Source organism: Lynx rufus, unplaced genomic scaffold, assembly GCF_022079265.1.
Source record: "Lynx rufus isolate CCGP_SWC_20201006 ecotype Redwood Valley unplaced genomic scaffold, mLynRuf1.p SCAF_13, whole genome shotgun sequence".
In the NCBI taxonomy this organism is placed as follows: domain Eukaryota; kingdom Metazoa; phylum Chordata; class Mammalia; order Carnivora; family Felidae; genus Lynx; species Lynx rufus.
The window spans coordinates 45,339,653-45,448,242 of record NW_025814827.1 but is presented as its reverse complement, the minus strand read 5'-3'; the positions used below and the strand labels follow the sequence as shown (position 1 = coordinate 45,448,242).

Here is a 108,590-nt window from a genome sequence, read left to right as displayed (position 1 = left end):
ACTCACTTCCAGATTCTGGGGTCACCAAAATGCACACTATGTATTGAAGACTTATAATAGGGCTGTCCTCCATCTCCCAGGAAGAATGTAAAGAGATCAACCTGGAAATCAAGTCAGAGGTTTCAGTGCAAGTCCCAGATCTGCCATGTACCCATGTGTCTGTGGGTAAATCCTGTGAGTCCCTCTGAGTCCTGAGCTTATCTTTAATATGAGGATGATCATAATGGTCTCACAGGGTTGTTGAGAGGCCATACAAGATAATACATGTGAAGGGCCCAGAGCCACATAAAGTTAAGGGATTATAATTCCAGGGCAGACATAAGGACACAGACAAATGAATCCTCAAGGAATGCTGACTGTGACAGCACCAAAGTAAATCCTAAAGAGATACTGAAATGAGCTGGGGGGGGGGGGGCGGGGGCGGAGGGGAGCAGTGGGAAGCTGCTTAATGTATTGGAAGGCTTCTCATATCTGGAAATTTTCTGAACAGAGGAGGCAAATTGGAAGTGCGGTCCAGTGGAGAGAAGAAGCAATGGATTTCCTGGCTGAGACTAACAGGACACTCCTCTATAGCCCTTGCTTTAGATGAAGAATCAAGTACCTGTTAGGTATCAAATCTCTTAGAGAAGTGTACCTCTAACTTGAATGTACCTATTCATGGGGATCTGGCTAAAATGGAGATTATTATTCAAAGGCTTGGATTCTGCATTTCTGATAAGCTCCTGGATGACCTGGGAGCTCTAGTCTGTAAGTCACACTTTTGAGTAGTAATTCTAGGGGTTAAGGAAGGCTTCTCTGAGACAAATGTGCAAATATGCTGAAGGATGAGGAGAACTGACTAGGAGAGGACAAGCCTTCAAGCCATAAAGATTAACTTGTCCAAGGGCCCTGTGACATTGAAAAAAAAACTGAAAGAAGTCCAGTGTGATGAGTGCAGTTTGGGGAAAGAAGCGAGGTGGAGCACCAGGGAGCATGGGACCAGGCCTACAGGAGCATGTATGAGGCTCCTGGAACATTAGCATTTATTTATACCTTGTCGGTGAGGAGAAGCCACTGAAGGCTGTTAAGCAGGAAAGGGACATGAAAAGATCTGCATTATGAAAAAAAAAACAAACACTCCATCTGCACTATAAATACAGATAAGGGAACAGGGCAGAAACAGTGGATGCAGAACACCAGTTAGGAGGCCCAAGTAGTCTGTGCAACAGGTAGCTTGACTAATGGTAGAAAAGCAGAGTATCTGAGAACTATGCAGGAAGGAAAATGGACAGGGTTTTGTAAACGATTTGATATGGGGGTGAGGAGGAGTCCTTGTAAGGGCTGTCACCTTGAACATATGGTCACAGTTGAATTGTGAGGGTACCATTCACAAGGCAAAGAAGCACTAGAAGACGTTACAGGGGAAGAGCGTGAGTTTGGTCTTGGATGTATTGAGTTTGAGGTCCTTGTGAGTCACCCAAGGTTAAGAAGATGAATAAGAGGTGGCTACATAGGTCTGGGGCTCAGAAGAGAGGTGTGAGCTAGAGGTGTAAATCCAGGGATTAGGTTTGTGTTGTTTACATTGGGGGTGAATGAGGCTGAGGCTGTGAGCATGGGTGAGATCCCAAGGTGGAAAGAACAATGAAATGAGAGGAGGGCCCAGGACCAAGCCTCAGGTTTGAAGACACTGAATGATGGTGAAGAGGTGGAGGAGGAGCCTGCCATGGAGAAAAAAGGAGCAAGAGAAAGAAAACCAGGAGAGTGTGAGACTTAGCAGCCAAAAAAGAAAGTGTTTAGAGGAAGGGGTGGTCAACAGTGCCAAATGATGCTGAGGATGAGGAAGACTCCGCCAGGGTGGGGGTGCTGAAACCCAGAGATGTGGTCTTGTAGAGGACTGCAGCCAGGGCTGAGTACAGAGCCCAGCCCAGCCCTCCATGTTCATCCCCTGTACTGTAGTCGCCAGTATAAATGGCTGTCTCCCCAGTAAGCTACTCCAAGGTGGGTCTTGTCCATCCTGTTATCTCCCAAAGCCTAGCACAAGGCCAGGCACATAATAGATGCTTAATAAATTTTACCGATGAATGAGTGGATGCATGGAAAGATGGATGGATGGTTGGATGAATGAATGAGGAGGAAGAATTGGAAGCAAATGAGGTATCTCTGGCAACTGCCTGGACTAGCTACTATCCTTCAGCTTTCTTTCCTTTTACCGCAATGGCCCGCAGACCCAGAGAACGGAGACAGAGCCCCTGGGCCCTGGCCCCCCTTCCTCTCTCTGACGAAGAGTCTGGACCGAAGGTTCTGCTGACGTGGGAAGGGGAGGAGAGTCTGGAGGAAGGGGAGGGGAAAGCAGCGCAGAGATCGCAGAGACGAAGGAGGCGCCCGCGGCTGCAGACCTGCAGAGCGGGGTCTCTCCAGCCTCTGTATCCGGGCATCGGTGCTCCCACTGGGCCAAAGGACAGCGCATCCTTTTGGTGCGGGCCGACAGGGCCTCCGCGGTCGGCAAGCTGGCTCCCCGGGTGGCCACCGGGACCCCCGAGCCCAATGGCGGGGGCGGCAGCAAAATCGACAGCACTGTAGAGATCACTCCCAGCCCCAACGGAGTAAGTGCCCGCGCCCCCGGGGCTACGCCATCATCCCCCCGCACCCGCGCTGAAAGCCTGGCATTTTCCTCCCGCGCACTCCCGGCCCCTGACCGCCTTCCTCGCGCCGGCTCTCCTCCCTTGCTCTGCGGCTTTCTCCGCTTCACCCTTCTCCCCCCACCCCCCAGCAGGTCGGGACCCTCGGAGATGCGGTGCCCACGGAGCAGCTGCAGGGTGAGCGGGAGCGCGAAAGGGAGCGGGAGGGGGAGGGCGACGCGGGCGGCGACGGAATGGGCAGCAGCCTGTCGCTGGCCGTGCCCCCCGGCCCCCTCAGCTTTGAAGCGCTGCTCGCCCAGGTGGGGGCGCTGGGCGGCGGCCAGCAGCTGCAGCTCGGCCTCTGCTGCCTGCCCGTGCTCTTCGTGGCGCTGGGCATGGCCTCGGACCCCATCTTCACCCTGGCACCCCCACTGCACTGCCACTACGGAGGCTTCGCCCCCAACGCCTCCGGCTGGGAGCAGCCCCCCAACGCCAGCGGCGTCAGCGTCGCCAGCGCGGCCTTAGCAGCCAGCGCCGCCAGCCGCGTCGCCACCAGTACGGACCCCTCGTGCAGCGGCTTTGCCCCGCCGGACTTCAACCATTGTCTCAAGGACTGGGACTATAACGGTCTGCCGGTGCTCACCACCAACGCCATTGGCCAGGTGAGGCAGCCTGCTGGGCCGCGGGTCTGGGGGCGGGCCGAGAGCGAGGAGCAAAGGGCCTCAAGCCCCCTGTATCCCTCTCACATCCCCAGTGGGATCTAGTGTGTGACCTGGGCTGGCAGGTGATCCTGGAGCAGATTCTCTTCATCTTGGGCTTTGCCTCTGGCTACCTGTTCCTGGGCTACCCGGCGGACAGGTGAGGGCTGCCGTGGGGATGGGGCAAGTAGAGAGGAGGGGGTGCTAGGTTGGCTAGCCCAGGCAAGTGGCCTTTCCAAGAGGTCGAAGAGGATCCGCTGGACTCTACAGTCTTCTGGACTTCTGTTCAATGATATGCAGCCCATCCCTGTCTCAACTTCACTCCCCATCAAGAAATACTCCTTCCATACCTCTTCTGCACAAGGGGACACTACCACATATTCCCCATCCCCATATCCTTGGATCAGTGGCTAATCTCCAAAGACAATAGCCCCATCCCCACTGATCAAAAACTATCTCCACAGATCAAAAGTCCTAGCTCCTCCTCTATTGTGCCTGTCATCACTAACCACCTCCCTCTCCATCTTCACAGACCCATCCCCACTAATAGCCCCGTCCACATGATGGATTCCATCTCGAGGGCCTTATTCCTATAGATCATTACATTAATTCCTAAGTATCAACAGCCACAATCCCACTGACCTGTATAGTTCAATTCTACAAACAAATGACTCCACCCTTATGGGTCAGTTGTCCAAACCCCATAGATCAATGACCACAATAGCACCCCCTCCCCCAGAGATTAATAGTCCCATCCTCATGGGTCTTCAGTGCTCTTAGATCCTCTCAGATCAAAAGCCCAATTTGCATGAATCAAGGACCTTATCTCAAAAGTCAACAGCCTATCCCCACCAACCAATAGCTTTTCCCAGGGATCAAAACTCCCAATTCCTCTAATTCTTGACACCATCACCACTGACCAAGTATTGCATCTCCACTGATCATCCTCATAGATTATTAGACTCATCTCCACCCATATACAGTCCCATCCAAATGGGTTAATAGCTCAACTTCCACAGATCAAAGACAACCCAACAGTCAATAATCCCTAGAATCAATACCTATCCTCACTGCCTAATAGTCACATACCCACAGGTCAACAGCCCATTCTCATGCATCAGTGGCCTCATTCCCATAGACCAATAGCATCATTCCTATGGAATAATACCCTCATCCCCAAATTCCAATAATTCAGTCTCCTAAATTCGGTACCCTTAGCCTCATTAACCAATAAGCTCACCCCCATGGAAAAATGGCCCCATTGTGTGGGTCAGTAGTTTCACTCTCAGAGATCAGTCCCCCTTCCCAATGATCAGTGACCCCTATCTTCATCCCCATAGATCAGTGGTCTTATCCCCAAAGATCAATAGCCCAGCCTGTCAAGGATCAGTAGTCCTGTCCTCCACTGACTCATACTCAGTGACCATCACCACTGACCAATAGTCTCAGCTTCTCTGGTCTGTGACCCCCCCTGCTTATGGATTATCCCCATGAATTCATATCCCCATAGGTTCATCCCCACTGACCAACAGCCCCATCCACCCAAGGACTAATGTTCCCACCCCATCCCCAAAGATCATTTGTCCAATCTTCAAAGGTTAATGATCATCCCCATTGATCAATACTTTTACCCCATGTATTAATAAATAGTTCCATTCCCATGGATCAGTGGATCTTCTGGCAAAGGACCCTATCCCCACTGACCATCATTATGGGTTGACCCATGAAACAGCCCATAGAACAATGGCCATATCCCCCCCAAATCAATCAGTCCCCTAAGATCAATAGCTACATTTCACTAATACTATCCCCATGCATAAGTAGCCAATGGCCCCACCTTCAGGGATCTATAGTCCCAACCCCGTATATCAGTGATTTCATCTCCTCTGACAAGTATGAGCACAAGCTTTATCCCCACTGACCTGACCAGTATGAGCAAGACAAGCTCTATCCCCACTAACCAATCTATCCCCAGAAATCAATGGTTCTAAGTCTCCTAAACAATATCCTGTCCCCTCTAATGGTTGGTCTCACTTCCATGCTCTCATCTCTGACCAATAGCCCCATCCACAAGAGTCCATGGTCCCACCCCTGCAGAACCATAACTACATCCCAGTGGCCAGTGGCCAGACATCACTTATCCATGGTCCCCTTCCCTTCCCATCTTCTCTAGCCTCAGTCCAACTTTTTACCCCAGTCCTCATACCTCCAAGTTTGAAGGGGGCAGCTGGGCCCCACCCAGCAACTCCTCTCCCAGGGAGTCTGGGTGACCAGAGGCCCTCCCCACTTTCCAGGTTTGGCCGTCGAGGGATTGTGCTGCTGACCTTGGGGTTGGTGGGCCCCTGCGGAGTGGGAGGGGCTGCCGCAGGCTCCTCCACAGGTGTCATGGCCCTCCGATTCCTCCTGGGCTTTCTGCTTGCCGGAGTTGACCTTGGTGTCTACCTAATGCGTGAGTGGCAACTTCCCAGATGTCCTTCCCTTGGGGCTCATGCCTGCCTGTCTGCATTCCCAGGCTGTTCCCACTGCCCCCTAGGATCCCCTCAGTCCCTTTTCAGTCCCCAATTTCAGCTGTCCAGGATCTCAGCTGCCTTTCTGCCCCAGCCTTTGAAGGATCCAGGGACTTTGCTTTTCTCCACACCCCTCCCCGCCAGCCCTCCAATCTTTAAGGCCTTCCTTGCCCTTGACTTACTGCTGTCAGGGAATGGAGCTTTATTTAAAAATGAAATCCTGACTAGCTGTATGTCCTTGAACAAGGGTTGATATGAAGGTCAAATAAGAGGCCTGATGTGAAAGGCCCTGTAAACTGGGAATGCTGAACCCACCAGGGACTCTGACCCTTGAGCCCTCCCAAGTTTGAGGAGAGGAGAGAGGACTGAACAGTCTCTCCACTCTTTGCCACTCAGAGGTTAGTCTGTGGGAGGTGATGACTACAGCCTCCACTCTGGGTCTGACTTTGCTCTCTGTCCTCCCTCCCTTTCTTCTCCTCTCTCCCATGCCTCCTTCCTCCCTGGCGTCTCCTCCCTGTCCCTGCTGTATCTCTAGGCCTGGAACTGTGCGACCCAACCCAGAGGCTTCGGGTGGCCCTGGCAGGGGAGTTGGTGGGGGTGGGGGGGCACTTCCTGTTCCTGGGCCTGGCCCTTGTCTCTAAGGACTGGCGATTTCTTCAGCGAATGATCACCGCTCCCTGCATCCTCTTCCTGTTTTATGGGTTAGTATCATCCTCCACCTGTTGTCTGGCCATTTCCACCTCTATCTCCAGCCTGGCTCTAGCCTAGAGACCTTTCCTCTTCTCCACTGCCCTTTGTCCAGGCCTGCCCCAGCCCTAGCCCTTCAGAGGTGGGAGTTTCCCACCCCTGGATCAGGAGACCTCAGAGTGCACCCCCACCCCCACCCCTAGCTGGCCTGGTTTGTTTCTGGAGTCTGCGAGGTGGCTAATAGTGAAGCGACAGATTGAGGAGGCGCAATCCGTGCTGAGGATCCTGGCTGAGCGGAACCGGCCCCATGGGCAGATGCTGGGAGAGGAGGCCCAGGAGGCCCTGCAGGGTAAGAGACAGGGGTCCCTACAGGTGATGCTTCACATGTACACATGACAGTGCCCTCTCCATGGTTACAGCTGTGCCACCTCTCAGGGTCCCCACCACCCATGTGGAGGACCCTGGGTTCAGCTGTTTCTTCTAACAGACAGCTCCTCTCTCTTTCCCAAAGACCTGGAGAACACCTGCCCTCTCCCTGCAACATCCTCCTTTTCCTTCGCCTCCCTCCTCAACTACCGCAACATCTGGAAAAATCTGCTTATCCTGGGCTTCACCAAGTGAGCCTGGGTGTCTGAGCCAAGGGCCAGGCCAGTAGCTGGAATGGGGGCTGGCTGGGTGGGGAAGGCCTGAGGACCCCTGCCAAGGGCAGCCAGGGTGGTGGAAGGCTGTGGATGGGGATTCAGACACTGCTGTTTGCTTTGTCCCCCTTCTCACAGCTTTATTGCCCATGCCATTCGCCACTGCTACCAGCCTGTGGGAGGAGGAGGGAGCCCATCGGACTTCTACCTGTGCTCTCTGCTGGCCAGTGGCACAGCAGCCCTGGCTTGCGTCTTCCTGGGGGTTACCGTGGACCGATTTGGCCGCCGGGGCATCCTGCTACTCTCAATGACCCTCACTGGCATTGCGTCCCTGGTCCTGCTGGGCCTGTGGGATTGTGAGCATCTTCCCTTACCCACAGTGTGGGCTGAGCAAAGGAACCCCAGCAGAGGTGCCTCAGGCAGGCTCAGCCACTACCTCCCAAGTCCAGACCAGACCCTGCCCAGATCTTCCACAATCCTCCCCACCAGACCACACAACCCTGTCTGTTCTCCCTAGTCGATTAGTGGATGCCCAGAGAGCCCACCTTGCTAGAGCCATGGGATCAGAGAACCAAGGGGATGAAGCCAGGGACTAGGCCACGCATGATCTCCTCACTTCCATTCACATCCTCCCTCTTGGCCCTCCAGATCTGAATGAGGCTGCCATCACCACTTTCTCTGTCCTTGGCCTCTTCTCCTCCCAAGCTGCTGGCATCCTCAGCACCCTCCTCGCTGCTGAAGTCATCCCTACCACTGTCCGGTGAGCGCAGTGTTGCTGGGGCTGAGGAAGGGCCTGAGGGAGGGAGGGGAAAGTGCTGGAGAAGGGTTGGGGTGAGGCCCATGGTTAGAGGCTGAGTGCCTCCTCCATCTCTCCCAGGGGCCGAGGCCTGGGCCTGATCATGGCACTGGGAGCTCTTGGAGGGCTGAGTGGCCCAGCCCAGCGCCTCCACATGGGCCACGGAGCCTTCCTGCAGCATGTGGTGCTGGCGGCCTGTGCCCTCCTCTGCATCCTCAGCATCATGCTTCTGCCGGAGACCAAGCGCAAACTCCTGCCCGAAGTGCTGCGGGACGGGGAGCTGTGCCGCCGGCCTTCCCTGCTGCGGCAGCCACCCCCTAACCGCTGTGACCATGTCCCACTGCTTGCCACACCCAACCCTGCCCTCTGAGTGGCCTCTGAGCACCCTGGCAGGAGGCTGGCTTGTACGGAAAGGTGGTATAAGGCCCTGGCGAACCGATTGGGAGGACTGAGTGAGGAAGGCAGGGCTGTCCAGAAGGCTCAGAGGCACCTCATGCCAGCCATCGAGGAGAGCTCAGAGGGCTGTCCCCACCCCCATCTCCTCCCTGCTGCTTTGTGTTCACTTCCTTGGCAAGAGTCAGGGGACAGGGAGCGAGCTCCACAGTGTAACCACTAGGTCTGGGCTCCATCCTGTGCCCAAAGACATCCTCCCAGACCTCGTTCTTTCTTGCTCTATCATTCTGTTTCAATAAAGACATTTTGAATAAATGAGCATATCATAGCCTGGACTTTCCTCCCTTCTGTTGTACTGTCTCTTCGGGGAAGGTTTCTCTTAGTGGAACCAAAATCAGCAACAATCTCCCTTCCCCCTTCCCCTGGGCCTTCCCCCCTCCCCCCACCCCATGTTACTTTACAGACAGCCACCACCCTTTACTGATGGCTTGCTATGCAGCTAAAGACTGGGCTAGGCACTTTACAAACTTCACTTAATCATTTAGTCCCTTCCAACACTGCAAGGTAGGTGTTCGGTCAATTAAAAGTTTTTGTTGTTGTTGCAAGCAATGAAAACTGACCATAATAAACTTAAACGAAAATGGGAATTTATTAGAGGGATTTGGTGGGGCAGGTTGTAGTAGGGAGCTCACAGAAGAGGCGGAACTAGTCATGAAAGGTCAGGAACCAGACAGGCTCCCTAGTCTGGGAAGTATGACTTCATCTGGATGAATGACTTCCACTGGGGTTCCATCTTTGGGTCATTCCACTTAAGAGTCATTTCCAGAGAGCAAATGACTGGCTAACTTGAGTTAACATGGCTGCACCCCCATCCATATTACTGACAACTGGGGAGACAGAAGGCAGCAACTGTGTGTTGTTAGCAGAAGTAGGACAGGATGTTGTGCAGGTAAAAACAATGGATGCCCACTATAGTATTCTTCTTCTTTTACAGATAAGAAAACTGATGCTCAGAGAGACTCAGTAACCTGCTCAAGGTTACAAAGCTAATGAGTGACAGAGCTGGGACATAATTAGATCCTGGAGCTGGAGCTCTTCACTGATGCACACTATGGCCACCTTTCTAACCCCTTCCAATCTTTAGGCATTACCCTTGGAAGCGAGGAGTCTCAAGGCACCCCAGGAGTTGGCAGTAGGTGACTAGGTCTTCCACATCAGTGCCAGGACCTGCCTCTCAGACTAGCCCTGGCCTGGCTTGACCACTTTGGGCAAATCTCTTAACGTCCAGCTTCCTTCAAGGGTTGCTGTGAGATTAAACAAGATAATGTATTTATACATGTCTCTTAAACTGATTTACCACTAGATGGTAAGCTCCTTGAGGGCAAGAACTCTGTCTTTCTCAATTTAAAAACACAAAAGCCTGACACATGATAGACATTGAAAAAGTTATTGTTAGTTCATTCTTTCAGCAAATGTTTCCTGTGCCCAACTTACGAACCAGTTACCATCCTGGATATTTAGGGCATAGGCCATCCTTCAGGGACCTTAAGATCCATCTAATACTAGGAATAGTAATGAGGAGAGAGACCAGTGGTTTGGGGCACTAAACAGCTGCATCCTGAAGCAGGTGAGACTTCACTCAGAGTCAGGAAACCCTCACGCAAAGGCTTAGGAGAAAAGTACAGTGCTTTCGACCCAAAGGATATAGGGACAGTAAAGGCCCGGAGGTAGGAAATGGGTGAGGCAGTCCTGGAAAAGATTCTTGGGGAAACTGAAGTGTTGAGGCCAGTCTCTTCCAGAGAAGGGAGACCCGTTCTCCGCAGATTCCTGCAGCACCCAGGGTCCTATCTCCTTCCTCTCTGCCAATCCAAATCTAAGGCCCAAAGCTCTGTGAACTAAGCCATGCTGCTGGGGTTTCCATACTAATTGCATTACTGGAGAACTCATAAGAACCCTTCTCATTTAATCTTCACAGCCCTCTGAAATTGGTTTTGTTATTTTTATGCTATTTAACTACTGAGGACATGGAAATGAGAGAAATGGAAGGATCTGCCATTAGATGGCAGAGCCAGGACTCAAAACCCGGCCTTCTGGCTGCTCTTTCAACTCCACTAGTTCCTTCACAGTTATGTACTGTGTACCCCACATTCTGTAGAACAATGTCTGTGAACAATGTAACTGATTCCAATGTTCACTTTTTAGTTCTGGGTAGCCCCAATGATAAATGAGAGATCATACTACTGTCTCCAGCGATTCGGTGAAAACCAACCTGACGGTAGGTAAGAAAGTTCTGTACTTTTTGGAAGTACGAGGAGTTATTCGTACACTAATGACACCGTCCAGTACATATTGTGAGGAATGGTATCAACGGGGCATTCCAGCAAATCCAGTCTTTGTACACTGCTGGAAGAAGGGCAGGGAAAAAAAAGTAAAAAACACTCAGGAAGTTAGAGCAGCTCCTGTAGGAGGGTAGTTGAAAGAGAACCAGATTCTCTGACTTCAACCAAAAAGGTAGAGACAATGAAAATGAAAGCATTCAAGAAGTATCAGTGAAGCACAGGGGAAAACATAGTCCTTCACCCCTAAGAAATTCATAATCTAGGTGAAAAGGGTCAGCATGTATAACTAACACAACTGGCATCTTGCTCTAAAATTCACCAACCACATAATCTCACTGGACCCTGCCTGATCAATAACCCCATGAGAAACAGTTCTCATGGTTTAGGGTTTTACAAATGGGGAGACTGAGGTTTGAAAAGGTAACTTATTCAAGGTTATGTGACTCTTAAGTAAGTAGAGTAGCCAGATTTTGAGAACTGAGAGCCTGCAATCTTCTTCCTGTACACCAGACAGAAAATATTTCTAAACACCACGAAAATATTAATTCTCCTGTAATCAGTTTAGAAGACAACCCAGGAACTTGGAGATCGTTTTTAGGAAAATAAGGAAGTGACTACTTTCACGAACATGAAACACTGTAGAAATGTTTTCGTTGGATTCACAACTACGAGCCATAATGGGTTATTCAGAGGAAAATTAAAAGTATATACAGGGTACATTTCTAAGCTTAAGTTACATTAAGTGACATGAAGGCCACTCTCATTCCTCTCATTCGGTCAACCTAGCCTGGCCACCACATAACCATTTTTTGCTGATTACCCACTGTCTGGTGCTGCCTCAGCTCTGGGGGAGGGAGCATAGTCCTTCCCTGCAAGGGCTCTGAAGACTGTGAGACAAATCATTACAATCCTACGTGGAAAATGTGGAGATGTAAAAGTGCTTCATTGGCTCTGAGGAGGAAGGATCTGCTCTTTTGGAGACAGTCAAGGAAAGCTTCTTGGATATTTGGACTGAAACAGTGCCAAATCCAGAGGTATGACAGAACATGGATGGTGTGGAGAACAAGTGTTTAAACATCCAAGATACAAAAGTAATCTATGAAAAATCCACAGCTAACACCTTATTTATCATGACTGACTGAAAGCTTTTCCCGAAGATCAGGAGCAAGACAAGGATGTCTGCTCTCACCACTTCTATTCAACATTGTACTGGAGGTTCTGGCTAGGGAAATGAAGCAAGAAAATGAAAAACAAGACATCTGGAATGTAAAGGACAATGCAAAACTCTATATTTGCAGATGACATGATCTTGTATATAGAGAATCCTAAGGAATACACAAACACACCTGTTAGAACTAAACAAACAAGTTCAGTAAGGCTACTAAACTTAGTTAAACTTGTACAAGATCAATGTACAAAATCAATTGTATTTCTATACAGTAACAATGAACATTCTGAAAGCAAAATGAAGAAAGTTCCATTTAATATAGCAAAAAACAATACTTAAGAATAAATGTAATAAAAGAAGTCTAAGACTTATACACTAGAAACTACAAAACATTGTTAAAAGAAATCAAAGACTTAAATAAATAGACAGTATATACTGTGTTCATAGTTTGGAAGACTTAGTATTGTTACAATGGCAATCCTCCCCAAATTGTTCTACAGATTCAATGTAATCCCTATGAACATTCTGGCTTTCTTTTTTGCAGAAACTGACAGGCTGATTCTGAAATTCATATGAAATGTAAAAGACCCAGAGTAGCTAAACAATCTTGAAATCAAGAACAAAATTGGAGGTCTCATACTTCCCACTTCCAGAACTTATTACAAAGGTACAGTAATGAACACAGTGTAGTAATGGCATAGGGCATCCATATAGATCAATGGAATAGATTTCAGACTCTAGAAACAAGCCTGCACATTCTTGGTTAATTCATTTTCAACAAGGGTACCAACACCATTCAATGGGGGAAAGAGTAGCTTTTTAAACAAATGGTGCTGAGACAAATGCATTATCTACATGCAGAAGAATGAAGTGGCCCCTCCCTCACACCATACACAAAAGTTCATTTAAAATGGATCAAAGACCTAAATGTAAGAGTTAAACTATAAAACTCTTAGGAGAAAACACAGGCATAAATCTCCAGGACCTTTCTGTTTCAAAGGATACTATCAAGCGGGGGAAAAAAAAAAAAAAAAAAAACCAACAAAATGGGAGAAAATATTTGCAAATCAAATATATGATAAAGGTCTAATACTCAGAATATATAAAGAACTCTTACAATTCATAATAAAAAGACAGACAAGCCAATTAAAAAGTGGGCAAATAATTTGAGCATTTTTCTTTAAAGAAGATATACAAATGGCCAGGAAGCACATGAAAAGATGCTCAACATCATTAGTCATTAGAGAAATGCAAATAAAAAACATGAGATACCACTTCATACCCACTAAGATGGCTATAATAAAAAAGATGGACAGTAACAAGTTAGGTGAGGATCTGGAGAAACTGACCCTCATACACTGCTGGCAGAAATGTAAAATGATGCAGCTGCTTTTGAAAACAGCCCTGTAGTTCCTCAAAAGGTTAAACATAGTTAGTTACTTTATGATCTAGCAACTCCACTCCTAGGTATGTATTTAAGAGAAACGAAAATGTATGCTCACAAAAAAACATGTAGCTTGTAGCAGCACTGTTCCTAATAGTAAAAAAAAGAAAAAAAAAGGAAATAATGCAAATGTCCATCAACTCATGGATAGTCAAAATGTGGCCAATCCATACAAGGAATTATTATTCAGCTATGAAAAGGAATGAAGTGCTGATACATGCTACAGCATGAATCTTGAAAACACTATGCTAAATGAAGGAAGCCAGACACAAAATGCCACATATTGTATGATTCTATTTATATGAAATATCCAGAACAGGTGAAGTCATAGAGACAGAAATTAATAGTTGCTAGGGGCTAGAGGGAGGGAAAATTAGGGGGGCTTGCTAATGGGTATAGGGTTCTTTGGGGGGTTACGAAAATAGAGTTAATAAAATTAGGTAGTGATGATGGTTAATATGTTGCACTAAATACCATTGAATCGTACACTTAAAAGGTAATTCTTTATGGTATGTGAATTATATCTAACAACAAAACCCATATAGCTTTTCAGTGGGATATGCCAGAGGTATGGCAAACTGACACTTTTCTACAGCGAATAAAATTAAAGTTCTCTTACTAAATGATTTCTCTTTAACAAATGCTAGCACCTAGAACAGCACTTGCTGGGTACTCAGTAAATGTTGAATCGATGATTACCACAAGCATAAAGAAAGGGAAAAAGGCATTTGAGATTAGCAGAATTGAAAGATGTTTTAAAATCAGGTCTTGATTTAAGAAAGGTCACTCATTTCAACCATACATAAAGGGAAGGCTGTTATCAGAAAAAAACAGCAACCACTTTTCTTTATTGCTGATGTCAGGTTGGGCAAATCCCGTCTGAAAGAGCTCTGGGCTGTCATTGCAAAGACCTGACTCAGACTCTCATTCCAGAGAAATCTTAGAGACAGGCTCCCCCAAATGTCTTAGACACTTCCCTCCCACAAGATCCATGTGAGACTAGGTTCATTCCAATCCCTCAGATAAGAGGGAGCTCATCAGGAGTGACTGACCAAAAAACAAGCAATCTTTCCTAAGGAAAGCAACTTTCCTTTCATGCTACTTCCTCTAAAATCACGAAGGATGATGCAGGAAAAATGAAAAGACCAAGTAAGGAAAGAAATCTGATGCTTGTGAGGATAAGAACTAGCAGGTCCAGGATAAAGGGAACCCCCAAGGTGAATTAACACCTTCTGAGCACCTAAGTTATACAAAGGCACAATCCATACCCTCAAGGAGCTTGCAGTCTAGTGGGGAAACAGGGATGTAATTGTTTTAATTATAAAGCTATGAAGTACTAAACAGAGATAGAAGCAATTTGCCCTGAGTGCAGGAGTGATTCATAATGACTAGGGAATGAAGAAAGGTTTCTGGCTGTAGTGCCTGGCTTTATACATTACGATTCTGAAAGAGCAGATGGAATGGGCACAGCATGAGCAATAAATGAAATATAATAAAATTAACTGCAATGCACAGGGCATCACATGTAGAACAAGATGTGACAGGGAAATCTAATCAGAATTAAATTGGGAAAGGACTTCATTCCACATCTGCGTTTACAATTACTGGTGGTAGAACAGGGGCGTTTCTGGCAACATTAAGTTTGTGGAGTCAGACATCTACCAGGAGCCCACTCTAAGATGGGGAGTTGCTCAAGCAATTAAAATAGCATGGAAAGAATGGGCAGGATATGGAGAACTGACTGGACATATAAAATTAAAAACAAAGAAGGGTCAAAAAAATGACAATCGCCTGTCCAAGATCCAGCAATTTGGAAGGGGTTTTGCAGATAGCCACTTAACGCCCCCTGGTGGATAGAGACCTTCCCAACATTAACATCATCAAGCTACTTCAGACCTCTCACATTCTAGCAAATATTGAAACCATCGCTACCAGACTCCTACTAATCAGCCTCTACAGCAATCTCCACACTATTCTAGCTGAATGTTGTTAGAGCAGACAGATATCCCCCCCCACTGCAGAATGCTTAACAAATGACACAACAGGAACAGTACAATAAATGAGCAAATACTTAAGTGGTCAATACTGACCTGAGAATTCAGAATACAAAGCCATTGGAGAAGTGGGTTAAGGCTTCAGAGATATATAGGACACTCATTTCTTTAACCTAAGATTACTGAAGAGAATACCTAGGTCAGAGGCAATCACAAAATATTCTGGGAACAGAGGTTAATGGTGCAACAGAATATATAAAGGTTTAAATTTAGAAACCCTCTAAGTAATGGAGAAGACTTGAGCAGGGTCAGAGGAGCAGGAACACAATGTAGTAGTACCCAAGGAATCTGGATACCGATTTGACATAATACAAAATAGAGAAATTTGGTGTTAATGTGACCAACTACTAAACTTAAGGATATTAAATCAGTAAAAACCAGTTAGTTAAGTCCTAATTAATGGAATGATTCAAAATGAGTTAGCTGAACAGAGTAAGTGGTCACTGCATGGCTAGAAAAGATATTGCCATGGTCTTTGTTAGTTAACTACTTTTTCCCTCATTTTTTGAGCTGACTTTGGGGTAAAGACAAGAAAAGCTACCCAGATACCCCTAAGAATCTAGTGCTGCTGGTGTGGATAATTCATTTGCATGTTAAATTTACTCAGGAGTACACACTGAAGTGCTATCAGATTACTCTCTTCTGGCCGTTCTTTTACATTCCCAGGCTCATTTGATTTACCTCAAATGCCAATCAGGGCTACATGCTACCCAGAAAACTCATCATCCTCAACTAAATACACAATGTTCCTGTTAGTTGTAATTTTAACTCCTACTCCTTAATTCGTAAATGAGAACTTCCCCTCCACAACACCAGCACTTCCACAAAGGAGAATTAACAGCCATCTGGGATCTAAGAGAAAATAGGAAAATAGATAAATAACCCTTACACCCAAAAGGCCAAACAATTTTTATTTTCAAAAACAACTTTATTCATGACACATATTAAAAAAAAAACTCCCACCCCCTGGAAATGAGCTAAAAAAATAAAGAAAATCCACCTCCCACCTCCCTGTTCCCACTTCCTCCCATTCCCTCCAAATAAAAGGGAAAAAAAGGCAAAGGAAAACAAAACAAAACAAAAAACTGAAAAACAAAAAAACGCCCCAAAACCCCCCAAAACAAGGTAGTGCATTTCCCCAAGGGGTAGGGGAATTTACACTGGAGCCGCTGGGAGCGGAACGGAGATCTTCCGGCTACAGAAACCTGCAAAGAAAGACACTCAAAACAGAAAAAGAAACACAAAAGGAAACAAAATAGATCACCAGGCAATCTGGAGGGGCAGGGAGCCGGAAAAGAGGGGTGGGATGGGTGGTAGACCTGGCAGGACAGGAGCAGGCAGGAGGGGACTGTGAAAGTTAGGGAGAAGATGGAGGGAAGGTAACAAGCAGAACAGTTTGGTGTCCTTCCAGAGCCCTGGGTAAAAAAACCCCTCCTACCACCCATGCCCACCTACCCTTGAGCAGCCCCCAAGGTGGTGAAGTGGGACAGGGAAACAAGGGGAGCAGCTTGCGCAGTTGAGACGTGTCCATGGCGAATCCCCAGAGTGAATGAGCAGCCCCCTGCCCCACTCCCTGGGCCTTCCCCTACTCCCCAAAGCAGGTCCCTCCTCAGCAGTTAGTTATGGGATTCTCCCCCCTTTCCACAGTATATCTTTTTTTTAAAAAATATTTTTTTTTCCATCAAGGTCATCTTCTGTTTTTCTTTTTTTTTTTTTTAATTCTTTTTTTTTTTTCCTTCTTTCCTCTTTTTTTCCTCTCTCTCCTCCTAATACACACTTTTTTTAGTAAGGGGAATACCATGATGTCGCTCTAGCCCGGCCCCTGGAAGAAAGAAGGAGAGTTAGGTGTTAACATAATCACTTAAGAGTCAGCACAAGCCCCTCCCCATGGGCCCTTGCCCCAGTTATAGTGCAGGGAATGGGGGGAAAGAAGTTTCCAAATACCCTAAAACTGACCCCATTATCCCAGAAATAGTGACACACCTGGCAAATGGGAGGGGACAATTTAACAGAACACCTTGCCATTGGCAAAAAAGCATATCTGAGATAATAGGGGCAAGAAAACGGACTTATTGTTTATCCACTTTTCAGTCAGTTCTCCACAGCTCTAAACCCCAGGCCTTCACCATCAGATCCTCCCTAATTCCTGGGAGTAGATAAGTAAATCTTATGAAAAGCCAAGGTCTATATGCTTATCCTGTCTATTTAAAGGCAGAGAGATGATAATAAAGCAACAACATGGGCATCACACTAGGCCCAGAGAAAAAGTTAACCTTGTAAAACACTGACTCAGTTAAAGAGTAAGTATCTCATTATCCTCCCACATGGCTGTTGAAAAGGATCAACTAGCCTCTGGTATTCTTCCAAGGGAGGTTCAATCTTCAACTCCTCCTTAACTCTGGGAAAAGTAGCAAATGTCCAAGCAGTGCCTTCACTACTCTGAGGCCGTTCTTCCTGGCCTGTTTTGTAAACACCTTCACTGCCACCAACTCTCAAGGGAAAAAAGGCTGGGGGAAGAACCATCTCTCAGAACAAAGTGGAGAGATCCAGCCCTTATCACCAACTCTTGCTCCAGAAAACGATGATGAGACTGGCCTCCTGGCCTGGCCTGCAACTACCTTCCTCACCCTGCACAGGCAGGAGACCAAGTCCCTGGAGACCAAGGGGAGGGTAAGTGAGGGAGATTCCTCAGATCAGGAGAGAAGGAAACATACAGGGCTCATGGGAGGCGGGGGGAGAGGAGCAGCCCATCTATCCTGACCTGTAGACGCGACCCCGGGGCCTGCTGTTAAAACCACTGTAGAATCGAGAGCGGGAACTGTTGTAGTTGGTGGTCCGGGCACGGTATCGGGCTCGTGGGAAACCCCGGTCTGTTGTGCTGATGCCTGGTCTGTTGGTTCGTTTTGGGATCACCTGACAGTGATGGATGTACAACAAAAAGCCTCAGAATAAGCCTGGAGAGTTTACACAGAACCAGAACAGCAATGGGCATGGGGCTTACCTTGATTTGTCTTCCTCTAAATAGGGACTCATCTAAGGCCAAGGAAGTCCTCACTGACTCTTTGTCTGAGAACTCTATATATGCAAACCTGAAAAAAATAATAGTCATTTTACCTATCTGAAGTTTAAAAAAGCAGCTTACGTGTCAAATCCAATTTTTAGGCATGCTTTACTCAAGTAATAATACATCCACATTTTTTAATTACTTTTCAAAAAATTCTTAAATGCAAGATTTCAATCCAAATTTCTAGCTACTCTTGGAAAATTATAAAACAGTATCCACAGGGCCTGGATTTCCATATAGCAGAACCAGTTAGGGCTAAGCAGAAGCTGTCCCTCTCTCTTCTAGCTCATGAATACACCCACACTAACCTTCATCTTTATCTAAAGGCCTCTGAAAGCATTTACGTGCAACCCCTGATATATATCAACATTAATTCCTCGTAAGATGAACACCACTTACTTTAACAGCAAGTTAACTTACTGTTCAATATAAAACATTTTGTCTACTTTTAAAATGTGATTAAAATGACCTCAACTTACTTCCCTACTTACCCTTTAGGATGGCCACTAAATTTGTCACAAAGTATGGTAACACGGTTGACTGAACCACAGCCATGAAAGTGTGCTTCCAGCTCTTCTGCTGTTGCACCATAGTCCACCTGTGGTGATAAAGGGGTTATGTTTCACAGGTACTGGGCAAACAAGCTCCCATCTCAACAGGTATCTCTGCCGAGCCTCTGGGCTGGGCCACCATATACACCAAGGCACATCAAATCTGATTCTTTAAGAAACTAATCCTTTTCTCTTCCCAACCCTAAAGCCTCTGCTGATCACCAGTACCTTTTACCTCCTCCAAACCCTCCCAATATTCCCCAAATCCACCACCTATCCTTGAGATGTTCCTTTCAATACTCCTACTAAGCAACTCCCAAAACAAGAGCTTCCCCCAACACCAATCAGGGCTCTAATACATACATTGCCAACATAAATGGAACGGGCATCAGCCTCCATCTTCTCTTCAATGGACATGATCACTGGGCCAGCTTTGAAGAAAAAAGAAATCGGAGGGGAAAACAAAGCTAGTTTTCTATTTGACCAATAAGTGTACCCCTCCCACCACCAGTGCTACAGTGAAGGCAAAGATTTAGGTCTGCTCTGTTCCCTGCTGTACCCATTATCAAGAATACCATCTAACACACAATAGGTACTCAGTGAACATTTGACAAATCAGCAACAGATTAACACAGTCCTAAAAACCAGAGAGAACAGTACAGGAATTCCCTCCTTCCCCCAAACCAAGTCCCTGTTTATTGAATAACTTTGAGTGAAATCATTTGAAAAGTGAACAAAATCAAGGGAACCCAAACTCAACATTTCTGGATTAAAGGGAAAGCCCCCTGTAGTGGAGCAATTTCTTAGGACTCTTAAAAGGTCTCAAACTAAAAGAAGAACCATGAGCCTTGAAGGTCAAATGCCAATTGGAAACCTCCACAAAGAGTAGAGGTAGAATAAAGAACAAAGAGCAACACACATGTAAAAAGGACAAAGAAAGGCACAAGATTACCATCATCAAAACAGGTTTTTGGCTCACTAAGGTCAGAGGACCACACAATGGACAATGACCACAGCACCTGCCCAGTAATTGCTCAGACAAGCAGCCTCAAAGTCCCGAGCATCTAATCCCATACAACCCGTGTTCGCATAACCCTTCCGAGGACCCGGGTTCCGCGTGCAACCGCCAGTTACTCACCATTGCCTGGAGGTGGACTCATATTCATCTGTTTCTCTACCTCGTTCTGTAGCTCCTTTAGCTTCTCGGCTTCTTCCTCCATCTCCCTGACTCGAGCTTTGATCGCTTCCAGCTCCTACAATGAGTGGAGAGGGTATGGAGAAGAGCTTAACAGGAACCAACGCAAGGGCTGCGCCCAGCTCTCCGTCCGAGCGCGGCCTCATGCTCGGCCATTTCCCTCGCCCCACACGCGGGTCACGATGAAAAGAAAAGCAAGCTACCTTCTCTAAAACAACACTAAGCACCCATAACGCCCGAATCAACCCGGCTAGGCCCCTTCTGGCGGTCGAGGATCCGTCCCCGGCCCTGCCCCAGCCACGTTATTCCCCGCCCACCCCCACCCCCCGCCTGCCTCCCGCCTGCCTCCCGCTCGCCCGAGCTCTGGGCCTCCCGTGACACGGACGGCCCTGCTCGTTCGCCCTCCTTCCCTCACCGGGTCCTCAATGGCGCCGTCCCCCGGGTCACCCTCGACCAGTCCCGGCTCCTCCTCCTCCTCCTGGCTGCCGGGGGCTCCCGAGCCAGGCCCAGGGCCCGGAGCTCCCGGGGGGGCGCGGGGCCGGGGCGGCTCCTCTTCGGGCTCGGGCTCCGGCTCGGGCTCCAGCAGCAGCTCCTCAGGCTCCAGTTCCTCAGACTCCAGGCCGTTCCCGTAGTCCCCTGCGCCCCCCGGGGCCCCCTCCCCGGCCTCCCCACCGGCCCCGGGCACAAGATGGCGCCGCCGCCCCGGCCCGGAGCCCCGACCGCCCGCAGCCCCCGCTGCTGCTGCCGCCGCCGCCGCCGCCGCCATCGCCGCTCAGACTGGGGCCCGCCGCCCGGCGATTGGAGAACTGCGCCGGGCACGCCGAGGATTCATTAGTCTAGCGGCCTGCCCGTCACCACCAGCTAGGACCCCATTGGGGAATATTACTTGACAATCAAATAAGATCCCACCCTTAAGGCGGGATATTGCACAAAATTCTCAAATCCCGGTAGGGGAATTGGTCTGTCAATCAACATATGTCCCACCTCCTCTCAAGTCCTTAGGTAACAATACCGCCAGGGCTGTGACGACATTCCTGCTTCCCGCCCCGCCTCCAGGCGGATCCGCGAAGTATATGACGTTCGGGGATTGGCTGCTGGCTGGGTGAGGGGAAAGAACCAGTCTTCCGATCGCCTTGCCGCACCGGCCGTCTCAGATGCCGATTGGCTCGCGGGATTTGAAGGGCTAACACCCGTTTCGTGACAGGTGAACCTTGCCCCGCAACGGACGGCAAGGCTTCCATCAAGGGAAACCCGAGGTCACATGACTAGTCCTTAGGGAGGCCGCCATTTTGACACTACTGGTTGCCAACTAGAGAGCTGTAGGAAGGCAGAGACCGGAAACATTGAGGCGGTTTCTGGAATCTGGTTTGCTGACCAGGAAAGAATCAGTAGATGGGATATTGCTGGAAATGGAGGTTCTGAATGGCGCTCTCCAGTAAGCTTACTTTTCCCATCCAGGTTATTGGTACCAACATCCACCAACCAGTTCTCCCAAACCAAGAAGCTGGGAGGAATCCTCACTCCAGAGCTACTAGCCCTGTCTGATCTGTCTTCCTTGCACAGGCATACTTTACAAACCCCTGTTCATACCCCAGTTTTAGCCTTTTTCTTGGACTGTTTGCTACAGCTCCCTAATAGGTCTCTCAGCTTCCAGTGTCATCTTTCCAAGCCTCGCCGCTACTTAGAGCCGGCTCCCTTTTGCTGGCCCGGTAAAAATAAAACTTTACCGTGGCCTTAAGAGATCTCAGGACCAGCCTACTTCGCAAATGTTATTTCCACCCTTCTCGTTCCAGGGGGGTGTACCTGCACACAGGTCTGTACCTCTACACGCAGTGTACCCATGTACACTGCAAGCCCCAGCATCACCTCTACTGAAGAACCTTTCACTACCCTCTCTTTTCCCATGACAAGCAGGTCTACTCCCACTGTGTGCTCATTTTGTCCTGCATTGTGAGTTTGGGAATGAGTGGCTGGATCCTACTTATATTTGCAACCCCACTGTGGGGCAGTATGCTTTGTACCTAATAGATGTCCAATAAATGTTTGCATTTATTGGGGATCTGGGTGCCACCCTCATTTTTCAACGCTTTCCCAGCCCCCAAACCTTCCTTCAGTCCGCAGAGGAATTCCTCCTCGCAGGTTCCCAACACACGTTTGTACTCTGAGATAACCAATGAGACCTAGTCCTGGAAAGCAGGGTTGCCCTATTGTAGCAGTGTTATTACGCATTTTTTAAAAAGTAAGGAATGACGGTGTTAAGTTTGCAAAAGGGTTATTTGTGGCCAGACCAAGCTACGGTTTGACAGCCAGATTCAAATGAGGCCATTCAAATTAGTTAAATCAGACAACCCCAATAGGATGTGTATGGCTGGGGCAGGGATTTGGACAAGAGGAGATCTCTGTTAGCAAACCAAAAAGTCAAAAGCTTTTCAATATACCCCATTCTTCCCCTCACCCTCACTTCTCAAAAATCCTTACCTCAGGAACAGGGGAATTCTGAGCAGAGTCATAGTTCTTAAAATTTCACTGAAAATTACTTCAGCAGCCATCGCAGCTCCAGTGGTCTGGGAGAACTAACGTGAGCACCGAAGACAAACGCTAAAAGATTGTGAAGTCGCTGGAAGAAAAAGGTTTTCTACTAATCTTAACCTAATCAAGATGTTGATGTTTTATTGGTGCCTGATTTAAGCTAATCAGGCAAATCAAGGGAAATGTGATTTTTTAAATAATGCTTCAAATCCTAATTTTGTTGAGCACTTGATTTTGTAATAGGTACAATCCTAGATTCCTTATTATATCTCATTGAATCCTTAACAACAACTCTATGAAGCAAATATTTCCAAAACTATAACTTGTTTTAGGCATGAAGAAAGAGTGAAGTAACACCCAAGTCATGGAACTAATTAGCAATGAGTAGGTGGTAAAAAGTGGTGGGACATCTGACCAGCTCAGGTCATGACCTCCCCATTCAGGAGTTAGAGCCCTGTGTCAGGCTCTGTGCTGATAGCTCAGAGCCTGGAGCCTGCTTCAGATTCTGTGTCTCCCTCTCTCTGCCCTTCCCCTGCTTATCTCTCTCTCTTTCTCTCTCTCTCAAAAATAAATAAACATTTTTAAAAATTTTGGAGGTGCCTGAGTGGCCCAGTCGGTTGAGCGTCGGACTTCTGCTCAGGTCATGATCTCACAGTTTGTGGGTTCAAGCTCCACATGAGGCTCTGTGCTGACCGCTTGCTCAGAGCCTGGAGCCTGCTTCAAATTCTGTGTCTTCTCTCTCTGCCCCTCCCCCGCTCACGCTTTGTCTCACTGTTTCTCAAAAATAAATAAATGTAAAAAAAATTTTTTTTAATTTTTTAAAAAAAGAAAAAAATGAGCAGGGAATTCAGAGCCAACTTTCGAAACTTAGATCAAAATTGTTACAAGGTCTGCTTTAATACACAAAAATTACATTATGTATGATGTTGAAATTCGGAAAAAGACTAAATTCCCACAATAGACAAATGTTTAGGCAAGTTGTTATTATATCCAAAGATTATTATGCACCTATTAAAAGGTTTACACATAGTGTGTAATAACATGCAAAAGTAATTATGTTAGGCCAAAGAAGTAAATATAAAATTGTATATAAAGTATGATTAAAGTATCATTATGATGTCTTATTTTTTAAAAAAATAATTTGGACTGGGGCACCTGGGTGGCTCAGTCCGTTAAGCTTCCAACTTCGGCTCAGGTCATTATCTTGCAGTTTGTGAGTTTGAGCCCCGTGTTGGGCTCTGTGCTGTCAGTTCAGAGCCTGGACCCTGCTTTGGATTCTGTGTCTCTCACTCTCTCTGCCTCTCCCCGCTCATTCTCTCCCTCTCTCTCTCTCTCTCAAAAATAAATAAACATTTAAGAAAATTAAAATAAAAAAATAATTTGGACTGAAAAAATAAATAACTTGGACTTCAGGGGAAAAAAGGGAGCAAGAATCAGTTCGATGTTTCTTTTGGTAATATGTACTAAAAGCTTTCAAAATGTTGAGATTCTTAAACCAGTAATTGTATTTCTTATGATCTGCTCTAAAGAAATAATCTAAAAACTGCATAAACATTTGAGAATAAAGACATTCATCAGAGTGAAAAAAAATGTAAGCAACTTGAATGTCCAAGTGACATACTCAGGAAAATTATTATATACACATAGATGTAATTTTATATGGTCATTATGCCTTCAAAACATTTTTAGTAACAACGAAAAACTACAATATAATGGTAAGCAGAATTGTAGTATAGAAAATTGTATATACAGTATGATCATAAAATATAAGCACGGACAGAAGATGGGAAAGAAATATGCCAAAATATTAATAGTAGTAATTTCTGAGTAGTAGGATTATAACTGACTCATAATTTTCTATGTTCTATGATTTTTTCCACAATATCATATATTATTTTTGTTTAAAATTAAAAAACCTTCCAACTCCCAAATTAATAAGCATGATTACTTTTACAAACACATTTAAAAAGGTATTTGAATGGTGACTTGTAAAGTAAGATACTTCCCTATTAGACTGTAAACTGTAAAAGGCAGGGACATCATCGTAATTATATTTGTATTCTCATTGCCCATCACTCTGTATTCAATAAATGGTAACTGAATTAATGATCTTCCATAATAATTTTAATATCTTACCTGTTGTTGATGCATAGAGAACATCAAAGAGATAAGTTTCTAAGAATGAATTTGTAAAAAATTATTATGCAATGATGTGAAATCTACCCATTATGAGTATAATTTTCCTTCATTAGTAACCTCTCAATAGAGGGCCATGGAATTTTGGGAAAATGGAAACTCAATTTTAGCACAAGGAAAAATGTGCTAATAGAAGTGAATGGATAGTGGAAAAAAAGGAGAATTAGGGATGCCTGGGTAGCTCAGTCGGTTAAGTGTCTGTCTCTTGTTTTCAGCTCAGGTCAGAGGATCTCATGGTTTGTGAGTGTAAAACCCGTATCGGGCACCATGGTGACAGTGCGGAGCCTGCTTAGGATTCTCTCTCTCCGTCTCTCTCTGCCCCTCCCATGCACTATGTGTGCATTCTCTTTCTCTCTCTCTCTCTCAAATAAACTTAAAAAAAAAAAAAAAGAATTAAATCACTAAAAGGGGATGAGGGCAACTCCAGTTCTGTACAAAAGGGAAAAGTTTTCTCACTAAACAACATAAATACTTGGCTTTTTGGTAGTTTCATTCCTGCTTTTAACTCTTGCTTTTTTTGCTGCAATAATTCTCTATAACCTAGAACTACGTTATTTAATATGGTACCTATTAGTCACAAATGGTTTGAGCACTTGGAACATGAGTAGTCTGACTGGAGATGTACTGAAAGTATCAAATATACACGGAATTGCAAGACTCTGTATGAACAAAAGACTGTAAAATAAATTAATAATTACTTAATATTAATTATAGGTTGAAACTATAATAATTTTTACACTGGGCTAAGTAAAACATTGTGAAAATTAGTTTTATAACTGTTCCTTTTTGTTTTTTTTGTTTTAATTTTTTTTAACGTTTATTTATTTTTGAGACAGGGAGAGACAGAGCATGAACGGGGGGAGGGTCAGAGAGAGGGAGACACAGAATCCGAAACAGGCTCCAGGCTCTGAGCTGTCAGCACAGAGCCCGATGCGGGGCCCGAACTCACGGACCGCGAGATCGTGACCTAAGCCGAAGTCGGCCGCTCAACTGACTGAGCCACCCAGGCGCCCTTGTTCCTTTTTGTTTTAATGAGACTACTAGAAAATGTAAAACTACATATATGGCTTGCGTTATATTTCTGTTGGACAGTGCTGATACAGAACCTTGAAACCTTGATCATATACTTACCTCTATCGTGGAGCCAACTCTCAATTATTTTCTAATGCAAAGTCTAGCCTCGCCTACCTTAATTCCTTAGGTCTGTCCTTGCAGGGAAGTGAGGTGTGCACTTAAATGAGAAAGAACCTCCTTTGGGCTGCTTATTTTCTATTCTGCTTCGTTAACTTTTTAAAAACTTAAACTTATTTTAATATGTTGTACCAGAAATATGTGTTCTTTATAAAAAAAAAATCAGAAAATACTGACAGTAAAAAGAACAAAATAAAACACCAGTAAAATCCAACACCCACAGATAATCACTAATGATATTTTGGCATATATCCTTCCTGAAATTTTCAGTACATAAATACATACAGAGGCATGTACACACACACATATTTACATATTTATTTTAGCAAAATGGGATCATACTGTATATATTGTTTTCTATTTTCTTTTTTACCAAGATAGAAACATCTTTCCGTATCAATAAAAATATTTTTCCAATTTCATTTTTCATGACTTTCCTCAAAAGTCACCTTAGGAATGAGGGTTTTCCCTGACTATTCTATTTAACATTGAAATTTACAGTTACACTTTCCTAATCCCATGCTAATGAATTATTTTTCTTTATAGCATTTATCACTTCATAACATGAAATGTTATGTTAATGAATATCAGAAGTGAAGTGAGTACTGGGGAGAAATGCTCATTGTCATTAGAGGCCGAACCACAAGTGAGGACTTGGTCACCATCACACAAAGATTTGGGGTAAGTTTTCCTTGTTTTGGTTTGTTTCTGGTTTATAGCCATCCCAAAGTACTGTATATACACACCCTCTTAAGGTTTGGGTTGGCATAGGGGCACCTGGGTGGCTCAGTCAGTTAGAACTTGGAGCCTGCTTCAGATTCTGTGTCTCTCTCTCTTCTCCTCTCTCTGCTCCTCCCCCACTAGCACTCTGTCTTTCTCTCGCAAAAATAAATAAACTTAAAAAAACCTGTTTTTAAATAAATAAAATTAAAAAAAGATTTGGGTTGACATAGATGGAGCTCTTGGCTTTGGGCATTTGGCAGGGGTTAGGAGATGGGGAACAACTCTGATTTTCTTTTCTTTATGGTCTCAACACTTTCCCAAGTCCTTGTTACTCTAATTCTTGCCATTAACAAGGTCACGAAGAGATGATTAGATCAAGAAATGTCCTGACACCAGGCTATAGAGTGTAGAAGTCACAAACCCTGCTCAGTCCTTCTCATTAAACTTCTGGGCTTTATTTTTTTTTAATACGACCATTACATATTACACAAAAATAAAAGTCAAATGAACTTGATATTTATAAATTATTAAATAAAAATACAGGAATATATATTTATATTTATAGAGCTTTTTCTTTTCTTCTAAACTAACCAAATCTGTTCTCTCGCCATTTTATGATTTAAAAAAGTAAAATAGTATATACCCTAGAATAAGTGGGGAGTAGGATTAATAATCGCAGGACCTAGTTGCCCTACTTCTGCTCCTTCCTTGGCCTAAGCAAAATCCCTATATGTCCCCTTGGGCTCTGGAGAGCAAGAAACACCCTCTCTACCTATTTAATCTCTGAAAAATGGCAATTAGATTTATTTCCCTTATTTTTTAAAAAATGAAATTGATTTAAAAATTGGGAGCCATACTCAGCCTTCCTGGCCAAGAGCTAATCCCAAGGAACTATATGGCTCTAGAAGAGTCTCTAGTTTTCCCTGACAGAAGAGTCTCTGGGGTTTCCATTGCCCCTCAAGGACAGGACAGATCAAAACTGCCCACTACGGTCCCATTCAAGCTATGCTTCTGGGAATCCAAGCCCTTTACCCTTTCAGAAAACAACTTCTCCTTCTACCAAGGTGTGAAGGCCTCAGAGCAGGGCATTTCAGTTACCTGACCACGGTCCCTGCTGCTCCTGTTAGCTAAAGGTCCCCAGGAGAGTTAACAGGGATAGGTGGTCTTGTGGTAGAGGGGAGGGTGGAGTCTGCCCCAAACCTGGGGGAGCACAGGCTCCAATTTGGAGCTGATGGTCTAGTCAGTGGTTTTCCAACTTTTTTTTTCAGCAGCAAACCCCTTAATGCAAATAAAATCTTACCCTGAACCCCGATATGTAAGACAGCTACAAGGGGAGCTATTCTGTTTAAGGACAAGTAGCCCAGCCTGCTCAGCACCCCCTCCCTTCACCTCCCCAAGGCCTCCTGAGGCAACCCCTAGGAAACCTCAGGGCTCTGCCAAGCAGCCTGAAAACCACTGGTCTAGTTTGTCCTGAGCAAGTCAGAGACCCCCCACCCCACCCCAACTGCCTGCCACAGACCAGCTCTGAGTTTCTGGTATCAGCATACTCATGATGGACCAAGTGGCACATGCAGTCTTCCACCTCCCCTATAAATACTATTAAAAAGTGCAGCCCTCTCTCAAAAGCAAAAGTCTGGGCTAAACACCTGAGGCCAATTTTGGTCCCACATTCTTGTGAGTACAACTATGTTGCCACATTTTGGGACCAAATGAAAATCCCAAGAAGAGTCAACCATGGTCTAGCTAAGCTGATCAGTGCTCAGGATCAAGGGCAGGGTTCTAGAGCACTGTGTCTGAAGTCAGCATTGGAGAGCAGCAATTTTAGCACCTTGGGAAGTGCAGCAGTGAGGTCTGGCTCAGGGCATGCATCTGGAGTGAAATCATTTCTTTCTCAAAAGAAAAAGATATAAGTGGAATCTGTTCTAGAGGACTGTGAGCTCTAAAGTTAACGTCCTCAGACTCAGAGGTACAGACAAGTAACACCCATGCAAACAGCGTGGCTTCAAAGAAAATATGAATGCTTCTAGGTTGTGGTAGGTACTCTAGAACCCATATATCTGGCCCTTGATAAAGCAGTACCAAAGCCCACTACACGGAATAGGCCAGTCACGGAGTATAGGTCACCCTCACACCTATGGGGTTCAGAGCTGGAATGTTCCTCTCAAGGCATCAACAGTCTCACTGAGACACAGTGCAAGACCCAGACTGTACTCTAGATCAGCATTTACCTCCACACACTCACAAGGAAAATTAGAGTCCCAATTTAGAGTTTGAGTTTGGGTGCAGAAAGTCCCAGAGACAGGGAACACTTTAGGCACCAGTGTGCCCCAGTGGGAGAGGAGGGCGGCAGGTAGGTCCAGCTCCCCACCCACCCCCACTGCAGGCTCCACGGCCCTGTTTTCTGTCAGAGCCCAGGAGGCAGCAGCAAGTGCATGATGCACAAGGAATAGGGACGGTGAAGCAACAGGGCCAGCTACAGAACTTATCTCCAAAGCCCTGCAAATGACTTTCTGTGGAAAAGTGCCCAAAGCCCTCTTCTGGATACAGTGTTTTTCCCATAGCCTTGAGGCATCAGGACAAGGAGAGGGGGAGGAGGGAGTTGGGAGGAGGGGTAGAGAGCTGCCCCTTGTTCTTGCCACTTCAACAGGGAATGTTTTCTCTGTGAATACGGCCGCCACCATGTTAGACAAGCAGCCTAGCATGCACACAAGCACGCGTGCACATGCATACACATGTCCAAGCAGCCCAACATCACAGCCACCTCTCCCTATCACCTGAGAACTCCAAGCTTCCATTCCAAAGGGATGTGCCTTCGGTGTTTTTCCCCAAATCTCACTCATCCAATGGAGACACAACCCCTTATGCAAATCCTCCTTCTTTAGGGCTACAAAGTAAGCTCTAGTTACAGTTTTGTGTGCCTATACCTATAGGCATGATCTCTCCCACCTCCTCCCAACCCTGGAATGCCTCCATCTCCTGGCCTGCTCGCTTTCCAAACACATCCCCTAATGTCTCCAGCTCATCCTTCCGACTGCCTGCCTGGCACACACAGCTCCTTCCCACAGTACCCTGCCCCTTCCCATCCCCATTCCATGCCCATCCATTCACCCACTTCTTCCAAGGGCATTTCTCTTGTTCTGTTCCTGCTCTCTTGTCCCCCAACTACACCTAGCCCCACCTGGCCCTGGACTTTCTCACTTGCTAGCAAAAAAGGCCCCTACAGTTACCAGGGCCCCCAGTGCCACGGCCCCTGTCAGCACTGTCCTCACTGAGGCCCAGTTCCCCTCCCGCAGACGCCGTGCCTCCTCCAGGGCCCCGTCCCCGTATAGAGCTGTGAACTCCGCCTGTGGGAGAGAAGGGAAGTAGGAGAGAAAGGAGAAAGGGATATCAGGAGAGGAAAGAGTGGAGGAAAGAGGAGAGGAAGAGTTCCAGTTCCATCCACTACAAGCACTACCCCATACCCAGCTCCTCTCCAGCCAAAGCTCTACTGGCTGCAAGCCCCGATCATCCCCCATGAGCGCCTGGCTCATTTGCCCTTTCTGCCTCAGGTGAATCCCAGCCTTTCCCTGGCCAATCATTTTGCTCGGAACTGGCATCCTTTGCCAAGGCTTTCCTGACCCCCTGACACCCCCCCGCCCATGCCACATACTCTGGTGTAAAAAGCTCCTGATGGCTGGATGCCATTTCCCTGCAGGCACAGAATTGTCCTCTGCTTTGGACCATGAGCCCATCCAGTGATGACTGCATGGCAGCCCTGGAGTGCATGACACCCATGGTGAGAGCATCTGATTCCACCCAAATAGGGAGACTCAGACCCCAGCCTCCAGCCAGAACCCCTGTCTTCCCTCTGGAGACCATCTTTGCAGAGGGGTGTGCAGAGCAGCAATTGAGAAGCTTCTTACCCAGCCCCCACTGCTGTGAATCCAGTCGGCCAGCCGTGTCTCCAGGTAGGCCACCATCCACTCTTGCACTTGTCCCACAAGTGGCTCCATCTCCTTGTTGACACTCTCAGCACACAGTGCGGCTCCAAAGACAAAGAAGGCCACAAGGCGGCCCCAGTTGGGGCCCCCTTGGAAGAGTTCATCAGAGACCTGGGTGAAGCGTTGCTGGGCTGACCCAGGGGTCACATGCAACTGGGCTGCCAAATCAGAGAAGGTGCGCCGGAAGCGGGTCTCAAACTCATCTCCAGCTGCACGCATGGCTTGGTGCAGTGGGTCAGCTGCTGGGCCCTCCCCAGGGCCTGCTCCACAAACATAACCCTTCTGCCTCAGCTTATAGCCTACAAAGTCTGCCACTAGAGCCCGTGTGTCTGGGGCTGAGGCTGGGGTCGCCATCCGGGCAGCTGTAAGAGTCAAGGATGAAAGACTGGCATGAATATATGGTCAGAGAGCCAGAAGGGTCACTTCAGGCTTGGCCAACCCAGTGAGAGGTGGGAGGAAATGCTCAGAGACCACTGAGCAGGGAGGGGCAAGAATGTGGGAATTAAGTCAAGGTGAGAGGCCAGAGCATGAGGGGCTGACCATTAATTTGTAATGTGTTAAATTAAATGTAAAACAAGTAAATTTTATTTTTAAAATACTTTAGATTCTTTCCATAATAAAAAAACACCAACTCTATAACCCCCCTACAAACCCCCTTTCCACAATACACACCATTTTAGCTTAGGGTCTTAGTACCTCCCCAGAGGGAAGATGTGAAGATGCTGGCAGAGGCACAAGATGGGGGAGGAGACAGGAGCTGAAGGAAAAGGTGGGAGAAGCAAAGGGCTGCCAGGGACAGAGAAGGAAGGGGACACTCACCCAGCCTGGATGGCAGCTTTTAGGACCCAGCGCTGGTGGCAAGGAGCCCCCAGCTGGGGCCTTTCATCCTCCTGGCCAGCGTGGAGCCCTGGGAAGGGGAGGGGGAGAGCAGAGCTAGGCGGGGAAGGCCATGGATCACAGTCTGGACAGAGAAGACTGGGGGTGCAGCTCCCGGGACCGGCCCCTGCCCCCAACGTTCTACCAGCTGTGTGGCCGAATCCATGTTTAATGACTGTCCTCCCAGGAAACCCAGGGCCAAGGGCTTCCTGCCGACACCGCATCTACTCCCGGCTCCCCCCAGTGCAGTCCAACAGCCCAGCTCCTCCTTTACCCCCACCCTCAGCAAGTCTCCAACCCCTCCTGCCTGCCAGGTTAGGGATCTCACGGGTCAGGCCGCTGCCAGGATCCGGGCCGTTTCCTGGTGCAGGAGCTGGGAGGGAGGGAGAGACGGAGGAAGGGAGGGAAGGAAGGAGGGAGGAGAAAGGGGGGTGGGAGGGAGGGCCCGGCGCCGGGTGATGATGGGGCCCAGAGATGCGTCCAGAGAGAGGGGCGGAGCTGGGAAGCAAGCTTGGGAAGGCCACAACTCCGGAAGAGAGAGGGCTGCTGGAGGCCAAGAGGAGCAGGGTGGAGAGGAGACAGAGGGCCAGGTTGGGCTCCTGAGCCTGAAGACTGCCCAGAGAAGCCGGCTAGGCCTCAGGAAACCTCGGAGCAAATTCAGCATTTCCAGAAGGTCTCTGATGTTCCACGCACTTGTTGAATTTTTCCAGCCTTAGAGTGGATGCCTGAATTAGAGGAGCAGTTCATTCCAGTGGGAGCTGCCTGCCAGGTGCCTCGCCCTGTGGTACTGGCAGACATGACATAGACACCGGACACTTCACTTCCTCTTTTCTCCAGGAACTTTAACCCAGTAGTCGCTTCAGAGGCTGGGGCTTTAACCAGGCATCAAGACTTGGATCGCAAGTAGTTTCTGCAGGTAACTTTTCTTCACCTTTTTTCTTTTCTTTTCTTTTTTTGTAATCAGATTGGTTTTCTTTTTACTTCTCTTTACTCAACACGTGAACTTATTCTCATTATGACAAGTTCAAACAATATAAAGGTATAAGGGGAAAAAAATACGAGTCCTCAATCTCCCTCCTTCTACCCTTTGCACAAATCCACCTCCCTTCCTGGAGGTTACCAATGTCAAGGTTGCTGTTTACCCTTTCAGATAGATAGATAGATAGATAGATAGATAGATAGATAGATAGATAGATACGTAGATAGACCTATTATTTATACATGGCAATATATTTATACAAAACAGTTCACAGGATATGAAGCAGTCTGACCACAGGTGATCCTCAGGAGGGCCCTTGAGCATTCTGACTGGGCCCCTGGGCCCCGCTGGCTCTTGCAGCTGGCATTTCCTTAGGCTCCATTTAGAGGGATCTCTAGCCAGAGGCTAGAAAGAGGCAACCCAGTTCTCCTTTCCTGCTGGTTCCCTTTGCTTCTACCTCCAGTTCAAGTCTTGATATTCCTACCTGCCCCTACAGTCACTGGAGAAGAAAGGTCATATCTGTAACAATGATCGTAACAACTAATACATTTTGAGGACTTATTAGGTGCTAATATAGCTAATAGCTAATTAGGTGCTTTCTTTTTGCGCATGATATTTTATCCTCACGCCAATCCCTATGCTGTTTTATCCCCATTCTGTGGGTGAAGAAAGTGAGGCTTGGAGAGGTTAATTTACCCAAAGCCATATACTTAGAAATTGTACTCAATTTTGTCTGACTTTAATGTTTATTTATTTGTGTGTGTGTGTGTGTGTGTGAGAGAGAGAGAGAGAGAGAGAGAGAGCACGAGCAGGAGAGGGGCAGAGACAAAGGGAAACACGGAATCCCAAGCAGGCTCCAGGATCCAGCTGTCAGCATAGAGTTGGACACAAGGCTCGAACCCACAAACCACGAGATTATGACCTGAGCTGAAGTCAGACACTTAATCAATTGAGCCACCTAGGTGCCCCTCAATTTTGTCTCACTTTCAAGTTTGTCTTAACCTTACCTATATTGCTATAACGTTATTTCTTCTGCTTCAGGTAATCAATGTTGTTTTAACACCATTTACAAGTCTCAACTCAGTTATCCCTTCCATTCTGAATGTACAGCAGATTCCACACCTTTATGACTGTATCCTTTCAACCATCCTTTCTTCTTTGTTCTTAGGCTGATCATTCCAGCTGCCACCAGCAAGGCTGCCTTCTTCTTTAGAGAATAACCTAGTCCAGTCCTTCCTGTGCAATACTAATTTCTTCTAAGACACTTACTTGAAATAAAAACATTTTTAAGTCTCAGGATCCAAATATATTTCTATATGCCTGCCCATTTATTTATAAGCTCTGTGAGAGCAGGAACAGAATTTTATTCACTTTTATGTCCTTCTGGCCTAATAAGCCCTCAGTAAATGTTTATTGAACAAATCATTCAATGCCTCTGGCCAGTTATTGAGTAGGCCAACACTGATGCTTGAAGATAACCATAGTGGCTATTTAAGAAACAAAGACTGAACTGTAAAGAGGAAAACAAGAAAAAAGAAAGAAACAAAGATTGATTTGGAATAGAGGTTCAGTGTCAGTCTGAGCAGCCAGAACATAACAGCTGGACCAACACAAATTATACCTGGTCCAAAGGTGTGTATCTCAAGAATCTTCCCAGACCAATATTATGTAGCCAGGGAATGGCAATTCAAACTATAGACAAAGCAAAAGTGTTTTAATAGAAAACCTCAGGCCATATAGGCCCACTTTGAACCTTATCTATTCCTTCAATGATACATTTTACAAGAGCAAGGAAGACAGTTTTTATTTTACAACATTTAATTTAATTTATTGCTCCTTACATAGTTATGTGGAAGAAAGTTTTACAAAATGCTTGACTGTAGGGGAGTACAGGTGGCTCAGTCAGTTAAGTGGCCAACTCTGGATTTTGGTTCAGGTCATGATCTCATGAGTTTGAGCCCACATCAGGCTCTGCGCTCACAGCAGCAGAGCCTGCTTGGTATTCTGTCTCCCTCTCCCTCTGCCTCTCCCCCATTTGCTCTCTAGATCTCTATTTAAACAAATAAAAAATAAAAAAATAAAATATAATTAAAATGATTGACTAACACAAATTAGTATAATGTCTAAAATAGGAAAAGTGTATACATATATATGTGTGTGTGTGTGTGTGTGTATATATATATATATATATATGTATGTATAAAATAGGAAAATAAAATTCAATAGCCCTCCTGGCTTTGCTAAGGTTAATAGTGGAGTTAAAATGCAAACAGGAATGAATTGTATAAGATAGTATGTGTCTCACTGTTTATTTCCAACTCAGTCACTTGGGATTTTACAGTTAAACTATCCTGCTGCTTTAAATTTAGAAATTCCATTTCTAGGGCACCTGGGTGGCTCACTCAGTTAAGCATCCAGCTTTGGCTCAGGTCAGGATCTCAAGGTTTCTGGAGCCTGCTTCAGATACTGTCTCCCTCTCTCTCTCTCTCTCTCTCTGCCCTTCCCCACTTGATGTCTCTCTCTCTCAAAAATAAATAAACATTAAAAAAAAAAAAGAAATTCCATTTCTACTCTAAGATTCCTCATTACAATACTCTGAAGATGTTAACTACTACTACTAAATGTTTTAATCTTATAGAACCAAGTGGGTACGAGAGTGGGCTCTAGAGCTGGACTGCTGATGTTCTTTTATTTATTTTTTTTAACGTTTTTTATTTATTCTTGAGACAGAGAGAGACAGAGCATGAACGGGGGAGGGGCAGAGAGAGAGGGAGACACAGAATCCGAAACAGGCTCCAGGCTCTGAGCTGTCAGCACAGAGCCCGATGCGGGGCTCGAACTCACGGACCGCGAGATCGTGACCTGGCTGAAGTCGGACGCCTAACCGACTGCGCCACCCAGGCGCCCCTGGACTACTGGTGTTCTAATCCCAGCTCCTCAATTATTATGTACATGACCCAGGACAAGAGTCCTATCTCCTCTCTCCCTCAATTTTCTCATCTGTCAAGTAGGCATAATAATACTCCCTGCTATTTTGATGGCTGTTTATATGGGTTAATATTTGTAAAACTCTTAAAACTGTACCTAGTACATTGTAAGTGTTATACAAAATCAGTAGGGAATTTAGGGGATTCGATGAATATTTGGGATTTTCTCTCTGCCCCTCCCCTGCTTGCACTCTCTCTCTCTCTCAAAATAACTAAATAAACCTAAAAAAAAAAAAAATCAGGGAATTTAGGGAAAAAAAACTATACAAGATACTTCACATCTTTTTTCACTAATGTAGAACAAAACGAAGGAGAAAAAAAGCCAGCTCTGTGCCCCTGTTGTAAGCTCCCACTGGAACTAGAACCCCACAGTTGTAGCTCCAAAAGAGTTGTGTGTCCATTCATTCAATAATTTGAGAGCCTAGTATGTGCTGTAACTGACCAGGAATCAGACACACCCTCTGCCCTCAAAGGCCTTGCAGTGGGGTTAGAGATCAGAACTCTAATCTACTTTTTCACAGATGAGAAAACTGAGGTCCAGAGAAGTTATGCCTTGCTCAAGGTCACACAGCAAAATATCATCAGAGGTGAGACCAGAGCGTTTTCCCACAACTCAGTTCAGAACTCTTTTCCAATTGACCACCCCACCCTTTTGAGGGTCACATCTCAGCTACTATTTGAGATACTACCTAGTTTTCATGACCCTCCCTTCTGTGCACCCACTGTCACCCTCGCTCCCAAACCTGGAGCCTAGGATTTAGAAAAGAAAACGGTGAGCCCTGAAGAGACAGTCACACACTGGGTATTTTGAACCATCCTCTGCAAGAAAAGGAAAGGTTACTCTGGTCTCCCAGCATTAACTCTTCCTGTGCCGGAGAGGTTGAGGCCGTTTAAAAACAAAAAACCTGAGTGGTCTCACTCAGGACCGAAAGGGTAGATCCCCGCCCCCTGGTAAAGCAGCGAAGACAGATGGGGAGCCACCTGTCAGAGGACTGTGGGCGGGGGCCGGGACCGAGAGGGCCGCGGGACCAGAGGGTGAGCGCCGCTGAGCGCACGCTCAGAGCAGACAGTTCGCAGGAGGCAAGAGATGATGGTCTAAAACCCTGGGAGCTGACGGCCAGAGCGGGAGGAAAGGTAGTCACGGAAGGGAGGCAGAGCTACAGGAGGTGGGGGATCCTGGAGGTGACAGCAAGGAGAGTACGCAACCGCGAGGGGCAGCTCCAGCGAGGACGCCGGGCGGTCGGGCGAGAGAAGGCAGGGCAGCGCCGCGGCGCCGCGGGCGGGCTCCGCCAGGGCGGGGGGTGCCATGTCTCGAGAGCGGCCCCCCCGCACCGACATCCCGCGCAACCTGAGCTTCATAGCCGCGCTGACGGAGCGTGCCTACTACCGCAGCCAGCGGCCCAGCCTCGAGGAGGAGCCGGAGGTGGAGCCAGGCGAGGGCGGGACGCGCCTCGGGGCCCGGTCCCGAGCTCACGCTCCGAGTCGGGGTCGCCGGGCCCTCTCTGCGCCAGCCGGAGGCGGCGGAGTTCGGGTGCCTCGCAGCCGCAGCCCCGACACCCGCAAGAGAGTGCGTTTCGCCGACGCGCTTGGGCTGGAGCTGGCCGCGGTGCGCCGCTTCCGCCCCGGAGAGTTGCCCCGGGTGCCCCGCCACGTGCAAGTTCAGCTGCAGAGAGACGCCCTCCGCCACTTCGCGCCGTGCCAGCCTCGCGCCCGCGGCCTCCAGGTAGGCGGGCGGCATCGGCACGCCCCTTCCCCGGCACCTCCCCTACCCGGCCGCAGCAGGCGGCCGATTTATCAAGGAACACCCATCTCCATCCCCAACCCTAGGCTGGTTCTCGCTCATCCCTTTTGGTGCCACTCTCCCAGCTGGGCTCCACTCCGACTGCTGGACGCCGGGGTCCGCTTCGGATTGGTCCAGTGCCTCACCCTGACCCCGCCCCCTGTCTCTCCTCTCCTCCCCACCCCCTCAGGAGGCGCGCGCCGCCCTAGAGCCGGCCAGCGAGCCCGGCTTCGCCGCCCGCTTGCAGGCGCAGCGCATCTGCCTGGAACGCGCCGAGGCGGGCCCGCTGGGCGTGGCCGGGAGCGCGCGTGTGCTGGACCTTGCCTACGAGAAGCGCGTGAGTGTGCGCTGGAGCGCCGACGGCTGGCGGAGCCAACGCGAGGCCCCCGCCTCCTACGCCGGTCCGGCCCCGCCCCCGCCGCGCGCGGATCGCTTCGCCTTCCGCCTTCCGGCGCCACCCATTGGGGGCGCCCTGCTTTTCGCCTTGCGCTACCGCGTGACCGGCCACGAGTTCTGGGACAACAACGGCGGCCGTGACTATGCTCTACGGGGGCCCGAGCACCCCGGGAGTGGCGGAGCCCCGGAGCCCCAGGGCTGGATCCACTTTATCTGAGACTCCTGCGGCCGACGGCGCAAAAAGCAAAGGCACCCAGGGGCCGGAGGAGCCCGAAGATTTGGCTGGGAAGAACGAAAGAAACCGAAATTGGCTGGGAGCTGTCCAAGAGAGTCAAGTGGGGGAGGGCGAGGAGGACGGGAGAATTCAAAGGGGTGTGGGAGTGGGCGGAATCGAGAAAGGTCGGGAGGTGGTGGAAAACATTAGTTGGATGTGAGTGATAGTAACCCAACGCATATAGGAAAGAAAACCAGAAAAGGCTCTGGGGGGATTAGGAAAAAAAAAGCCAAGATGGGGGTTGATGATGATGTCCTATTCCGTGAGCTGGCACTGGGAGAAAGTAAGTGGGTTCGTCAGGCCTAGGAAGTTGAAGGTTAAGGTTATCTCTTTGGGATTGAGGAGGTATTATGTTTGAAATATGAGCCCACCCTACTGAAGTCATTTGGAGTGCCAGCTCATTCCCTCTCTTACCCGCCTTTGCCACCTCAGGTCCCTAGCCCTGCCCATCCTAAGCTTTAACTCAGCCATAATTGCCTTGCTTAAGTCCCAGGATAAGTCCCCTGTTATTCCCGAAGATCCCAGGCTTCATTCTTCCCTGACTGGCTGGGGAGTGGTGGCAGACCCCCGCCGCCCCCAGGCAGTCCTGGGGATTAAAATGAAGGCAAAACCAACTCCAGGCCTGTCCTTGTAGCCAAATAATGTCGTGCCTGAGGAGTTGGTACACTCAGGGGCTTCCAGAAAAATGCCAGCCTTACCTTTCTGGGGTGCCTTTTAATGACCCCTAAGCACTTTATGGAATGCATTTGTCAAGGAACAGTGAGTCACAAGAATCACTCTAATTCTGCCTCAGAAGGAAAGAGTCACTGACTAGCTGTATTACTTTGGGCAATGTTACTTCACCTCTCTGGGCCCCAGTCTCCAACTTGGGAAATTAGATTTTGATTAAGTGATCTCATACAGCCGATTCTTGCTCTGACATTTTATGATCTACTGAGTGGCAGAGTGTGGATGAGAAGCCACATTCTCCAACCTACAGTTGGAGTACCACAGGTCAGAACACAAAGCATCCCAGCATTGGATTGAGGCCAAGGATGGGTCCTCCAGTTTTGACACAGATACTCCAGAGGCCAATAAGCATCCCATAACCAGCTTGCAGCCTTATGGTATTCCAACACCTTTTTCAAACTGCAGCTCATCCTCTGCCCCTTGCCTTTTGCTCTTGCCCCCACAGACTCCCAGTCTAGGTGCTCTGAGACAGCTTTGAGTAGGTGCATCTCTGTTGGGGAAAATGATGTTTGGGAGCCCCAGAGATGAAAGGAAACAATGTTGAGGCTCTCTTGAGGATAAAGAATTATGGATATAAGAAATGGAGAACATTTCAAATAAAAAAACAAAGCTACTGAATAATTAAGTGGCACCAGAAGATGGCAGTGTGTTCTATACCCTGAGCAAGTAAAATGGGAAAGCAGGACTCTTCTACCCATTCACAGTCATGCCTTAGGTCTCCCCTCCTGGTTAACCTCTACTGGTAGTTTTTCCTTTCCTGTTACCCTATTCCTAAGCTCTTTGCCTTTTTGTTTGTTTGTTTCTCTCTCTCATCACTTTCACTCTTTTAGCATATAGGGTATTTACCTTCATTTTCTCTTTTCCATTTGTCTCCCTCTTCATTCTTGTTGATCTCTGCTGTTCCTTCTCCCTCCAGAAGGGGTGGAGAACCCACTTCCTTTTCTCCAAGACCATGGTTGATCCACCTTCCTCCCTCAGGCTCCTTCTTGACAGTCTTCTAGAAAGGAGAAGAGGGAAAAGAAGCAGTTCCTGATGCACATGAACAACTGCTCCCAGGTAACCAGCTCCCTGCACCCTTTTCTATCTGTTAACTAATTTCTCAAAAATTTCTGAATCCCCCTCCTCCTTATTACTAAGAGAGTGCATGCACAAAAGCCCATACATGCATTTAGAACACAGTATGGGGGCTAGTTACCCTGCCCCTCCTGTCCAAAGCCTTAGTCCTTTGAAGGAAGATGGCCGAAAGAGAGGAACTCCAAGTCACTTCTCAAAGAAATGCTGGCTTAAACATCATCCTTATCTAATGAAGAAAACAAAGAATTTCATGCATCTTGTGGAACACCTTCAGGTCAAAGTACCAGCAGAGTGAAGAAGGAAACTGCTAGAAGCCACAAAGCAATGCGCTTTTTAGTCATCAATGAAGAGCCCAAGGGAGGTTGATGGAGAGGGAGACTGGGTTGAGGCTCAGTGTATAATAATCTCTTGCCTAATGTGTATGCATTATTATTATGTTGTATTAACAATCATAATAGCTCACATTTACTTATCTGCTAAAATCTGGTGTCTTGCATGCAATACAACCCTCAAAACAACCCTATCAGTTGAGTAATATCCCTATTTTAGAGCTTAGGAAACAGCTCACAAAAGCTCAGTAATTTGTTCAAGATCACATAGCTAGTAAATGGCATAGCTGGGATTGTGAACTCAAGATATCTCCAGAGGTTCTGTGCATAACCATTTGATTATAGTTCTTCCTTTAAAAACAAAACTGACAACTTTGCCATATATAGTCTCTTATTAGGAAAAGACCACAGTTTCTAACTGCTCTGCCTTCCTATCCTCCCAGTCTCCTGAACTGGCATAGAGAAGGCAAAGCACTGAGGGGTCCCAAGTTCCATCCAGGAGCTTGCTGCTGTCTCCTGTACCAGTGTCCCAGCTCTGCAGAATCAGCAAGGGACCATCCTGCCTGCCTGCTAGAGAACTTGGGAGCCCACCTGAACTCCAGCTTTTCCATACATTGGGATTCTCTCCTGGCCCTAACCAACTCTCTACACGTGTTGGTGTGTCATGCCCCTTTCCACTCCCCCGAATAGTTTTGAACTGACCAATCCCTAAAGTTTCCACTAGAAAGTATCCCTGACTAGGACAATTGCTGAATGGTCTGTGCTTGGACCCTCTCTGCAAGCCCTGGTATTACTGAGTAGATAAATGTAAACTGGTTGGAGATGGAATGAAGAATAATCCATTTTTCCCTGAGCTTTCTCAGTAAGAAGTACCATGGCTCACCCACCCCCCATTCTCAGCTTTATGGAGCCAACACATGAATCTTCTAGTTTTCCCATATAGAGCTGCCCCAGGGCCTGGGAGTAAACTGACAGTCTAATCTGATATGGGAAACACTAGGAGTTTGGTGGAATCTCTAGGAAGGTATGTGTTAGGCATTGGGATAGGGACTTTCCCCTAAAGGCTGATGACTATATGAACAGGAGCAATTTGGTGTATAACATGTCAGCCACAGATGAGGAAGTGTTATATAAGAAAAAACATTACGCTGGTCAGGGGCTTGGGTCCTTGAAGCAACACAGCTGGACCACTTTGCCTGTTTCTCCTGTCCAGATCTTAGATATCTTCCTACACTTAGCTGTCTGATAGCCTTCCTTGTTCTTTTGTTTCTCTTTATGAATGTAGCGCATCATTTATTGTCACAATAAGCCATAACTTCTGAACTCTCCAATCTAACTCCCACATTTTCTTGCTTCTAACACCTGTGTTTCTCTGGAGCTTCTCTGGATCCTTGCAATCCAAAGGTCATAGAATCAGAGACCAGGAAAAACTTGTCTTTAGAGATTACTGGGTCCATGCTCCACTACAGATGAGGACACAGGTCCAGAGATGAGAAGTGACTTCAGCAGGGTCAGAGAATTTGTTAGTGCAGCTCAAGATGGGTCTTACCCTCAACCCTTCTGCACACATGCCATTCCTGGGCTATAAAACAGGCCTCTACATAGTCAGATCTGCGATTTTTCATGGCAAGGGATAATATCAGAAATGTTTCATTTTCTCCTGCTAGTTTCCATTCCCTTCCCTATCCAGGCATGAAAAGAAACAAAAGGCACTTGTAGTTTTCTTTGTTTTCCCAGCCTTGGCACTTCTTTGGGTGATATTGCTGAGGAACAGTGAAGTTGCTAAAAACATGGTATAATCCACCCATTGACTAACCTGGAGAGGAAATTAAAGTTTGCTTTGTGAATTCCCCCAAACCACTGTTCTCATCAGGCCCTCCCAGAGCATCCTCATACCGTTCACAGTGTAGCCATGTTCACTGGGCCCCAAACCCACTAGTTCTGTGCCTCACTTCAGCTTCCACATGCAACTACCCTTCCTTCTGGATAAAAGACCTCATATGTGAAATAAAGTCAAAATATGAAAGTATATCATATAATATTGAGAAATTGTTTGTTTGGGGTGGAGGGTGGCAAGAAACCCAGAGGCAAGATTCCTCTCTCCCAACCCCCATTTCTTGGTCATCTCATTTCTCTACTTGCTGGTGTCCTATTGCTATGCAAAAGTTGGATGGGCAGAAGATATGGAGGAGTTGGACAGCCCTGGTATAAGACACCCCGGTATAATCCTGCCACCATTTTGGGTAGTGTTGGGAAAGTTACGAGGGTCCAGCTTTAGTTCCCTGGCACCCAGTGCCAATTCCTGGTGCAGTTAAAGGGTACTGCTTGGGTAGAAGCCCTAAGTTTCCCCTTGGGTGGGGTGGGGTGGCTATTCTTCCTTAAGGAGGCAATCTAAGTTACATTTCTCCTTAAGCACTGGAGGGAAGAGGAAAGCCCTTTTCTCTATCAAGGGCAACCCTAAGGCAAAAGATGAGAAATATGATGGAGAGGGAAAGCAAGGACCTCTGTCTAATCCAGAATGGAACAATAGATTAAAGTGAGATATCCTTGAAAAAATTAAGTTCTAACATAAAATTGATTTCCATATCACCTGAACGATGAGAAAATTCAATTACCCACAAAGTAACGAGACGACATTTCTAATAGGGAAGCCCTAGCCTGAGAAGAATCAGAGGCCTCTGCATTACATCATAATGGCCAAGTTGTGATGTCACTGCAGAGCACCCATACTTATATTGTGAAACCAGATAGGCTAAAGGGTAGAGTCAGCATGAGGAGCAGACACCCAAGGAGAGGTAAGTGGGGGCGTTGCAGGAGTTTTCTCCATGGCTTATTGCCTAAGGTCCCTCTGTGGCCCTAATGTCTTTCCAGACGTCTCACATCTTAGTTTAGTGGTAGGTCTTTCTGAAATCCTTTCACAAACTCCTTCACTGCAGCTTTTGATATCCCAGTTCCTCAAGACTTGCAGTTCTGATTGGTTAGCACTCAGCTTTTGTATTTCTCAGGAGACAAGGCACAGAACAGTGGAGGATGGTTCCCCTAAATGAGGCAGAAACTCACCATATCCATTTGGGTAGTCCCAGAGGTAGATCGAAGTTTTTGGGTGCTTGAAACATACAACTTTCAGAGCCTTTTGAAAAGAAAAATAAATGCATTAGGCCCAACAATGAAAGTGCTTTAGAATGAGAAAATATAAATTATAATTTTTATTTTTTTTTTTAATTTTTACTGTTTATTTTTTGAGAGAGAGAGAGAGAGAGAGACAGAGTGTGATTAGGGGAGGGGCAGAGAGAAAGGGAGACACGGAATCTGAAGCAGGCTCCAGAGCCTGACGCAGGGCTCAGACTCACAAACTGTGAGATCATGACCTGAGCTGAAGTCGGACGCTTAACCGATTGAGCCACCCAGGTGCCCCTAAATTATAATTTTTAAAGAGCTGACAAATACAACATAAAATCAAGAAAAGTAACACAATTTTTTAAGTGTCTACTTAACATATTTTTTTACAATTTTGTTTTTGGCTGCATACTCTTTAATATTTTTTTCATATGATGCTTATATATATAATGTTTTCTATAAGGAGTATAGAAAGGTAATTCAGTCTTCTACATGATCACTTTTTAAAAATTCTTAGTGATTTAGAAAATGTTCACCTTTGCACTTTATAAGTGGTAATGTCAAAATTTTTAGGATTTTTGTCCAACTTGAAGAAAACACTCAAATTTCTTTGATATTTGTGGTGTAAAATTTCAGAGCACTTCAAATTTGTAATGATTAATGCCATATACTCTGAATTGTTGACATTAGGATTATACCTAGAAGTTATATGTATTAGTCTGCTGGAGTTGCCATACAAAATACAACAGACTGGGTAGCTTAAACAACAGAAATTCTCCCACAGTGTAGAGGATGGAAGTCTGAGATCAAGGCATTGGCAGAGTTGACTTGATTCTGAGGTTCCCCTCCTTGGCTTATAGACAGACATCTTCTCCCTAGCTTCTCATGGTCTTTCCTATGTTCATGTCTGTGTCCAAATTTCCTATTGTAAAGACACCAGTCATATTGGGTTAGGACTCACCCTGAAGACTTCATTTTAACTTAATTACCTCTTTATAGACCTTATTTCCAAATACACTTACATTCTAAAGTACTAGGAATTAGGACTTTACTGTATGAATGGGGGGGGGGGGACAACACCATTCAGCCTATAACACTATGCTTAATATTAAACTACTTACTAATAAACTACTAACCCCAAACTAAATGTATCCTCAAATTAACTTCCCTAGCCAATCCCCAAATATCCATGGCATTTCCACTGCCACCTGACAAAAGAAGAAGTGTAATGGAGGGGAAGTCAGAAAGAAAAGGGACCTCAATCTTAACCAATTGCAGTTTAAATATTTTTTTCAAAATATTTTACAAAAAGCCATGACCACATTATCACATTGCTAGGGCTCTAGTGCACCTCCAGTGCTTTAGAAGAGGTCTGTGCAAGGGATGGTCCTAAAAGTTCAGTTTCTTTACCTATAGGGTAAATGTGTCTCTTGTCAGTCCTGCTAGTATCTGAACCATGCAAACAGAAACAGAATTTTCACCAAAGATGGGGGATTAACATCTCTACATTGAGGATAACATGAGTCCCCACTCTTCTGCACTAGTCCCAGGAAGAGCTGGGAGGGTTAGTGTCTTGCTAAAGGTGAGGCCCTCCTTTCTCTGATATTGTCAGCCTGGATCTCTTCCTCTCTTCCAGTCCCCACCACAGGACACTCCATCTTCTAAAGCTTTAGGGTGAAATCCACATCAAAGAGGGAGGCTTCAGCCTGTACTCCAAAACTAGGGCAGAGGAGTTTCTTCTGTCCTTGGATTTTCCTTCTCCTAAACCTGTCTTCAATTCTGCTCCCTACTTCTGTCTCAGGAGCGTGTTTCTGAGAATTGAAAGGTGGCACATTTGCCCACCTTTCATATTTCCAAGCCCATGATCAGTGATGCCCAGAATGCCTAATTGAATCCTCTAGGGACTGGCACTATGTTCCCACAGACATTGCCTGCCTGACTTTCCAGCCAGATAAGCGTGTCAATCAGACAACCCAGTCTTGTTATTTTTTTAGATTATGAAAGAACAACCTCTCCACTGAAAACTGAGGACTGCTGCTGCCTACAATGTTTCACTTTTCCTTTCATCACTTACAAACCATTGGGGCATTGTAGTAGTCATGATTTAGGACAAACTTTGTATATACCACCAGCCCTGGCTTAAACCCTGAGGGATCAGAAGTTTCTAACTCTAAAGCTGAGTATATATATCTTTGCTTTTTTTACTCCTATGATGTTTTTGCCGGATACCAGTTTGAAGGATGTAGGGCTGGCTCTTAGAAGTTTAGTTTTATTAAATGTAATGGGGCTGGGGGCAGGCAGGGGTAAATACAGGGATAGTAACATAAAATAGGGCTCAATGCTGAAGAGGAAATAAATTTTCTTTCTTTCTTTCTTTCTTTCTTTCTTTCTTTCTTTCTTTCTTTTCTAGGAAATAAATTTCTGATGTCTGACAACCTTGAAAGAGCTCTAGACCTTAAATTGGAGTAATAATGAGTAGTGGTGTTTGGGGGAGTATATAGAGAGGGGTGAGGTCTATCTGCGGAATACAGGGCAAAGTCTGAAATTTTTTTATAAATTACTGTGGCTATATAAGCTATTAAGTGACCTAAATAGGCAAGAAGACAGTTTCAAAGACCAGCGTGAGAACAAAAGAATCACTTCAGAAAGTACCATTCCCAAGTTTTAGTCGGAGACGGAGAATCCTAAATATACAAACTTTTGGCCCAGAACTTCGGGGTGTGGACTACCACTTTGGTGAAAAGTCCATTTCATTGCCATCCCTTTCTAGACAAGGGAAAACCAAGGTCCCCAGATATGAGGTGGAGTTCCAGGTCCTCTTCACTGGGACAGAAAGGGGACCTGGGGATCTGGTAGGTCCCAAACAAGTGCCCCCTTCTGGCACTTCGTCTTTGGGAACACCTGTGCAGTGTTCCGAAGGCGCCGGACAGCTAGGATCCTCGTCTTTCAGGTGGCAAGACATTTGATCCATCTGTAGAACAAGTTCCCGGTTGCTCTAGGCGCTACATTTACAACGACGCTGCTGACGGCGGTTGGGCCCTCGGCTGGGCGGGCGCGGCTCAGCTCGTGCGTAAGTCTGACAAGGGGGTGCTGAAAAAAGTCTTCCTTCAGGAGGAACAAATAGGGAATAATTGTAAGGCAATTCAACAAACTGCTGTGAATTCCCAGGGGAATTTCGGGACGACCAGGGCTAGCAGTGCTCCGAAGGTCCGGCGCGGAAAGGTCGAAGGCGGGGGGAGGTACCATTCACAGCACCCTGGCCCCGGGGGACATCTTCCCTGCCCCACGCAGCCAATAGCCACCCCGGCTGAAGCCGACGCAGCCAATAGCCGACTTCAGCCGAGACTCACGCAGCCAATGGTCGGCCCAGTGCGTTCCGCCAGTGTCCGCCTGCCTGCGTCTACCAATCCGGACTCGGGCCACCTTGGCACCGCCCCTGGAGCACCCCCCACCCATCCGCCCCGCCCCCAACTCGCTCGAGCAGGGTTGGGCTTAGACGGGCGCGCTCTCGGGGACAGGGGGGGCAGTCCCGGTCCCGGCCCTCCGCGCGGGTGGGCTTGGAGCAGGCCGCACCGGGCGGGAACCCCACTCCCACCCCGGAGGCCCCCTGCCCTTTCTCCCCCTTTCCCCCCGGCCCATGGTGCGAGGCTGGGAGCCGCCGCCCGGGCCGGACCGCGGTGAGTGATCCCCAGCCCCTTCGACTTCCCCTCCTAGCCCCTGTACGATCTCCGACCTCCGGAGCCCCATCCCCGCGCTGGGGGGAGGAGGATTCTAGGCTCGAAGTCGCCTGGTTCTCTCTTTCTCCTCTGGACTTTTCGGTTCCCTGTTGTAACTGGGGGAGGGTGAGTGGGTGTGTAGGGAGGAGGGGAAGGCTGGATTGGGACGGTCTCGGCGAGGGGAGGATTGAGATTCGCCTGCTCCCTGGGGCTCATCGCCCCAAGTGCAGCAACTTTTTGTTCTCTGACCCAGTTTGGAGCCTTGTAGACTGCCTGCGAAATGGAGGATAGGAGAAACGTTTCCTTCCCAGGCCTCCACCTCCCCCCCCCCCCCCCACGACTACCTCCTGGCGACCTCAGCACACGCACAGAAATCTGGCCTTACTTCTGGGGAGCAGTGGTCTTTGGGAATGAAAGGTTTGGGAGAAACTGCCCCTGACCCCCCTACCCAGCCATACTCAGAAAACAAACCAGTTAAAAGAACCCAAATCCTCAGAGGTTCCTGGTTTTGCGTCCTAATATGAGACTTCTAAACTGAAAGAAGACTCAAGCTGAGACCTGTTTGGTAATGTGGGCCCAGATCAGGAGATCTTTTACATACAAACCTCCTTCTCACCATACATTTGAAGCCCTTTTATATTATATGATTAGGACAGGTAGATGGCAATGATTGGAAAAAAAAAAAAGCCAGTTAAACTTGGGAATTTTTTAAATGATGCATACATCTCTTAAGCATTGTCATTAAAAGTATATTCATTTCACCAATCTTTTGGGGTAATATCCAGGCGTTTTCTTTATAAGTCTGCTGACTGGAGTTCCCAACTGCCTTTCTGGTATAAACTACACAAGCAAATCTCAAATCTGGCTGCACCCTGAGAACTTTTAAAAGTACTGATGCCTGAGCCCCAGTCCAGACTAATTAAGCCAGAATGAGGAGAAAGGTTCCCTGGTTTAAATTTCCCAGGTAATTCTAATGTGCCACTGCCTCTCATCATCTATGATTTCCAGGTTTGGTTTATTTAAAATGGAGTGAGAATTTAAACACTTTTGAAGCAATCTGAATGTAGAATACTTTTGAGATTTTTAAGTCCCCTGCCCCTCCAATCTTTTACAGTTGCCTACTATTCCCAACTCAACAATTGTACACTCGTTGTATTATGTCTTTCCAAAGCATTTGACTTTGTTTTCGTAGAAACAATTTTTAATGCACTAGTTTTTCATAGGTTTATGTGATATTTAATTATGTTATTATATAAATAAAAAATACAAACAGGCATAAACAGGTTTGGAATCATATACAACTTGGCCCAAGCACACAGGGCAGCTGAAAGAAGCAGATGATTTTGGCACACTAGAGAGTAGCCTACCAGGCTCTAGGATGTAGCACACTGTGGGTATTGGTCATACAATCCAGTGGGTCAGTTAAGCCAGGCTCCTGGCCCAGCTGAACACCCCTCCCTTCCACTATCTCCAACTAGTATCACCAATACCCAGTCCCTTCTAGACCTATTTAAATTCTGTTGAGTCTTTCCATCCACTCTTTCCATTCATTCACATCAAGATGTATGTTACTCTTTAAGCAATTACCACCGCTGCCTTTTTATTCAGTTGGGAGGACATAAGGCAGAGGTTCGTAACCTGGGCTTCTGGGCAGTGAGCCAGCCCTCTGAGATTATATATATATGTTTGGATGTTTATTGGGGGGGCGGGTAGTCATAACTTTTTGAGGGTCCATACCTTTATCTGATTCCCAAAGAAGTTCATGACCCAAAAAGTTGAGAAACATGTAAGTTGAATACCACTAAAAATTCTTTAAGGCCCTTAAAACTATCACCAAAACACATTTCAGGCAGCACTGCAGTTCTGTGAATAAAGATTTAGGGAATTTACGCAGGATCATATCTAGTCTCTCATTTGAACTGTCTCCTGCTTTAACCATAAGCCTAATAAGATCAAGCCTAAAGTTGTGAACACCTTTTTCCTAGGATTGTATGGACACCTACATGAAGTTTAAGGCAGTCCATTCTTTTCTGCCATCTGTCCACGGGCATGGAAAGCCCAAAGGGAAAGAGGGGTGATATCCTCTCTCTCTGTTTTTCTGATTATATTTTTTATTAGCTACTTAAAGTAGCAATAGGACAAATCCAACATATTCAATAAGGATCAAATTTAGTAATTATTCAGAATTGATAATCCCACCATTACTACCATCTCTGCCCACAGGAGTCCTTTTTTCTCCAGTTTTGATTTCCCTTCTTTTTCTGACCTCTCCAAATGGAGGCACAAGAACACAAGACCCCATAGTGCCTTCATGGTGGTTTTGATTACTGTGGGGCCTACCCTCTTTGTTAATACCTCTCATGAGCCACTCTCTGATTGTAGCTTCTTCCTATGCCAAAGCAGATTCTTCCAGGGAGGCACCAGGTAGCTATACAGCTGTGCCTTAATTTAAGCCACCATTCTATATCAGGAAGTCTTCCACAATTTGTGTTTTGTGTAATTGGAAAACGATGTATATAGTACACCAAATATGGTATTTGTATTACTACATGTTATATTGAAACATCAAACTGATGTCATGAGAATCTGGAGGATAGCAACCCACATGAATGAAAGCAAAATGCTTCCTTGTAAGGCTTATAGCTGTGCCTGCCTTATTTCCTGTCTGGCAGTCTTCATCCTTACACTGGACTGCTTTCTTCCTTATGCTACATTTTTCTCATATCTAAAATGTTATTGTGTCCTTAAAAAACAAGACACAAATAAGGTTAGTAGATGTCAAGTGTTGCAGTCATTAAGTATTGTCCAGCTTAAAATTGGTGGTGTTCCTGGTGGGCCACAATGTCTAAATGGTAGTTTAGCACCTAGCTGTGCAAGCATTTGTTCATAGGCCACGTAGCTGTGTCTGGGATGAACCTACAGGGTGAAGGTAGAGCTACTACTAAATTGGCAATTCATCTGGAAATCAAAAAGGATTTATATCCAAATTATGGATTCAATTCTCCTAAAGCTGTTGTTTTCATCCTTTTTTTTTTTTTTTTTTTTTTTTTTAAACAACAAAATCCATTTGGGAATTCTATCCAACTCCCAAAATATGGAAAGCATAAAATCATATATACCCTAGTTTCTTCCACTGCTCATTAGAATTAGGACCCTGCAAAAACAGATAGAAAACAAGGATTTTAAAGAATTCAGCCTTGGCTGCATTTCCCTCCTTGTGTCTAGAAAAGGAGCATTACCATATATCAGAATCACCCTGTGAGGCTGAAGTCATGAGGAAAGCTATTTGTTGAGCCTTTACTTTGTTGTAGGCATCATGTCAACTGCGTTTTTTTAATTTAGTCATAAACTTGCAAGGAAGGTGCTGTTCTGACCTCCTTTTTTTCTGATGGGAAACTGAGGCTTAGTGAAGTTAAATAATTTGTCCAAGGACAGCAGCATTCTGGGAAGTGGTGGAGCTGCAATTAATCTCAAAACTGCCTCACCCCAGGCCTCCACCCCAACAGCTGCTTTAGGCCTTGCCTACGCAGGACACCTAGTGCATAGTAGGTGCTTGGTAAAAATATATAACTTTACATACACTTGGCACTGTATGCATTTTTTACACATGAAGAAACTAAAGCTCATTTAGCAACTTGTCCAAAATCACATAGCTGGTAAGTGGTGGAACTGGGATTCAAACTGCAGGTTGGCTTTACTCAAGGATCATATTTCTATCCACTCTGCTATGCTGTCTCTGTTTACCCTGTTAACGTTCTCGTCAAGCTGTATAGCCTTTAGGATCTGCATGGCCTTCGGTTCATTAGGTCTGCTTTTTAAAAGGAAATGGTGACACATCAAAATGCTACCAAATTTTTCTAATCGTCATATAAAATCCTTTGATACCACACTGCACTGTAACTTCCTGGACTTGAGATTCTTCTCAGTTCATCATGTAGCATATACATAGGAATCCTGTCCCATCCTTAACATATCAGAGGTAAATATTTATAAACCCGGGTGGGATTCCTCCAAGTGGAAAGGGTAACAGATGTGTTAAAGAGTTTCTATTTCTAATGCCCAGACAGGGAGCTGAGTTAAAATTTGGTTAACAGAACTTTCTGGGAAATAACCCAAGCAGGTGTTTCAGGAAGGCCAGAGTCAGGGCCTCTCCCTGCAGCCCCCATATCCACAGACCTGGGAGCAGTGGTGCTGCTGGGGAGCTTGCAGGACCTGGCTGCAATTCCTAATGAATCTGCCTACCTGGCCCTGGGAAGAAAGCTGGGCTGCAGAGATAAGAGCTGCAGGCCCTCTGCCCTGTGTGGAGGAGCTGTTACAGTCTGAAGGAGCTCTTCCCAACTCCCCCTGAGAGACACTGAGCTGTTGAAGAGACAAAGGCGAGGGGGGGGGGGGGGGAGGGAGGGGCTAACCTTTGTTCCGTGGAGGACTTGGAGGTGGAAACAGTTCCCTCTCTCTACCCCCAAAGACCCAGGGGGAGTAACCTCATTTATCCCAGATACCCTATCTATCAATTATTCTACAGAGAGAAAATAAAGCTTAGCAGATTTGGGTTTAGGGCTTGAAGGTACTATCATTCCTCTGCCTGCAGGACTTCACCACCAAGAAGAGAAAAGGAATGGGGGCGGGGGCTAGGCAGAAGGACAGTACTATCTGTCCTGCCTTCTAGAAATTCCTCTCTTGGATTCCCCATCTGTCTCCACATTCTAGAGGTAATCATAAATTGTCAGGAGCTAAAGCATTTGCATCAGTTCTGAGATTACTGCACTTCATGTTTTTGTGGTTGAGTTTCCATTTTGTGACTCCTGTTCCATGATCTTAGAGGGTGAAATGAGTTTGCATCAGAAAAATAAAGGCAATATAAGGATGCGTGTTCCTCCTTAACCTCTAAAGACAGATTTCACTAGTCACGTGACTTGGGGTAATGAACTTCTATGGACTTCGTTTTTTTCCATACATATGATAGGAATTATAACAGGCTCCTAAGGTTATGAAAATTAAATGAGAAATTTTTTTAAAGCACTTTAAAAGCAATCCAAAACAGTACACAATAGACAGTTGATTGTATTGGAGTCCAACATTTTGTTTGGCAGAAAATGAGCAATGGGCTGAAAGAGGAGCCCCAGTGATTGAGCTGTTTCTCTTCTTATTACAGCTATCTCTGAAGGGCACAAGTCAGAAAGCACCATGCCTCCTAATAAAGAGGCCAGCAGTCTTAATAGCTCCCCCGCGGGGCTCATCTGCCTCCCTCCAATCTCCGAGGAGCTACAGCTTGTGTGGACCCAGGCAGCCCAGACCAGTGAGCTGGATGGCAATGAACACTTGCTACAAACCTTCAGCTACTTTCCCTATCCCAGTCTAGCAGACATTGCTCTTCTCTGCTTACGCTATGGGCTGCAGATGGAAAAAGTCAAGACTTGGTTCATGGCCCAGCGCCTCCGCTGCGGCATTAGTTGGTCATCTGAAGAAATAGAAGAGACTCGAGCCCGAGTGGTCTACCATCGGGACCAGCTCCATTTCAAATCCCTTCTCTCTTTTACTCATCACGCAGGGCGGCCCCCTGAGGAGGTGCCTCCTTCTCCAGTGCCACCTCCAGAACAAATGGGTCTTGGAATAGTGCCCTTGACTCTTAGCGAGCCTACCCAGATGAAAGGATTGAAGGTAGAGCCTGAGGAGTCCTCAGAGCTGCTGAGTCACCAGAAAGCAAAGGAACCCCTGATGGCACCTGGCAGTGGGACATTCTCCCACCAATCAGATTTTTGGCAGGATCTTCAAAGCAGTGGCCTCTCTAAGGAGCAGGCAGGCAAGGGTCCCAATCAGTCACATGGCCTAGGTTCTGCTTCCTGGAACCACTCCACAGCTGTCCACCAGCCACGTGCTCGGGATAAGCCCCCACCAATCTCATTACTTGCCAGTAGTTGTAAGCAGGAGTCAGCATCTATTATGACTCCTTCTTCTTCCTCTACCTCTTCCACTTTCCAGGTACTGGCTAATGGAGCTACTGCCACCTCTAAACCCCTCCAGTCATTGGGCTGTATCTCACAGCCACTGTCTCCCAATGAACAGGCACTGCCCCCACATCTGGAGCCAGCCTGGCCCCAGGGGCTAAGACATAACTCAGTACCAGGTAGGGTTGGCCCTGCAGAGTACCTTTCCCCAGATATGCAACGCCAGCGAAAGACCAAGCGCAAAACCAAAGAGCAGCTGGCTATCCTCAAATCTTTCTTTTTACAGTGCCAATGGGCACGGCGTGAGGATTACCATAAATTAGAACAGATCACTGGCTTACCTCGGCCTGAGATTATTCAGTGGTTTGGTGACACACGCTATGCTTTGAAGCATGGGCAACTAAAATGGTTTCGGGACAACGCAGTACCTGGTGCCCCTAGTTTCCAGGACCCAGCAATTCCCACACCCCCACCTTCAACCCGCTCCTTGAATGAATGGGCTGAGACACCACCTTTGCCAAACCCCCCACCCCCACCGGATATACGACCCTTGGAGAGGTACTGGGCAGCCCACCAACAGCTTCGGGAAAGTGATATCCCTCAACTGAGTCAGGCATCAAGGCTTAGCACCCAGCAGGTACTGGATTGGTTTGACTCTCGTTTACCTGAGCCAGCTGAGGTGGTGGTTTGTCTAGATGAAGAAGAGGAGGAGGAGGAGGAGGAACTGCCAGAAGATGATGAGGATGAAGAGGAGGAGGAGGAAGATGATGACGAGGATGATGATGTGATCATACAAGACTGAGGGGTGGGGGAGGGGAGGGGAGGTCTGTTACTAAAAGATGAACCAACTTAGTAACTGTTTAAACAAAGAAACCACATTTTTTTAATTACCTTGTGGCAAAGAACTAAAAAGCTTTGTGTTCTTGAGGTTGGGGGATGGGGGATGTAGTGAGGGTGGACCAGGAAGGATGACCATAGGACCCAAAGAGAGGTGAGGATTGGTTGGGCAGAAATCAGGCCTTTAGTCTCGGTGAAGAGAGTGCTAAGGATCTGGTCCAAACCATGGGCTGGGAAACAGTTCTTGCTCTCTTCATGTCTGTTCTTTCCCCTTATTGTACTAAGGAGAGGCCAGACATTGGCCCCACATCTTTAGTACTGGAAAGGAGGAGTAAAGAATTTTGATTCAATTGATGATTGTAGTGCATCCCCCAGTCTCACCATTTTCCCTGGAATATAAGGCTGCCTCACACCCCTTTCTTCTCTGAGCACGAGTCCGTGCATAATACAGCTGAGAGTCTTAGTGTGTCCCAGTCTCACTACAGGTATTTCCTTCATGCACATCAACTTGACGCTGGGTTTTCCCTGCTTCATTACTGAGTTGCACAGGTAGCAGAATGTTTTCACTTCTGATACTGGGACCATTTTGCCTTGTACTTTTTAATCTTTTTCCAAAATCCCTCATTCTGTTGGCTATTTGTCTCAGGGTAAATCTTCCCCATGGAGCTTGTGAAAAAGTTTAATAATTGGGTGGAGAATAATTTAGACTGGATATTTATTGGATGTGGGAACTGGGGGGAAATGTCCTTTTAAAAAGTAGAATTAGGTTACAGAGGGATAGAGGAGAGGGATGATTTCTACTGTTCAGAAGGTGGGTGCAGGTAGGTTGCAGGTTTGGTTTTACAAATCTGAAACTTCCTCCTGCCTAGCTTGACAAAGACTAATTTTTCATCTTTTTGGTGTTGGCTCAATGTGTGTCTATAATAGAGACTTTTTCCCCTCTTTATAGGATCTGTCTTGGGGACAGAGGGACCCTGGTCTTAACTGAATTGATTATTGATGTTTTAGAATGGTTTTCATCAGTTGGAGTCAGATATAAAGATATCAATGGGTTAACCATCTAGAAATAAGAGTGGAAGCCCCAAATTGCTAGAATAATAAAAGGCCAAAAATAAAATTGTTTCTCCTCCACTTTGCCACTTCTATGGTTTAGAAATTAATGGAGCCAAATCTATTAACATTCTGACTTAGTATACTTTTTTTTTTTTTTTTTTTTTAAGAATCAGGATATATTGAGGTAGGTTAAAAGAATAAAACTTTAAAAGGCAATACATCAGTATCTTATCACTGGGAAGATTTGTTTCCTATACTGCTATAGGACAGGCTCTTCCCAGAAAAGATGTCTAGAAATACCTTTAAAAATAAACTCAAGAGTTCCAGAAAGGGTAGGGAATGCTAGTTCAGCCTCATGGTCATTCCCAGGACTCCATTTATTTCTGGCAGATGTTTGCTATCTTTATATTTTTTTTCAAAATTTTTGCTTATGGCCTGCCTGCCACTGGCCAACCCATTTAATTCCTCATTTCTACTCTTTAATACCCAAAGAAGAATACATGTTCCATCTCACTGGTGGTGTTCTTTGCCCATTCCACCATTCTAGAGCTTGTAATATAATACCAATAGAGCTGCAATAACAATAAAAGGACATCTTTATTTTATCTGTGTACTTTAGTAAGCTGAAAGTCTGGGTCTCCAGCTGTTATCAGACAGAAAGGAAAATCAACATAGTTAACTAGGCATAGAGGAAACAATAGGCAAACAGAAGTAGTATAATAAATTAGGACAAGGAACAGAGTTGTTTATTAGCTTTGGCAATAGGTGAATACATCCAAAGCTTAAAAAATGAAATCTAGAAATAAAACATACTTAACAAGTGTATGATTTCACACCTCCAGTGAGCCAAGAATTTTTTTACAATATTTGTTTTAAGTTGTAGGAAATGAGAGAGCTACATATGAGTGTGGGAGAGATCTAAACATCTTCCTGAAGAACTAGCCTTATATAATGCTGATCGTTTTCCTAGGAGGTAATATAGGGTGTATATGGTAAAGAACAAAGCAGATAAGGGTACACAGTGAAATGTGGAAAGAAACCAGGGAAACATTTTCCAAAACCATCACACTTAATGAGTATTGGATGCTACATGCCTTCCTTAAGCAATATATATGGATTGGACCTTGAAGACGATCTATCTGGAAGTAGTCCATGCTTCTCTTGCCCTGGCTAATCCCATCTGTCTCTGTTCGTACAGAGTCTGCAGTAGAGGACAGGAAGGCAGATATGGGCATTTATAACAAAAAGGGCAAATAAGGCCCTCTTAAACCACTTTATGAAGTTTATTAAGACAGCAAACCACCACTGTGCTTCCCCATAGTTTTCTCCATTGCATGATAACTGTTCCAAGATTTGTACTAAGATTTGATACATCTGTGACAAAGCCTTTGTTGCTAGTTATGAAACTCTACAACACCTGAGCGGCTTATGGTGATAATAAGGCAGAGTATTTAAAGAACTACTTTGGAAGACCTGGAACCTATGACTACTATGCTGAAATGTGCTTACCAGGGAGGCAGGAATCTTATGCCCTGGGGAGGTGGCACTTAACTTCAATAGCTTTTTTTTTTTTTTTAATCTTACTGAAATTTTCAAAAAATACAAAAGTAAAGTAGTATAATGGACTGATGAGTATCCATCACCCAACTTCAACAAATAGCTCATGGCCAATTTTTTTCATTTCTACTCTGCCCCATGTCCACTAGATTATATACTAAAGCAAAACCCAGACAATCCCTTAACTTCCTATTTCTAAATATTTTAGTATGTATCTCCAAAAGATAGACTATTTTTAAAAACAACCACAATAGTAGTATGCCCACACACAAAAACTAAGAATTCCTTAATATTGGGGTGCCTGTGTGACTCAGTCAGTTAAGCGTCTGACTTCAGGTAAAGATCTCACGGTTTGTGAGTTAGATCAAGCCCCTGCTGTCAGCTCAGAGCCTGCTTCAGATGCTCTGTCCCCATCTCTCTGCCCCTCCCTTACTGCACACATGTGTGCGCTCTTTCTCTCTCAAAAAAATAAAAAATAAACATTAAAAAAAAGAAAACAATATCAAATGTCCAACAGGTATTCAGTTTTCAACTTTCTCATAAATGTGTGTGTGTGTGTGTGTGTGTGTGTGTGTGTGTGTTATACAGTTTTAATCAGGCTCCAATAGGGGCCATATGTTTGCAGATGGTTTATATGTCCCTTAAGTCTTTTTTCATCTGTAGGTTAATCCCTCCATTTGTAAGGATCTCAGGGATGTTATTTCCCCAGTGTTGCCTCTTGCGGCTTAGACCCTAATTCCTTGCCAGTGAAAATAAAGGGCATTTGGAATATGACAGCAAAATATTTACCCACCTTAGTATGTCCTTGGGCTCACCAGGAGCTTGGCATGGAAAAGAGCCTAAATATCCTCAAAACCTGGGCCATAAAAGTTAACTTAAAAGGCAAGACTGGACTTGGCATGTAGAGCTCCTTACAAACCTCTCTCCTTATTCCCATGCCTTCTTCCTCTTGTTGCTGACATATCATAGTCCCATAAATTTATAAAGCCTTATTCTAACCATCTCTAGAGAAGTACATGTGATTTTTCCTAGTTCAAGTAGTACCTCTATCCAAAAGATATATTCCACTGAAATACTTTTTTGTGGAGCTTCTGGGAATGTCAGTTGTGTCTACGCACTTAGTTCACACTGGCCCAGACCTCTCAGTTTAAAGGCATTCACTACCATGTGACCTAATTTTTAAACCCCAAACCAGGAAGCTAATCTGATAGTAGGAAAGAATCTTTGAAATTGAAACCATTCTGGAAAACTGTGAACATTTGGTTACCACACTTGAAACCCGTATCATTCTCCACTGGTTACATTTTACCACCTTAAGAGGAGACCAAAAGGGTATGTTGTGCACAGGCCCAACCATGTAAGTTTTTCATACACAGGCAAGTTAGACTAGCCAGGGCTCACCTGCTGGACTGGTAGCTGGAAACCAGGAAGACTCTCTAGTGGGGTTCTGCTTTCCCTCTGACCTGAAGGACAGAATTGGAATGGTGAAAGATAACTTCCTTGGGCAGTTCTTTGGCAATGTTACTTATGGGTCAGGGTAAATAGGTAGGTCTTAATCTGTAGAACACCACTCAGAAGGGAAAAAGACTTAGCTAAGCAATTTAAGAGGCATGCTATAAAGTCATTCTTTTCCTAACTTCTTTCACCTTGAAAATCCTCATTTTAGTATACATGTCAATGATTGAAGTTCCATTCCTTTGGGAATGACATTTAACATACCTGAATTACTGGGGGTAAGGGCTCTTGTGTGGCCTGAATCCCCACCATTTAGGGATGGTCTGAAAGAAAAAATCCCCTGTCCAGAAGAGGCAGGTGAAGGCCTAAGGAGGGGAAATAAAAGCATCAGCAAAGAAAACGAAGGTAAAGGTAAAAAGCGTATTTAAAGGGACAGCCTATATATTTAGACAAGACAGGAAATAAATCCCCTGCTTGCAACTAAAAATAAAATAATTCTGATGTATATTAGACACAGTACTATTCAATGCTCTCTTGTTTACAAGGTAGATTTATAAATGTCAGGGGTATAGGCTAGTAGAAGTAACCCCAGGGCTGCTAGCAGAGTGTCAGTGTGAACAGATCCCAAGTGAAAGGAAGCACAGTGCTACTTACCTATAAGATAGGCTGTGAGTGGAAGCTGGTGAAGGGGTTTCTGGAAAACATAAAAGTCAGCCTGTGAGATAACCCATGAGCTGGAGAAGAGATTTATTCAGGTATACTTGGGGCCAGGGAAAGAAATTGGGGACCAAAGATTTTTAGTGTATATGTTAGGCTTAGGGACTAACAACAAGTAAAAAAAACTCACAAATCACCTAGCAGTGAAAGTTGCTTTCCTCCCTCTCATGGATTTGTGGGCCAGGACCCAGTACTGCCTGGATGTGTTCTAATGTATCTGTGTCTTGGTTTCCCCTCTAAGATGGGGATTACTAGGAAGAATGGCTAAAGACAAAGGGTCATTAAATTGGTTGGGAGTGACAGCAAAAACGGTGGCATAAGGACCTCCAAAAATTCTCTCCATAAGAGGAAAGAGAAAACTAGCAAAAATTGTCAGAACCAATTTTTTCAGAACTCCAGAAATTAACAAAAGCCTTGCAACAGTCTGGGGAATGTTTATTCCAGAAAAAATAGCCAAATGAAGCTAAGAAGAGTGAATTTTCTGGCATTTTAACTTGCCCCATTCCCATTTCTCCTCCAGCTCCATGGTAGCCTTGAAAACCAACATTCTGGCAGTCACTGTGGGGATGGAATGGGGTTGGGACTCTTACAGTCTCATTCCCAGAGAATAATCACTTGACCTGTCCAGTGGTTTGCTGGAAGACTCTACTTGCAAGACTGCCTTTATGTGACTTGACTTGTAGCACAAACTCATCATGACTTAGAGCTTAGAGTTTATCATGTGTGAAAAGCCTTTTCCCCAAGAGTGTTTGTTGTAAACAATTAAAAGCACTTCTTTAGGTTGCCTGAGGATGTGAATATTAATTGGGGCAAACAATAGGCTAACCAAAAAGCATAGATGGAAGAGATGGGGAATGAGTTGGTAAGAACTCTGAAAACAACACGTTCTTGGGATCTAGACCATATGCATGTGCAGGACTATGTGCATGCTCAGAAGAGACCTGAAAAGGCCTTAATCTCTTACCTTGAGGTCATATAAGCAGGATGAAATCTAAGGCACAGTTCTCAATTGTCTGGCTAAGTGCTGAAAGTGAACCCCAACACACACACACACACACACAACCCTTCAGCAAAGACTGAGAGACTTACTGGTTCCAGGTGTTTAAGGGAAATCTCTGTCCAATCATTAGCTTACCACTAAGCTAACTGAATAGAGACTTTGGTGGCATTCCATGACAATACAGATTTTTTTTTAATTGATTTATTTATTTTGAGAGACAGAGCACGAGCAGGGGAGGGGCAGAGAGAGGGAGAGAGAATTCCAAGCAGGCTCTGCAACATCAGTGCAGAGCCCAATGTGGTACTCAAACTCACAAACCATTAGATCATGATCCAAGCCGAAATCAAGAGTCAGATGCTTACCTGACTGAGCCAGCCAGGTGCCCTGACAATACAGATTTTACAGACTTAGTTTTAAAGAGTCACTAACTAACTATAAACAGCAACATCAAAAAACCCTGGGGAGGAGGAATAATCTGATTCCTATAGTTGCCCTGTTACATTATTTTAAATGTCCAGTTTCCAACAGAAAATTATGAAGTATGCAAACAAATAGGAAAGTATGACCCATATAAAGAAATAAAGCAATCAATAGAAACTGTCCTTGAGGAAGCCCAGACATTGGACTAAGCCCAGACTAGACTTTTTTTAGACAAACATTTAAATCTGGTATTTTAAATATGTTCAAATATCTTAGGAAACCATGTCTAAAGCACTAAAGTATGAGAATGGTGTCTCAACAAATAGAGAATACTAATAAAGACAAAATATATTTAAATTTTTTTTAACGTTTATTTATTTTTGAGACAGAGAGAGACAGAGCATGAACAGGGGAGGGGCAGAGAGAGAGGGAGACACAGAATCCGAAACAGGCTCCAGGCTCTGAGCTGTCAGCGCAGAGCCCGATGCGGGGCTCGAACTCACGGACCGTGAGATCATGACCTGAGCTGAAGTCGGACACTCAACCGACCAAGCCACCCAGGCGCCCCAAAGACAAAATATATTTAAAAGAACCAAATATAAATTCTGGAATTGAAAGTATAATAACTAAAATGAAAATTTCACTGGAGGTGCCCATCAGTACATACAAATGGACAAAAGAAAAAAATCCGCAAATTTGAAGCCAATTGCGGTTATATAATGTGAGGAAAAGAAAGAAAAAATAATAAAGAAAAATGAACAGACAGCCTCAGAGACCTTGGTGAAATACCATCAAGTATATCAACATATGCATAATGGGAGTTCTAGAAGAAGAAAAGAGGAACAGGACAGAAAGAATATTTGAAGAAATAATGGCTGATAACTTCCCAAATTAGATGAAAAAAAATTGATCTACACATCCAAGAAACTCAACTAACTCCAGTTAAAGAGATTCACACCTAGACATATCATAAACTACTGAAAGCCAAAGACCAAAAAAAAAAAAAAAAAAAAAGAAACTTGAAAGAAGAAGTCACTTATAACATGCAAGGGATTCTCAATAAAATTAGCATTGATTTCTCCTCAGAAACCAGGGAGGCAAGAACACTGGCAGATAACATATTCAGAATACTAAAAGAAAGACTGTCAACCAAAAATTTTAAATCCAGCAAAACTATTCTTCAAAGATGGAGAAAGGGGTGCCTGAGTGGCTCAGTCAGTTGAGTGTCCAACTTCAGCTCAGGTCATGATCTCACAGTTTGTGAGTTTGAGCCCCACATGGGGCTTTCTGCTGTCACCACAGAGCCTGCTTTGGATCCTCTTCCCACCCACCCCATCCCCCTTGCACTCACACTCTCTGTCTCAAAAATAAACAAACATCAAAGATGGAGAAATTAGGACGTTCCCAGGTGAACAAAAACTGAGAGAATTCATCACTATCAAATCTGCCTTACAAGAAACACTAAAGGGAGTCCTTCAGGCTTACCTGAAAGGACACTGGACAGTAACTCAGATCTTCATGAAGAAATAATAAAGAGCACTGGCAAAGGCAATTACATTGGTAAATACAAAAGTATATGTGTATTTTTGTTTGTAACTTTTTTCTCCTATCTGATTTTTTAAATATGTATTCATTTTTGAGAGAGAGAGAGAGAGAGAGAGAGCATGAGCAGGGGAGGGGCAGAGAGAGAGGGGGACAGAAGATCTGAAGTGGGCTCTGGGCTGACAGCAGAGAACCCAATGAGGGGCTCAAACTCACAAAACCGTGAGATCACGACCTGAGCTGAAGTCGGACTCAACCGACTAAGCCACCCAGGTTCCCCTCTCCTATATGATTATAAAGACAATTGTATAAAACTGTAACTTTGTGTTGATGAGTATACAACTTATACAGATGTAATTTATGATAACAGCACAATGAAATGGAGCAGAATGACGAACAAAAAAGATCCAACTATACACTATCTATACAACACTCATCTTAAATTCAAAGACACATGTAGGTTGAAAGTAAAAATATGGAAAAAATATTCCATGCAAACTGTAAACAAAAGAGGGCAGAGTGACTTATATCAGACAAATGCACTTTGAGACAAAGGTCAAATGGTAAAAGGGTCAGCCCATCAAGAAGATACAACACTTATAAACATATATTCATCTAACAACAGAGTTCTAAAATACAAGAAGCAAAAACTGACAGAATTGAAGAGAACTGGAGAGAAACTATTGGAATCTTCAATATTCCACTTTCAATAACGAATAGAACAACTAGACAGAAGATCAGCAATGGAATAGAAGATTTGAACAACGTTATATACCAACTAAATCTAAAGACTTCTTTAGAACAAACACTCCACCCAATAACAGCAGAATACACATTCTTCTAAAGTGTACATGGAACATTCCCCAAGATAAACCATCTGTTAGGCCATATATTTTAAATCATACAAAGTATTTCGTCCAACCACAATGAAATGAAACTAAAAATCAGTAACAGGAGGAAATTTGTGAAATTCAAAATATGTTAACATTAAACAACACACTGCCAAAAAAAACAATGGTTCAAAGAAAAAAAATCACAAAAGAAACTAGAAAATACTTTGAGATGAGTGAAAACAAAACCAGAAAATACTAAACCTTTTAGGATGCAATGAAAGCAGTGCTTAGTGTGAAATTTATAACTAAAAATGTCTACATTTAAAAAGCACATCTCAAATCAATAATCCAACCTTTTATCTTACGAAACTAAAAAAAGAACTAAACTCAAAATAAGCAGAAGGAAAGATATAAAGCTTAGAGCAGAAATAAATGAAATAGAGAATAGAAAAACAGAGAAAATCAACAAAACCAAAAGTAGGTTCTTTGAAATGTTCAACTACATTGGCTAGTCTTCAGCCAACTTTTTTCTACAAGAAAAGAGTAGAAAGCTTCAAATAACTAAAATCAGGAACAAAATAGAAAATATTACTACTAACCTGACAGAAATAAATTTTCTAGGACTTCTACATTTTTTAAAGGGTGAATATGAAAGAATTGGAGGGAAACTATTTGGTGATTTTCAAAAATGATTATACAGAAAGAAATGTGCAAATTTCACCCCTGCCTCTTGTGAAAGAAAGGGAAATCCTCTCTGATAAGTATTCTCTATGGACTGGATAATGCCCTTGAAAATAGTAATAACAATAATAGTTCTAAGAGGAAAGAGACAAGAAATTAAGTGGGTATCCTTCACTGGAATTTTTAATACATAGTGAAGAAGCTGGATTCCCCTTCAGGCTAACACAACGGGCATCTTTTAGACCTAACTTCTACTGCCATCTTGTGGCAATTTTAAAAATCCAAATCTATTTTACTCAAGTTATCCCATCTCTCTCTTTATTTACTTATTTTGAGAGAGAGACAGATCACAAGCAGGGGAGGCGCAGAGAGAGAGGAAGAGAGAGAATCCTGAGCAGGCTCTGAGCTGTCAGCACAAAGCTGTGAGATTGTGACCTTAACTGACTGAGACACCTGGGTGTCTCTTGACCAGAGACTATCTCCCCTATCTCTTGACCAGAGGCTTTCAATGACTTTCCACTGCTCAAAAAAAGTTTCTCCTTATCAGTTTGAGAACAGAAATATCATTCTTTGAAAATCAGTAATATATCTCTGGATACCTGGAATCAGTCAGTGTCTGGAAAAAAATTAATTGCCTTATATTATGCACACAAAATGCATAATGGCATTATACATGCAGAGTAAACCAGAAATCTTCTGGTATCTGTACTGAATATATGTTGGTTTCTGATCCTTTCCCAGCCCCCCTCTCACCAATATATGAGTCTCTGGGAGTACTTTTTCCTTGTAGGCCTCTGACTCCCTGATGGACAAACAATAAACATCAATTAATAAATACGTCCCCATTCTCTGGCTTCCATATTCTTTGCTATTTCTCTATATCTGCACATTGAAGCATATATTGTTCTCCTAGAATGGGCATGGTAGTCCAAGGAGGATCCACACTTTATTACTTCCAAAATGAACTATTACTATTAACTCAGTCTTTAAACATTTCCACTACTTTCACCCCACTTATTCTCGTGTTAGCTTCTAACATCAGGGCTGCATTGCCAAAAGAAAAGAAAGTCAGGCATGGCATCAGATAATTTATACCAAAACCAATATAAGGTTAATATTTTTGCCAGAAATCTTTGCTTTCATGTAGCATTAGAAATCTCATTCTGGGAAAAGAAAGTAAAGTATCACTTACTTGTCCCAAGCTAGTAAATCCAGACATTCTGTAAGGGACAGACTCCACCGAGGAGGACCGACTGTATAAGGTGAGACAGAAAGAAAACAAACAAACCTGGTGTTAAACTCTACATAGACCTAAAGTCTCTTTAGTCCCTATCTCTGCCATATCTAGGTATTTCTTTCATATTCCAACTCTTGCCAACAGTTTTAATATGGCTGTGTAGGCTGTCTACTCACCTGACCACTTGGCTGCTGTGCTGAGAACTGGGTCGTGGAGTAACTGAAAGAGAATAAAGTGAAGTATGAAAAGTAGCCATCAATGGTGTGCCCGCTGCCTTGCCTACCCAATCTGTCACAAGTGGGTATCTGGTTATATGATCTTTTCATACCATACACAAGATTAGAAAAATCACATTACAGTCTCTGAGAGGGAACTATCTTCCATATGGGAAAAGGATATTTATTCACCTTACACAGGTATTTGGGCAAAAAATGTTCACTACCTGACTGTGATGGAGAAGTAATGCCTACTGGTCGAGGTGTGGCTGACCTGAAAGGAAAAAAAAAAAAGCAGCAGCAGAAGTTAAGTACCCCCTAAGAGGATCAATCAGATCATTGTTTATAGAAGTAACAGCTTACTCTCTGAGCACACAAATTGCTTACTATCATGTATTACAGGTATCACCGCAAAATATGGAGGCAAAGTTTCCATATGAGACTCCTTGGCTCTCTAATTTCCTAAGTGAAACCTTCTCTACTGCCTGTAATAGGAGAAATTTTGAAGTTCTCCTTTCTTCTTTCCCTCAAGGCCTACAAAGTACTCTCAGTTTTACATGTATCTATCCACCTGTTCATCCATGCATAAATCCATCATTCCCTCACTCCTTCCATCCCCTCATCCATCTCTTCAACAAGCATTTATTTAGTGCTTATACATCCTAGATCCTGAGATTACAAATGTAACTAGAATAGGTTCCTATATTTGAGAGGCTGGAGAGATAAAAAGATAAATAAAAGCAATGTTTAAGTATTATAATTGGTGTATCAGAAGTACAGAAGCATGAAAGAACACTAGACTGTCACTTCTGTGGGTGCAGGAACCATGTCTCTTAACACACCAAAACAGGGCTGAGATTTAAAAAAAACCATTTAATAGTTGGTAGGGTACGGACATTACCAATGAGACTAACTGGTGATGTACACACAGCATCTAATATGGCACCTGATAAACAATAGGCAATTAATATTTATTGAATAAATGATTAATAAAATATTGAACTCTGCCTAGTGAAGTCTTGACACAGGAAGTGACATATGAGTTGAATTTTGAAGGATGAGTAGGATTTCATAAGAGTGAACATTACATTCAAGACTTTACTTGAGCACTTTTCTGTGAGTAACTGGAGAAGTGAAAGATAACTTCATCAACCATTTCCTCCACCTTACAGCCCACACAGGTGTGTTGCAGCCTAGAGTTAAGAAAGAACAGCAATTTTCAAACAGGGCTAGTATGGGACCTGATAAAACTGACCTGCTTCCTTGGTACCAATTTGGAGATTCCTGTAAGTGAAAAAAATGGGAGTGAAGGAAGCTGCAGTTCAAAGATCCTAACGAATGAATGTTACTTGCTAGATAACTAAGCTGCAATGTCCTCTAGCTGTTGTTGCTAAGATTCCCAGCAGGAGAAAAAACAGCAGCAATGCTTCCCTAGGAAATTATTAGCTTTGGCAGGATAAACATTTAGTTACTCTTCATAAAAACACATGGGGGGGGGGCGCCTGGGTGGCGCAGTCGGTTAAGCGTCCGACTTCAGCCAGGTCATGATCTCGCGGTCTGTGAGTTCGAGCCCCGCATCAGGCTCTGGGCTGATGGCTCAGAGCCTGGGGCCTGTTTCCGATTCTGTGTCTCCCTCTCTCTCTGCCCCTCCCCCGTTCATGCTCTGTCTCTCTCTGTCCCAAAAATAAATAAACGTTGAAAAAAAAAAAAAACACATTGGGAATCCTGAAGACTGATTTACCTGGGAAAATATGGAGAGTCTATGGGGGAGGGAAGGGAAAATGGCAGGATAAATGTGCTAGAATAGTTTCAGGAGTAGGATCAATAGGAAAATTATATAAATACAGAGAACATTCTTAGGAAGAAAGAAACGTCTAGGAAATAGAGGTGGATTGGAGGAAGAGGAAAGGTCCTGAGGTGTCTTGGGATTCTTTTTTTTTTAATTTTTTTTTAACATTTATTTATTTTTGAGACAGAGAGAGACAGAGCATGAACAGGGGAGGAGCAGAGAGAGAGGGAGACACAGAATCTGAAACAGGCTCCAGGCTCTGAGCTGTCAGCACAGAGCCCGACGCGGGGCTTGAACTCACGGACAGTGAGATCATGACCTGAGCCGAAGTCGGACGCTTAACCGACCAAGCCACCCAGGCACCCCAAGGTGCCTTGGGATTCTTAAAGAGAAATTTTAAGTTATAATAGATGTCTCTTCTATAAGAGAGTTTCCCAAATGGTATGTCCTGACTCACTGATGTTCGAGAATGGGTTACCAGTGTTACATGTTGATCCTTTCAGTCCAAGGTGTTCTGGGGCCTCGACCATTTACCAGAGTGTACTTGTACAAATATTATCAGTTATTTACGCCAGGATGTGAAAAAGGTTAGGAAACACTATTCTACACGTCAATTGGATATACGGGAAAAGTAGGAGAGAAAATAATAGTAAGGAAAATCTGTTTCATTCACCTTTAGGATGGCAAGAAATTTCTTCAGTTCTCCATTCTCCTTCTTTAAGACTGACAGCTCTCTAGGCAAAAGATGGAAATAATCATCTCCAGCAGGTCAATGGGATAAAAAAACCCTGATTTTTATTGTTAATATCTAGTTAATACAGAGAGATGCCTGCCACTGTACAAGATATTTCTATCAGAGATCTAGGGATTCAGGAGATAGGAGCTGAATTTGACGGCTAGAAGAATCAGGTGGACAAAATAAGCAGTCACTTGGTATGATTTCAGAGGAGTTTACACACAGTTCCATTTCCCTTCCACACATACCCCTGGCCTGCTGCTGTCTGAAAACTTCCATCAAGGATTCCATCTTTTAGCTTAAGATTTCCAAATATGCCCTCCTGGAGGTAACATCTGAAATGTTGTCTCTCGTCTTTATATTGAAAAGCTATGCCTCATCTCCCCAAAGAAGCAATTTTTGACAAGGAAGTACAAGAGGAAAACTATAAGGTGAGCAAGGCCCCTTGAGGGAAGAAAGAGAAAAACAAAATGGAGATTGAGGGGACCAAAAATTTGGTACCTGATTTACCCAAGACAAACACAAACACACATAGAGCAATTTCGAGGCTTTGCAACCATAAGGAAATAAGGGCTACAGCTTCTCTAAAAGAAAAAATGCTCTCTGGTGATTTGATTTGTCACTTACTTTTCCTGGCTGGTCACCGTCTGCTGTGTCTCCTGCATGGCTGCTTCTAACTTTGTAATTCTATGCTTATAAAAGGCGATGAGGAGATCTGTTTGTTTCTTCTGGAAACTCCACACCTACTAGGGAAAAACAGGTCTTTGACACACACCCCCATAACTCCTTTCTCCTTACTTCTGGCAACAAAGAGAAATCTACCAATTCATCCTTTAATGATCATTTTCTTCTGGAGCATCTAGCCTAATTCATGTCTCCCCCAAAGTAGACGATTTGGCACTAGGGAAAGCCAAAGCTTCTCATTTCCAGGAAAATGGCTTCTTAACATCTTAAAAAAAATTTTTTTTAGTGTTTATTTATTTTTGAGAGAGACAGAGCATGAGTGGGGGAGGGGCAGAGAAAGAGAGAGAGAGAGAGAGAGGGAGGGAGAGAGAGAGGGAGAGAGAGAGAGAGACAGAATCTGAAGCAGGCTCCTGGCTCTGAACTGTCAGCATAGAGCCTGATGCAGGCTGGAACCCAAGAACCATGAGATCACGACCTGAGCCAAGTTGGACGCTTAACTGACTGAGCCACCCAGGTGCCCCACTTCTTAAAATCTTTATGAGAATATTCTGGCATGGTAGAATGGCCCTTTAAAAATATAATCTTTCATCTTGCACAAGAAGAGTGATACTCAAAAAACTTTTTCAGGCTTAGAGTTGGTTCTGATCTAACTTGTCTACTATTAGTTTGGCCTCAGCTTCCACATTCCTAGCTATTACGGAGCACTGGTAACCAATTTACTTTCCCTGAGACACCCACAGGGGCACTTGCAGCCTGTTTATGCTGCTACAGTAAAGGGCAAAGAAGCACAGGAGGAGATTATCTATTCCTGAATTTTATTTCTGGGCATGGGCAAATAATTTTATCTTTTGTTTTGCTTTACCATTTGATATACTGATGTGCCTATCAGAGGATTACTGACTCAGAGCAAAAGTTAATATTTAGAAAGTGTTTTAGCTTTGTCAGGCTCTACTTCTGAACACACAGCAGTGTTTATGTCTCATCTGCTTCCTCCCTATTCAGACTATAAACCTTTTCTCTAAGGTCCTTCCCTAAATCTTGGTATTTTTGGCATAAACTTTTTGTTTTCACCTAATTTGTGAGTTGCTTTTACCACCCTACTACAGAATTGAACTTAAAAGTTTATAGGGGTGCCTGGGTGACTCAGTCAGTTGGGCATCCGACTCTTGATTTTGGCTCAGGTCATGATCTCACGGTTCTGGAGTTTGAACCCCGAACTGGGCTCTGTGCTGACAGTGCAGAGCCTGCTTAGGATTCTCTCCCTCTCCCTCTCTCTCTGTTCCTCCTCTGCTTGTGCTCATTCTCTCCCTCAAAATAAATAAATAAACTTAAAAAAAAGTTTATATAGCTTCTACCCTCTTTCCTTTCTACTCACAACCAAACTGAACTAATTCTAGTTAGGTAAGATTTCATTATAGTCTTCTTTAGTTGTTTTTTTTTAAGTGGTTGTTTTCACGAAAATAAAACATGTTAGCTTTTTAAAATTTGAGCAGTGCAGATGTAGGAAAAGGCGCTCAGAATCCCAGGAGTTACCTAAAGTGGAGAGAGGTTGGGGAGCAATAGATGTTAAGATAAGTGTAATGTTTAGCCGAGAGACAGTATCCCAAACATCTTAATCATTCTTGGGATTAGTTTGCAGTGAAATTAAGTTAGGATCAACCTTGGGCCAAGAAAACCCAAATCCTGCCCTAGACCAGTTATTCTTCCCCTAGAGATCATCAAAGGTCCCATTTGTCTCATAAAAAGTTAATCATTTTAACTTACTGAGCTAAGTCCTCAAAAAGGATAAGAAAAAGATAAGGAGCAATTGGCAATCTCCTCTCGAACTAGATAGAACACATGACAGATGGCTGCTTAAAAGGAAATAAAACTTAAGAGAAAAAGAATTTCCCTTTTAAGTTCCTCCCTTTCCCATCTAAATAAACTGATTTAAACTACTCCCCTCCTAATAATCACCCATGAGTACATGTTACTGCCTCGTCTTTCTAGATTCTTCAGGAGGAAGAATTTATCCAACCTTAATTTTTATTTTAATTCAAATCAATAGCAAATTTGTCTAATTTCCAAATTTCCCCCACACTTCCAACTCCACCACCACATGTTTTTTTCTGAGCTAAAAGAACTTTGGTCTGTTTTTTCTTTTATTTATTTATTTAAAAAAATTTTTTTTGAGAGAGAGAGAGAGAAAGAGACCATGCACACACATGAGCAGGGGGAGAGAGGCAGAGAGAGGGAGAGAGAGAGAATCCTAAGCAGGCTCCATACTCAGTGAAGTGAGCCTTATACCCCATAACCCTTGGGATCATGACCTGAGCCGAAATCAAGAGTTGAATGCTCAATCGACTGACCTACCCAAGCTTCTCTGTTTTTTCTTTTGACTGAGAACTTCTTTTGCCTTCCCAGACTTGCCCACCTCCCCCACTCTGTGCACAGGAAATAGATCCCCCTCTGCAACTCCAGGAGTCTAGAATAGACTACTGAAGGGCCTTTTGCCTAGGCCTGAGCAGGACTACTTACCCAAAAACTCAAACCCAAATCCTAGATTTGACCATTCCAAGAAGAGGAAAGACAAATCCAGAAAACAATCACTAGCAAGAAGTGTTATAGGAGAGGAACACACGCTTTTGCCTGATGTTAGAATACAAATGTTTAGCCTATTTCGAATACATCCATCAAAATAGACTCTAAAACCTAACTCAGGAATGAATTTCAGTATTTAAGAAATCTTGATCATTAGCAAACTCATTATTCTGTCTCATTCAAATTCTTCAGCCTCATTAAAAAAAAGAGTTTCACTTCTTTTTTTTCCTGAAGAAGGACAAATTTTGGTGACTTCTTTTCTAAATTGGGATTATTTCGTTAATATAACATAGAGCAGATAGTAATAAAGGTAGTTCTGTTGATAACATAAATGCTGTCTAGATGATGCCAAGTATTAAATACTGTTTATTTTATTGGAACAATGTATGAAACTACCTATTTCTAGACCCAGATTCCTTTCCTGTATCTCCATACTAGGACCAGGTAAGGGTATCCTGGTCTTCAGGCCCTGGATTCTCACTCTTTTTAGAATTGGTAACATGGAACACAATTTTTACTTGATTTGTTGAAGACAGTATTCTAAAACTTCAGTTCTGAAATAGGTCCAGTTAATGACAAGGGCCTGGAGAAAGCAAGGGAGAAACCACTAAAAGATACCAGAAGAGGAATCACAATGGAAGGAAAGGGGAAGCTCAGTAGTTTATTATGATAGGACACAAGATATTTTGGTCCAATGTGGGGTATGCATTTTGCTGCCTAATGATTTTTTAAAAAAGATATTTGTTTGTTTATAAAAATTGATATACACCGTGGAAATGAATATTAGCTTGACCAACTTTTTTGTACTTAGAATTGATTTCCTAAGTCTTATTTTTAAATGTCAGAGTTTTTAGTTGAAGATTTATATTCCCATACAATTTTAATGTTTTGAATATTTGTAAAGATGTTGCTAAGTTTTAGAAATTTACCTCAAAGGTATTGGTAAACTCATTTGACTCTCATAACCTATTGACTCATAACCTATTGTCATAACCTATTGTCATAAACCTTTGACTCTCATAACCTATTGGTTTGTCTTATCTATCTTTTATGAAACTGACTCCCTCATTCCATTGTATCTAAAGGTCTTAGTAAGTTTTTTAAGTTTATTTATTTTGAGAGAAAGAAAGAGAGAGAGAGAGAAAATGAGTGGAGGAGGGGCAGAAAGAGAAGGTGAAAGAGATCCAAAATGGCTCTGTGCTGACAGCAGACAGCTTGATGAGGGGCTCAAACCCAGGAATTGCGAGATCATGACCTGAGCCAAAGTCGGATGCTTAACCAACTGAGCCACCCAGGTTCCCCTAAAAGTCTTAGTATTTTAAATTATATCTCAAGGTAATCATACTGTTGAGAAAAGGAAGTTTCTTTTTATAGACATATTCCACCTAAAAAAAATGAGATAGAAATGACAGAATTAAATATTAGCATTTTGCAGTTCCTTAAAAAATTTTTTTTCAATGTTTATTTATTTTTGAGAGAGAAAGACAGAGAGACAGAGTGGGAGCAGCAGAGTACAGAGAGAGAGAGGGACACAGAATCCAAAGCAGGGTTCAGGCCCTGATCCCTCTCAGCACAGAGCCCAATGCAGGGCTCGAACTCATAGACCGCAAGATCTTGACCTGAGCCAAAGTCGGACACCCAACTGACTGAGCCATCCAGAGACCCCAGCATTTTGCAACTCCTAATTACTTAATGGATCAATGTAAAGTTCATCATTGGCTACCATCACATAAAACAAGAGACAGAAGACTCTTATGTACCTCTTGGTGGAACACAACACTGCTGTAAAGTAGTCTTGCCTCCCACTCACCCCCAATCAAATGATTCTGATTAAGGAAATACAGAGCACAAACAAGCATTATTAAATGATTCCATGGGGATACAATGAACAAAATCCACACTGGAGAAAACTCTGTAAGACAAAAGAACATTTTCTTCAGTACTAATAAAAAAAGAAACGAAAGGAAACTTATAGTTAAATAGAAACTTGAGACATTAACAACCAACTGAACTATATAGACCTTATAGAAACCCAATTCAAACAAAGTTTTAAAATAATTATAACAGCTGCAGAATTGGATAAGATTAAGGAATTATTATTTAAAATTTTTTTTTAATGTTTATTTATTTTTGAGAGAGAGAAAGCGACAGAGCACAAGCTGGGGAGGGGCAGAGGGAGAGGGAGACATAGAATCTGAACCAGGCTCCAGGCTCTGAGCTGTCAGCACAGTACCTGATGCGGGGCTCGAATCCATGAACCGCAAGATCATGACCTGAGCTGAAGTTGGATGCTTACCCAACTAAGCCACCCAGGTGCCTCTGAACAGAACTTTAAAGAAGATATACAAATGGCCAGTGAGCACAGGAAAAGATGCTCAACATCATTTGTCAAGAGAGGAATCCCAAATCAAAACCACAATGAGATACTACTTCACTCCACTAGGATAGTTATAATCAAAGACAGTTAAGAGTTTATAAGAGTTAGTGAAGATATGGAGAAATCAAAACTCTCAAACACTGAAGATTAGAATGTAAAATAGTGTCAGTACTGGAGAAAACAGTCTGACATTTCCTCGAAAAGTTAAACATAGTTACCATTTGACTCAGTAATTCAACTTCTACATATACATCCAAGAGAAATGAAAATATATGCTCCCACAGAAACTTACACACAAATGTTAATAGCAGAATTACTCATAATAGCCAAAAAGTAGAAACAACCCAAATATCTCTCAACTGATGAATGGATACATGAAACATATACCCATTTATATAATGGAATATTATTTGGTTATAAAAAGAGTGAAGTGCTACTGAAGTCTTAATACATGTTACAACGTGGATGATCCTAGAAACGTCATATTTAGTGAAGGAAGTCAGTCACAACAGATCACACATTAATTCCATATTTATGAAATGTCCAGAATAGGCAAACCTATAGGGATAGAAAGTAAATTAGTGATTGCCTAGGGCTGGGGAGGGTGGAGAGGATTTGGGAAGTGCCTGCTAATAGATATAGGGTTTCTTCTAGGAGTAATAAAAATACTCTAAAATTAGGTAGTAGTGATTGCATAATTATGTGAATATACTAAAAACACTAAAATGAAAACTTCAAAGGGGCAAATTTGGTACATAAGGTACATGTCTATAAAGTTGGTATTTAAAAAGTAGACATGTATTTTATACTTTGAAAATAATTTAAAAATCCAAACTTCTTTTTACTTATATGATCTTTAATTATTTTCCTGCAGGTTTGTGACCTTCCATAATCTACTATGAGTTCTCCACATTATTCTGTTTTAATTTTTTAAGTTTATTTATTTATTTTGAGAGAGAGAGAGCACAAGTAGGAGAGGAATAGAGAGAGAGAGAGAGAGAGAGAGAGAGAGAGAGAGAATCCCAAGGAGGCTCCACATTGTCAGTGCAGAGCCCAGTGTGGGGTTTGAACCATGAGATCATGACCTGAGCTGAAATCAAGAGTTGGATGCTTAACCAACTGGGCCACCCAGGTGCCCCTCCACATTATTCTTTAAACTAATACAGTACTTTACAACTTTAAGAATATTTTCATAACATTATTTCACTTGATATTTATAAGAACTAAGATGAGTATTATTATTTCACATTACATGTGAAGGAATATGAATGGTTCAAAGAAATGGTTGCAAGCTAGCAGGCAGATTTGATCTCAATATTTCTACTTCAATAGTTTTCCCAGTGTTACCCCTTTACCATACTTCATATACTATATTAAAGGAAAACCTCAATAGGAAAGATTATTCTATTGATTCTTTCAAAAAATACTTACTGAATCCTACTGTGTTCCTGGTACTATGTAAGGAGGTTATATAGAAGATGAATAAGATTAATACTGCCTCTATCCTCATAGGACAACATGAGCAAACAAAAAATTATAATACGATATGGCAATATGGTATTATATTGTAGGTACTGTGTGTACTTATCCCTATATATGTTGGAGGATATAATGTTCTAGACAGATGAAACAGCATGTACAAAGGTCCAGAAACAAGAGAGAAAATATTTATATAAAGAGTTAAAATAGATTCAATATGTCTGTATATAGTGGGATAGGGGGAGAGGAAAAGAGGTGAGACTAAAGGGATAAGCAGGGACCAAAGCAGACCTGGCCCTATGGACCATGTTGAACACTGGACTTTATTCTCAAAGCAATGGTTGTATTGAATAGTTTTAAATAGGAAAATGAACTAATCATACCTATATTTTGAATGGTTTCTTGGCCTCAATATGGAGCATTGATAGGAAAAGGAGTGACTGGACATCAAAAGAACAGTTAGGAAGCTACTATAGTAATTTAGGAAAGAAACAATGATAGATTAAACTAGAAGGCTGGAGATAGAGAGTATTCAAGTCTTTTAGAGAGACAGAACTGACATGATTTAATAATGGATTGGATATGCAAAGAGAAAAAGGAATCAAGAATGACTCCTAGATTTTTGGTTTGATTGTTATGTGGATAATGGTTATCATTTACCCTTATAGAAACAGAAAGAGTAAGTAGCCTATTTTCCTGTGTGTATTGGAGGGTGAGCAGGGTGGAGGGTGTTAAGAATACTGAGCTCAGTTTGGGACATATGGAAGATTAGTGAAGATATCAAGGCAGCAAATGGATATATGTCTGAAGCGGGGCGGGCGGGGGTGGGGGGACACTGATTATTTCTTTCTTTTTGGAACATTTCCCTTTCTTAGTTTCCTGTGATATCACACTCTCCTTGCTTTCACTCATTCATTGCTTCTCTTTGTTAACTCCACCTAATCACTAGATTTTGAAGGGGATCCTTCTCTGGGCGATCTCATCAAGTCCCAAGGCTTTAAAAACTATCTCTATCCTAATGAGCTCCATACTTATATCTCTATCCTTGACCTATGTCCTGAGCTTCAGAATGATAAATTTATCTGCCTTTGTGATTTATCCTACAGGAGTTCTAACAAGCATCTATAACCTAATATCCAAAATGGTATTTTCCCTCAAATGGTCTTCTCAGCCTTGGTAAAGAGAACAATCATCCCACTCAGCTGTTCAAGACAAAAACCCAGACATCTTCTTTGATTCCTCTCTTTTTCTCATCTTCCACATCCAAATCAACAACGGTTCTTCCTAGAAAATATCTCAGATTTGACTACACTTCTCCATTTCTATTGCTACCATTTTAGCTCAAGAAGTCTTGCTTAGATTTCTCCTATAGCCTCTTAAGTAGTCTCTTTGCTTCTACTCTTAACTTCTCTATGATCCATTCTCCACTCAGCAGCCAGATTCTCTTTTAAAATTACATTATCAGATGGGGTGCCTGGGTGGCTCAGTCAATTAAGTGTCTGACTTCAGCTCAGGTCATGATCTCACAGGTTCATGAGTTCAAGCCCCACGTCAGGCTCTGTGCTGACAGCTTAAAGCCTGGAGCCTGCTTTGGATTCTGTGTCTCCCTCTCTTTCTTCCCCTCTCTCTCTCAAAAATAAATATCTATTTAAAAAATAAAATAAAATAAAAATAAATAAAAATAAAATAAAATTTATATCAGATAACACCATTTCTGTGCTTAAAACCCTTACCATGACCTACAAGTTCCTATATGTTCAAGCCTCTTTCTCTGACCTTGACTTGAATCATTCCCCCCAACCCCCCCCCCCCACCAGCCTTAAGGTGCATTCATTCATTTATTTTTATTTTTTAATGTTTATTTATTTTTGACAGAGAGAGAGAGAGAGAGAGAGAGAGACAGAGCATGAGCAGGGGAGGGGCAGAGAGAGAGGGAGACACAGAATCCGTAGCAGGCTCCAGGCTCTGAACTGTCAGCCCAGAGCCCAACGCGGGGCTCAAACTCACAGACCACGAGATCATGACCTGAGCGGAAGTCGGACGCACCCCAAGGTGCATTCATTCATTTAACAAACATTTCTTATTTACTTAATTTGTACCAGGTACCTCATTAGCCATTAGGCAATACGAAGCTGATACCTGTCTTTCAAAGGTTTTGGTTTAGTGAGAGAAACAAAGAACAAATAAAACACTTTCACAGAGTTAAGAGCAGGTGGGATAGGATTACAAAAGTCTGCGCAAAAATTTGCCTACAGGAATCAGGGAAGGCTTTACCAAAGAAGGAACAATTAGTGGTATGCATTTGAAAGATGGCTAGTTATGGATAAGGGTGTAGTCTATGACCTAGGATTAGAAGAAAGCTCACAGGCTAGGGCAGTGTGATTAACTATTGGTCATGGAGTAGGACAGCAGAAAAAAGCCCTTGGCAGGTCACTCGAGAGATCTGGGATGATTAAAACACAAGTGGATATTTAGATCAATGTGCCATTCATTCATATAATAATTTTTTGAGTGTCCACTACATATTAACATTTATCCAAAGAGCTGGTTATATAACAATAAAAAAACCTATTAAATATCTGAATTTATGGGCCCTACATTTCAGTGCAGGATTCAGACATTAAACAAGTATATAATGTTAGAGGTAAGAGCTACAATGAAAAATAAAGCAGGGTAAGAAGTAGACAGTGCTGGGGCTACCATTTGAGATATGAGAGTCAGTAAAAGTCTGACTGAGGAAGAAAAATTTGAGCAGAGGCCTGAATGAAACAATCTAGATATTACTTGGATCAGTTGTTCAACTTCACAGACAGGAAAACACATTTTCAGACATTGCTGACTTTACCAAACTGTCCCTTCACTAAAGTGATGATTAATTCACCCTTTCCATTTATTTTATCTTGATTTTTTGACCATGTGTAAATTGGTCCCTTGATTAGGCAGGTTAGAATTTAGACTACATATAATTTCTCTACTGATCATTAACTAATCCTGGGTTTAGTTATTAACCAAAGGTCTGCTCCTTCTCTGGTTCATGTGACCTTGTTTTCATTTCTCCCCGAGTCTCAGCTAGATTTTATCTCCCCATAATGTTAAATAGTATCTCAAATATGATGGCTCACCCAAGCAGCTAAAAGCAGAATGTAGTGAAAGCCTAATTCCCCTTCTTCTATTACCAGGGTTAGGATTGAGTGCTGAGACAGCAAAGAAAAATTAAATCCACTATCTTCAGCCAGAATATGAGAAAGGATCATGTTTATGTTTAGGAAAGGAATACACTCACAGGAGTGGAGAAGAAAAACAGTGATAAAATCTCAAGAAACATGCCAAGATAGAAATCCCATTAGGCTATGAAATAATCTCAGTGGAGAACTGGAGAGTGGGGGGCGCCTGGGTAGTTCAGTTGGTTAAGCATCTGACTACGGCTCAGATGATGCTCTCACGGTTCATGAGTTCGAGCCCTGCACTGGGCTCTGTGCTGAGAGCTCAGAACCGGGAGCCTGCTTTGGATTCTGTGTCTCCCTCTCTCTCTGCCCCACCCCTGTTTGCACTCTGTCCCTCTGTGTCTGTCAAAAATGAATAAACGTTAAAAAAAAAAAAAGAAAAAAAGAATTTGCCTGGAGAATCTGGTTTTCTTCACTTTTGTTTCTCATACCTGAGAGATGTGACTAAAATACTGCAAAGCTGTCTCCACAGGGCTTTTGAAGTATATCTTCTCCTGAGGTTTCAGCTATAAAGACAGTAAGACAAATATTGAACATATCCACAACAGAATGAAATAAAATACCAGCAAATATGGCAAAGGATGTACCACGACTTCCTAAAGCACGAGTTATTATTTCACTATCCTAAATATGAGGATGCTCACCACTGCCCTAGGAGATGTAGACTATATGTTTTAATCCTCCTTACCTCGTGCTTCGATAGCAACAGCCACAAACAATTCTTCTGTTGTTTGCCCTTTTTAAAAAATATATAACAATTGCTATCTGCAAGTTTTTCTTTTCTTTTCTTTTCTTTTCTTTTCTTTTCTTTTCTTTTCTTCCTTCCTCTTTCTTTCTTTCTTTCTTTCTTTCTTTCTTTCTTTCTTAAAAATTTCAGTGCTTAGTCACTCATCAACTGTACTCTTTGTATACTTCCTATAGGCTAGGAATGGGATAAAATGGTTTGTGGTTGGAGAAGAAAAACTTACATTATCAGAAAGAGCCAGATGCTTGCAGGCAGTTCCACAAACAGCACATTTTTCTAAGGGGGGGAAGGGAAAAAAATGTTCAGTTTTTATGGTCAAGAGGTATGTTCTCCCTAAAATACATGGTAATAGCCAAGTAGGCTAGCAAGAAACAGGCTCTTACTAAACTTAGAGTATCTTTGTGCTACAAAAGGACACCTTGAGCTCTGTTCTCAAAATCAATATTTGCAAACTTGTATGTTTTTGACAAATAAGGCTTTCACACTGTACCTCTACCCATTTCCTCTTTATACATTCCCAATTTTCTTCTGCAGGTGAAGGGCAGTTCTAACCCCCCAGCAAGTAGTACTAGGAAGAACACAAGAGTACTAATGGTTTCGGGTGTAAGTTGCTCTTTTTCCCCCCACCTACCTGACAGTGGGCACACTGTAGATACTATAAGAAACCGAATTATTCCTGCCCTGTTCTCACTTTGCTAATTTGCTTGGAACTTGCTTTGAAGCTCTCCTGCTCTCATTCTCTAATTAATCGAATCTGAAAGAATAAAAATTAAAATTCTTAATCTTTAAGTTGAAATTTTAGTGGTGTTGGTTATTGTTAAGATAAATGCCATGTCAAGAGAAAATATCACATGGCATATGCTTTACCGAGACAAACCTCTTCAAGGTGAGCTGCTGTTACCATAAAATGGTTTTGTTACATTAGCAGATAACTTAAAAGGGTCATGAGATCCAACAAGAGAAAAACATCTTCAGAGGCTAGTAACCTCACTCTTCTTTCCTTGAGGACTAAAGGTTTTTCCCAGCCTTCCCTCCATATTATTGCCAGAGTGAGCTAGCAAGTAGGAATCATTCTTCTGTTTAAGAAAAACACGAAACAAAGAAATTTCCCCAGCTCTCCATCACCTGCAGGATAAAGTTCAAGCTCTTCAGTTTTGTATATAATACCCTCTCATCACCTGGCCATTGCCTACCTCTCCAGCCTCATCTCTTAACCACTTCTTTCTTTATTCTCTATGCTCTACCAATCCCCTGCAGTATGGTTTTATAGTGTGGTATGTATGCCCTTACACACGATGTTCTCTTAAACTAAAATGATCTTCCCTGCTTTATCTACTTGGCAACTCCAGTTTATTATTCAAAACTCTACTGAAGCAACAGCTCTTCTATGAAATCTTCCCTAATCAAGCATTTTGGCATTAAAAAAAAAAACCCTCAAATTCAGGTCTAATTTCTAGACTTAATCACTGCAGGAACTTGGTCAAATCACTTATCCTATCTGAACCAGTTCCTTATTTGTAAAATGGGTCTACTAATAATTACCTCTTGGAATTGTGGTAAGGATATATAAAATTTGTACATGTGGAAAATATTTTTTAAACTGCAAATGTATCACTATCACCACTATTATCATCTTCATCATCATCATCATTTCTAATCAAATTGATTTCACAGGCTAGGCTATTTCCCATTAGAATTACTCTTGTTATCAACCAAATTTTCCCCAATTCCTATTCATTACTGTTATTTTTTTTTTCTCTTTTCTCTAATTAGTCTGATAACCTTGGCTTTCCCTGCCACTTGTCAAAACACTGGCAAGTACCTTTTGGTGTTCAAGTAATAGATATTCCATTTGCTAAATCATTCTTTATCAATGGGTGCCTAAAATTTCCATAATCAAGAGTTTCCTACTGTATCTATACAACCTTTGGCCCAATATGTGATTTTTATCCCAAGTCACACAGAGAAATGGCTAATAATTATTACTAGGTTAAAAATATTTTTTGCCTGAATTTGAAAACAGTTAAGTCACTCACCCAGAGTCACACACTTTTTACAAAAAATATGGCCGCAGCTGGTGACAAAGAAATTGTCTCCATCTTTTCGAAAACACCAGTTACAGTGAAACCAATCCATTCTGGAACAGATAAAGAGAAAGATTAAAAATAACCTGGAGCATTATATAATTATAGCTGTTCCAAAATCTATGTAACAATGTTTGCTTAGCTTCTGTTATCTTTTGGAGATGTAGGTACTATTACTGTGGGTATTCCTGTTGGTTGTAAGGAAGTACATGTATCACTGAAGTGAAAAAAGCAGACTACAAACTCTGCTATACAGTTTTAAAAAAGAAAAAATATATATATTTAGAAAAAGTATATACATATATATTTAGAAAAGTAATGGGACAATGAGATTTTTTTTTTTGAATGGTGAGATCATGGGTATTTGTGTGTGTGTCGCCTTTACACTTTTTCCCCCCAAATTTCCTAGATTAATTCATGTACCAATTTGTAATCAGAAAAAAAATCTTAAAAAAAAAAAAAAGAACGGTCTGTCAGGGCACCTCTTGTGGCACAGTCAGTTAAGCCTCCGACTCTTGATCTTGGCTAAGGTCATGATCTTACAGTTTGTGAGTTTTAGCCCCACATCAGGCTCTGTGCTGATGGTGAGGAACCTGCCTGGGATTCTATCTCTTTCTGCCTCCCCACCCCCTGCTTGTACTCTCTCTCTCTCTCTCAAAATAAATTAAAAAAAAAAAGAAATATTTCTTTCCTAATAATTCCCTGTGACACAGTAAGATGGAACAAGGAGGAAGTACTAGACCAAATAATAGAAGATCTCATATGAGCCACTTGGGACATATTTTATATAAGGGAAACATGGTTTGTGAATGATAATGTTGTCTCAGCTTATACACTTTCCCTTCTACTCTACAGACACTCAGAATCATAGATCTGGGAGGGACTTCAAAAATCATTTCACATTTTATCCAATACCATAATTTTTCAAAAGATATACCTGATGTTCACTGAAATTTAATGACTTGTCCAAAGTTCCATCTTTAGTTAATGTCAACTCTAGGATTTGAACCTGAGTCTTCTCACTCCCTGTGTCAAGTTCTTGCTACCACATCAAGTACACCTTGGTGTTAGACATGGCACCCATACATCCTATATTTTCTGCCAATACTAATTCCATATAATTGGTGAAATACATAATTACATTAATGTGACTTTGTAAGATTTTAAATGAAGAAATTGACATATTAAAAATACATAATTGAGCTGATACACACTGAGCTGCAATTAGTTCATACATATAATGAATTCACATGTTTAATTCCAAGAATATGTTATTTAAGAATATAACATTAGTTTGATTTCCTTTAAAATTACATTAGGAAAATAAAACAGAAGGTAACTTTTTTTCCCCACCTAAGTATTTTCTTTAAAAAAGTTTTTAAGTAGTTTATGGAAAGGTTTGCTACAAGAATGATGGCTCGTTTGCACCACCCTTTAACATTTTTAACAAGATTCACGATAAAATCTTGCTGAATAATCGGTTCAGTGCAAGGGCATTATACAGAGCCATGCACTTTAGGTTTCCATTTATTGCTCACAATACACTAACTTCTATCAGGAGGGGAGTCTGAAGTATTGCTGAAAAGGCCCCACTATCTATATCCGGCTTTGTACAAGGGCAGCAACAACAATGTTAATCAAATAGGTTAGCCCTTATAAGAAGGGCAGTTAAGCGTTTGTGAGGACAACGCTTGCCGGTTTTCAAGGGGGTAGGGGGATTTAGCAGTCTCAAGACCAGTAGTTCTTTTCTAACTACATTCCCTACCCGCTTGGCCGCCATGATTTTATAAGCCCTGGTATCTCACCTAAATCATCCAGTTCTCCTCACGAAGAGCTGGAAAGGGCGGGAAAATACACAGCAAGCCTGGCACCTGCGAGAGGCAAGAGGCTGGGCGTGGCCCGCGGCAGCGTGCGAGAGCCCTGGGCGGGGCCCCGGGCGGTGTGCTAAGTGAGTGGGCGTGGCCTGGTGCGGGCGCGAGGCGTGGGCAGAGGTCCCGACTGCGTACTGGGCGCAAAAGTTGGGCTCTTGGTAGCCGGCAAGAGGCAAGAGCACTTGCCTCTTCTTAGTAGCCGAGGAAATTTTTCTTCGTTTGAGAATGGGAACAAGAAGAATATGGCCTAATCCCATTCAGGTTACTGTGGAAACGGGGTAAGAATAAACTTAATAATGTTCCTATAGATAATAACACACTAGAAAAAATTTGGTCACAAAGCAGATGAAAGCTTCAACCAGTATTTTTTAATGAAAGAAAATAATGGGTGTTTGAAAGAATAGTATAAATCCGAAATAGAAAAGTTACAAAGTGATATGGATAGAGAACAGACATTAAATAAGAACTAACAATGGGCGCCTGGACAGCTCACTCGGGTTGGCTATGGTTCATGAGTTCGAGCCCCGCGCAGTGCTCTGTGCTGACAGCTCGGAGCCTGGAACCTGCTTCAGATTCTGTGTCTCCCTCTTCTTTCTGACCCACTCCCAGTCACACTCTGCCTCTCTCTTTCTCTCTCTGAAAAATAAACATTAAAAACATTTTTAAATAAGAACTAACATATCAGGAAAAAAAATTATAACTTTTTTCTGAAATAAAAAAATGAGGAAAAAAGCACAAGTAAGGGCTGAAAGGAGAATAGTTTTTCTTTTAAAAAATACAAGGTTTTAAGAGAAAGTGATGGATATAGAAAACAAGCAAAAGAGATTTTACACACAAACTCACGTACATTTATTCCCCCAAAGAAAACCAGAGTGCAATGTATCAGAACAAATGTTTAAAACAAAACTTGGAACAAGTTTTCCTGAAATAAAATAAGACTTAATTCTACATACATACTGTGTATAGGAGAAAACTGACCCAGAACAGTCAAAAACAAAACATTTTCTAATAAAACGATTGGTCTTAAAAGTAAGGAAAAACCCCTTTGAACATCCAGACAAAAAAGTACAAGTCACTTATAAGGGAAAGAAAAATAGACTGTCATCAGACTTCTCTACAGTAGCATTTTATGCTACAAACAGTGAAATAGCATTTTCAAGATTTTCAAAAAGAAAATATGACGCAAGAACTTTCTCCTTACATTTTTCTCCTTACGTTGTGTTCAGGTATAAAGGCTGCTGACAAAAAATGAATGTGAGCTTTTCTTGAGGAATCCACTAGTGGTTCTCAAACTTTTTGGCCTCAGAACTCCTTTACATTTTGAAAATTATTGGAATGCCTGGGTGGCTCAGTCGGTTAAGCGTCCAGCTTGGGCTCAGGTCATGATCTTATGATTCATGAGTTCGAGCCCCCCATCAGGTTGTCTGCTGTCGGCACAGAGCCTGCTTCAGATCCTCTGTTCCCCTCTCTCTGCCCCTCTGCTGCTCACACGCTCTCTCCCTCTCTTTCAAAAATAAACATTAAAAAAAAATTGAAGGCCCTCTTGCCAAAAAACTTTTATTTATGTGGATTGTATCTATCAATATTTACAGTATTAGCATTTAAAACCAAGAAATTTAAAAAATATTTATTTATTAGTTCATTTGAAAACAATAAGTCAATTAAATATTAATATAAATTATGAAAAATTAATATATCTTCCAAAATAAAAACAATTTAGTGAGAAGATTGGTGGTGTTTTAGTTTTATAATCTCTTACTATCCGAATTTACACAAAGCAGAATTGGCACAAGAACTTAGCTTCTACATTCACGCTGTTGCAGTATATGCTGTTTTGGTTGAAGTGTGTGAAGAAGATCTGAAACTCTCCCAAATATGTAGTTGGAAAAGGCAGTGCCATTTTAATAGCCTATTCAGATAATTGTGAATATTTGTCTTTCCTATTCCACCAAAATGCAAGAAGTGGGAGCTTGTTAAAAGCTAGTTGCAATGTGCGGTCTAACACCATGCAATGAACATGTAACATCCTACATTTGGACCAAACTGGTCATTTGGAAAATACTGGTTCACTGAGTTATGCAGATTGACATACAATATTAAGTATTGACACATTTTATTATATAAGACTTAAAAATAACTCAAATTTTTTTTAGCGTTTATTCATTTTTTTGAGAGAGACAGAACATGAGTGGGGGAGGAGCAGAGAGAGCAAGGGAGACACAGAGTCTGAAGCAGACTCCTGGCTCTGAGCTGTCAGCACAGAGCTCGACGTGGGGCTCAAACCCAAGAACCATGAGATCATGACCTAAGCCGAAGTCGAAAGCTTACCCGACTGAGCCACCCAAGTGCCCCCAAAATCACTTTGTAATATATCACTACTTATTTCGTCAGAAAAGTCTTTGAATACTGGGATGCTCTCAGGCTTACAGTTGCAGATACAAGTTTTCCAAAATTCTAGTATTTGTCTGAAAGCTTGAATTTTATTATTGTCAACAAATACTGTCACTGTTTTCCTTGAAGTGAGAAGTTCATTTGGTTTATTTTTGAGAAAATTTCTACCAAATACCCAAGTTGGAATAACCATAGTTTGTTAGTTGTTCTTTCAAGTAAAAATGATGTTCCATAAAATAAGTTAGTTCAGCTCACAACTCAAACCATCACATAAATGTTTTTTCTAAATATCGTCTTAATTCTATTTAAATATTCTGGATCATAGAAAAAGGAGACTTTAAAAAATTTTTATGAAACAAACTTAAATTAACATTGATAGCAAAAAATGATAAAGATTGTATACATGAATAAAACAACAGAACAGTCTCACTTGAGACTATTGATGCAAAAATATTCTTTTTAAGTTTACTTATTTTGAGAGAGAGAGAGGAAGAGAGAGTGCACATGTACCAGTGGGGAAGGGGCAGAAAGAGAGGGGGAGAGAGAATCCCAATCGGGCTCCATGCTGTCAGCATGGAGCTCGACATGGGGTTCAATGCTGAACTTGATCCCATGAACAATGAGATCTGACCGGAGCCGAAATCAAGAGCTGGGCACCCCACAATTTAAATTAGATATTAGCAAATAGAATCCAACAACACATTGTAAAAAGTATACATTACAACCAAGTGATGTTCATTACAGGAATGAAATGATGGTTCAAAATTACAAAATCCATTAATGTTATTTATTATAGTGATATTTCTAAGAAGAAATACCATGATGATCTCCACAGTTGCCAGTAAAGCATTTCTGATTTAAAATCTCATTGAAGTAGAAATCAGTGGATATTTCCTTAACATGATTAGAAAGTGTGTGTGTGTATATGCACATGTGCACAAAAGCTAGCATGTTTTGAAATGAGGAAACACTTAAGACATTCTTTCTTGCTAGTTAGGAATAAGACAAGAATGCCACTGTCACTTAAGGTAAGATAAAAATATCTTTTTAGCTGATTATATGATGTATATCTGAAAGATCGAAAAGAATCAATAGGAAAATGTAAATAAAAAGAAAATTTAGTAAAGAATAACCTTATAAAATTAATAAAAACAAATACAGTAACCTTTCCATATTCAAATAATAATCAAAAGACATAATAGGAAAGAAGACTCTTTAAAACAGAGTCTTTACCTGCAGCAAAGCAGGTAAAATGGTTAGGCAATAACTCAACAGAAATATGCAAATGTATATGAAGAAAACTTTAAAACATTACTGAAAGAGACAAAAAACATAAATGGAAAAGTAAGTCGTGTTTTTATTTTTTATTTTTATTTCTTTATTTTTAATTATTATTTACTTATTTTGAGAGAGAGACAGAGAGCCCCAAGCAGAGGAGGGACACAGAGAGAGTCACAGAATCCGAAGCAGGCTCCAGGCTCTGAGCTTGTCAGCACAGAGCCCGACGCGGGGCCCGAACCCACCAATCCAGCCAAAATCAGATGCCCAACTGACTGAGTCACCCAGGCGCCCCAAGTAAGTCTTGTTTTTAGATAGGAAGAGTCAACATCCTAATGATGTCAGTTCTTTCTAAGTTAATTTATAAATGTAACATGATCACAGTAACGAACACCAGCAGGCTGTTTTCTGGAATTAAACAAATTGATCGTAAAGTTCACATAAAAAAAAAAATGACTAAAACAAACAAGAATATTCAGGAAAACTCTGAAAATTTTCAGTGTCCTGTGTGGTGGATAGCTAGCTGCATCCAATATTAAAATGTATTATGAAGGCATTATAATTTAAAAAGTATGATATTGGTGCATGGATGAACATCCAGACCAATTCAGTAGACTAGGAAGTCCAGAAATAGAACCATGTACCTTTGGAAAAGGTATGCTAAATGTGGGGAATTCAATTGGGAGGGGAGTTGAGTTTTTTAATAAATAGAATTGGGACAACTGGATAGCCATTTGGAAAAAAATAAAATTAGGTCTCTATTTTACATCATTAATCAGACTAAGTATCAAATGGCTCAGAAATCTAAATATAGAAATGAAATGTACAAGTACAGGAAGAGGACATCAGATGAAAACTTATAACCATGAAGTGGGTAAACCTTCCTATGATTCAAAAATCTAGAAACAGGGCACCTGGGTGGCTCAGTCGGTTAAGCATCTGACTTTGGCTCAGGTCATGATCTCATAGTTTGTGAGTTTGAGCCCTGTGTTGGGCTGTCAGCACAGAGCCTGGAATCTGCTTCGAATTCTGTCTCCCTCTCTCTGCCTCTCTCCCGCTCACACTCTGTCTCTCTCTGTTTCTCAAAAATAAATAAACATTTTTTAAAAATTCAAAAATCTAAAAACAATAATAGAAAAGAATGATAATTCTGACTAAAAGAAGAGCTTTTGCATTTGCATGGCCAAACTCACCATAAAGTCAAAAACTGAGTGACAAATTGGGAAATAATATCTTCTACTTAACTCACAAAGGACTAATATACAAAGCTTTAATATACAGCTTTAATATACAGCTTTAATATACAAAGATCTTTTTTAAAAAGAAAGCCAATGACTTAATAGAAATTTGAGCAAAGGTATTTTTTGTTAAAATTTATTTATTTATTTTGAGAGTGAGAGAACAAGGGAGAGGCAGAGAGAGGGAGAGATAGAATCCCAGGCAGAATTTGGCACCCTGAATTCTCATTAAATTCTAATTAAAGGTGATATTAAGTAGCTATTGCTCAGGAGCCCCTGGGTGTCTCAGTTGGTTAAGTGTCTGACTCCTGATTTCGGCTCATGTCATGATCTCACGGTTCATGGGTTTGAACCCCTCATTGGGCTCTGTATTAGCAGCATGGACCCTGTTTGGGATTCTTTCTCTCTCCCTCTCTCCCTCTGCCCCTCCCCCACCTCAACATAAATAAACTTCAAAAAGAATGTTTAAAAAAATTAAAAAGTTAAAAAAGAATTTATTTAAAAAATTTTTTTAACGTTTATTTATTTTTGAGACAGAAAGAGACAGAGCATGAATGGGGGAGGGTCAGAGAGAGGGAGACACAGAATTGAAACAGGCTCCAGGCTCTGAGCTGTCAGCACAGAGCCCGACGTGGGGCTCGAACTCACGGACTGCGAGATCATGACCTGAGCCGAAGTCGGCTGCTTAACTGACTGAGCCACCCAGGCGCCCCAAAAAGAATTTAATTAAAATTAAGTTAACAAATAATTCCGTATCGTCACCTCTATAATGTTCCCTCCCTACTTCTCTAAGTAACCTTTTTTAGTAATTTGTTTTATCTTCTAGTGTTTCTGAGATTAGAATTTCTGAATTTAATTCATTATATGATTTCATCTTTGAAAATATAATTGGTTTACATATTCAAAAATATAATTTAAAAGCAATTCCTAAAAATTGGGGGGATATGGGGACTGAAACAAATGACTTTAACTGTACATCAGATTGGTAACTTTTTAAACAAGTTTATTGAGATAGAATTGGCATACAATCAACTGTCTATATTTAAAATGCACAGTTTGATAAGTTTTGTCACATATATACCCTTGAAACTATCACAACAATAAAGATAATGAAGTGATATCCATCATCCCCAAAAGGATCTCCATGCTCCTTTGTAAACCATTCCTCTGAACCCTCCCCACACTTCACTCCTCAGGTAACCAGGGTACTTTCTATCACCACAAATCAGTTTTCATTGTCTAGAGTTTTATCTACATAGAATCGTATGTACTCTTTTTTGGTCTGGTTTCTTACATTCAGCTTACCTATTTTGAAACCCATCCATGTTGCTGCATGTATTGATAGTTCTTTTATTTTTGTTGCTGACTAGTATTTCACTTTCCTTCATTTCACGTTTCATTTTATATAGAGCAGTATGTATATACCAGTTTGTTTATCCATTCATCTGTTGATGAACATTTGAGTTGTTTCCAGTTGAGAGCTATTATAGCAAATAAAGCTGCTATAAATGTTCATGCACAAATCTTTGGATCTATGCTCTTTTTCTCTTGGGTAATTAGCTAGAAGCTGAATGGCTAGATCATATAGTAGGTGTGGTAAGTATATGTTTAATTTTTGAAGAAACTGCCAGACTTATCCACAGAGGATGTACTGTTTTACATTCCCACCAGCAATGTATGAGAGTTTCAAGTTCTCCACGTTATTGCCAGTGCTTAATATGTTCAGTCTTTTCTTTCTTTCTTTCTTTCTTTCTTTCTTTCTTTCTTTCTTTCTTTCTTTCTTTCTTTTTAAGAGAGAGAACAAGAGAGAGCATGGGGGAAAGAGGCAGAGGAGGAAGGGTGGGGAGAGAATCCCAAGCAGGCTCTGTGCTCAGCACAGAGTCCAGTATGAGGGTTGATCCCATGACCCTGGAATAATGACCTGAGCCGAAATTGAAATCAAAATTGAAAGTCAGATACTCAAGCCCCTAGTCTTTTTAATTTTAAAGATTCTAGTAGGTATGTAATAGGTCCTTATTGTGATTTAATTTGTGTTTTCCTCATGACTAATGATGAGGAACATCTTTTCATGTGCTTATTGGCCATCTATGTATATATTTTTGGTGAAGTGTCTGATTCTTTTGCCCATTTTTAATTGGGTTGTTTATTTTCTTATTACTGGTTTTGAGAATTCTTCATATATTCAGAAGAAACTCTTTTATCAAATATATGCCCAGTTTGTGACTTGTGTTTTCAGTCTCAGAATAGTGGTTTTTGAAGAGCAGAAGGTTTTACTTTTGATAAAGTCCAACTTATCAATTTGTTCTTTTATGGAGCACTTTTTGGTGTCATATCTAAGATATCTTTGCCTAACCCAAGCTCACAAAGATTTTCCCATGTTTTCTTCTAGAAACTCTAGAAATCTGGACTATATACTTTTGAATTTGTAATCAGGAATATGATTCACTTCAAGTTAATTTTTTTAATGTTTATTTATTTTTGAGAGAGAGCAAGCGAGCAGGGGAGGGGCAGAGACAGAGACAGAGACAGAAAATCCTAAGCATGCTCCGCACTATCAGCGCAAAGCCTGACATGAGGCTTGAAACCAAGAACCATGAGATCATGACCTGGTCCAAAATCATATGCTCAACTGACTGAACCACCCAGGCACCCCTCGAGTTGATTTTTCTATATGGTATGAGCTATGGATTAAAATTCTTTCATGTGCATGAGTGTGTTGTTTTGGTTTTGTTTTCTGCATATGGACATCCAATTGTTCCAGCACCATTTGTTGAAAAGATTATCTTTTCAAAAAAAAAAAAAAAGAAAAGAAAAGAAAGGATTATCTTTCCTCAACAAAATTGTCAAAAAAATTAGTTGCCTAGGGGCACCTGGGTAGCTCAGTCAGTTAAGCATCTGACTCTTGATTTCGGTGCAGGTCATGATCTCATGGTTAGTGAGTTCAAGCCCTGCATCAGGCTCTGTGCTGACAGTGCAGAGTCTGCTTGGTATTCTGTCTCCCTCTCTCTGCCCCTCCCCCAGTTGCTCTCTACATCTCTATCAAAATAAATGAAAATAAACTTGAAAAAATTAGCTGTCCATAGAAAACAATTCCATTTATGATAGAATCAAAAGGAATAAAATACTTATGGGATGCCTGGGTGGCTTATTTGGTTAAGTGTCCGACTTCAGCTTAGGTCATGATCTCGTAGTTTGTGAGTTCAAGTCCCGCATCAGGCTCTGTGCTGACAGCTCAGAGCCTGGAGCCTGCTTCTGATTCTGTGTCTCCCTCTCTTTCTGCCCCTCCCCAACTCACGCTGTCTCTCTCTCTCTCAAAAATAAACATTAAAAAAATATTTTAAAAAGAATAAAGTTGGACCCTTACCTTATGATATATACAAAAATTAACTAAAAATCGAACAAACATCTAAACATAAGGGCAAATCTTCATGGCCTTGGATTTGGCGATGGTTTCTAAATACGACAAAAGCACAAGCAACAAAAGAAGAAATGGATAAGTGGGACTCTATTAAAATTAAAAATTAAAAACTTAAATTGAAAAATTAAAATTGAAAACTTTTGGGGGCGCCTGGGTGACTCAGTCAGTTAAATGGTCTGACTTCAGTTCCAGTCATGATCTCACGGCTCGCGGTTTGAGCCCCGCATGGGGCTCTGTGCTGACAGCTTGGAGCCTGGAGCCTGCTTCAGTTTCTGTGTCTCCCTCTCTCTCTGACCCTCCCCTGTTCATGCCCTGTTTCTCTCTGTCTCTCAATAGTAAGTAAACATTAAAAAAAGATTAAAAAAAATTTAAACTTTTGTGTATCAAAGAACACTACCAAGAGAGCAAAAAGGCAATCCACAGAATGAGAGAAAATATTTGAAAATCATATAATCGATAAAGGTTTAATATCCAGAATGTATAAACTTCTACAACTCAACAACAAAAAGGCAACTCTGTTAAAAACAGAGCAAATGATTTGAATAGACATTTCTAAAAGGAGAGATACAGACAGCCAATAAACAAATGAAAAGATGCTCAATATCATTACTCATTAGGGAAATGAAAATCAAAACCACAATCAGATACCATTTCACTTCTATTAGGATGACTATTTTTTTTTTCAAGAGGAAAACAGTGTTGGGGAGGATATGGAGAAATCAAAACCCCAGTATATTATTGGTGAGAATGTACAAGATGCCTTTGCTGGAAAACAGTCTGGTGGTTTCTCAAAAAATTAAACGTATAGGTACCCTACCATATGATGCAACAATTCCACTCCTAGGTATATGCCCCAAAGTATTGAAAACAGGGACTCAACCAGATACTTGTACATCAATGTTCACAGTATTAATGCAGCATTATTCACAATAGCCAAGAGGTGGAAACAACACAAGTGTCCATCAACAGATGAATGGATAAACAATGTGCTATATCCATACAATGGAATATTATTCAGCCATAAAAAGGAATGAAGTTCTGATACATGCCACAACATGAAGGAAACTTGGGAACATGCTAAGTGAAATAAGCCAGACATAAAAGGACAAATATTGATTTCACTTATATGACATATCTAGAATAGTCAAATTTATAGAGAAAGTAGATTAGAGGTTGACATGGAGCGGGAGGAGAGAATGGGGAGTTACTGTTTAATGAGTAGAGTTTTTTTGAGATGGTAAAAAAATTTGGAACTAGAGGTAATTGTTGCACAATGCTGTGATGACACAACTTTAAAAAGAATACCATGTAGATGCAGTGCTCTTCTCATCACATCAGGAAGTTAACGATATCCACAACAAACTGGTGATGTTAATCTTGTTGACTTAGTTAAGGTAGTGTTTACCAGACTTCTGCCTTCAAAGTTCAAATATTATCCCCTTTCTATATTCCATAAAGTCGGGGAGACGTGGTTAAGCACCACCTCCTGTAAGGAAGAATATCTACATACATTATTTGGAATTCTTCTATAAAGAAAATGTATTTCTCCTCCACCATTCAGTTATGTTTTCAGTCATTTATTTATATTAATATAGACATATCTATGTTTATTTTACACTTTTTGGATTATAGCAAATACTACACTATTTATTGTTCAAATTATTCCATTTGGATATTGGGGAGCTCTTTCAGGTTGATCCCTTCAATCCTCTGAAACTCCTTTCCTTTCTGGTATCACAAGATGCTCCAGACTTTTGTATTTTCCTTGTACCAGCTCTAAAATCAGACATTTCTGGGGTGCCTGGGTGGCTCAGCTGGTTAAGTCTCCAATTCTTGATCTCTGCTCAGGTCATGCTCTTATGGTTTGTGGGTTTGAGCCCCGTGTTGGGTTCTATGCTGGAGCTTGCTTGGGATTCTCTTTCTCTCACTTTCTCTCTGCCCCTCTCCCACTCACTCTCTCTCTCAAAAGTAAACATAAATTAAAAAAAAATCTTTAAAATCAGATATTTCTCCAGGGATCCTTGGTTTCTTTTATTGGAGAATGGCATTTTGAAACCAAGATCTGAGCACAAGATCCTGTAGGAATGCCAGTGCTTCTAGGCCCTCTCAGTGGACAGGCCTAGGTAATATATGTATGTATACTAATTGATGTATGCACACATTTCTTTCATTGTTTCTGTCTTTTTTTTAATGTTTATTCATTTTTGAGAGAGAGAGAGAGCGTGAGTCGGGGGGAGGGGCAAAAAGAGAGGGGGATAGAAGATCTGAAGCAAGCTCTGCGCTGATAGCAGCAAGCCCTATGCGGGGCTCTAACTAACTCAAGATCATGATGCGAGCAGAAGTCAGAGGCTCAATGGACTGAGCCACCCAGGTGCTCCTGTTTCTGTCTTTTAATCTATGTATATGAAGTTAAACACAAGTTCATACTGATGTCTCCAATTCTAATCCATTACCACAGAATTCATTCTAGGCTTACTTTCTTCCCTTCTTGCTTACACTCTTCCCTTCTTTTTTTTCTGACAGTGAGAACCTTGAGAAATAAATTTACCAGCTGGAGTGCAGTGTTTATATATAGTATGTGGGCCTTTTTTGATACTTGAAGTTTGATTATGGACTGGTGTTAGTTGATACTAAAGAATTATTGTTAATTTTTTAGGTATGATAATGACTTGTGGTTATATAAGAAAATTTCCATATTTTTAAGATTTGCTTCATAAGATATGTAGGGATGGAATGATATCTGGAATTTTCTTTAAAATATTTCAGCAAAGGAGAACAAAAGAAATAAAGGAGGAAAGTATGGATAAAGCAATTGGCAAAATCTTGATAATTGTAGAATATGGGTAATGATCCTGGGATATGGGAGTTCACTGTACTCTTCTTTCTGCTTTTGAGTATGTTTGAAGTTCTTCATTTTACAAAATGTTTTATTACTGTAAATTATATTTATTTTTGGTAGGCAAATTATTTACTTAGTGAAAATTCAAAAGTTATCAGAAGATATACAATGAAAATTAGTCTTCCTTTTCCCCTTGTTCCCAGCCACCAAATTCTGACTTCCAAAGGTATTAATAGTGTTAGTTCTTGTGTATCTTTTCACAGATGATTTCTATATTTGCAAAAATATGTATATATTCCATTTTCACACACACACAAATAGTAGCATACTTTATATCCTATTCTATACCTTTTTTAAACTTTTTATAATTTCAGACTTATGGAAAAGTTCATAGAATTTCTGTTTACTTTAGTTCTGATTCTCCAAATGTTAGCATTGACCACATTTGCTTTGTTATTCTCTATTTTTATTTTTTCTGTTCCATTTGAGAATAATTTGCAGGCATAATGCCTCATTACTCCTAAATATTTCAGTGTATATTTCCCATAAACAAGGGCATTATCTTCCATAAACACAGTACCATTATCAAAATCAAGAAATTAACATTGATATGGTACTATTATCTAATCTAGAAACCTTACTCAAATTTCACCAATTGTCCCATAAATGTCCTTTATAGAAAGAGAGAAAAATTGTTTTTCTATTCAGAATCATATGTTGCATTAAAAAAATTAGTTGTCCGTTAAAAAAAATTAAAACACAAGTTTATAAATTGGAAAGTGAAAACCTATTGCCCTTGATCCTATTCCCCAAAGACAAACATGTTTGACAACCTTTATATAAATCCTTCCAGAATTTCTTTCAATACATATACCAACACAGACCACACATATATGTTATATACCTTTAAACAAAAATATGAAATTATACATAATACCTACAATTTGTTTTTAGTTAATATTTCATTTTTATATATATCATTCTTAAAATTTTTTTTTAATGTTTATTCATTTTCTGAGAGAGAGAGAGAGAGAGAGAGTTAGGGAGGGGCAGAGAGAGAGGGAGACACAGAACCCTAAGCAGGTTCCAGGCTCTTAACTGTCAGCACAGAGCCCAACGCAGGGCTTGAACCCACGAACCATAAGATCACCACCTGAGCTGAAGTCAGACACTTAACCAACTGAGCCACCCAGGCACCCCTTTTGTATACATTTTATAAATATATCTTGAATCCAGCATCTTTCCATTTTTACCACTCTTGCTTTCTTTTAGTCTCCCTTTATTCCTTGTTTTGATTAATTGCCTCCTAACTGCTCTCTGCCTCTGGATTTTCCCAACTCCATTCCATCCTATGGCTGCTGCCAGATCCAATCACTCTTCTGCTTAAAATTGCCCAACATTTTCAAGATCATTTACAGAGCATGGCACTCAAGTTCTTCACGATCTACATTTCTTTTTGCATCCCTCAATGTTTGGTCACCCTGCATTTCAATCACACTGAATTTAATTCAAACAGTTTGTGCAAACTGTTTCCTTTGCTTGGCATATCTTCCTCATTAACTTTTATTCATCCTTTCAGACTTAGCTCAAAAATCACTTTCTCCAGATTCCTACTCTGGCCTGCCCACAGAGTGGAACTCCCAGAGCATCCTGTGCATATCTCTATCATGGCCCTTGTCTCACTGTGCTATAATTGTTCACTTCTCTCTCTCTCCAACCAGACTGGGACTATATATATATTCACTTTGGGATTACCAGCCCTTCTACAGTATCTAATATAAGTAGTAGGTATTTATTAAATACTTGATAAATGATAGAATATGAAAAGAAATTATCAGGTGTTATCTTGCTTCCAGACTCACTTTAGCATACTCAAACAGGATATACAACTCAATGGGAAAAGAGAAATTTAGGGGTAAAATGAGAACATTGGTGATTATATAAAGTTGCCACCATTTGAAGGAAAAGGCTCTGTCTGGCAACTGAATTATTCATTCAATAGATATTTCCTGAGCAAATGCTACAGGGCAAGCACTATTCTAGCCCCTGGGGATATAGCAAGGAAAAAAGATAAAGTCCTGGTTCTCATGGAGTTTGCATTCCACTGGAGTTCTAGTGGGGCAGTTGTATCTAAGCTCCTACTGTATCCCAAGCAGAAAGCTACATGGGGATAGGGGAAAGGTAACAAAGACATAAGAGATATTATCTGTCCCTTTAAAAAGCCTGAGACCTAACAAGGGAATCCAAATGTATATATAATACAAAGCAGAATATTGATCATTTCCAAAACATTAATTTACCCAGTCAAAAAATAATTGAGTTTGTATATTATGTACCAACTGGATATGGTAACAGATATGCTCTTGCTTTCAAGGCACAGTATAATAGGAGAAAAAGACATGTATTTTTTTAAATCTCACAAATAAATATATAACCATTAAATACATTAACTATAGTCATAAAAGACAAAACCCCAGGAACTATGAAAGCATATAATTCAGGAAGGCTTCCTTGAGGAAGTGTGGAGTGCTGTGGGAACACAGAGAAAGGAGAGGTCAGGTTAATTCAATCAGGTTTCCAGATGAATAGATATATGAATGAGCCTAAAACAATGTGAAAGTTTCATCCTACAGCAGGAGGGGGGTAATTCCAATCAAAGGGAAAGCATCAGTAAGGATGTCAACATGGGAAAGTACAGGGTAGTCCAGTGTGATTGAAGGGAAGAGTGAAATGGGACATAAAGAGGGATGGTGAGACAAAGATGTTATGAGGAAAAGCTGGAGAGATGAAGCCACTAAAGACTTTAGACTATATTTTCTTTTTTTTTAATGTTTATTTTTTATTTTGGGGAGTGGGGAAGGGGCAGAGAGAGAGGGAGACAGAATCCAAAGCAGGCTCTAGGCTCCAGCTGTTAGCACAGAGCCATATGCGGGGCTCGAACCCATGAACCCCGAGATCACGATCTGGGCCAAAGTCGGACGCTTAACCGACTGAGGCATCCAAGCGCCCCTAGACTTTATTTTCTAAGCTAGTGGTTCCCTCAAGCAATAAGCAGATCCATTAAATTAGAATTAGATCCATTGAATTGAATTTGGTGGGTGAAATGAAGATACGCCATTGCACGAAGTTGCCACCAGAGGGTACCATAGGAGAAGGTCTACCTGAGAAATTATTGAGCACTTCCCCTATGCCAAGTATATATTTCCTCAAGTGATTGTGGTGCTCACTTAGCCAGCCGTAGGAACCCCTGCTTTATACAGTAGAGAACCATCAGAGGCTTTGAGCAGGACAGAAACATGATTAATCCCATATTTTGTAATTCTAAGGACAGAATGAAGGGATGGACGGTCACAGGAAGGGAGATTAGTTGGTAGCCTATAGCAGCGGGACTAGAAAAAGAGAAGTTCTGGAATAGGGCAGCAGCTATAGAATAAGAAGACAGTTGTGAGACAATTTTCAGAGGCAGAACCAACAGGACTTGGTTACCAATTGGATATGGGGCTATGAAGGGAAAGGGAGGGAAAAAGATGAAGGTCTTAGGCCTAAATTATTAAAACCATGATGCTATGATAGCAAGATGTTATGGCCATGGCTGTAAGTGGGAACGCAAGAGAGAAGAACAACTTTGTCTGGGGGAACTTAGAGGAGTGTGGTTTTGAAATCAATGACTGGTATGACCTGTTGGGGCTAAAATTAGGGCTCATAGCTGGGTCCTCTATTCTCACTCTAAGCACCTTTTTTGAGTATATGAATTGTAACTTTTTGGAAGCTTTCTTCTGCTCCTTGCATCATCTATGTTTTTTATTGTCTGTGGCTGTCATGATAGAGCTTTCCTCAAATGCTCAAGGATCCTTTGTTGGGGAGTCCATGTAACTTGGTTCTTGGGAGTCCAGAAAGCTATGGACTTCAGGAGGAAAGAGAAACACCTAAAGTGTCTGTATCTAAGGCCCTTGTATTATGGAGTGTTCTGCAAGGAAACAGAACCAGTAGGGAACGATGGATGGATGGATGGAGATAGAGGCATACCTAGTTGTATTGCACTTTGCTTTATTGTACTTCATAGGTACTGCATTTTTTACAAATTGAAGGTTTGTGGCAATGCTAGCGTCATTTTTTCCAACAGCATTTGTTCACTTGGTGTCTCTGTGGCACATTTTGGTAATTCACACAATACTCCAAATTTTTCATTACAATTATATTTGTTATGTGATCTGTGATCATTGATCTTTGATATTACTATTATAATTGTTTTGGGGGCATCATGAACAGCCCTCAAATAAAATAGCAAACTTAATTGTTAAATGTTGTGTGTGTTCTGACTACTCTACTGACTAGCCATTCCTTTATCTCTTTAACCTCTCCCTGGACCTTTCTATTGCTTGAGACACAATAATATTGAAATAAGGCCAATTAGTAACCTTACAATGATCTGTAAATGTTCGAGTGGAAGCAAGAGTTGCACATCGCTCACTTTAAATCAAAAGCTAGAAATGATGAAGTTTAGTGAGGAACACATGTCAAAAGCCAAGATAGGCTGAAAGCTAGGTGTCTTATTCCAAACACTTAGTCAAGTTGTGAATTCAAAGAAGAGTTCTTGAAATTAAAAGTGCTACTCCAGTGGACACAAATGATAAGAAAGCAAAATAGCCTTATTGTTTATATGGAAAAAGTTTTAGTGGTCTGGATCGATCAAACCAGTCACAACATTCCCTCAAGCCAGAGTCTAATCCAGAGCAAACCCCTACCTCTCAGTTCTTTGAAGACAAAGAGAGAGCTGAGGAAGCTGCAGAAGAAAAGTTCACAGCTAGAAGAGGTTGGTTAATGAGGTTTAAAGAAAGAAGCTGTCTCGATAACGTAGAAGTACAAGGTGAAGCAGCAGGTGCTGATGTGGAAGCTGCAGCAAGTTATCCAGAAGATCTAGCTAATTAAAGAAGTGCCTTTAACTTAAATTTAAAATTTAAAACTGGCTATACTAAAAAACAGATTTTCAATGTAGGTAAAACAGCCTTATATTGGAAGAAGATGCCATCTAGGACTTTCTCTTTTTTTTTCTTAATGTTTAGTTATTTCTGAGAGAGAAACAGACAGAGAGCAAGTGGGGGAGGGGCAGAGAGAGAGGGAGACACAGAACCGGAAGCAAGCTCCAAATCCTGAGCTGTTAGCACAGAGCCTGATGTGGGGCTCCAACAAATGAACTGTGAGATCATGACCTGAGCTGAAGTCAGATGCTTAACCAACTGAGCCACCCAGGCGGCCCACCATGTAGGACTTTCATAGCTAGAGAGCATCATATGCTATAGAAAAATCTTTTGTAAAAAGATGAATCAATCAATGTAACAAACTTCATTGTTGTCTTATTTTAAGAAATTGACACAGCCACCTTCAGCCTTCAGCAACCACCACAGTGATCAGTCAGCAACCGTCAACATCAAGGCAAGACCCTCCCTCAACAAAAAGATTATAACTTGATGAAAGCTCAGATGATGGTTAGCATATTTTAGCAATAAAGCATTTTATAATTAAGACATATACATTGCTTTTTAAATACATAATGCTGTCACACGTAATAGATTGCAATATAGTGTAAATGTTAGCTTTTAGATGCACTGGGAAATCAAAAAATTCATTTGACTCGCAATATTTGCTTTACTGGAACCAAACCCACGATATCTCCAAAGTATGCCTGTATGGATATAGGTAGTGGTAGACGTCTAGATAGAGACAGAGATAGAAATAGGACAGAAACAGAGACAGAGATGGAGGTTTATTATGATAAATTGGCTCATGCAATTACGAAGGCTGAGAAATCCCACAATCTGCTGTCTGCAAACTGGAGACCAGGCAAGCTGGTAGTGTAATTCAGTTAGTCCAAGGGCCTGAGAATCATGGGAGGCAATGGTTAAAATCCCAATCTGAAGGCTAGAGATGAGATGATGAGACGACCCAACTCCAGCAGGCAGATTTAAAACAGGCAAAAAAGGGCAAATTGCTCTGTTTTCTGCCTTTTGTTCTATTCAAGCCCTTAACAAAGTGGCTGATGCCTAGTCACATTGGGGAGAGCAGTTTACAGAGTTTGCTGATTCAGATGCTAATCTCATCCAGAAACACTCAAAAACACACCCAGAAGTAATCTTTAATCTGGGCACCCTGTGGACAGTCAAATTGACACATAACATTAGTCATCACAGTGCTTGAGGTCTTTGAAGGCAGAAGGTCTTTGCTCACCATTATATTCCCAGTATCTAGCACAGTAAACAGTTGATCGGATTGGCTGAATATGTTAATGAAATTGAGTACACCCAGTTACATATAATCCAGTTTCTACTAGAATTTTTTTCTCTATTAGCCTAATGAATTGTGTAGTATTGGAAATTTCCTAAAAGACCACATTTTCTTCTTGGGATTTTATATTCTGCATCAGTGATTTCCACACCATAGGCTGGCAAAAGTTGCAAGTGATTGGATCCATAAATTTTCACCTACCTAGACTTTTGTATTTTCTTTCCAACTTTGCTACGCATTTCTAGCATAGGAGATCACAGCTAATAATCATGATTTGGTGAGAAAGAAGAAAGAAGAAATAAAGCTATATTTTTTAAAAGTGGTCTTGAGGAGAAAAATTAAAGGCATAACTATCACCAAATTAGCCACTATAGTTCTGGCATTCCCACAATTAGGACATTCTTGAACTCAGTGCCTGGAATTGGGTAGTCTTTGTAAAATCCTCCTTTGGAACTTAGAATTTAGATTTTCAACAATTGGCATTGTGATTAAAATTTATTTTGAAAATATACCTTTATAACAATTGGCAGTAAATGATTAAAATTTATTTTGGAAATATACCTTTACTCTTCTAACTGATTCAACATGCAATGACTGTTGAATGAATATATATTTATGAATTTGTGAAAAAGCAAAATTTAACTGAATATGAAGATCAAATTGGCTTTATTCAGCAATTCATGAATCAAGCAGCATGCCATCTAGAAAGGGGAATAGGAGCTCCATGGAGCTGTACATAATGAAAGTCTTTTATAGGTGGATGGAGGCAGAAAAAAGAATTTTCTAACCAACAGTGGATTATTTCAGGCAAGGTCACCTTCCTTTGAGGGAAGGGCAGGGGGGGTCTATCAAGAAGATTACCTCACTAGTGCTGATTAAGTAGTACCAGATTGACTGGTTAAAGGTCACATTTCTGGGAGAGGCTGAAACTGCAATTAGATTAGATATAAATCCTTGGTTTGCTGACATGGGACTTAGCACAAGTGACTCCATTTTGAACCTGTTGTCTCTTTTTTTTCTTTAACAAATTCCTCCTATATGCGAAGCACTGCTCTAGGCATTAGGGATATAATGGTGAAGAAACAAGCCAAGTTTTATGTTTGTTTGTATGAAAAAATGTAAACGTATACAAATGTAAACATATACAAAGTGACTTCGATCTACACACCATCCATCTTAAATAATATCAACTCATAGTTGACCTTCTTTCATTACTAACCTACCTCTCTATCCCTCCCCCTATATTATTTTGAAGCAAATCGAAGATGTCGTATTGTTTCATCCATAAATATATTGGCATATATCTCTAAAAGAGAAGTACTCTTTAACCATAACCATAACCCACCTAAAAACAACAAATTTGGGGCACCTGGGTGGCTCAGTCGGTTCAGCATACAACTTCAGCTCAGGTCACGGTCTCGTGGTTCATGAGTTCTGAGTTCGAGCCCTGTGTTGGGCTCTGTGCTGACATTTCGGAGCCTGGAGCCTGCTCTGGATTCTGTGTCTCCCTCTCTCTCTGCTCCTTCCCCGCTCACACTCTATCTCTCTCCCAAAAGTAAATAAACATTAAAAAAACAACAACAAATTCAATAATCTGGAGCTTACATTGCTTCTTGGCCTTTTGGCTAAGATCAAGTGTAGTATCTGTTCTTATCAGTTTAATAATCTGGAGCTTACATTCTAATAGGAGACACAAACAAGGAACAAACAAGCAAAAAACCAAATGATATTAAGCAGTGATGATAAAAAATAAGGTCCATTTGGTGGTCAGAGCAACCCTCTGTTAAGGGGGCAACATTTACTGAGGAACATGTGTAACATGAGGGAGCAAGGCATGTGACTGTCTGGAGGAAGTGTTCCTGAGAGGCTCCAGCTAGTGCAAAGGCCTGAGGCAGAGCTCAGTGTTCAAAGAATAGTAAGAAGGCCTATGAGTCTGGTAGGGCTAAGTGGAAAGAAGAAAAGAAGGATATAAATTTGGAGTGGCCACTGGGGCCATGATAAAGATGACTTCAGATCTGATTCTTATTATGTATGATGGACAGCCACTGGAAGGTTTTGAGCAGGGGAGTGACATGACCTGATTTATGATTATAAAGGATCATTCTGGCTGCTGTGTCGAGAACAGTGTAGAGGAGGACATTTGTCACAGAACAAATATAGAAACGGGGAGACTGATTAGAAAGCTACTGCAGGGGCGCCTGGGTGGCACAGTCAGTTAAGTGTCCGACTTTGGCTCTGGTCATGATCTTACAGTTCGTGGGTTTGAGCCCCGTGTAGGGCTCTGTGTTGACAGCTCAGAGCCTAGAACCTGCTTTGGATCCTGTGTCTCCCTCTCTCTCTGCCCCTCCCCCACTTGCACTCTGTCTCGGTCTACAATAAACATTTTTTTAAAAAATTAAAAAAAAAAAGAAAGCTACTGCAGTAGTCCAGGGGATTGCCGATGGTAAAGTGGTGATAAACTCGGGCAGTAGCGGTGGAGATGCTATAATAAGAAGTTATTTATTTCTAGATAAGAGTAAATCTACAGCTAACAGGATTGGCTGACAAGACAAAAAATGTAGGGCATGTGAGAGAAACCCAAGTCAAAGTTGACTTCAGGATATTTGGCCTGACCAACTAGTGCCATTTCCTAAAGTGGGGAATACTGGAAGAAGAACAGGTTTAGAGGGACTTGCAGGCACAAGATATATTAAGTTTGAGGTGCCTATTAAACATCCAAACAGAGATATCAATTAGATGACTAGATCTAGAGTTTATGAGCGAGATGAGGGCTGTATCTAAACATTTGAGAAATATCTGAGATGTCCTAGGGCTGAAAGTCCTATGACTTTCTAAAAGTCATAGGGTAGATGAAATCACGCGGTTAGGGAGGATAGAGAAGAGGAGAGGTTGGGAAGAAAACAGATCCAGCTGGGATGCCTGGGTTAAGCATCAGTTAAGCATCTGACTCTTGATTTCAGCTCAGGTAATGATCTCATGTTCTCTCTCTCTGCCCCTCCCCCTCTCACATTCTTGTGTGCTCTCTCTCTCTCAAAAAAAAAAAAAAAAAGATCCAGTCAAGGAGCCTGAGAAGAGGCCAGTGAGGAAGGGGAAAGCCCTTCCCCAGGAGAGGGGATGTCCAAGAGCCATGCTTCTGTGAGATCAGTAAGATGAAGACTGAGAAATGGTCACAAGATTGGACCATTGGTGGCTATTGGTGAACTTGACAAGAATAGATTCAGTGGAGTGATGGGGATAAAAGCTTAAATGTAGTGGATGAATAAGGGTTGAAGAAGTAAAAAGGGATCAAAGAAGTTGGATGGCAGCTGAAAAGGAATATAAAGTCAAGGGAAGTTGTTAGGGTTGGGGTTTTGTTTGTTTGTTTTTGTTTTTTATGGAAGCCATTATAGCATGTTAGTATACTGATAGGAATAATCCCCTAGAGCGTGAAAAGCTGATGATGCAGGAGAGAGGAATAATTGCAGGAGCAAAGTCCCTGGGTAGGTGAGCTAGGTCAGGGAAGCTGGTGTACAAGTCAGGGAGATACATAGGAGCAAGTACAGCACATCCATTTCTATGGGAGAGAAGACAGAGTATGTGGGTGCAGCTTATGGCATATTGACAGAGTTAGTGGTTGGAGGATGTGGAAGTTCCTTCTGCCATTCTGTTTTCTCCATGAAATAATAGGCAAGGACATCAACTGAAAGTGCGGATTTGAGGGATGGTATTTGCAGAGAGGAGAATGACAGTGAATGGAAGAGTCAGTTGCCCGCAGTGTTGGAATGCCAGGCAGTGTTGGGGGCCTCCTTGAGATCTGTGTTCCATATGAAATGATCTTCAAAGTCAAACCTTTAATTGTGTTTTTCTCCTCCGTCTAGAGTTTCAGCTCCTCTCCAAGCACTGAGGACTTGACTGCATCTTACTACAATTAATCCACACATCAGTCCATCAGCTATTATTTAATTTATTTATTATGAATTAATGTACATTACCATTCATTCATTCATTCATTCAATCATATTTTTTGAGTTCTAGGCACCATTTTAGGTACTGGGGTTACAACAGAGAATAAAACAAATGTCTAATTTCAGGGAAACTTATTTTCCATATCCTAAAATATATGAGCTTTCATCTTTGGTAAACATAAATCCTCAGCGAAAACCAATTAGAAACTGGAAGTTTCCACATTTAAGTACTCAGAACTTGATTCGCCTAAAGGCTTAGAAAGAATACCAAAGCCCTGAGACAGATTGGGCCCAGCAAAGGAGTTAAGCACATGCAGCTGCCTCAGGGAATGCACCTTTATTTCTTTCCCACTAGTGCTGGGCTAGCCCTCTGGAATCCAGCCAAGTGCAGCAGACAGAAGAGTAATCTGCTGGAATTTTTGTCTTTATTGTCAGAGCAAGGATTCATCATTATCTCCAGAAGAGCATGAATTCATTGACCATCATAACAAAACAGGATCTGCCCCATCCAAATTCTCAGGACTACATAAACCCTAGAAGATACAACTTCCTTTGAACTCATAAATATGTCCAAAAGGCAAACAGCATACACTAAAAAGAGTTTATTAACTAACTACATCTTCTCATTTTATCTTCCTTTCTTTCTGACCTGTTTTGTCTTTTTCTTTTTTATTTCTTTCCTCTTTGCTCACTAATTTTCATCTGCTCTTTACTTTAATGAAATAAAAGGTCCTAGAATGCTAGCTCAGGAAGCCATGTTTGACCATAGGCAGTGGTCACTGCAACTTCAGGAAGAAAGCTGGCTTTAATTGAAAGCAGGGTTTCCTCTGACTCTGGGCATATAGGTGCAAGAAGAAGAGTGGAGTGTGAATATGGACTATGAGTTTCCTCCAAGAAGAGATTTGGGTCCTCTCTTTTGATCTCAGAGTTCACAGCTTTGTTACAATGAATAAATAAAGTGCATGTCTACTGGGTCCAGAAAAAAAAAAATGGAGTAAATGAGCTTTGTGCTGTACTCCTCTGCATTAACAGATACTTCTTGGGGCACCTGGGTGGCTTAGTCGGTTAAGCGTCCAACTTTGGCTCAGGTCATGATCTCACGGTCCCTGGGTTTGAGCCCCGCCTTGGGCTCTGTGCTGACAGCTCAGAGCCTGGATCCTGCTTCAGATTCTGTGTCTCCCTCTCTCTCTGTCCCTCCCCTGCTCATGCCTTGTTTCTTTCTCTCTCTCTCTCAAAAATAAACATTAAAAAATTAAAAAGAAAAAACAGATACTTCTTAGCTGTTGTTGCTAAAGGGAATATGGCAACAGAACTTTTTGTTCACTATGTACAAGTAGCATATTTCCGTGCCATACCTTCCTTTGTGCAGTAGGTGTCAGCCTCACACAGACTTTCTCTTGCTAAGTCCTTGTTCATAAGAAAATGACCCTCTTACCCACCCTTTCCCAGGTTAAAAGGATCACCTTCTTCCCATCCTAAGCATGCAAATCAATAATAAACAGTCACCCAGATACTGGAAACAGAGTTGTGCTAATGCAGTTGGAAAATGGCCAAACTGAGGACTATGTGAAGGAGGTGACAAATATTGAGGGGAGGGCAGAAGTCCTGTGAGTCACTGAACAGATGTTAACATCAAGGTGGCTCTCTAAAAGGCACAGTTATGACACCAATTTAAGAAGATGTGGACATGGCCCTGATCAAAGTCTTTAAGTAGCTATAGTGTCCTGGGAAAAGCTCTGCATGTGTAAACTATTGACATCCCACTTGCCCAGAAGTAGATTGTCTTGTCTTTGACCTCAGGCAAGACACTTCTCTGAGCCTCAGCTTCCTAATCTTTGTAAGAGGAAAAAGTAAGTGGCTTCTCTATCCAAAGTATTTAATAAGGAGGAGAAAAAACCCAGATGTTGTGCATAAAACAGTTTGTAGACTGTAAAGCACTGTTGAAATGCAGAAAGTAGAACAAAAGATACAAAGGCAAATGTAGAATAGTTATGAATAAAAATAATTCAGTGCTCAAAATTTAAGAAACGTCAGTTAATAATTTCTATAGATTTTTTCAGCATGTTACACCAAGACTGTTTTTACTCTTTTGTGTTCAATGTTAGTCATGTGGAATTTTGACACACCTAGGGTTTATTTCACAAAAAGAATCCAACATCAAGAGAGCCATGTAATATGAATAAAAGGTTCTATTAAAAGAGGGAAGAGTCCTAAGTACTAAGTACTTTAGTGGTGTGCTTAGTACCACTATATCCCAAGAATAGATTTGATCCCACAATCCTCCTTAACTTCTTTTTTTAAATTTTTTTTAAAAGTTTGGTTTTTTTGAGAGAGAGAGAGAGAGAAAGTGGGAGAAGGGCAGAGAGAGAGGGAGAGAGAGAGAATTCCAAGCAGGCTCTGCATTGGCAGGGGCTCAAAATCATGAAATCATGACCTGAGCTGAAATCAAGAGTCCGACACTTAACCACCTGAGCCAGGCGCCCTACCCTTCTTAACTTCTTTAATCATAAATTCAGCTGGCTAAAGCCTGCCATTTTGTGGTCGGTTTGCACTGATTTTGGCAAGAGAACTCAAATTCATCACATTCATGTTTTATCTCATATTAAATTGACACATTTAAATTAGAAATATAAATGTAACTGAAAGAACTCATGTTTGGGAAGGAGAAAGATTATTTGTTTTATACCTTAATGTTGAAATTTGGGCAGAAGTCTTCAAATCATACTGTTTAAAAATGAATCCATCAAATTTTTCCTCAATGCTTTGTCCTTCAGGAAAGGCCAGAAGCAACTCAAAATTGCCATGGCTCATGCCCTCCCGTGGAGTTTTGTGCTATATATTCCTTACTTCTCTGTTCTTTTGATTGAAAATGCTATGTATGTATGTATCTATGTATGTATGTATGTATGTATTTAGCTGAGGCTTTCAATTTGCTGTATCTTGAAGTGGCAAAAGGAGAAGAGGTTGAACTCCGAACCTTTGAAACTTCTTAGTACTTGCTGAGTGCTTAAGGGCAAAGTGAAAATATTGTGGATTGGACTTTATCTTATTTGGAAAGTCTTTGCTACAATAGCTCAACCATTCTTATTAAAAGGAATTAAGTATTTATTTTTCTTAAAATGCAGAGTCTTTTGGAACATTTTCCAAAAACTGAATTTCTGTATTTAGCAGTCAGCTTGGGGACCTTTGTTTTTTAGACCCACTTTAAAATCAAGTACTTTTGCATAATATATTTAATATGGATTCGAAATGATTTTAGCTTATGGGCGCCTGGGTGGCTCAGTCGGTTAAGCGTCTGACTTCGGCTCAGGTCATGATCTCTTGGTTTGTGAGTTCGAGCCCTGTGTTGGGCTCTGTGCTGACAGCTCAGAGCCTGGAGCCTGATTCGGATTCTGTGTCTCCCTCTCTCTCTGCCCCTTCCCTGCTCATGCTCTGTCTCTCTCTGTCTCAAAAATAAATTAAAAAACATTAAAAAAAAATTTTTTTTAAAGAAATAATTTTAGTTTAGATTTATAGTGTGGTCTGCTATATTGCTTCTTGCTGTTTTTTTCAAAGTACTTTACAATTATAAATAGATATCATTGCTCTCACCATAAGGCAGCAGTTCCTGGGTGAAATTCTTCATGGAAGCCAAGACACAATATCAACATGATAAGTTGGTAATTTCTTTTTTTCTTTTTTTTAAAGTTTTTTTTTTTAACATTTATTTAGTTTTGAGAGCGAGAGAGAGAGACAGAGCGTGAGCAGGGGGAGGAGGAGAGAGAGAGGGAGACACAGAATCTGAAGCAGACTCCAGACTCTGAGTAATCAGCACAGAGCACGACTGGGGCTTGAACTCACAAACTGTAAGTTCATGACCTGAGCCAAAGTCGGTCGCTCAACTGACTGAGCCACCCAGGGGCCCCAGTTGGTCATTTCTTAACATCAACACTCTGTTTTGTGATCAGAGAGGTCTTGATAGCTCTTCACTCCTTCCCTGAGCTGTCTTTCAGATAATTTATGCATGCAAAAAATACTAGAAGCTGTGAAAGGCTCCATCCTACCAGATTTTGTGTCATTCTTTCCTGGGTCCAGAGCGGGAGTCATTTTCATCCTGCCTTAGCTAACACAGAATAGAGCTGTGAACAGTAAGGCTACTACCTCTTCCTGGTGATTCTGTTTCACCTATGCTCTTCACAGCTCACAATTCTACTAAATGAACCTCTTTTCCATTATTCTTAATTCTTTCCATTCCCCTCCCCCAGCCGCGCATTTCCTTCTACGTTCAGAAACTTGAAGACAAGGTCCCTACAACCTTCTCTCCTGTATCCTCAAATGATCCAGATATAAATATTTTAGCACAGTCGCCTGTGTATTTCTGAGGAAGTGTCTGCACAACCGGTCCCTTATTTATAAAGCTCACAAATGCTGTATGACCTGTAATGCTATACCAGCTAATGATCTCTCCCAGAACAGTTGACATGGAAGGATTTTACTTCCACTTCTCACAAGGAGAAAGATGGAGAATGAGAGACGATTACAAAGCAGAATATTTTAATCCATCTTCTCGATGATCTTTGGGGGCTGTGTGCTAATATTTAAATTGAAGAGGAGGGAGGAGACGGACTGAGGATGGAGAGAAGCCGAGGAGATGGGGGCGGAGCTAGCTCAGCCTATAAAACCCCATGCTAAAAGGGAAGCACATTCGTGTGTGCCAGGGCCACTCTCTCGTAACCTAGAGAGATGGGGCAGTCTGTGCCGTGAGGACGGAGCTTGGAAGAAAGAAAACAAGGACAGGAAAACAAACGAGACATAAGAGGACATCTGGAGAAAGCGGAAGGCAGAAGACAGGGAGGGGAAAACAAACCCACAGCAGGTGGAAACAAGATCTAGAGCAAACCGGTCTGGTCCACAGTTGTTTTTCTGGAAGAGAGAAAAGTACCGGAGGACTGAGGACTGCCTTTTTTTCCTTCAGTTAATGAAAACTCTTATCTTCATCATAAAAGAAAAGGCTAAGGGGAGGTAAAGACAATCTTTGTTTTCTTGGGGGCAGAGCTGAATGAAACCCAGATTAGCTCTTTGAAGCGGCTAAAATAAGCCACTGCCTGGTACACATTGCAGAACCATTCTGGTCTCTGAAGATCTACATCCCC

At 42.4% G+C, this 108,590-nt stretch overlaps 5 protein-coding genes and 1 pseudogene across 8 annotated transcripts; 4 read left to right on the top strand and 2 right to left on the bottom strand.

Moving 5' to 3' along the window:
- The first annotated feature begins 1,591 nt into the window (after positions 1 to 1,591).
- Positions 1,592 to 8,576, top strand: SLC22A17 (solute carrier family 22 member 17). Its single transcript, XM_047074686.1, has 11 exons — positions 1,592 to 1,595; positions 2,437 to 2,582; positions 2,750 to 3,259; positions 3,352 to 3,455; positions 5,590 to 5,744; positions 6,338 to 6,503; positions 6,693 to 6,838; positions 7,001 to 7,106; positions 7,266 to 7,483; positions 7,776 to 7,887; positions 8,005 to 8,576. The coding sequence occupies exons 1-11, from the start codon at positions 1,592 to 1,594 to the stop codon at positions 8,291 to 8,293; spliced, it is 1,956 nt and encodes a 651-aa protein (XP_046930642.1). The 3' UTR covers positions 8,294 to 8,576.
- An 8,499-nt stretch (positions 8,577 to 17,075) lies between these two features.
- On the bottom strand, positions 17,076 to 32,761 carry LOC124508827 (bcl-2-like protein 2). Of its 4 annotated transcripts, XM_047075469.1 has the most exons (7): positions 20,547 to 20,912; positions 20,075 to 20,189; positions 19,300 to 19,367; positions 18,877 to 18,983; positions 18,323 to 18,410; positions 18,083 to 18,234; positions 17,076 to 17,143 (listed from the first exon to the last, which is right to left on the bottom strand). In XM_047075469.1, exons 1-7 carry the CDS (start codon positions 20,895 to 20,897, stop codon positions 17,104 to 17,106), a joined length of 921 nt encoding a protein of 306 aa, XP_046931425.1. In that variant the 5' UTR covers positions 20,898 to 20,912; the 3' UTR covers positions 17,076 to 17,103. The 4 variants fall into 4 exon arrangements, with proteins under 4 accessions (XP_046931425.1, XP_046931427.1, XP_046931428.1 ...); XM_047075471.1 differs by lacking the exons at positions 17,076 to 17,143; positions 18,083 to 18,234; positions 18,323 to 18,410; ... (2 more) ...; positions 20,075 to 20,189; positions 20,547 to 20,912 and adding exons at positions 26,924 to 30,114; positions 30,673 to 31,112; positions 31,570 to 31,657; positions 31,955 to 32,761; XM_047075472.1 differs by lacking the exons at positions 17,076 to 17,143; positions 18,083 to 18,234; positions 18,323 to 18,410; ... (2 more) ...; positions 20,075 to 20,189; positions 20,547 to 20,912 and adding exons at positions 26,924 to 30,114; positions 30,673 to 31,112; positions 31,570 to 31,657; positions 32,320 to 32,761.
- Positions 32,762 to 36,843: 4,082 nt separating this feature from the next.
- Positions 36,844 to 42,210, top strand: PPP1R3E (protein phosphatase 1 regulatory subunit 3E). Its single transcript, XM_047075468.1, has 2 exons — positions 36,844 to 37,315; positions 37,563 to 42,210. The coding sequence occupies exons 1-2, from the start codon at positions 36,899 to 36,901 to the stop codon at positions 37,983 to 37,985; spliced, it is 840 nt and encodes a 279-aa protein (XP_046931424.1). The 5' UTR covers positions 36,844 to 36,898; the 3' UTR covers positions 37,986 to 42,210.
- Positions 42,211 to 44,894: 2,684 nt separating this feature from the next.
- On the bottom strand, positions 44,895 to 82,070 carry RNF212B (ring finger protein 212B). The gene is made up of 15 exons (XM_047075467.1): positions 82,003 to 82,070; positions 80,150 to 80,250; positions 78,337 to 78,389; positions 77,800 to 77,874; positions 67,652 to 67,767; positions 66,962 to 67,022; positions 65,755 to 65,783; positions 64,727 to 64,773; positions 64,461 to 64,503; positions 64,240 to 64,300; positions 63,801 to 63,849; positions 58,509 to 58,548; positions 58,119 to 58,219; positions 57,801 to 57,862; positions 44,895 to 46,396 (listed from the first exon to the last, which is right to left on the bottom strand). Exons 2-15 carry the CDS (start codon positions 80,247 to 80,249, stop codon positions 46,238 to 46,240), a joined length of 996 nt encoding a protein of 331 aa, XP_046931423.1. The 5' UTR covers position 80,250; positions 82,003 to 82,070; the 3' UTR covers positions 44,895 to 46,237.
- Positions 46,801 to 54,920, top strand: HOMEZ (homeobox and leucine zipper encoding). Its single transcript, XM_047075466.1, has 2 exons — positions 46,801 to 46,968; positions 52,160 to 54,920. The coding sequence occupies exons 1-2, from the start codon at positions 46,929 to 46,931 to the stop codon at positions 53,752 to 53,754; spliced, it is 1,635 nt and encodes a 544-aa protein (XP_046931422.1). The 5' UTR covers positions 46,801 to 46,928; the 3' UTR covers positions 53,755 to 54,920.
- Positions 82,071 to 101,119: 19,049 nt separating the features above from the next.
- LOC124509044 (uncharacterized) lies at positions 101,120 to 101,239 on the top strand (annotated as a pseudogene).
- Positions 101,240 to 108,590: the final 7,351 nt, after the last annotated feature.

What these genes read in the sequence shown, in the direction of transcription:
- LOC124508827 (XM_047075469.1), bottom strand. Translation starts at nt 20,897, where the DNA reads ATGGCGGCGGCGGCGGCGGCGGCAGCAGCAGCGGGGGCTGCGGGCGGT. An exon ending in GAGTCCACCTCCAGGCAATG is followed by an intron (nt 19,368 to 20,074) that starts GTGAGTAACTGG and finishes TTTTCTTCAAAG; the next exon opens with CTGGCCCAGTGATCATGTCC. An exon ending in TTAGAGGAAGACAAATCAAG is followed by an intron (nt 18,235 to 18,322) that starts GTAAGCCCCATG and finishes CATCACTGTCAG; the next exon opens with GTGATCCCAAAACGAACCAA.
- SLC22A17 (XM_047074686.1), top strand. An exon ending in CTGGGCTACCCGGCGGACAG is followed by an intron (nt 3,456 to 5,589) that starts GTGAGGGCTGCC and finishes CCCACTTTCCAG; the next exon opens with GTTTGGCCGTCGAGGGATTG. An exon ending in ATCCTCTTCCTGTTTTATGG is followed by an intron (nt 6,504 to 6,692) that starts GTTAGTATCATC and finishes CCCCACCCCTAG; the next exon opens with CTGGCCTGGTTTGTTTCTGG.
- PPP1R3E (XM_047075468.1), top strand. Translation starts at nt 36,899, where the DNA reads ATGTCTCGAGAGCGGCCCCCCCGCACCGACATCCCGCGCAACCTGAGC. An exon ending in CTCGCGCCCGCGGCCTCCAG is followed by an intron (nt 37,316 to 37,562) that starts GTAGGCGGGCGG and finishes CCACCCCCTCAG; the next exon opens with GAGGCGCGCGCCGCCCTAGA.
- RNF212B (XM_047075467.1), bottom strand. Translation starts at nt 80,249, where the DNA reads ATGGATTGGTTTCACTGTAACTGGTGTTTTCGAAAAGATGGAGACAAT. An exon ending in AATTTCTTGCCATCCTAAAG is followed by an intron (nt 65,784 to 66,961) that starts GTGAATGAAACA and finishes TTTCACTTACAG; the next exon opens with GAATCTCCAAATTGGTACCA. An exon ending in TCCCAGAGACTCATATATTG is followed by an intron (nt 58,549 to 63,800) that starts GTGAGAGGGGGG and finishes TATGTTTTCCAG; the next exon opens with AAACCCCTTCACCAGCTTCC.
- HOMEZ (XM_047075466.1), top strand. Translation starts at nt 46,929, where the DNA reads ATGGTGCGAGGCTGGGAGCCGCCGCCCGGGCCGGACCGCG. An exon ending in GCCGCCCGGGCCGGACCGCG is followed by an intron (nt 46,969 to 52,159) that starts GTGAGTGATCCC and finishes TTCTTATTACAG; the next exon opens with CTATCTCTGAAGGGCACAAG.